We start from the raw sequence: 120,452 nt of genomic DNA on the forward strand, positions 1-120,452 counted from the left end.
TGTATCTATTTTTTTTTTTAAATTATAGGATACTGTTTGATTGAAGACAGTACAAAAAAAGCTATTTTTCACTCATTCCTGTAAATGGCTGGCTAAGGTAATGTAGGTGACGTAATGTAGTATAACTGTTTATATTTAATGGCCTCAATCTTTGTAAAAAAGTTGGAACAGCTAGAAAAAAATTCTTAAGAAGTTGTGCAAGACTCAAAAATACGAGGAGACAGAATTGATAAGATGACCATGTGCGAAAGAGTGTTTCAGGCCAATTTTTCGTAACAATTATATTTTACATTATTATAATACTACTGAAGGTCAAGATCTTCAGGCCTTAAGACAAAAGTGTGCCCAAAAAGAGATTGGGTTGATAAAACTGTTTTTTTTTAGGACTAAGAAGAATTATGAAAAAATAAGAAAAAATGGCAAAATAATACAAAAATGGATTACTCAGTAGCATCCAATAGGGGACAAAAACAAGACTTGGTCTTACTTTCTAAAATGCAAAGGAAAGAAACTTTAGGACAACTAAGATTGTAGCACTTGTTAACTCTTAATGATGGTCAGAATTATGACTGCACACCACAGTGTATTCTCACAAATTTCAAACAACGTTTTAAACAAATTCTGGAAAAAGCTAGAAAAAAAACAACTAAACAGCTCTGAAAATTGACTTACTCATGCCACTTCAGGAGGTATTTAAATAGATAGCACTACTAACAAGGGATACAGATGCTGTTTTTGGCAGGATTTAGTAACTGTGCTGCCAACAGGAGCTACATGCGCTGTTTAAACATTCCTGCACACAGGATTGACAGACAGCCATTCAAACAGGTTTTATAAGAAGCACTGGAAACAAGACTAACACATGACATTCCAAGCGGGATTTATTAACAATGCTTCAAACACGAGTGTTTCACTGTTTAAGCAAAAGAGTTGAAATATGTGCTGCAACAGGAAGCGTGATACAAATACAAGTTACATGTATAAACACTGCTACAAACAGAAGTTACATACGCTTAAAAGCATAATTTAATAACTGTTGAAAAGGGAAGCTGCGTTGTTTCATGCAAGATTTATTGACAGTGCTCCACGCAGCTTTGATACATGTCATTTTAAGCAGGATTTATAAACATCAGCTGGTGACATTGAAGGACAGGGCAGTGTTTTAAAGGGAGCAGCAAGTTTCACTTTCAAAAGAAACTGTGCAATGTATTGACCAAAATAAACCACCTGATGGTTGGAATAATAATAAAAAAAACAATAAAGCTTTATTATAGTTCTATTCAACTTATTATTAGGACCATCTTTGAGCCCATATGAAAGCAATTCGTTCCTCCAGCTTGACAAAGAGGCAGATGAAAACACTTTTATTTGGACTTAATGATTTCTTTTCAAAGTCAAAAAGCAGTGAAGCACACTTCTGCCAGACGTTACATGTCTTGTTAATTTTTCTCTTTAAATTTTGTTTTTCATTTTTGAGTGGTGACCTTTTGGTTTTCACAGTGGCAGCTTCATTTCTTTTCTATACCCGTTCATGGGTTGCAACTATTAACAGCGACCACGTGCCAGTAGAGGGCGCTAGAGCGCTGCCTCCATCAAAATTTCAGGAAAAAAGTGTAGACATAGTAAACAGAAATTATGAAATAAAAAGTTATTAGCACATCTTTTCTCTCGTGTGTCTGAGCATTTCAGTTGTATTTTGGTTTATTTGAGGTTATTATTTTGTAAAAGTCGTGTTTTTTAATGGCCTGGGATGACAAAACAAATGAGGTTGTATGTACGTTTTGAAACTTGTGGCTTGCATGGGGCATCTTGCTGGTCTCTAATTGGTAATTTAAACAAGCCAAACATTTTGTTGCACAAAAGCTACTTAAAGATTATTTTCAGGCACAGCCAATAAGGGATTTTTGTGTCATTCTTCATCCAATCCGATTAATTCACGACACGTTTCAGCAGCTAGCTGCTCGGAAGCAAATATCACCCAAACATACGGATTGAACTGGAAGAGTCAGGCATCAATGACACGACAGAACAGGAGAGAATGACTGAAAGAACATTCACTCAATTATTTACAAAATAATAATATCACAAGGCTTTCGCTGGAGGAAAACATTTTTTAACTAGATTAATCAGAATAACAAAATCCTGCAGGTGGCAAGTGACTCTGGATGGATTTATTTTGAACTAGAGTTTATTGTTGTGTTGCAATCCCTGACCTCCATTCCCCACTGTTCCACAACATGGTATATTGTCCCAATTTGATGTCTGAGAGGTGAAGACTGTTCACTTTACATCTAGGTCTAAAGGAGGTGGCAATGTGCTGAGTAAAGGCCTTTTAGAAAACAAAGGACAACGTGTCATTGGGCCTCTGCATGAATATGAAACAGTAGCAGGCCAGCATGTTGATTCACTCACCTGAAAACTTCTACCAAAGCAAAAGCTCCACATGCTTAGCTTCTCGAGATTACCACTCCACGTGAGTCAGTTGCTGTGCTCCGTGCTGTTTGTTGTGATAACTAATTGCAGGCCTTGTGTGAATGACTGATGACACAGGCTGTCAGTTTTCCAGGAATGATTCAGCTCATTATGAACTCATCTTTGCTGATGTAACTTCGGTGTAGACAATACTTTTGTGGCTTCTGGACAAAGATCTGCGGCTTTTTATGAGCAGATTTATCCACAAGCCCATTTAGATATATTCAAAACGCCAAAGGATAAGGAGGAAAGCAAATGTCAGAGGTTGGCTCATAAGAGATGGAAAAAGTGCTTTTGAGGAAAGAAAAATTGATCAGGCCTCTTTCCATTTTCCCTAATACATTCACATTTAGCATTTCGAGTGCTGACAAATATTTTTTTGGGATTTGGACAAACCATCAACGTATCAGAAAAAAAGATGATCAACCCAAAGAAAGGATCATCACTGGAAATGCAGAATGAAAGCAAAGTAGATCTACACGTTTACACGTTAGAAATAAACTGTCTGTCCTTTGGTTTAGATTAGCACAGCACAAACACATATATAGGGTTGGTTTGTGTGTGTATGTATTATGAACAAGAAACCGGTGGTGTGGTATTGGGACTGTATGCATTCACAGGCACACACATATACAGTCTTTCCCAGCACGTTCCAGGTTTGCGCTGGCCTCCTCATGCCGAGTCTAGACAGGAAGCAGGACCATGCCAGATTAGGGATTTTCTCCCTCACACCAGAACACACCCAGATCAAATCCACACATGGGTTACACTACTGACAGCCATCGTCTCTCAGTATGTCTGCCACCACTGTGTCCTTGGTAGTGTGTCAGGAAGCTAAAATTACAGCTATCTCCGAATACATTAAGAGTCCTGCTTTCGTATGGGTCTGCTTTTGTTTCTCTGCTACACAGAAATGTAGATTTAATGCTAGAAGCTTTTTTTTTTTTTTTGGTTTCCATTACTCACTTTATGTCTGATTTGAAGTGTTGAGTCTGAGGCACAGTGTGAAAAGTTCAACTCGTCCTTCCCAGGTACAGCGGCGCACTGCGTCCTGTAGTGCTTAGATAAATTAAACCGAGCCCCCACTGTTCTCATCTGCTCACCTGTAGCTCCTGCCAGGCCCGGCCATAACCTTTGACCCCACACAGATGGGTCTGCATAATAAGACACGGACACACACGGCTAGGTGCCACCTTGGACACACTTGACAGGGAGCTATAATGGACTTAAAAAGTTTAAATACTGTATGTTTAAATGCTAATTTCTTGACCTTTGTGACTGGGTGAAGGCTTGTGTGAATGTGTGTGTTTTTCTTTCATCATACTGTGAAATTAACTAAAGGTTTTAGGGCTAAACACACGTACAGGCAGAAGTGTGCTTACTGTACATAATCTGTGGCTCCCTGTGCATTGTTGGCCTGTGGCCAATGACCTCTGTGCTCTGTGTATGGCAGGATGGGCTGAGCTTTTTATTCTAACTGTATGAATATGCATGGCCTCCTGGCTCCTTAGACCCCGCAGTATTAATACGGTTTACAGAGAGCTTTAAAGAAAAAAATACCATTTAAATATTTAATCGAGACTAATTCAGTTTTAGGTAAGTTATGGAGTCGTCCCCTATTACACTTTCTGTGAAACTTGATAAAGTTCAGTATTTACAGATGGCAAGTTTGTCTGTTTTACATATAGCAAGATAATTTGTACCTTACAAAAGTTATTATTCCCTTTTAACTTTGCCTAACTTTGTTCTGCAAGAACAAAATTCTCTCAACACTCATGCAAGAACCACCAGATTTTATTTGATAGAGTAACACAAAATGGTGAAAATCCATCCATTTTCTGCCTATCTCCAGCGTTCACTGGGCGAGAGGTAGGGTAATAGTGAATATGTTAAGTTAAAATTAAAAGTTTTTAAAATCTGGTTCAGCAGCATCTGACCGCACTATAAGAACAGCATACGGACAGCAGGAGGATGCCAGAGTGTTAACCATCGTGGTACACCTAAAGGCCACTATCTTCAGATATAGAAAGATTCTTAAACTAACCCTTTACCCCCGTGTCTCCCAGGCTCGTAAATCCTGACCGCCCCCTGGGTGGATCGCCCCTGTGCCTTGCACTTGCTCTGTGGCCTCTCCGTTGTCGCAACTCCAAGCTGTGGATCTCTGAGCCCACCTGGTTCCTCCTGATGCCCGGGTTCGTTGGTGCTGCTCGGACCGCCCTCTAGCCCACGTCCCGCCGGTCATTTAGGCACCTGTTGCCAGCGCAGACGAGCTCGCTGAGTCCGCTCCGTCCCTCCTCCAATCTGGCACCACGTCCGGTGGTAAGCTTACCTTTCTCAGTTAGATTTCCGCTTGTTAATCACCACCATCTAACCGATCTCCCTTCCCTTTCAGTGACCGCACGGGTCCCGCCCCTGTCGCTCCCTCGTCGCTCACGTTTATAAAAGGTACATTTAACTTTTTTGAAGTGTTCAAATGTAGCCCTGTGACTGGCGACAGGATGTACCCCGTGTCCCCGCCTCTCGCCCATTACCTGGTGGAGATAGTCACCAGGCTCCCCACGACCCTGTGCTACGTGAAGCCGCGTTTCCCCATCAGATAGTAACACCTGCACGGAAAAGTGGGTATAGAAAATCAATGGATGGATGGGATATTAAACTTTAAAAAAGTTTGATAAAATTGTTCTATGTTTATCAGAAAAAACTAGCTTAACTAGCTTTTAAAGATTAACACTTTTTAAAGCTTATTAGAAAAACTTTAAACTTTTGAATATAGTTAAATATTGTTTAAGTCAGTCTTGGCTGCTGTGCCTTATCTCTCTGGCAGGTGTTTTTGGGTTGGAGTAAAATGAGTCCATAAATCAACAGGAGAGATTTTCAGCTTTTTTTCTTGTGTGACTCGCTTCTTACAGTGTTGCTTCACATCAAGCTCCCCTCCATATAAAATTTAAAAAATACTTTGACAAACGTCATAAAAAGCTCTATGAGAATCGCCTTTCTCTGGCCTCACCCATTTAGAACCCGTGATAATCTGTATGCATCAAAATACTTGTCATTTTATTATACGAGTTTCCTGGTGCAGCTGCTCATGAGGTGGGACGCTGCTGCATATAGATTGACAGCCCGACGCAGTTCTCATTATCGATGACTACAGCTCTGCGTTCTTTGTTTCAGAAAAGTACATGTGGAATATTCTTTTGACTTTTCCGAATCTAATCCATGCGGGACATTATTCCAGTTTGTAGAACAGCGGGACAAGAGTGAAAAATAAGGGACAGTCCCCTACAAGTTGGGACATCTGGTCACCCTAAGCGCAATGAACAGAAACTGAAGGGAAACAAATGGAGGAATAACAAGGAATGTAACAAAATATACGTAGAATGAACTAAAAGCAAAATACACTAACTAATCCACAAAACTATGAACTAAAATAACAGCAACTAGAGAAATGAAAGATGATAAGCATCGGGGAATAACTCAAGAAGACATGATCTAGGAAATAGCAAAATTTCCTAGGAAAGAAATAGCCCAAACTACATACACAAAAGAAAATCAAAACACAAAACAACTGGAGATTGTGACAGGCTTATACAAAGCCAAAACTCTCCATATACTTTTCAGATGTAGGGTTCGAGTGCATTGCTCTTCTAGTCTGTGTTCTCCAGGGAATATATGAGCATATTTACACCACGTCTTTGAGGATCTATGACATACTGGCCATTGCTGCATTAAAAGTATAATTCATCCTGTTCTTGGTTCTGTCTGTAAAACGATCCTCTTCATTTCCCACATGAGCAGTTTTCTTATCATCCAGGGCTCCTCTCGCCTGCCCCGGGGGCTGAGTTAAAGCCGATAAAACACCCAAATATTCTGTTAAACATGGGCGGCCTCTGCCGTGTGGCTGATCCCTGCAATGCCTCCTGGGTAATTATGATAATAACTCAGCCGTCAGAGGCGAGGTCAGATGGACCCAGAATGACGAGGTCAGATTGGAGAGCTCCAAACGAGGAAGAGCCCTGCCGCTGGAGACGAGTCTGCGGGGGTCAAGGTGAAGCCTGCTGCGCTGCATGTCCCATAAACACTCGCTGACACATCAGAGACCACTGGATGTATGTCGGCGCTGCCTCTGATCTGTCGTCTTCAGCTACCAAGACGCTGATGAGGGATGATGACAAGCGTTTGAGTTGTTTGAGTATTTGCACGGCCTCTACTGGCAGAGTGGGACGATGGGTGGGAAGGTCAAAATACCCCAAAGTTGAAGCAAGTAGGACTGCAAATTGCCTCTTAGCCAGTTTACAGGGACAGCAGATTTGTATATGGCTTTGAAGAGCTGACTGGATCATCTCCCAGGTTGTTGTTTTTTTCTTTGCTGAGATGCTCTGAATAACAGAGAAAGGCAAAGGACAAAATGTTCTTGTGCACCTTGATCCATTATGGGTCCATGGTGTCCTCGACACAGAGGTGTACGCCATTACTTTCAGAAATTAAAATCCAAGCCTTTGTATTCTCCGTATTGTCCGTCTGCTTGGAGACTCTGACGGGCGCCTCTTGTATGATGAATAACTGAGACACAAACAGGGCAGCTGCAGCAGGCTTGGCCATTTTACTGTTGTGCTGTAATACGTGTGTGTGTGTGTACAAAACACTAAATGGAGCACACGACACAGCCCTCCCCCACTTGTTGCTGAAAAGGTTACAGTAATACATTTCATCCTGGCTTGCAAAGGAGACAATTGCAGCTTTTTAGACAAAGTTCAATGCCATGGTTGCGGTCATTATGTGTTCTGCAAGATAGTTGTACGGCATACTGGGTATCCTGGTGTGTATACTGGTTGGTGTGTATACTGATGGGTACACTGGTTGGCATACTGGTGGGTATAATGGCAAACCCGCGTTAGTCATACCATGAACACTCATCCTAGCTGAGATAAGTGGGATCTGCAGGGCTTTAGATCTTGCTCTGGGTTCTTTTGTAAGCTCCTAGGTGAGTTTTTGATGCACTCTTTGGGAAATCTTGTTTGGCTGGTCAGCTAGGAAGGGCAGCTGTTCCACGTTATCTCCATTTGTGGATGACGGTTCTCACTGTGGTTTTGTGCCCAACCTTTCAAGACTGACAAATGAGACTAATTATGTTGCTCATCTGTTCTTGTCTTTTGATTGGGGCGTTTCACGTTGCTTTTTCAGCTCTTATATTATAAGGTCATGTTGTCAGGTTCCAATCACATGATTTCTTGATTTTACCGGTCTGTTGGTCATAAGGTCAGGTCTTGGATTGTAAAGTTAAAATAAAATCCCATTATTTTTAAAGAATTGGCAAGAGGGTGTCATTTTATTTTTACTTTGGACCAGGTTGAATTGGAGCTTATCTAATATCATAACTTGAAAACAGCATTTTGTATTCAATCAGCTTGTCTACGTCTGGTATTAAAATCTGTTTGCTCTGTGGTTTTCAAGTGTGACAAAAAAGATAAAACCAAGGAAATCTGTAAGAGGGAAAATAATTTTTCACAGCATTGTTGCCTAAGCATAGATTTGACCACAAAATTATAATTGTGTTCATTTTTGTCTGCTTTTTTGACAATGTGCCAAGCCTGAAATACCTCAGGTCAGAGCAGTTTATTCCTGCAGCGCTTTATCGACCCCATATTTATGCTTACATAGTTAAATACTGCAGTTTATTCACTGCCGGCCAGTAAGCGGTACATTGAGACCTCTGACCTGCAAACAACTATAAATATTTATTTGTGTCGGCTTGTCTAAAAATAACTGTATTACAATAGAGTGTCCTGGAGGAGGTCCAGGAAAGTTGTGCAGTGAACAGCAGTCAGCATTCAGCCTCCGTGTCCGGAGAGAGATGGGGCGGTGTCGTGAGGCAGACATATCAATAGCTGTTTGGACCAGAGGAGGGGAAAAAAGTCACATTGCAAGGGATCTTTTTGGTCCGAGGAGGTATTTTTGGAACATGCAGACTAAACCTTGGCGTAGTTTAGCGCTGTGCAAGCATTTCTTTCAAAACACCGTTTTTATCATTCATCATAGAATTCAGCTTTCTTACAAGACAAATATTCTGACAGAAAAAGAAATGTGTGTAAATAAAACAGGCAGAAATGCAGAATTCCCGTGAAAACTAAGATAGATACTTAAATGTGAAGATAAGATGGAAATTGGACAGGTTTAATCTACAATTTTAGTAATTCTTCTTTACTTCATGACTGAAAAACATATTGGTCTTTTTGTCTCGGAGAAGAAAAACACTCGTCTAAAATTCACAGCATACATCTCTTTCATTCAGGATTGGACCCTGGAAACGTAACAGTCTTTGGGTCCCAAACACTTAGTAGGGAATTTGAGCGAACTAATAATGATAATCTAAACAACCCGACACATTTCATATGACCCCACTAAGAGCTAAAAGCCAAGTCAATGAATAAATAGTACCACTATACGAAATTGTAAGGCCAAATGTATAAAATGTTTTAAAATAAATAAAAAAACTCATGTTTTTTTAATGTTTGTTGTGTTTATCATGACTTATTGTAACCCTGTTGGGTCTGTACAGTATCCTTGAGTGCTCTTTCCCAACTGCTTTTTCCTACTTGCTTTTTTTCTGCTTTATTTCCTGTATTTTAATCATGTAAAGCATTTTGCATTGTCTGTGTACTGAATTGTGCTATATAAATAAATTTGTATTGCCTTGCCTTGCCTCTGAAAAGCACTTTTAAATAAAATGTATTATTATTATTATTATTATTATTACAGAAGAATTGCATGAATATGGATATTTTTCCACACTTTCCTAAGATCTAACATTCTTCAGGAAGCTGTCCAGCTGTACATGCATATCTTCTCTTCTTCCTCCCTTGTGTGCTTGTATCAAAACATTACCTACTATAACTAACACATGTCTACAAACCAGCAGCTAATTTTCCAAAGGATGTCTTTGTGCATTTCTAGTAAAAAACAAAAATAACAAAACAAGAACACACTGAACATTTATAAGCAAAGTTTATATAAAAATATCTTTGTGTTCCTTTTTTATTATTATCATTATTATTATTTCTATAACCAATAAAGAACCTCCAAAGTCTTCCTGTTGATCTCGGGTTTTTGCTCAAAGAGACTTGCCAAGAGAATTAAAAAAAAGGGCTGCAAAGTATTTTAATACTGCAACCTTTCATATCCGTGCACTTTTCCTTAGTACGTTTGATGACATATGGTTAAAAATCTAGTATCAAGTATCAATGGGATAACTTCATTGCATTTTGTTTCTGAAGACTTCATGTTAAAACCTATTACTTTGTTAAGTGACTTGTTTTCTTTGTGGGTCATAAATATTATGAATCCTGATAAAAGCAACATATCTATCGTTAAGTCCAATTTTGTTGATAATACTGTCAAATTTGGAATTAAATTATCTTTTGATTTTGATCTTTTGGCTGGAAGCAAAATTCTTGTTTTGGCTCGGTCCAGCCGAAGTCCCAACTTGCATCTGTGAAAGCATCTGTGGAGGGAGCTGAAGATTAGAATAATGGTTAGGAGGCCTTCCCAGCTTAAAGACTTGGAGCTCATTGCAGGAAACCAATAAGCAAAAATATCAGTAAAGACATGTCAAAAGCTTTTCAGCAGGTATAAAATGGCTGTAATGCAAAATTTGATACTCCTTTCACATTGTTTTGTTATCTTTTGAAAGATGCCTGTTATATTTCCTGTCCGAAACAAACTTCTTGGTTGAATCAAAATAATTTTAAATCAAAATCTGCCAGGGATTAGATAATTTTGGTTTTAACTGTATGTCCAACCCCAGATGGTAAAGATTTCTTATCAAAGTTGAATGAACAAGTGTTCTACTGACAGAGAACTATGATGAATGTTCAGACCAAGCGTACCAAACATTCCCAAGTTGGCTAAAAAACAGGCTCATGTTGGTCGGAAACATCCTATGGCTGTTGTTACCTAAAAAAAAAAAGTAGGAAAAAAAGTTTGAAATGTCTACAAAAGAAGCTTGTGTCCCAGCGTTACATATTTACAGATCCGATCAGATTTCTGAATGGATTTGCAATTTTCCATGTAGGCTAACTAAGACGTGATGCCCCAAAACACCTATTTTGATGTATTTTGACACGTGTTTATGTTAAGATCGGGTCTGAACAGGGTCATTGACTGTTTGAACAGCAAATTATCTTAGAGGTGATTAATTCTACTGTCCTCATTTTGTCTTATTCTCCGCTCCTGCGCTGTGTCCCACTTGAATATCAAACTTTCAGCCAGCCTGGCTCAGTATGAGGCACAAGTATTCTCCACAACTTGCGCCTCTCTCCTCCACAATCCCTCCTTCACCCCCAGAATGCAATAAATGTCCGGCCATCATTTATTTTAATTCACTCCCCTCTTGCACAGATGAAATGGATTCGTAACCTTGTAGGACAAGGACGTGCATGCTGTCTGCCGTCAGTTGCTGAGTTATTCTCTATTCTTCCAGCATAAGGAAGGAGAGAGAGCAAGGCACGCTGAAAGAGAGCGCGAGAAAGAGGCCCAATGATGAAGAGAAATAGTCTGGCATGCAAATTGCCGCCTGCCACGTCCAATGAGGAGCCCTGGTGGAGACTGTCACCGTAGAAACTCTGGACAGAGTTAAAGCGACGGAGGGAGAGCCGACTGGAGGACAGGAAGAGTCTGGGAAAAAAAAGAAAAATACGCTGAGAGTGATTTATTCACTAAATCAAGATGCGATGGGTAGATTATGGGTAGTCTGATGAGAAAAAGTGTTTAGGGGATGTCTAATTGAACGTGACCAAGGCGGGGAATGCTGAGAGCACGCAGCAATAGTTACTGGATGGTGTAAATCATTTGATAGTTGAGCTGGCATTGAAGAATACCACAAGATTGTGGAAAAGAAGAGAAATACAAATGTAACTTAATTATCTACTTATTCAATTTATACTACACAGTAGAGTGAGCCCAATGCAATTTTTAACAGTATAAAATTGAAACATTTCTATTTAAGGAAGGTTTAATAAACAGAATGTGTATGCTGCATGTTGAAACCCTTGAATATGGAAACAGGTTCAGCCTGGCTTCACTTTTTATCTGCAGTGATGTTGTTTTACACACCGAGTCTCTTTCTGATTTTTAACAAATGAGTAAAAGATTTAATTTTTCTTACTAGTCAAATGTTTCTGATTGGCTGATCAGGCACAAAGCTTGGTTTGAAAGTCCCACTCAGACACAGAAGTTTTCTTTCATGTTATGGTTCCACAATCAAAATTAAACCACAATGCCCAACATTAATCAATTTGTCCGTTCAAAGCATACAAGGCAATCTGTGAAGATCACTGGGTGTCTGAGATTTCAGCTCATGTAGCTGGGATTGCAGAATCAATGGGGCATGGCTTAAGGTTGCTTTATGCTTGACGCACAAACGTTCTGCGCGGAAATGAGACGTGCGGTCACGTCTTCAGCATTTACGCTCAGTGCGGTCTTTTCTCCGAATTAGCACTATTCCCCTAGACTCTAGAGGGCAGCGTGGCGCTCCTATGCCAGGTGTACTACACCCAAAGTTATACAAGCAAAGCAGTTGCACCATCCTCTGCATGTTATTATATTTTTCACATTCTGCTGTTACAGCATATTTATCTGATCAGATGGACACCGAAGGATCATATGTCGGTGCTGTATGTGAACCCACCGACTGTGTGGCCATGTTCTTTGCTTTTTACACTCTTCTTCTGCAATCCCACTTTACACTTTACTTCTGATTTTGGTTACAGATCCCCTGAGTTGGGATCTGCTGCAGAATATTGTTGGATCAACTTCAACCTCCAATTCGATTGTTGGTGAGTCATAATAAACATGTTTATCATGAAATCCAAGGATTATCTGAAAGAGAAACAGAACCAAGCCCAGCCAACGAAGAACCAGCTAAGAATCAGGCTTGCCAGATTTGTTTGTGATAACAGATTTGCTTGGATTGAACTCTTTGCTGTTTGTCTCTTATTGTTTCTCCTCCAGTGTGCGCAGTCTCACGCAGTAGCTTTCTTAAAGAGAGTTTTCCTTAGGATCAATCAGGATTTTAAAAACAACTTTCCAAAGTGCAATTTAAACATTATGGTGTACTTTAAACATAAACACTTGGACATTTTGTGTTAGAAATCTTAGCAGCAGAAGGTATTTTATTGTCTTTTCCCACATCTGTCTCAGTTGGTTTTGACTCTGCTTACTGGTCAGAAAGGAACTGGCAAAGGGTGTCAAAAAAAAAAAAAACACAAATCACAGTTTTATTGGAACCATGGGCCCTGTACTACTGCGATCTTCCTAGAGATGTTTATCCTTTGAATTTTTACGATTAATGTCAATGTTAGGGCCACCTTCTAATGTGGCAATGCTCTTACTGGAATGACACACTGCAAGTACAAACTAGAGGAGAGTTACAGCAAAAATAGCAAGGGAAAAGACTAACAAGGCATGCAACCTTTTTAAAAACACAACTTTTTTTTTCATATCCCCTGCTGGAGACAGGAAATCGGAGATTCAACAGACTAACTTAATATCCTTATCAAAGATGATGTTACTTATTACTTTAAAAATATCCTTAGATATTTCAAGGCAATGTAATCTCCTTTTGTCAGTTTGGAATAAACTTCTGACAGTGCTGTCAAGCCCACTAGAGGGTAGTATTTAACTACCTGCAAATATTAAATAAATAAGATTTTTTTCTGGAACATATATAGTGTTGCCTGTATGTCTGTTCCTGTTTTAACTTAATCCCTTGGGAGTATTAGTCATTAATGTGAAAGGGTTTTATAGTTTTATACCAAAGTGTTCATAAAACAAACCCCACTCTGATGAAGTATGTGTTTATTTCCATGGATTACTTTTTTTTAAAAAGTGCTGTTTTTGTAAAACACTCCATTGGGACTATTATGATTCATAAACTCTCTGATATGAGCATTATATGGCAAGAATGTGGTGATGCTGAGTTGCTTGAGATTATTACCTTTCCATGTTACTGGCACAGATTTCAAACCCTCATTTAAAGGTATAATTGGCCCAGTAAAGATGTAGCAATTAAAAAATAGAATTGGAAATAATATAATTTATTGTTATTGTCAAGTACAATAACAAGGAAATGGTTTGAGGAAATGGAATAACAGAATGCATCACAGACTGTCTCAGTTTCTTTGTGGACTCTACTGTGCCCAACGTAAAAAGTTGTGTGCTTCTCCAACAACATGCCCCGGATAAAACCTGAGATAAAACCTTCGCTAAATGAGAAGATAAGGGCTTTCAGGTCAGGAAAGAAAGAAGAACTGAGAGCTGTACAGAAAGAATTGAGGAGGACGATTAGAGAAGGGGAAATACAACTACAGGAAGAAATTAGTGGCAAAGCTGCAAGACAACAACATCAATGATGTTCGGAAAGCCTGAAAACAATTTCAGATAAGAAATTCAACCCTGAGATTGTGGGCGACTTGGGCTGAATCAGCAATTTCTGAAGTTTGACCAGCCTGCATTTCTGATAAGTTCATTATCTTTTCCTTTTAGAACTTAACCTTGAATTAGCTTTTTATTCATTACTAATCTAGCATATAATTATGTGTATGTGTTTTTACCACAGCCACGCCTAAATTTCCCCATTACAGGACAATAAAGGTTTTTCTTATTGTAAAACTGTGAAGACGACTGATTGATCAGAGACATTTTGTTTTGTCTATGCATGTGAATATCCTTTCCATATTAAATGGTGAAATTAGCCACAAAAGTAGGTAATGGTGGTATTGGAATAACAACTATTCTTTGGTATCAAATGATTTTTAAGCCTTTACAAACGTGGTTCAATCACTGTTGTTTAATGCCTAAAAGTTTTTGTTGTTTTCCTTTGTTTTTTTTTTTGTTTAGTTTTTTCTAAATCTGGTTAGTGATGACATATTCGTAGCATGTCCGCTGAAGTCCTTGGAAATGTTTGTGTTGCATCTCATTTCATGAATGCTGTGGAAAACACACTGGGATTGGACTTTAACCGAAATTGGATTAATATTTGCGAGAGATCTAAAGCTTCTCCACCTGTAATGTTGTTTGCAGATGCACTAAATGAGATGTATCAGCAAGAGCAAACGTCTCTGTATGCAGAGCTAACGGTGCGGAGGCCTGCATCCGGCAGCGCTGTGACCCGATGGTTCCTCTCCGGCTCCAGTTTCAACAGGACGCAACACATAGGGCAGCAGCATGGGGAAATGTGATTACAGGTTTTCCTAATGTAGGGAAATCTCATTTGTTTTGTTGGCCATTTGACTGCGTCTTTCTACGCCGGAGAGTTAGAAAAGTCCCAATGTTGATGTGGACGAGGGGGAGCAGTCACTGTTACCACCCAGTCTGAGGATGTGTGCTTTGACTTTGACTTCTACCTTAAGGTAATTTATTCTCAAAGTGGGGAAGACAAATACATCCACTAAATCTAATAGCTGACATTTTTTACCATACAGCAAAATACCATCATTCTCCAAACTAAACTGAGGTTAAAAAACAAAAACATTTCCAACTAGTTTCAGAGAATTTGGGCTCAAGGAAGCATTACAGTGTAAGATGTCCATTGACGGAAAATAACCCGCTAACTAAGACAAATGTGTGGTATCGAGCTCTGGCATGAAAAATGAGGACAAAGTGTGCCGCATGTTTTGTGACGGTCCCCAGTGTCCTTATCTCCCGTGACCTCTGACCTCTGAGCCCTTTAAACCACAAGAGTGATTGCAAGTGGCTGGTCAATACAACAACCATTACCACCAGACGATAGATTCACAAAAGTGCTGTTTCTGAGATGTCAGGATGCACACACCATGTTACTCACGTTGCTTTCTCATGTCTTTAACAGTCAGCAGGGTGTAGAATGAGAGAGGATGCGATTTATGCTAAGAAAAGATTGGTACAGAATGTAGAGGTATTAATAAAACATAGCTATATTATTTATGAACAAACGTTAAAGTGCTGAACTAAGTTTGTTACCAAACTTGGTGCTGGAAATTATAGCATAAATTGAAACGATCAGATGAAACAAACAGAAATATGAGGCTTTGATCATTTTTGACAACTGTTTTTCTAAGATATGCACTGTTCCTGGACATTGTTTTCTTGATACAAATGGCCTGAAATTTGGCCTGCTTGTGAAATGGGGTGAAAATAATTTTTAATCTTTTCTTTTTCAATTCTTCATTATGTCTTTCATTTGTGTAAGTATTGAAACTCGTCTCCCTTTGCTATTTTGTGGTGCCTTTGACTTCCATTCAAGGACACAACCAATAAAATTGCATTGATTTCCAGTTTTAATTCATTCTTTTCTTTTGTGTTTTCCTCTGTATCTTTTTTTCCAGGGGAGGCATGTGTGTGTGTGTGTGTGTGTGTGTGTGTGTGTGTGTGTGTGTGTGTGTGTGTGTGTGTTTTGCACAGTAAATCTACCAATTTCCATATAGGATTGTGAAAAAAAAAAAACATTTTAAAAACCTTGGGCAAAAAATAACAATCGATCAGAATCACTGGTGATGCCAATTTTTGACACTCCATGACTTTGATAATAGGCAAGGCAAATTTATTTGCATATCACATTTCAGTACAAAGACAACGCAAAGTGCTTTACATGATTAAAATATAGGCAAATAAAAACAGAATAAAAGCATAGTAATAGCTTCCCAAAAATTCCAATTTGCATATGTGGAAGCAGGGCATAAAATAACATTGGCCTCCCCCCCACCACCCAAAATAAATAATAAAAAGACAGCATCAGATGCTATAGCTGGCATTCAGAGGGTTACATTTTCAGAAAACACATGAATATTTTTTGTAATTTGTCATTTTTATTAAGGATCCCCATTAGCTGCTGCCATGGCAAACAGCTAGTCTTCCTGGGGTCCACATTAAAAACATACAATAAAAATTTAAAATTTCCAAAAATGTCATTTCTCAACACACCGTAGTTTAGAAATGATCAAAAAATGCACAAAAGAACAAGTAAAATAAAAACAGCCAAAAAAACAAGAACAATTATAATAAAACAGCCAATAAAACAAAAACACTTCAGGGAATCAAATGGAGTATCAGATTCTCTTTAAAAGATAATTTACTATGAGTGCAGCAGATGTATTGATGTATATTATTCCAAAGACGCAATGATCTATATATAAAAGATCTTTAGAGCATTGGTTTTTGGACCTGGTAAAACAAGCTGCCCATTACTGGAACCTCTAGTGTTGTAATCATGAACAGAATTACTAAAAACAATTTGTGAATGTATTGTGCTGTATGATGGGAAGGGATGTAGATTATGGAATTCATTAAAAAACATAAATATGTAGATGCATATTTTGTTTTTGCCAGTTTTTCTCAACTGGTTGGTCCCGATCCAAAAGTGGATCATTGATCCATTTCACTGGGTTGCAGGCCTTGTCTGGGCAAAAAACAAACAAACACACAAACAAAGCCAAGAAAAACATAAATGGCTCTCGTCTCTTCCTAATTACAATGGGTGACAGTAATTTCCTGTAATGTGAGTTGAAACCTATTGTTTCACATAATAGAAGAAAATGAACAGAGTTTTTTCACATGCTAATTGAGCACAGCAATATGAAGGTACAACTACATGACATATAAGTTTCCTGTGAAACAAAGGGATGAAGATTGGATGCACAACCCCTTTGCAATGAATACTGGATTCATGAAGTTGCCAAGAAACAAAGAGAGTCAGCTGGTGGCACTATCATGTGGCCACATGGTGAAAATCGTAGAGGTGAGCCTCATATCTGGTACTCCATTACTTCTCTGTTAGTGTGACTTCTCAGCACTGGGTCAGCTAAAGACAAAACACAGAAACAGACTAGACACTAAGCCTTACTCAGTTTGTTTCTCCACTATAAATCCAGAGCAAAAAATATGCTGAGTCCTCCCTTTAATTCATTCTAATTTAGTTTTATGATCTTAGGGTTACACCAAAGGTTGAACTTAGTACACTTAATACGGCTTAAGTTTTTTTAAAGCAAAAATATGTTTAAGTATTTAGTTCCTGACAGGTTACCAGAAAAGGAAAAAAAAAACAATAGCTTGATTTTGAAAACTGGTGTGTTTTGAAATTGGACTTCATTATTTTATTTGACACAACATTTTGGGATCTGTGAACACAAAAGGACAGCAAAGAATTCTTCATCTAATACATGTTTTCAGTTTTTAAATAAAAACTACTGAAAAAATAGATTTTTTTTTTCTTTTGGTTTGGTTACAGTTTTAAGGACAATATTTTGCAGCTAAAGATAAATAATTTGAGTAACAAATTAACCTTCTTAGTAGTTGTATTTTTTATGTGTATTTTTAAGATAAATGGTTGTTTGTTCTGATTCATAATTAATGCTTGAATAAATGAAAGAATAGGTGACTGAATTAAAAAAAGGATTGGAAAATGTCCCTGACTTGGTTCTGATTTGGGTCCTGACCAGGGAAGATCCACGGCCCATGAAAAAGCATTTTATTTTTATTTTTTTAGAGGAGCTTGATTATGCTATAAATTAGGGCTGTCAAAATAACACATTAATTTTGATTAATTAATTTAAAAAAAAATAACGGATTAAAAAAAATAACGCAAATTAATTGAAATTAATTAATTAGTTCACTTCTATTGTTTTCATCCGGGTTTTTCATGGCCTGCGCGCCGGACTGGAAGGCAGAAGGCAAGCACAGCGGCAGATGCAAACAGAGCAAATGACGAGTTCTCGACGTATTTTTCTTCTTTAGATAACGTATCACAAGATCGTTTTAAAAGTAAGTTGATGGTTGATGGTATCAGATTGCCAGATACCGTCCAGATAGCGAGTCTGTGAATGCTGGCCAAACGATTTAGTCCGGCCTGGTGGCCAAATGCATTCTCATTATTCAACGGCTGTATCTCCTCGCTGCATCGACCGATCTGCACTAGATTTTTTGTGAGTCGTGGGCGAGCGCTGCCCAATGTGTTCGTGTGTATCGCCCGGTGGACGGGCGGAGAAAATGCGTGACAGCTTCTGCGGTGGCTGGCGGCCGGCGGTGCGCGAAGGCGCTTGGCTGCAAGGCCGATCGACGCCGCTTGCGGCTTTAATTATTTAAGCAGAACAATGACTAGTGCAAAATTATGTTGTATTTACCGGAGATGAAGTGTAGACTGCAAATTCTGTCGGGGTATGATGGCTTGATTGGGATCTGCCTGGGTCCTTTTTCAGTGAAAATATCCATTTCTTTTTTCGTCCTTCGGAAAACGAAAGAAACGTACATCCAACGACTTGGAATGCCTCTGTGTGCAACAGGGAGCACAACTAGTCGTAGGCATTGTTTACATTTCTAAAATAAACTAAAAGCACGCTCTAATTCACCCATTTTGTTACGGTGTTTGCCGAGAACAGTCCTGCCTTTGCCTACCGGCGTAACCCGGAAGTAGCGCGAACGTCACTTTACTCTTGTAAAGTGTTGATATTGAGGGGAGTGTTCATTTATTTTCATTGTGTCCCCTACGTTACTGTGTGCCACATATGCCACAACGACACATGTTAAAACTCTGAAGGCATGAAATGTGAATACGAGTTTTTGAACTTTAATGTATCTAATGCTGATTATTCATTGAATCATTTAAAATACTTTCACAGCAAAAATTATATGCGATTAATTTAGATTAATTAATTACAGAGTATGTAATTAATTAGATTAATTTTTTTAATCGATTGACAGCCCTACTATAAATATAAAGTTTCTGTATGGTGGGTCAAATTTGTTCTGTTGCAAAGTCTACAAAAAATGTGATAAAACCTCTGTTTAGAATATAATATAAAATAAATACTTGGAAGATTTTTTTTAAGACAAGGTCCGACCCTCAACAGTCACAGTTGCTTATGTGGCTCTTTTGGAAAAACAAACATGTTAAGGCCCCCACATGCTTGCACTGACATGAGTCCGCGGAGGTCCGCAGGGAGTCTGCGCATACTCAAGGCAGACTCTGCACAGACTCAGCGCTGACAGGTACACGCATAGCTCAGTTTTTACGAATACGTATGCGTTTACGAATACGCCCGCTCCTCTGAATGTGAGAGTAACCACCTACCAAAGATATACATGATATTTTGTAACACAGCAGTTTGAGATTAGTGAGGGGTCCCCGGGGCCCCACTCGTCACTGCATTTCCTAAATTGACAGCTGGAGAAACTCTATTCCACCTGACGTGACAAACGACATGGGGCGTCAGAGGAGTGCGTCACAGCAGAGAGAAAGGAGTGATAAATGGGGGAGGTTGGGAGGAATCAGGGCAGATAAAAGTTGTTGGGCAGTGGAAAATGACTGACAGCTCATTATGGAAATCCAAAAGAAAGTCAGACGTGTTCAGGCAGGCAGTTCTATGTATATCTCAATTCTGGACACTTTTTAATTCAGTTGATGCTACAAGCTGTTTAGAGGCTTATTCGTTGATGGTAGCATCTGATTTTCTATATTAGGCTCTTCAACATCTGATATATCCTTGGATTTTCTTTTTTTTATTATGGAAAGAGTTCAATATTATCAAGTCATTCCTCTTCTCACTAAGGTAAATAATCTCAGGCTGCAGCAAACTCCTCTATTATCTTAGTTTTGGAAAATTATACTTGCCAGATATATCAAGAAAGTATCAAAGAAGCCAGTCAGCAGCGACCAATGGGTTTTCCTCTTTCAGCTTGTTCTTAGGACCTGCCTTGCTCTTGCTCTCCGGACCATCTGTAATGTTTCTTTCTGGTAGATTAATCCATTAATCAACTGGTGTCTATCAGATAGTTTAAATACCACTTATCCAGTTGGAATGATAATCCAAAGTCTCATCAGTTGTCATGTTCACATTCACGTTCATGTTTTTTGCATTTTCTTTTTCTCTGGGGTCTTGATGTATATAGTGCATTTCTATGTTAATTTATGCCCTTTAAAGTCTTGCCATATTGGCTCCTGCTTTTGTGTTTAGTTTGTTTTAGTTTATGTTCCTTTGTGTTATTGGATTTATTTCTCTCAGTTTAGTAAACATATTCATTTCCTTTGGTGAGAAGTTTCCTTCCATCTTTTTTACAGCTCCTTCATGTTAATTAGTCTCCTTCCATCAGCCTCCCTGGTTACCTTCTGCCTCAGCCGCTCCTCGTCATCCTCTGATTATCACACTGGCTTTCAATGTCATTCTCCTCACTTCCCTCAGTATTAAGTTCACTGTTGGCCATGGGTCCCTGCTGGATCCCCCTTTTAGACTGCTCATTATGTTCTGTCATGATGTGTTTCTTTGTCGATGATCTGCCAGTACTCATAGTCCTGTTCTCCTTGTGCTCCCCTTTAAAAGCTGTAGTTGGTAATCCTGTTCAGAAACACCTTTTGTTAAACTGGGTAAAATTGTCCTTCCATCCTGAAAGTAGTCAATTATGTGTTCAGAAAAAGGAGGTTAAAAAAATTATTCTTTGTGGGAACTACAGGCCTGAAAAAACTATAACCAATAACTGCCGTTCGGTCCGAAGGGCATGGATTTGTCAAAGTTTTATTCCTGCTCTCACCCATTACATACTCACCCCTTCTGTCCCTCAACTTTACCACCTTACATATTGGTTGTGCCACATGTCAATCGTTCTGACGCGCTCACGTAACGCCAGTGTCTGTGCTCTTTCCTTCCGAGTGTTCGCTTGCTGGCTGCACACGCGCACTTCTTGTGTGTGTTTCTGGTTAGGTTAGCGGCTAGGTTAGCTGTTCGCCGTTCATTGTAGCTCCGCTGCTCTCACTGTATACTTTGAACATGGCTGAGAGTTTGTTACATCCACCAGGCTCATTTGATGGGGTAACATTAGAGGAGACCACACAAGGACTTTCTGGTTAAATTAAAATTGAATTTATTAAATTATACTAAAGAAATAAAACCCGAAGAGGGAATACCTGAAATAAGAAACCAAAATGGATTAATGCAAAACCCATAACTTACCAGAAATAAGCAAATGCAAAACAAACCTAACAAAACCCAACCATAAAATAAGCTACAAATCAAATCAAATCAAATCAAGTCAAATCAAGTCAAATCAAGTCAAATCAAATGGGGGTTCTGGGGAGAGAGAGCAGGAAGAGAGCCTCCCCTCTGCTGCATGCATAGCAGCTTTAAAGCAGCAGAGCACCAATCAGGGAAATGCATACCACCTGCAGAAGGCCCGTCTCTCGAACCCTACAAGGAAAATAAGGCCAGGACTGACTGCAGCCGTAACAGAGTTGCAAGAAGTGAACTATGTTCATGTTTATAAGAAGAAGAGGAATACCTCAGAAGAAAGAAATAAGACCCAAGTGGATTTGGGAGAATGTTTTTCACGCAAACCCCATGAAGAGCAGAAGAGCAAGGTAAGACGTTTTTGCTCATGCACAGTTATTTAATAAGGGACTTGGGGAAACTTCCGGGAAAAATTGCGGACTCTACCTTTTAAGATGGAACTTTTTTTATTTATTCATCACCATGTTCATCCAACATTTATGTATGCATTTGGGTCCAAAACCAGAATTGGTGGCATCCATGTTGGTTTCCATGTTTTGATAATCGGGTTAAAGTGCTTCAGACCTAGCAGAATAACACTGGTGCATCACTGTTGTGATCCTCTTCATGTCAGCGATAGGTTAACTTTAATTAGTAGTGTCGTTTCAGTTTACCAATTCCCTCCTTCCTACCACCTCTTTTCCCTGAGGGGAGAGGGCAGTTCTGTATGGTGAAGAAAATCTTTAGCACCCTCAAAGCAAAGTGGTATGAGCATCATTGTTTGTCTTAATACCTTTTTCACACATTATTGTTTATAGCTTATATGTTGTCCCAGTGCACAAAAAAGTATTCATAATGTGGCTTCTTCATTTGGAGTTATGCTACTTTTTGGCATCAATTCAACCAAGGTTCCTTGCAAGGAAATGGTTTGAGGAAATGGAATAACAGAATGCATCACAGACTGTCTCAGTTTCTTTGTGGACTCTACTGTGCCCAACGTAAAAAGTTGTGTGCTTCTCCAACAACATGCCCCGGATAAAACCTGAGATAAAACCTTCGCTAAATGAGAAGATAAGGGCTTTCAGGTCAGGAAAGAAAGAAGAACTGAGAGCTGCACAGAAAGAACTGAGGAGGACTATTAGAGAAGGGGAAATACAACTACAGGAAGAAATTAGTGGCAAAGCTGCAAGACAACAACATCAATGATGTTTGGAAAGCCTGAAAACAATTTCATGTCAGAAATTCAACACCGAGATTGTGTGCGACTTGGGCTGGGTGAATAAGCTGAATCAGCAATTTCTGAAGTTTGACCAGCCTGCATTTCTGATAAGTTTATTATCTTTTCCTTTAGAAGTTAACCTTGAATTATCTTTTTATTCATTACTAATCTAGCATATAATTATGTGTATGTGTTTTTACCACTGCCACGCCTAAATTTCCCCATTACAGGACAATAAAGGTTTTTCTTATTGTAAAACTGTGAAGACGACTGATTGATCAGAGACATTTTGTTTTGTCTATGCATGTGAATATCCTTTCCATATTAAATGGTGAAATTAGCCACAAAAGTAGGTAATGTGGTATTGGAATAACAACTATTCTTTGGTATCAAATGATTTTTAAACCTTTACAAATGTGGTTCAATCACTGTTTAATGCTAAAAGTTTTTCTTGTGTGTGTGTGTGTGTTTTTTTTTTTTTTTTTGCAGATTACTTTCAGGTAAGTTGATCAAACACGAGAAACAGATTAACTTTTCAGACATTCAAACCTCATGAATTTCTCTTTTGATGCGCTTTGACTGGACAGAAGTTAATGCAGTGGCATGGACACTACAACTTTTGTTAACGTTTTTCTTTATTATTAGCAATATAACCCCGTTGTCATTTATATTTATAGCCCATGCAAAGCTAGAAGTCACCCAGTATAATGTTAGAAAGCTCAAATAAACCCTTGAGATTTCCACTTGGCAGCACTTTATTTGGCATTTTCCCCCAGTATTCCTACTTGCTTCTTGCAACCTCACTCATTTTAGTTGTTTTAGCCCCCTATGGCTGTGTTGCTGATTTTGAATAAGTGCTCAGGGCGAGAGGGTCAGCTGCAATTTCAGCTGTAGCTAAACTGGTCTTTTCTAATGTGAGATCTGAGGTGACTTTGACTTTTGATTAATGACAGTTCTCCAAAGGACATATCGCCAGGAAAACTTTCCACAGCATGAAATTTACTTCCAGTAAAATAAGAAAACGTCTCTATCTTTATGCATACAAAATCTGCCGCCGACTGACTGCACTCAGTACGAAATAATACCCAGGTGCCGTCAGAGGAGGCAAACACTGAGCGTGTTTGTTATTAAAATATTTGTACTTTTTGGGTCCCAAAGGCCCACTATGCCTTTTCTCACTTATGCATATTTCCATTATAGTGACATCAAGCAAACAGAGAAACACTGCTGCTGCTTTTCCACTGTTCTCTCTCGAGTGCTTCTCTCACAGGCTGTGAAACCACCAGCCCCAGGGAGTATTTGTATCCCATGAGCCCTAGGGCAGAAGGCCCGAGGACACGCTAGGGGGATGTACTGAGTGGTATTTTACAGAAAAAAGGGAGTGACACGTCTCAAAATAATAAACCATAGATAACTGCAAAGTGATTGAATAGAATTGGCCCATTTGGGGTTTTAGCAGAGATTCAGAGATGATGTAAAAACACAGAAGTGGTTACTGCCGAGTAAATCCTAAGACCATAAACAAATGCAAAGTTCGACTGCAATAACTGAACATGGCATGTTTTATATATACAACACACAAGTAAGGGTAAATGGTAAATATTTAAATAATAATGCAGCTGTGAACAACTCGGGTACATAAAGGTATTAAATAGTTTATGCAATAATGCTTAAATGTTTCCATCTGTGTTTCACTTGAAATATTGCAGACAGGAAACACTTCTCTTCAATGACTTCAAGTCATTTTCCTCATGCCCTGAAAACTGCTGTGATCAAAGCGCTTGTAAAGAAGCCTAAACTGGATGCCTCATTAACGAGTAACTAAAGGTGCAAATAAAACCTAAAAAGAATGGGAAATATAAATAAAAAGACAGTTTCTGTTGTCCAGTACTGTGCTTGACTACAGATGACCCAGGGAAAGTGTGTCATTTGGGAATTATAAATAAAAAGCAAACAAAGATCATATGTGGGCTTCCTCAAGGCTCCATACTCGAGCCAGTGTTAATTTTTCTCCCTCCAGGTAAAATATTTAGTGTAAGGTAGTTTTACTCATTGCATTCAGGGCTAATGTTCTGAAGGTAAAAGAAAATCTAAATAAATAGGACCAGCTGTGCTGAGATGGTGATATATCTCATTCATTAAGTTACTTGCTTATGCCCCGGTGTTCTAGGGGCAAACATCCTTCCTTGGTCTGGTCTGTACAAGGAATATTGCTCTAGAAGTCTCTGGGATTATTTTATATTTGAGTGAAGCTGCAGTATCTGACTTGTGAATATTCTTCTTCATTGTAGAATGATGGATTTCAAATTGTTTGGAAAAGGCTGTATAACCCTCCCTAGGTTGCTTTTTTTAAGTTCACTGATAATTTGTGCCCTCTTAGGACTGTTAAAATACACATGCATGTAAAGTACCAACACTTGTGATTTTATGGAGCTCTTCATCCCCTAAAACAACTTCATCAGCTATATAAGAATTTCATTAGGAGCACCTAGCTGCCACTATCCCTCTTATGTCCTATGGAGAAAACAAAGTGTGGACATCAAAGCTTTATCTTTGTGTAATAAATTATGACAGTGTGTTATTGGTTCTGTCTTTTTTTTATATACTTTGAATTTTATATTTTGGTTAGGCTTTTGCACTGTTATGTTGTTTCTGATGGAGACCAGGATCTTTTACCAGAACCACCATTTCTGAATCTTTGGACAAGTCGTTGTGTCTGTACTCCACTGTATGATCTTATTATGTGTCAGCCAATTTAACAGAGAGGCCTTTGGGGAGTGACGGTGAGGATGCTGGGGAACAGGAGGGGACGCCCTTTAATACACACACATGCACAGAGCTCTGCTGTTATTCACAGTGACCTCTGTGGCCCCTCCACAAAGCCTGTTTTAGTATTTGATAGAAAAATCGATAAGTTTACTGGCAGAGAACAACCTCTGTGAAGAGTTAAAACAAGAAAAGCTTTAAAAAGTAGCCAATCGTTTTCCTGTCCACAACAAAACATTTCGTTTAGCCGTGTAAAAAAGGTGATGCAGCTTACTGATGTTACAAATCTGATGAAATGCAGCAAACATCTGGTTTACTTTAAGAATTTATGGCAGGGCTTGACTTGACAGCAGGACCAAAACATTTTAATGGGTTTAGGATGGTTTTCCCCAATGGCCCAAAGTATTATACTGTATGAACAATTTATGCAGCTTTAAATTTAGGAAACAGCATAATGGAAATCCATTTTCTGTTACGTCAAAGCGTTTTTCCTTCGGGGTAAACAGATGAGTTAAACTCTCCTTAAAGTTCTGCAACATTTTTTTCCCCCCCCTTTTTTTCTCATCTCTCTCTTGTTTTTGTCCCGTTTACCATCAGCTGGTTCAGGACGATGGCTGCTCACTCTGATTCTGGTTCTGAGGCAGATTTCTTGCTGTTAAAAGGTAGCTGCTCCTCTCCACTGTCGCCTCATGCTTTCTCAGGATGGAATCTCTTAATTTGCCTGAAACTAAGTGGCCAGAAATTGGCCATTAAGCAGATCAATACTTTATTAATGGCCCGAATATGAACAGTAATGAAATAAATGGACTGAATGTGATTGGACTTCAATTTCAGCTGTATTTGTTTATAGATGGTGCCCTGTGATGACTGTTTGCCATCCGGTGGTATGTAAAAAAAAAAAAAAAAAAAAAACAACAACCAAAAAACAAGATTAAAACCGAATTGAGATAAATTCAGATACAGTAAAATAATTGCCGTGAATCGCATGAAATCTGACTTATCTGTTGTCTGTATGCTATCAGACATTATATGACTACAGCTGTAATTTCTCCAAATGTAGCCTTGGAACCAAGGTCAAGCTTTTTAGTCGGGGCTCTCTCATGCCAGTCTTGAGGCGATTCTGAACAGATGTTGGCACAGCCAGCTGGACATGGCGACCTTGAGTAAGTCTCAAAGGGGTCCTCTTTGGCAACGTGGGCACCTACTCTCCCCCTGGCAAAGGAGGCCCAGTGCATCCTCGCATAAGCAAGCGATATGCTAGGGTGTGTGTGTGTGTTGTGTGTGTGTGTGTGTGTCCACAAACCAGCATTGTGTGTCATTCAAGCTTCAGTGAAAAGGTACCAGTGAATCAATCACATGCCCCGTGTAACACAGCGCTAAATGAAATTCAATGGACTGATTGAGTGAGTGATAGATGATTCATGTACAAAGAGCCAGAATTAAGTGATGGAGAAACACTCGGAAAGGAAAGTCGAGGAGGTGAGGGTCCACGGACCTCTTAGGACTTCAGGAAGTGTGCGTTTTGCTTTCGGAGCGAAAATGTGGAGGGGGAGAAAAATATAGACGTGGAGGATGTCGAGGCGCCTGGGAGCGCCGAGGAGCAGCCGTGTTCCTTCCATACATCTGCCTCCCCTGGATGCAGCAGAACATGTGTGTTCACGAGTGTGTGGGGTTACCATCTGGGCAGAACATCAGGGGTACGCCTGGACCGCACGGTGAGCCAGTCCACTTTTAATCTGCCCAGCGCCCTCTCCCCGCCAAGGAAGGTCAGTGCCTCGGCAAGGACAGCACTGTCACCCTGCAACGCGAACGGCGGGGGATCGGCGCTGGCTATCCATAATAGATGGCAGCTGGCTTTAGTGTACGTCTTCACTTTGCCTGGGGCCCCGGTCTCTGCCCATCTTTCATTCCCACAACTCTGCTAAGCTAATGTGCTGTGTTAATGCCTGTGTGGATCAGGAGGAGTGCTCAGCCGTGTGTCTCCCCTGTAGCTACCGAATGCTCATGTCATTGCCAAAATGGGGCAGACAGTGTTTCAACAAAGGAAACATTTATCTGGAGGTATTGCAACAGAGCAATTAGCCTCACGAGTTCCCAATTGCAGCTAGTGGGGAAAAACATATAGTTAAGTGTGTCTTTGGAAAACAGCTATTTATTTGGATGCTAAAGTATTCCCACCCCCTGAACAACCACCAGATTCAGTGTTATTTCTTGGGGTTTCATTTGACAGACCAACACAAATCAGCAAATTCTTATGGAGTCAAAAGCCAAACATTTTAAATAAAAATGTTAAAATGTGGTGTTTATTCAGCCCCATTTACCGTGTTAGCCCTAAAGAAGAGTTTGATTTAATCTCAGTATAAATCCAGCTGCTCTGTGAGGGCCCAAGTGGTTTGTTCAAGAATAATATTGACTAAAAAGTCTCATGAAGACCGAGGAACAAAGGAGACAGGTCAGGGATTGAGCTGTAGAATTGTCTAAAGCAGGTTTGGATTATAAAACAATATTTTAAACATTGACGTCTCACAGTTAGAATCATTAAAGGCCCCAACCCTGGTCCTCAAGGCCCGTATCCTGCATGTTTTTGGACTATAATTGTGTTTCCTTCTCAGCATGCCATCAGTGCGCTACAGAGGCCTGTAAATCCCATTCATTTAAGTCAGGTGTGTGGCAGCAGGGGTATACCTTAAACATGCAGGGCAAGAGGTCCTGAGGATCAAGGTTGGAGAGAACTGGATCAGACAACTATTAGTTGTACTCTTCACAAATATGGTCTATACATGCTCTATGCATATCGACCCCATTAAAACATGGTGGTGGTAGCATCATGTTGAGGAAATCCTTTTCTTAGCAGGGAGAGGGAAGCTGGTCAAGATGGAGGCTGCTAAATATGAGGAAGATTATATGTTAGAGACCAGTGTTGTATAAAGTACTGAAATCTCAGAGTCAAGTAAAAGTATAGGTACCTCTCTAAAATATGACTTTGGTAAAAGTCCAAGTCACTGACTGAAATGTTACTTGAGTAAAAGTCTTAAAGTATCTGAAATGTCTTGTACTTAAGTATGACAATTACTGTAAAAATAGATGTACTCAAGTAATGTAATAAAAAGTATAAGTAAAAAGTAAAACAAAGCAAATGCAGTTTGAATGTCATTTTTTAGATTTTGGTAAACTTAGAAAGACAAATTTACTAAAAATAACAAACAACCAAGTGCAGGAGAAATTTAGATCAAGTTTAAATAGAAAATACAACCTTTTTGTAAGCTTTCAGTTTTCCTTCTTCAAGTAAGTGCTATGCACTTTAAAATTGTACACAACCAAGTGCAGGCAAAATTTAGACCAGGGGGTGTATACTAAGAACATGGTTTAGTTACTCTTTTTGTAACGAGTAACTAAAGCAAACATTGAAAATGTATTGAAGTAAAAGTATGAAATTAAGTTCTGAAATATAGTGAAGTAAAAGTAAAAGTTATCAAAAAATGTTATACTCGAGAAAAGTATAAAGTACTCCAAAATATACTTAAGTACAGTAGTGAAGTATTTTTACTTCGTTACTATACAACACTGTTAGAGACTGCAAAATACTTACAACTTGGTTAGAGGTTCACCCTATAAATTAATACAATGGCCCAGAATATGCAGCCAGAGCCACAATGCTTTAAATCAAAGCATATCCATGTATTAGAATGTCTCAGTCAATGTCTAGACCCAAATCTAATTGAGAATATGTTTCAAAAGTTGGAATTTGTGTTTTCATATGCTCTCCACCCAATCTGGCAGGGTTTGAGGTATTGCAAAGGAGAATGGGCACATGTGTATATCTCTTGATGTACAAAAATGACAGCGATGTCTCCCAAAAGACCTGGAGCTGTGACTGAACTGATAGATGGTTAGAAAAGTTGGTAATCCATGGAGCTGGAAAAAAATACATGTCACACTTTTTGGAATTATGTTTGTAAAAATCTTTCAAAACCATTATTTATTTTCTTCTGATTTAACAGGTAGAAGCTACTTTGTGTGGCCTTGTGTGAAATCCTAATAAGGTACATTGTAGTTTAACCCTTTAATGTGACAAAATGTGAAAAGGTTTTTTGGGAACATTTTCAGACACTGTATTATAGAGATAAAAAAATGTTTGAGGTTCACTAACAGCAAAATGGAGTTAAAGTTTTGTGTATTTTTTTCCATATGAAAACAGTGTGAAAAAATATTAAAGAAAAATTCCCTGTGTTGTAATTAGTCATTTGATTTCACAGGACTTTATGCAAACTGTTCTTCTGTGTTTTTTTCCAAGTTGTCACAGAGACCAAAACCATTTTAAATGCAAATGACCTAAATAAGATTAGCAAGGTGGGCAGGCCGCTCCCTGTTAATTATCAGACGCAGTAGTCAATTAACAGACCTAACGAAGGGACACTTAGAGAGCGTTAACCCAACTTACCACGGCTGACAGATGGGTGAACGCAGCTGCAAGATGGCAACTTAAGGTTGGACGTGAAGGAGGGGGGGACTCACGTCTTTATTAATGAAACTATTTGACTTTAACTAGAAACTAAGAGAGTTCAGCATGATAAACAAGAAAATATTTAGTCAAGATGCTTGGTCTTTTCACCCTGATGTGATTTCCTGTTACCGTGTGGGAGGAAGGTAGATGTGGGCTCATCTGGGGGGTAATTACAGCTGCCTGGGGGGTGCCGGCCAAGGTACTGCTCTACAGTTAACAGCATCAGTCACAGCAGCCATTAAAGCATGCCCCGATTTAACAGTTGTCACTAGACCTTGGCTGTGAGTGGCATGGGTGACTGACAGGTCGAAACAGGGGTTTCATTTGAATATCTGGGTGTGTGGGCATGTGCGATGGACTCACCTGTAGGTTGGGATGGCATGCTCTGGATAATTGTGTTGGAAACCTTGTTAACAGGTACATATATATATATATATATATTTGCACATAAGAACATCACCCATATTGCTCTAGTTTTTACACTTCACCATCAATTATTGGCTGGAGGTAAGTTCTTCTTTTTAACAAGTCTTGTTAATGCACAAATTGTGTGTTTAGTTGCAAATTTCCGCCTCCAGATCAGAAAGAAAATGATGACAGTGTTACTGCAGATTTTCTAATGCTAATTTCAATGACAAGACAGGCCTGGGATTTTCCTAGTTTTAGGTATTTTGTAGTTTTTGTATTATTCTTTTCCTTCCCAATTTTCATATTATTGTTAAATTATTTTGCTTCTTTATTTTATTTCAGTGAGGATTTTTGCTTGGTTGATAAGCACAAAGGGATTGATTTACTATGATTTACTATGAAATGGGAGCAAAATATATATTTAGTTGTTTTTTTTTAAATCCTTGAATTCTTATTTTTTACTACTACTACTACTACTACTACTAATAATAATAATAATAATAATAATAATAATAATAATAATAATAATAATAATAATAATAATAGTAATTAATATTAAGAGTTTCTTGTCAATCCAAAAAATACTAAATGACTTCATTTTAATATTAAAAGTGTTTTCTGGGTTAAAGGAAATTATGAAGAAGTTATGTTGCAGTTTGTTGGTAACAGATATGCTGTCATTAACAACCATTATTGCCGTTATTTAGATTTTATTTTCTATAAAAATGCTCGAGAACCAGTTTTGTAATTTTCTGTTTGCTTTTCGTCTTCTGAAACCAAAAGCTGGTCGTGGCAGATGAACAATCATGCTTACTTTGGTTCTGGTGGAGGTTTTCTTTTTGCTGGGAACTGCTGATGCAAACAATAATAAGCAAACAACTTGAAGCAAATGTTGCCACAAACTGGCTCAGTGTGAGGGCTTGGTTTAAAGCTCATGTCGTTATAGAATTTTCAGCCCACTTTCCCCACATACCTGACCAGGAAGAGGAGTTGCTGTAAAAGTTGTCTGAGCTTCCTGAGATAGAAAATATCTGATCAATCGGCATTATAAAATTATTAGACTAATTTTGATAGCATTTAGGATTGGTCTGTGGACATACGTCTGACAGTCAAAACCCAGACCAATGGCTCCTCACTGTGTGTCATTCTGTATAGATGGAAATAATCGGATCACAAAAAAGACTAACTTTTTTGTGATTTGGTGCCACACAAAGAGGATGGTATTAGGAAAGAGTGATTTTTTTTTTTTTAAGGAGTAGCTCTGTCATATGATTCAAGAGTCAATATAACAGACCAAATATGCTTCCATGCAATGAATTTTTTCATCACTTGTGTTTTTTTTAACTTGTTTTTTTGGTTTTGTTATATCTGCATGTGCTTTCTTTGGATGCTTTGCATTGGGCTCCATTCTCCATCAAATCAGAAAAAAAGAACACTGAATGCTGAAAACAAATGCTCATTCCCTGCAGATGATGCTCATTGCTAAACAAACCCCCCCCCCCCCAAAAAAAACAGCTTTGTCATGTATTATTACTATGAAAAACCTACGATTCTCTGACATAACTCCCCCTGCCTGAGGTGAGTGTTTTCTTCAACAAATGCTGCTGCTAGCCTCAACTGTTGCTCTTAAGAAAAAAGAAAAAAAAAAGCACACAATTTGAGCGCCATTTAAACAATTTAGAAATGCTCTGAAATGCTCCAAACTGCTTTCACTGATCCCAGTGGATGGATGACATTGACGTAACTCTATTAGACACATCTGCCTGGCTAACATAAATCATCATCACACTGTGGAGCTGCCCTACCATTTTCATCTGTGGGACTCGAGGCCTCAGCAGGAAGTGTGCGCTGGTGTGAGTGGCCTATTGATCATTAATCTGGCGCCATTGATCCAAACATATTTCCCTCCCACCCTGCTGCTATCTGTTTGTGTAATCTGTCAACATCTACAGGGACGTCTTTTCACCAACGTCTTCCTGTGGAATCTACACACAAGACAGGCCAGACAATAAATGAACTGCAGCTTTGAATTGGTAATTCGTCATTTAATATCCTAATTAAGGCTTTGTCACCATGTAATGCTGCAGAATGATACTTAACCAAGATTTGTTCAATCTTTTTTTTTTTTTTACTTTAACTGTATGTTTTGTTATTACCAATATTGAGCAACAGTTCAGTGTTAATTTATTTACCTGAGCTCAAAAGGAGCAAATATAATTGTGTAAAGTCCAGATCAATATTTCAGTGATTTACAAACTACAAAGCAGGAAATATCTGAATCTTCAAGTGCAGGAAAAAAAAAAACTCTGAGGAATAATGTTATGTGGATCACAGACTTTCATAAATAGGGAAGTCATTAATTTATGTCATTATTGATTATTCAGTTAAAAGCGTTCAGCAGAATCATCAGTCCTACCTTTCCCTTTTCTTTTGATCTCTTCCTGAGAGTGGATTAATGAGCTTTTCTTCTCGTGTCGTGTAAAACAAAATGGACATAAATTAAAGGTAACTGACGTAAAGTGTATTAACGTGATGTTAAATCTGAAATTGGCATTTAATCCCAGGAAATCTGAGTTTTATGCAAAAGAGGCCAGAAGAAAGCTATTTTTTTTTCTTACAGAAAGCCCTGTTTATAGTTTCCCACAACACGTAGAAAACGTGTGGTCTGGTCAGATTAGACCAAAATCAAGATTTCTGGCAAACTAGCACACTGCTTCCAAGTAAAGTTTGGCAGTGACAGCATCATGATGAGGGCATGCGTTTTTCAATGATTAAAGGCAAACTGGTCAGAGTTGATAGAGAGAGATGGATGGAGCTCAATTCAGGGCAAAAATGGAAGAAAACCTTTTAAAATCTGCAAAAGACATGAGACTGAAAAGACTGACAGTACAACAAAAGAGGGGCTTAGACAAAAGAATATGTATGTGTTAGAATGGCCCACCCAAAGTCCAGACCCAAATCCAACTGAGAGTCTATGGAAAGACTTTATAAGTTCTGTTCAGAAGCTCTGCATCCAATATGGTTTCAAGAAACACGCAATAACAAAAAAAAAAAAACTAGGTAGATCTACAAAGGATTGCCTCAGACATGCTGAACACAGTAAGCATGACAAAAAGCACTGCGAACATTTTTGCAGAGACCTGTACCTTCTTGTAGTCATTGTTCAGCTCAGTTTTCTAACTCTTGCCTGGCTGTTTGATTGCCATTAAACTAACAAATGCCCCGGGTTCTCCTGATTTAGCGAGGGCGCTCCGGCCCCTGATGTATATTAATGCCACAACACTAAACCTCTTACCCAGGGTTCATCATTCATCCGGCTAAAAGAGGAGGAATTGGAAAGCAGTCCTTGCTTTTGCTGTAACTGGGATCACAGTCATTTATTTATAGACAGAGCAGCCCTCTCCGCATGTCCTTCACCTCCAGCGCGCAATGTCAGCTCTTATTAGGCGCTAAATTGTGTTTAGGCGGATTTTTTGAGAAAACATACAGGTGTCAACAAATGCGCATGAAACTTGAGTGCTTCTGAGTGAAATGTGCTGTGTTGAATTAGATGTTGCACACTTGCTTTCATTCCGCTCTTTATCTAAATGAATCTGCATGTGTGTGTGTCTGTGTGTGTGTATCTGTGTGTAAAAGGCCAGCGTTAAAGTGAAAAATTTGCATTTCATTTCATGCATATTTTTAATCATGTCCCTTTCTGGCGATGCCCATCATTCCCATCTAAAACTGGTGAGGTTTCATTTGGTGAGTGGCGCAGCTCTGGGCTTGGTTAAATGATGACTGCTGATGACAGACTGTCCTCGACCACATCGCCAGCCCTGCTCCCCAACACACCACCAGTCCCTCGTTCATATATTCCTGAGTGGACTTGAAGACCCAGTCAGCGATATAAGATAAATAACACTTCTGCCGTGCCATCACTCTTTCCAGCAACACAGCAGCTCACCTTTCACTTAACAAAGCCAAGTGTGGTATCGAACTTACACTCTTTTCTTCACTGTTTCTCAAATGTCGTCCTGGACACAGGGGGTAAGCTCTCTGAAGAGTACGAAAATATAATCACACGGCAATTTTAAAACATGCATGGGGCAGGTTTTTGTTTGTAATACGTATCAAGGAGCTAATTTTGATGTTGTTGCAGAGATTTGTATGATTTGATTCATTATGAAAAGAAGTGTTATGATACAACAACGAGTGCCATCCGTTGCCCTGACATTAATCTAATTTTTGGATCAGTCTTTTTTTATTTTATCTAACCTTTATTTAACCATATAATATGATCACAGACGAATAAAGACGGTAACCCTTTTTTTCTAGTTAGAACGGTATATTCTTATGGTAAATACGCAAGTTAGCTTTGCTAACTATATAACAGATTTATCTGACATAAGTTCAGGCAGGTTGTGGTGTTGTCATAGTGTAGGGCAGGGGTCATCAACATGGTGCCTGCAGGCCCCATGTAGCCCCCAAGGGCCACATGTGGCACTCATGAGCTTGTTCTAAAAAAAATAAAATAAAAAAAAAGCACAATCCACCAGTGAGCTGCATCTAAAACTTTATTTTATTCTGTCACTCTTCTTGTTTAATCACATTTGCATTTATATAGATTTAAAAATGACAATATGTATAATAAAGCATGAAAAATTTATCTATTTTACATGAGGCAAGCTTTCGTATGACCCAACACCAAAAAAAGTAGCTCTCAGTTTTAAAAAGGTTGGAGACCCCTGGTAAAGGGGGTGTTTTATTGGCTTACTTTCAACACTTTAGTACCAACTAAGAATATTTTAAACACCACAGCCTACCTGAAAATTGGTGTTGACCATAGTGTAGCAACTTCTGGACAATGCAACACATCTCAAAGCTCACATCACCTCAAACTAGTTACTTGAAGATGAGCGTGAGTTCATAGTACCTTAAATGGCCATCTATCCATCCATCCATCCATCCATCCATCCATCCATCCATCCATCATCTACACTCGCTTATGGATGCATTCTTGTAGAGGGCTGATGCCTATCTCTGGTAAATGGCCGAGAGCCGGGGTAAACCCTGGAGACAGTGGAGTCAGTCCATCACAGGGCAACACAGAGACAAACAACAAAGCAGGTAGAGACTCATACTTAAGGGCAATTTAGAGAGACAGATTAACCCAAAAGTCACCAATTTCAGATTAGGCCAGCGTAAAAACATTCAAATCAATGCAGCATTATATAGAAGTTGTCAAAAGTGGGTTTAAGATGTTGGGCCTCCTTAGTGCTGTTATCGTAGTATATGTAGACCTGTTAAACTTTAGCAAGTAAAGACCTTAAATATCAACGAATACGTTAGATCAACATTTCAGATAAAATTCTTTCTTTTCTTTTTTTTTCTTTGCAAAATGCAGCAAATTAGTTGTCTGTGTAGAAGTCTCTGGCTGCTCTACCTGCCTCATACTCAGAAGGATGCTGTTGTGAATGAGCTTGTATGAAGAGAGGAGCTTCGGTTGAGTCTCCACTCATGATTCGTTAACTTCACAGACACTCTCGGGGAATCCTGAGGCCACACTCCCCCTGCCACCGCCCTGGGCAATTATGCCCCTTTGAAATGCAAATGACGGCATGTACATGCTCGAGCGTGTGTGTGTGTGTGTGTGTGTGTGAGTGTGGGTGAATAGATGGTTTTACAGGTTAGTGTATTATTTTATGCACACCTGTGGGTACGAGTGTGTTTTCTGCGTAACTTATCTTGAAAGAGCCTAAATCCTCCGGCACTGCTGTGCAGAAGCAGTCAAATCCAATAACATCTGAAAGCCCTGTTACCTTGTGCTCGCCTGGTCCATTGAAGGGACCCTCCAAAACGCGGAGCCAACAAAGAACATACCTTCAATTAGCCAAACGATTAACATTTTAGAGGAAGTCTGTGTTTGACTCCCATGGGCTGCCCAAGCTCCCCGCCGCTGTTCTTTTCATATTCAAATCCACAACATAAAAGTTAGCCATATCTAATCCCGAAAATTGGTCTTTTACTGTTTTTATAAAGAGATAATGTATAAAGTTTTTTGCAGGCGGAATAATTGCCAGGTTCTGGGAAAAAAAGTGTATGGTTCTGTTTAACAATAACTGCAGATCATAACTGCTCCTATGATAAGGCCCTCATCCGCGGCAGAGAGCTGTATGATATTGTCTTTTCTAATTTAGTGAGCGATTAGTCAATCATATTCAACTACATTCATTTAAACGATTGCCTCTGTGGGGGTTGCCTCCATGCTTGAGTGGGTTTGTGGTCATTATCATGTTGTGCCGTGGTTTAGTCCTCCAGATAAGAGACGACAGTATTGATTCGCTCCATTTTTTTTTGTGTCTGGCGCCTGTCACTCAGCCATGGTATCTTGGTACGGGGTATGTTGGGATTGCCCATCTGAACTCCTCCATAACCGTGTGTTACAGGGTGCGACACGGTAGAAGCTGTAAACTTTACGTGAACTTACACCTCACTCCTATGCCGACAGCAGTTGATGAAATTCCTCAGTCACTCACCCCAGGGTCAGGTAAAGTGGATTTACCCAAAATGTGTTATGCAAAGGACTCACAGAGGTGTCTGTATAACCTTTTGTGTATGTGTCTGTGTGTGTGTGTGTTTGTGTGAATTTAAAATGAGCTTTTTCTGAGTCAAAATTCATGGCAACTGTGTTCTTATTAACAGTAGACCTCACGTGTTGAAGATTCAGTTTCAAAACTGCATTTGCATTCATCCTCCAACACTCTGTTATATAACCCCTCAGTTGGAGTTACAGGTAAATCATTATTTATTTGCATTTTAGTTGCTCAATGTGAAAGACAAAGACAGATTAGGTTAAAAAAATAAAGCTAACCCACAGTTGAATTGAGACATTGATTCAGTTGAAGGAAACACCCTCTGAAATGCTGAAATTATGTATTGATTTTCCTCCTGTCTTTCGCCCCGATGCCTCCGGGTAATTGCCTCTTTGCTGCTGCGTCGTCGCAACTGAACCATCAGGGTATCTCGGTGACTCTGGCCTGTTACGCACATTCCCAGAAGACGTCCTCGCTGACTTCCCGTTTCATTTATGAGTCTCCACAAAAATTACCTTGTGCGCCGGCGATATGAATAGTATATCAACTGGTTTTGGAGCAGAAGAGATTACAAACTGACTTTTCAGTCCTGCATACCTGGTGCAAAATGTTATATATTACGTAACAATCAACACAACCTTTAGCTGACCTCATTGACTCAGTTTGTCGTGGTTTAAGACAGACATGGGGGAAAGATTGTCGTTATCAGATCCTGGTTCTAGGACTAAGCAAAAAGTTTGTTAACTTGTTCTTTTTTTTATTAATCGACAGGGTTGACGCAAACAAACATAGTGACAAATCTAAGCATGTCACTGAAGTGCTGCGTTTAAAGTTTATAGCTAATGCTAATTTTCAACTCCTGTCCCTGGTTGGGCTTTTGTATAAAAACATAATTTACATACAACACCACTTCAATTAAAAAAATAAAAACATGATCAAACTGTAAAAAATGCATATCATACACAACTCTTACCTACTTACAATAATTAAAAATGAGTACAGTTTTGGTTTGTCTTTAACCAGTTTTTAAGCCTGGTAGTGGACATTTTAAAATCAGGTACAGTCTTGATGTCACATGGTGATGAGTTCCAGAGCTTAGAGGTTTTAACAGAGAAGGCCGTCTGTCCAAAGCTGGTCCTGCAGTATCGTATTTTACAGCTTCTCGTGACTCGGATGCTGCTTTGTCTCTCAACAAATGTACTTATTGGCTCAGGTGGTAAAGGATTAATGCCTGCTCAACTAAGAAAAAAATGAAAATTTTCTTCACATCCTCTAAACTCAATTTGGTCAGGCATTCACTGATCAAACGTTGGCTACAGCGGTCATGCCGGAAAGGATCTGAGATTTTGGGAGATGATAAAAATTGTAGCGTAGTCCTTCAAAAAGCAATCAGCCAAGTCTACCTATTTTCAGTAGCAAGCAAGGTGTAACTCAACACACTCAGGTGCCAACTCCCTATTTATACAGATGCATAAAAGCAATGGTAAATGTGTATAGGGAAGAAGAGGCAGATAAGTTAGATTCTCTTATTTGTTGTTTGCACAACTGACTTTATAATGCCATCCTGGGACACTGCCCAAGTGACCACATCAAAAACACTTTTTTCTTAAGCATATCTCACATTGGGGTATTTGTTCTTCCCTAAATTGTGTGATCCAGAGATTCCCACCTGATTCCAAATTGCCTGCTTTCTGACTCGTAAACAGGAGCACCATAGCAGACTTGTGGCTGGCCTGAACAGGTGAGGGAGGGACATGCACAGAATAACCTCTCCATACAGCCGGAGAGAGCTCTGCAACTTTATTAAAGTCTCTTATTAAGGAGACTTTAAGTTCTTAAAGTGATATGAAAATGGATCATTTTAATGCTTTTGAAGCATAAGTTTTTTATTGTAGTATACGTTAAGGCCAGTAATCAAACCATGTGTGCTGTATGCATGTGTTTTTTTTGTGTGTGCATTAGTGCAATGCAGATGTACAAAACAGAGCTGAGAATGCCATACAACAGAAATTAGATCTCATCATTGAAATAAAATATATCACTTAAGGCTATTAAATTTGTTTAACAAAATCCCAAGGCGTAGACCTGTTCTACAAGAAAGGTAACCCGATATTATTTCTGTCATAATCTGCCAATAAAAAGAGGCTGGGGGAGGTTGAGGAGGTACCAGAGATGTATTGCGCCCTGGCATGAAATCCAAGGTATCGGTCCTCTACATACTATACACGCTATAAACCAATAAAACATTTATAATAATGTAATAATGTGGCTTACACTTCTAGGTTCTCAGGTGGCAGAAAAGCAAACTGATTCTTTTACAGAACCAGTTAAGACCTGGTTCTAGCTCTGGTTAAGAGCCAGAAGCTCGTTGATGAAGCCCTATCCGATTGTCTGTTGGAAAGCATAATGAGAAGTTTGGAGGTGAAACCTGTTACAGTCATGTGTCAAAAGGCCTCTCTACTTGTGTTTGACAGGTGTCAACGTTAAAGCTCCTGAAGCGTAACGTAAGACGGACCTTTCTCTCAAAGTTAACAAGTTCGGGTCAAAGATATTTCTATGCTTGTGTCACAGATAATGCTAAAAAAACTTTTAATGTTTTACTCTCATGCTGAAGGTGTCGTTGCAGCTCAATCCTTCAGGATTGTTAAAGGAAAAAAAATGGAAGGAAAAAAAAACTGTATAAAATTTTGTTTTTAGGACAATGAGCCTTGTGGGCTTTAGAGAGATACGAAGACAAAGTGTTGATGACAGTTTCTAATTCCCTAGACCCAGAATAAATGCTTTCCTTGATGCTGGTCGAGGGGAGAACTTTGTTCATTAATAGGAGCATGTCTATAAAAAGAACGCCATTTATAAAAGGAGTAAATGCCATTTACTCATATGAAATCTGCACGCCGCTGTGGTTTTGGCAGAACCACAAATGTGTCTCCTTCTCCAGCGCTTCTACATTACACCAAAAAAAAACAATAAAAAACATATTTGTTTATACACTTAAAAGGTGTCAAGGCAATGCCAACAATTAGACAGTGTTGGTCGTCCTTCTGGGCTAAAGCCTGACTGGTGGTGATGCATTTTACCTTTATTAGTGCTTGGGGCTGATTGTGATTTGTTTGATTCTTGTTATCCACCGATGAGAACACCGACAGAGGTCCTCAAAGGAGTGAAGATCTGCGGACTTGATCATGGGACCAAGACTTTTATATGACCTTTCTACCTTTCTTATCGCTTTTGTCTTGTGACACTGCGCTCCCTCATGCTGGAAAATACAGAGATGATCACAGAATAGGGCCCAGATTGTTGGATGGAGCTGCTCCATCAGGACATTTCACTGCCACTTTATTCATGCTGATGTTACTGAGCATAATTTAAAGCAATCTCGCTCCCGCAAAGGAGAAGGTACCCCACACATGGACTTTATCAGGATGTTTTGCTGTGCTAATGCATTAGTTGGAGTATTTCCATTCACTTCAGTGCAAATCACACACAACCGAAAGGAGAACTCATCACAAAACAGAAATTTGTACCAGTCCAGTTATGAGTAATATCTATTTGTGTGCTTTCTTTCATGTGTATTTGATGCTTTTTTTATGGACCACAGTAACTTCTTTGCTTACTTTCTTCAAGGCTCACAAGGATTTAATCCAAAGACATGCAATTCTGAGCAAGCTCTCCCTGCATACAGTGGCAGCACAACTGTTAGGTTCACTCCGGCCATCCTGAGGTGTTGTTCACTGCAGATGCTCTTTCATGTAATTATTAGTAGCAATTCTGTTACATGTCAGAACATTTTGATACAAAACAGCGATTGAGCCATGATTTCTTGAAAGGTGACAATAGGTAACACACACAAAAAAATGATTTCAAGCGCTGTTTTACTTTTACAAACCAGTCTAATTCCCAAATATTAAAACCAAGTTGTATTAATTTCCAACCTCCCTCAACTCAAATTACATTGGACAAGGAACTGAATCTCAAGTTGCCTATATATCTGCATATCAGTGAAAGTGTAAAAGGGCTTTGAGTGTTAAGTATAAATGGAAATGTTCTGTATGAGAGCAGATGATTTACCACACGTTTTCCATCCAAGTGTTTCACAAGAGCTTCATCTGTAATTTGATGTTTTTTTCAAATAAGCATGCCATATTAACATATTATATAACTATAACATCATGTAAGCATTTCCATGTGATCAAAAACTTCCCATGTGATCAATTGTTCTCACATGTAAACGTCACGTAGTTTTATGTATGAAAATGTTTTTTTTTTTTTTTTACATCCTATAAATTTGATAAGAAAAGATAAGAAATACCTTATTGTCCCACAATGAGGAATTTCAGGCGACAGTGACAAAAACACATGGCCTGAGTTAAAGACTAAATTATTAATATGAATAAACAAGTTAATTTAAAGTTCTGAAGTAACTGTGTGTGAACTTTCAGAAAGGCAAAAAAGAAAATTTTGCACAAAAAATAATAATATGGCCAATTCAGATAAATATGCAAAATATTGTTCATGTTTATCCTCTTGATCTTGTATGTTGTTCATGTCAATTCGGTTTTATTTTCTGGTCATTTTAATATTTCAATAATTCTGTATTTGCATGTGAAGCATCTTTGAGTATCATGCAAAGCACTCTACAGATAAATAATAATAATAAATAATAATAATAATAATTATTATTATTATTATTATTATTATTATTATTATTATTATTATTATTATTATTTGATGTTGCCTTGGACCTTCCTATTAAAAGTTTGTAACCGTTTTCTAATATACATCTCATTAAATAGACACAGGGCACAGAACAATAAGAGGCACAGCGTAATAAAAACCTGATTCAAATTCCTTTGATGTGGCACTTTCTCATTCAGATGAAGAAAGAGTTGTGGTAATTTGCTCTGTGGATGTGGCTGCTGAAACCAATACTGATTTCTTTGCTTTGCTAATTATTAATTACCCATCTCCATGCATATGTGTTTATTCCTAATTGTATTTGATGGATGAGTGGCAGCTTTGACACCTCATTAGACCAGATTAATTGAACGACACAATATTTATGTCTCGCCAATGACCAGTTATCCTACCATCTATCATTGCGATGATCTCGCTGATTGAAAACCACTGATCCATGTAATCCTAATTATTTTGAATTAGAAAAGAATTTATAGCTTCTTGTGGCGTTTTTCTGTGATGATGGCAAATTGGAAACATTAAATGCATAACGAGGGGGAAAATGAGAGGAAGGCACAATTATAGAATTAATGTGGGTGAATGTCGGAGAAGGGGGAAGGGTGCAGGAAACAAATCTGAGGTGGAGGCCTTCCAGACCAGAGTGTTAACCGCACAGCCTTACACGCAGACACATTTTCTTCTGCTTCTGGCATAACATTTACCTCTTTCTCTTAATTCTGTAAGGCAAAGCCCACAGGATGCAATTTTACTTTTGACAAAACCTCTGTATTCTTCAACAACTCCCCATACTCTCTCTTTCGAACATGCTTCCGTGGAATATCTCGATCCATATTCTTTTATTAAAAAGTTGGCTGAGTGAAAGCACTTCTACTGAACTTCACATAACCCTCCTCTAACTTTTGCAAAGCTCAGGCCCTCCTGGGAGGAGCACAAACTAAAATCCAGCATTTGAGCTCACAAAGGCGCAACAAGGCCCAGAAGAGTGGAGCTTTTACTATCATACGGCATAAGAAAGCCTCAAGGAGCAGACTTCTTTCCCAGGTAGTGAGAACTTCCTCAAGCTTGTTTTTCTAACTTTTCAAGTTTCAAACACCATTAGTCGGCTCCCTGGTGGCTTTTGAAAGCGTTGGTGCTAATTGAATTAAGCGGTTTGGTTTGGTTTCAAGCTTTTATGAGAGTATAAATCAGTAGAGGCAATGAAATGAACACTGTTTTTAAAATACCAAAAAATCTTCAACATGTATGTGCAGATTGCTCCAATTAGGGGTCAAAAGGGAAGCCTCCTAATTGAGGCTTGAAACTGTCTAAAGAAAGGTCAAAATAAATGGCTGAAGAATAAAAGGCATTTATTTTTTCTTTCTTACCTGCTATCTTCATGCATTTACTAAAAGTCTATCAAAAACAAGTGTGAAAAAATATGACACAAGGCATTTCAGATGCCAGTAGAGTGAACTGTACCAACTCTGAACCTTTAACTGCAGTCTCTCAAATTAGTCAAATATTGGCTGATCTAAGTAGATAAATAACATTTAACTTATTCCTCTTCCAGTTTTTTTTCTTCAGAACTTCTTATTTACATCATGTTTTATGTTTGAGGGCAGGCCAGGTGACAGCTCTGTCTGGGACAACATTGTCTCTCCCTCGCTTTGGTCACCTACTTTCTGTTCTCTCGTTCTCTCTCTCTCTCTCTCACCACCCTGATCATCCTTTCTGCTATCGTTCTTCAATCAGATATGAAAACAGCTCAGTTCATCTTCAAAGGTCTCACAAAAATGTGTAAAAGCATTGTTTAAAAAAAAAGGGCTACACCACAAGTAGCAGAGCTCCAAGATAATGTACCAATTAGTATCTCTAGTTCTTATCATATCATCTTGTTCAATTTCCATTTCGTATTTCTCAAACTGTGGGTTTGGTGGACCAGAGGTTAGAGCAGAGCGCGTAAATCCTGGCAATCCTGCAAGTTCCCAGGTTTGAAACCCACAGACTGAAAGGTTGCAACGACAAAAATGATTAATATTATAAGCCACCTGTTTCATACCCATGTAAATAAATAAATATTGCCCTTTCTGGTTCTACAGAGAGGACATGTGTCTCTGCGTTTAACTCATCCCTCAGGGAGCAGCGTGCTGCCGACACTGAGTGGTCGTGCATGATCTATCTGCTTAGGGCCCCAACTGACATGCTGAGTTTTGAACCGCTGACCTTTGGGGCTTCCACAGGACACAAATCCCCAGCTCTCCAACAACTAGGACACCACTCCCACGCACATAGACATTGTGCCCCTGTTTATTTTTCTGGTTGTCTTTTTAGGAATTATGGAGATCATACATGTTCTTACCTTGTGTGTATTCGGATTTAATTGCAATTAGGGATAGATTTGTTTTCTGCAAACGTTTTATAATACCACTTTTTTGTTTGAGTCCTAAAACAAACCATTCGCTACAGTATAATATTGGTGAATGGTAGAAAATTACTTCTTAAGCCTGTTGGGCCCAATCTTGGTACCAGCAGAGCCACACCTATTTTATCAAGCTTTAAAATTAGGTCAGACACGTCACGTTTTTTTTTCTTTCCTAAATAACTCTTAAAGTGTGTTCACACCGAATGTGAACAGGACCTCCCGGGCGACAGATTTACATGATATACCTATTTACAGGTGCAACACAGGAGCAATGCGACGCAAAGCGATGTAACAGATGCGTTTCTAGTGGCGCAAAAGGCGCAATTTTGGTGATTAAAGCAAAGCTCGAGTAACATGAAACCTGTGATGGATGCAAAGCATCTTGACAACCAATCAGCAGCTGGATATGGCTTCAACGCAGGGTGAAGGCCTACAGCGGAGACTAAGCTGTTTTTATTCCTTACAGACCACAAGCTGATAGTGGCAGTCTGTAGTCGGCCTGAGTTGTATGACCCAAACAACTATTACTAAAGAGACAAGTCCAAAAAGGTCCAAGCCTGGAGAAGAGAGAGTGAGGAGGCTGGAGTGGCAGTTAAGTGGAAGCGTTACTAGTTATCACCATTGTACTATTGTATTTCTGGCTTTTCGCCCACTGTGCAATTGCTGATGCCCGCAATACGAACTGCCGGTAATATGTCAGCTGAGCAACAGGTGCGACATTATCGCCAACTCCACGTTCAATGTAAACGCACCCAAGAGAGTAGGCTTTAATGTTTCTAAAACAAGTCCCTAAGTTCTTTCCCAGATACTTTTGGTTTTACAGCATTTCAAACACACAAAATGCCATTTAACTGTCTATCAAACATTGCTGACTCATTGCTTAGAAAAATACTTCGAACTGCAGACTCCCCCAGGTAGTAAATAAACAAATTTACAAAAAATATGCCATGGCAAAAAGAGGAGATGTTTCACTTATACTCAACTGCAGAATTGGAAACTTTAAATCACCTAACTTCAGTGCAATGTTTTACATCTAAAATAGTTATGCAATCAATTTAGTATAGATTTCTGGAGTATATATATAGTATAGATCTATAGATATAGAATGGTTTCTGCACCACATTTCCATTGTCCTAAGGTTAAGGAAAACTGCCCAAAACTAAGTATCTTTCCTAATAGCCCAGATAGCAAGAAATATCTGTTCACTGAAGATGAGCTCAATTAATATTTGCAAGAAAGGGAACCCAGCTGATTGGATCAAGTCAAATAACTTCTTGACCAAGGATTCCACAACAGTAGACCACTTATTTCTTTGTGTCATTATCTGTGCAGCAATCCCTCATACTGAGCTTGCAATGGAAAGGGGAAGCCCCCATTAACAGAAACAAACCTCCAGTAGAACGTGGCTCTGTGTGAGAGGACATCTGCCACTACCAATTAGGGGCTCTGAGCCAGTACTAAACTGCTTACCATAGAAAACTGGCTAACGGGGAAGCTGGTCACTACATCTTCTTTAGTTACTTTCTCTAGGACAGACACAGAAAAGAAGACCCAAAGATATTATCTATGGAAAGAGAACTTGAAGGCATATTAGCTGAAAAAGCTTAGCCAATGGCCCTCTTCAAGAAGGTATTAGGTAAACAGAAACATCGGGCCATATCTAACATCAATCAAGAGAGAAAACAAGAGGTAATGCAAGGTTGCTGTCAGCACGTGTTCTTGACAACTGAGTTTCTGCCTCACAAACAAAAACCGGAAGCTCATTTCAGTCAGTGATTCCAACTATAAGTGGTTGTGGATATGTTGGTGTCAACAGATTATGAGTCTCTGTTTTGCTGTCAGATAGTGTTCATTTTTCTGACCTGCGCGTTTTACATTAAAAATAAGTCAGCAAATAAAACCTAATACCTCACAACTGTGAAAATAAAAGGAGACACTAAAAATGTATCCCTGTTTTAAAGGGCATAGTTATTCCAAAAAAAGGTAAAAAACAAAACAACTGGAAACGTCTTCAACTACGGAAAACAAGTCCAGTTGCTTTGTTTTTTACCTTTTTTTGGAATGACCATGACCTGGATGACTGAGAATCTTCACCAGCAAAGGGCATAGTTCTCCATTTTATTCAACTTTTCATTTGCAGTTGTGTGCAGCTCACAATAAAATGGATATATCTCTCCACCAGAGACAAAGGTAGTGATAGCAAAGTCTCCAAATAAAATTTTAGTTCATGTGGAGATTTATTGGGTGAATAATCAAGTGAGTAGGAGTAAGTCAAGAATTTTTTTTTGAGGTGAGTAGTTAGGAGACCAAACAAATTGGCACCCTATGGCGAAATGTAAAAGTGCTCCTTCAAAAAGCCAATAATCTTCCTTTAATTAACCACAGTGAAAAATTACCAACTGTGGCAAAAACGGTAATTTAAAACACTCAAATGCCTGTAAACATTGTTACCCAGATGTGTACAGGCATGCATCATCATGTCCCATCAGAACAGCCTAATCTTTAATAATGAGCGATGCTGTGATTGTAGTAAAGTCACTTTTCTCCACATAACTAGTATGTATTTTGCTTGTGTGGGTTCAGCAACACAACAGTAATTCATAAAATTGTATTTTTTATATCATTTGGCCAAAAGAAAGGAACATATTTAGCTAATGCTAAATATGATATACATACATATTTAGCTAATGCTAAATATAATGGATCAAACGGAAAGTAGTTAAAAAACCAGACCCTCTCCTTCGTTCAGCTCAGACAAAAGAAAAAAAAAATTATCAGATTTTCTTGGTTAAACATATTAGTGGAACATACACATACCTTTTCAGTACATATAAAATATTTCTTTTATTTTTTGGTTTGCCAATACATTTCCGACAAATGTCAAATAATATTTACAATGGTTCTCTTACCTTCCGTTATTACTCGAAGCATTGCAATGAAATTTTGCTTAAATCTACTCTGTGAATGTGCAGTTGAATGACAATAAAATCTGTCTAAGATAAAAGTTATTGGATCTAAAAATTGTCTGTGTACATAAGGAGATGTTTTTTTAATAACTGTGGACACATAAAGTAAAACAACTTTAAAAGAAAACATTCTGTTTCTTACTAAATTTTATGCTCACGGTAACAACGAGCCAACGTTTCATGTCAAATTGCATTTTATTATTCTAAAAAAGCATTAATAGAAAACAGTTAAACACATCAACTGGCTTTTCTTTTTTATTTATTTTGTTTGCTTGGAATTTGTGTTTGTTTTCTGGGCGTGTCTTTACTTGCAGTGGAGAGACCTAATCCTGGCACGTCACTCTCAGGTGAACAGAGAAAACAGTCCTTAGGGATTTGTACATAATTTATTGGTTCCCGGTATGGCTCAAACAAATAGGCAGATTAAAAAGGGGTGATACTGGCCAGAGCTGATTTTTCTGTTGATACGGGTTATCAGGTAATTATTGCAATGTGTTTAAGATATTTTTAGTTTGTATAAGTTTGTAAATGTATTAATTTGTTTGCTCTTTGTCTAGTGTAAACAGTGTTGTATGTTCCATTTTCCTTTGAAGCAACCCTAATAATAGTTTTTTTCCCCAATATAGGTTCATTTGTATTTAAGCTGTTGTTCATTGTTGGGTGTTGGTGGTTCTGTTTTTGTTACACTGCTGGCTACAAAATAAAAAGAACAAGAAGCTTCCAAAGATGTCACATTGCTTTGTTTTTCTTTGGGTTTTTTTGGCTGCCGTTTGGGTCTCACTTCCATGGCTGCGCGACCAGTTTGACAAGCATGTGACGCTCACAAACAACAGCTGCAAAGGCCCAGTTATCTGGTAGTCTAGCTCCTGCTCGAGCTATCTTGCCATAGCATGAACTGTCTTATGTTAGCTTTGCAAATTGTAATCTGTGCATCTATTTATGCCTAAAGAAACAGTGGCATTTTTATTTTACTTCTATTTAAATATTCTTATTAGTTAGTTATAAGTCTTAGCCCAATAATAGTTATTGGGCTAAGGCTTGTCTGCATAAACATTCAGATGAAGCAAATATAAAGGTGAATATTGGATTTTGCTCTTTCTCTAAATCAGGAACATTATATCAAGATGTTTGCATAAATATAAACGGAATCTAACAAACATCTGAGACCCAAATCTGCTGACATCTCAGTGGATACAAGCTATGATCCTCCTTGTCAATTCTTATCATCTTATTTCTGATCAATACCACTTTTTAAATATTCTACGCTCAGAACACTCTTGTTTTAAAAATAGGACAAATGGTCCTCTTCTGGCATCGGCTGGCGAAAAAGTTTAATCCCATTGAACGGAGCCAAAGCCAGACGTTTAGCTCCTCACAGTGTAGAATACAAGATTATAAAGCCTGATATAGTCCTTCCACCACCCGTTTATTTTTATCCTCTATTAAGGCAGCGATATCCTTAAAGGCTGCCAAAATTATCCTGCAAAAAATGCTGACAGGGAAATATGAAAGGTTCCAGGCGGCTCTAGTAAGCAATCTGTGCGCATGGTGGAGCAATGTGAGTGCTGTGCTTGCTATACCAACAGGGGTGACCCCGGCTGGATGGAGAGGTGAGGCAAAATGAAAGTCATCCCCGGATCTTGTGGGAGCCAAGTCTGGAATAAAATGGCTCTCTCCGGAAGATGAGGTTTAAGTGATGCTTTGCATCTCTGTATGTTTAGGAATTTTCTGTTTTTTTTTTTTTTTTTTTTTTTTTTTTTTAGAGCAGCCTAATTAAAATTCAACTGAATGTTTTATGGAATGAACCATAAAAAACACACAAAAAAAAACAGACAGGGAGTTTCAACCTTAACATTTTCTTAAACTGATGGTTTGAATTTGGTTCATCGTAATGTAATGTCAAATCTCTGAGGAATTGCTGGAATTATTAATAGATAAACATCCATCCACTCATTTTCTTTTAGCACATATTCATTTTCCAACAGTTGGTGGGCAAGAAGGGAGACGAACCAGGCCACCGGTTGGATGACATTTTAGGAATAACGACTGTAAGGGGGGTGGGGGTAACCAGAAGAATATCATGCAGACTCTGCACATAATTAAAAAAAATGTTGTCTTGTGTTTCTTATTTAACCTTTATTTATTCATGTGAGCCTACTGAGAACCAAATGAGAATTAAGATTTGATCCTGGGAGCTGTGAAACAATGGTAGTAAATAACTACCACTATGGAAAGAAATCTTCTAGAAAACAATGCACACTTTTTTTAAGTAGGTGATTTTTTTAAAAATATAAGCTACATGTTGTTGCTACATTTTAGATTAAAAAAATATTAATATCTTTTTGGAACATTCATCAATTGGTTATACCTGTTTATCCTTGCAGTCATTGGGCGAGTGGCAGTGTACACCCCTGGATGAGTTGCTTGTCCAATACAGGACCTTTATTTTTATTGTGTTTTGCTTTTAGCTTCAATTAGCAGCTCAGCTGAATAAACATAACCCTGGTTTGAATGGAAATAGTTCTCATCTTGGTAAACACATACTTCATTTAACAGTGCCTGCGCAGCATGGAGCAGTGTGTGGTGAAATATTTCTGCTAACCTAATTTACAGATTATATGTCAAGTAGAGATGTACTGTGGAGTTGTATTGTCCTGGACTACAAGATCCACCGTGCAGTTTTCAATGCAGTGATTACTTAGGTTAGTTTTGTGCTTTTCAATCCAAGTTCCACCTCGCTTTCTAAGTTTCTTTGTTTTTTTGGGGGGATTTTTGGTTAAAATCTGGCATTTTAATGACTGATCTATATTGGAATATTGGTCTTAAAAATTCGGGTCACCATTTCTTTAAAGGAAAAAAGAAAAAAAGAGTGTTTTTTATCTAATTTTCACATACAAGGTACACAGTTCTTAGAAACTATCCACAATAAAACTAATGCACTTTTAAGCAATTTTAAGCTGAACGTTTATTCCCTTCTTTCTTATATATATTTTTTTAGTTAATTAAACATGGTAAGAAGGGAAAAGGCAAACAGTATAATGGTATAATATATGTTGTTAGAACCTTGCTTATTTTACATCCTAAATAAATTGTGCCAACATGATAGCCCTTTGACAATTTCTATTTATTTTCTAAGAAAAGGAAAGAAATGTATGCAAGTTATTCTTTTGAAAAAACTGTAAATCATTTTGGCTTCTTGAAGCTGTCAAATAAAAAAATTTAAATTGAAAACAAACTTTATAATGCCTATATATTCAAGTCATGTTAAATGAAAACAAAGTCCATTGTAATTCTAAAATCTAGTTACAACAGCTGACCCCAAGGTTGTAGCAACTTTAAACAGTTCTGAACACTTTTAAGCAAAATGTAAATCTTTATAAACCCTAAAAAAGGTCCCATTACCATTATTTTTTTTGTTGCCAACAGCCCTGAAAGCATTGTATATGTTTTTTAGCAACTTTTTATGAAAAATCTCCTACCTCCTATAATCGGGGGGCTATTTTTTATTCTTTTTTTTTTTTTTTTGCTCAAGTGTTCTTGATGCTAAAAACATCCGGATAAAGTCACACATTCCTCTGTGGGCTGCCTGTTTTCTCTGCAGCGCCTGAAGCAGCATCAACAGTGCTACATATGCAGCAGCATCATAAAGCTGTGAAAAGCTGATGCCACGGCGGACATTATTAATTTATTTTTACCAGCTGCCATATTAGAATGAACTTGAGATGAATGCATTGATCATCTTCCTGGATGGCAATGACACACCCTGGCTTTCGCTTTAAAGGTGACTCCGTCCAGACCCTCCACGTCAAAGAGCAGGGAGAAGATTCAACTGGTATCAGTGGGGCGTTTAAAGTTTTGGCTGGGAGGTGCAATTCATCCTCTTAATTTCTGATGTGATTAAGCACATTGGAGAGGGCTTCCCATCGGATTTTGACTTTCAGGGGAAGGGGCCTGCAACAAAAAGGTTAGTTAGACGAATGCGTTCAAGATAATAGTCCGTGCATTCGTCCTTTGCCGTTCACATTGAATCAAACGGGGGGAGAGAGCGTCTGCAATTGTGGAGTATAATATGTCAGGAACCGCAGTATCAAAGGTCTTTCAAATCCTGTTGCGTCGCCGTTGTTGTGTGGGTAGAACGTGCGACACAGATACGGAGGCCTCCGTCCTCGACTTGACCGTCCCAGAGTCCCGGCTCGTGGACATTTGCTGCATGTCTACCATCCTCTCTCTCAACCCCATTTCATGTCAGTTAGCTGTCAAATTAAGGCCACTAGTGGCAAAAAAAATATTTCTAGACATTATAAAAAATGTGAAAAAAATCAGAATGCCATTTAAGTGTTTTTTGATTCCTCATATATATGAAACCAAAAGGTATGGCATTTCATTTTTATTCACAGGTTTATTCCCTGTCCCATTGTTTGTCCAGCCATCCATTCACCTTCTATTAATCATCTTTTTGTCCCTCTGTCCATCCATACATCCTACAGGGTCTGCATTTGAAATAACTTACTTAATACTTCATAGAAAAGTAGAAGAAAATGAAAAAAATGTGTAAAAGATGCAAAAAAAAAACATATTTGGCCATAGTTATTGAAGGATGAAGTGAAATCTGACCCCAGTGCTGCAGTGTTACACAAGAACACATGGCCACAAATATCACCACAGGTCCGAGCACCAATTCCTCTCCCTCTTTGTGTGAGACCAGCTCTCCCAATCAAGACATCGCAGCCCTGCCAGCGTCCTCTGATTAACTCTGCTGCTCTTGTAGTTTTGTTTTAATGCTCCTTGGTGAAATGAGAAATTAAGAGGGAAGAGATAGAGGCTAATAGCATTTATTAACCCAGCGTGAGCTTGCAGCGGTCCTCCACACAGCCTGCTCCAGTTTCTGGTGGTTTCGCTGTACGGTAAAGCCCGGCAGAAAGAGAGAGACAGAGAGGGGGTGGAACGTAACAAAACCCCAACAAATGCATCCAGCTGATTAATGGAGCCCTGTGGCTATAGCAATTATCCCTCTCCACACTCCTCCGGCAGACGAGCCAAACAAGTGTGTGGCAGAGAGAGGAAAGTGTGTAAATCATGTTTTTGTGCCACTCGTGTTAGCTTGATAAAAGCTTGACAAGAGTTTGTTGATTTAAGGGGTTTCAAAGGTGGAGCTCGACTTTTAAAATCTCTTTTTACAGCTTTTTCTCCATAATGCATTACTCTGTTTTGTGCTTCAAATTGTGTATATATATATATATATATATATATATATATATATATATATATATATATATATATATATATATATATATATATATATATTAATTTGTTTGATTTTTATTACGTTATTTTAGTTGGTTTATGCAATGTTTCAAAGAATAAAAAAGTAGTTTACACATAAAAAAAATATTTCTGTATAAAGTAAACTATATATACCGGTAATACAACAATAAATCTGTTTCTTCCTTTAAGATGCAGATGGCAAACCAATCTAGAACGACTAACTGCAGGAAAACAAACTGACCAAACACAAATGTGTGTTTATTTTTTATTTATTTGAATTTCTTCCCCTTACACTGCTTGATTGTTTTGTTTTTAAACAAAGTCAGAAAAAAAACAAAAATAAATTTCATTACTATCAAAACTTATGTATGAAACCTATGATGAGCTCATTAACACCACTGCAACAGCTGTTAGAACAGCGTTATTAGCAAATGTGATACCAGGGCCAACACCAAGGGCGTGGGGGTCCGAAGGGGAAATGAGTCCCGCCTATTTGCTAGCAACCTTACAATTAATAATAAGCATTGGGTAATTTTTTTAAAGTATGATAATATGAATAACGATCTTACATTTTCACTTAAAAAAGGCTTTTGTAGACACGATCAAAACATCTGTTTATTTTAGTGGTGGGCTGTGAAAAAAAATCACATTAATTAGAGACTTTGTAATCAACAAAACACATTTTTTATCAATTTATGATATTTTCTATTTTTCTATTTGGCGCAGGTTAGCACTCTTGTCTCACAGCATTAAGGTTCGTTCGAATCCCGGGGTTGGCAGGGGGCCTTTCTGTGTGGAGTTTGTATGGTCTCCCTTTGTTTCATCTGGTTTTCCCTACAACAAAAGACTAACCCTCCATCTGATCTATGTAATTTTTTTGTATGTACAAAAGAATATATATGTCAGTTGAGCTGGAAGGATGTCCTGCCCCAAGTAGAGGAGTTTAAGTGTCTTTGGGTCTTTTTCACAAATGAGGGAAAGATGAAACAGGAGATTGATAAGTGGATTGGTGCTCCGGCTGCAGTGAAGCAGGCGCTGTACTGGTCTGTTATGGTGAAGAGAGAGCTCAGTCAAAAGGCAAAGCTCTCGATTTACCGGTCGATCTACGTCCCCACCCTCATCTATGTTCATGAGCTTTGGGTCATGACCGAAGGATCGCGAACGAGTTTTCTCCATGGGGTGTCTGGACTTAGCCTCGTGAGACCATCCTGATCTCGCGAGCTTTCAAGGTTTCACTCGCAGATCAGTCTGGATACTCTCCGTTAAAGAAAATTTGGAGCCGTTCACCAAACGAACGTCCAATCAGCGTTGGCTTTGAGGCGGGTTGAGGTGTGACGCAACGGGAAGCGCGACAGTTCAGTCTAAAGAACATGGCGGCTTCAGCCGATGAAACTAGCGTTAGCGTGGCTATCGAGCAAGTTTTATCGGAATTACAGAGTATTTCTCTGCTGAGCTAACAAGCCTTTACCTGCAGCAGCAAGAGTAGCTTGGCTTGTGGTTGTGTTTTCGTCGCCGCTCCTAACAGAGCGACGACGAATCTGATTGGTTCATTTGGCCCGTCTATCACCAACATAGGCCAATCAGCTAACCAGAATTTTCGCCCCTTCCCAAAATTACTTCAACGGAAGGTTTCCAGATGGATATGCGGAGCAAATCTATCTGGCGGAGTCAGGTAAGTCTGGACTCTCCCTTAGAGGTTTGGGAGGGAAGCTCAGTCATCGAGAGGGTACCCAGAGTAGAGCCGCTGCTCCTCCACGTTGAGAGGAGCAAGTTGAGGTGGCTTGGGCATCTGGTTAGGATGCCTCCTGGACACCTCCCTGGTGAGGTGTCCCAGGCACGTCCCACCGGGAGGAGACCCAGAGGGAGAACCAGTACACCCATTGTCTTTTTTTAAAGCTGGCCCAAGGGGGAGGAGCTGGCCAAAGTGTGAGGGGAGAGGGAAGTTTGGGCCCCCCTACTAAGGCTGCTACCCCTGCGACCCGACCCTGGATAAGCGGTAGAAGATGGATGGATGGATATTTCAGTTGATGACTGAATCACTGAATAGATGGTAGGTGTGATGAGGTGAGTCATTCAGATTTGAATGACTGAATGCAGATGTGGGGATTTCAGCTATTTGATTCAGGTATGTTGGAGTAGGGATGCATCGACAAATTGCAAGATAGCAGCTTTTAATGACTGGACTGTGCACCCCTGGTTTATTGTTTAAAGCAACTTTCACTATGTTTTATAAGTGCAAAGCCTTGCTGAATACTAAACCCATGGGTAGATGGGCAAGCTGTGACTTCCCCAGTTGTTATTCTGACTTCAGGGGACATTTCTAGGGGTTCTTTTATGTGGAATGCATGTGTATTTTGGCTTTAAACCCTTGTATATTGTGGGTTAGCTGCAATATTTGCCAGAACTAGGACTTTCATAGCTAACATTAGCTCCGGTTTCTGTAGTCGCAGCTAAATATTTTTGCATTGAGGTAAAGCTGTAGGCTGGATGCATCCTGTGAACTTTTGAAGCATTGCTGCCACATGTATGCATCAGAGTTGCCAGTGCACAAGACATGCATGAAGTGATAAATGTGTGATTTAATGTGTTTTCTTTTTTTGTGCATTATTTTTGTAAATAATTATTCTGATTACCCCGTATGTTCCTAACAGAGCACTTCGCTCTCAGACTGCAGGTCTGCTGGTGGTTCCTAGAGTCTCTAAAAGTAGAATTGGAGGCAGATCTCCATTGGCTACTGTTGCCAATAACTTCATGTTCTCCTTCTACCTTCAACCCTCCAGACCACTAAGGTCTTCTGGCTACAGCCTGCTCTGCATACCCAGAACCAGAACCAAACACGGAGAAGCAGCATTTAGTTCCTATGCTCCACTTTTCTGGAACAAACTTCCAGAAACTGTAAAAGTGCAGAAAGCCTGAGTTCCTTTAAATCAAGATTAAAAATGTGTTGAGGATTGCCTTCGACTGTTGAACTGTTTACTTCACTGAAATATCATTAGTTCAACTTTGTAGTCCAACTGTTTTTAATATTTGCTTTTAATTTCTATTTTCCCATGTTTTATTTAGTTTCTACATTTTATTCCTACTTGCTTTTATTCTGTTTAATTTTCCTATGTTTTAACCATGTAAGGCACTTTGCATTGTCTTTGTACGCTGAAATTTGCTATACAAATAAATTTGCCTTGCCTTGCCTTCGATAGATATCAGCTAAGGGGGAGTAGTGGCCTTGTGGCTAGAGTGGTGTACTTGCACAATGAGAAGGTTGCAAGTACCCGGCTCGCTCCCTGCAGACTGCCACTGTGGGTCCCCGAGTAAGACCCTTAGCCCTAGATAGCTCCCCGGGCGCTGTGATAGCTGCCCATTGCTCCCTACGGGATGGGTTAAATGCAGAAGACGAATTTCATTGGAATTTATAATTGCAATGACAAATAAAGACTTCTTCTTTCTTCTTCTGAAAAGCTCTGTCTTTCAGTGTCTTACTCTGTCTCTCTCCTGGACATAGCTATTGGCTGAGTTTTTACTGTGACTAACTTTATGTGCTCGCTTTCATGCTCAAAACTGGAAAACTGGCTCAGAAACTTGAAAATTGGCAGTAATAACTCGTTTAGTGGCTGGATGAAGCCACTAAAAGAGTTATCATTATTTTTACCTTTTTACTTTTCTCTCGCTTAGAAAGAACTCCTGGATCAGTGCTTTTCTGTTAGTTTTGTGTCTCTGCTCTGTCTTCTCTAACCCTCAGTCGGTCGAGGCAGATGACCGTTCACACTGGTTCTGCTGAAGGTTTCTTCCTGTTAAAAGGCAGTTTTCCTCTCCACTGTCGCTGCAAGCATGCTGGGTATGAGGGATTGCTGCAAAGCCATCAACAATGCATCACTGCTGCTCTACACTCTTTCAGGAGTGAATGCTACAAGTAAATAACTTGATACAATCCTCTGGTTTCCTTAATTAGGAAACTTTTTAAACAAACTGACTGCATGATTTGATAGAATTGACTTTTTAAAGTGTCGTGAGCTGACATGTTTTGATTTGTTCTTATATTGATAAATTGAATGGAAACTAAGAAAATAAATTACCAGCCTTAATCTATCTAGTATTCTTATACACAATTTACAAAGAAAGTATTTCAGCCATCCTTAAAGTAGCAATGCTGTTGGGGATTTATTTATGATCAGGTAATTTGCCTTAATTTTCTGTTAAACTGTAAAATCTTTTTATTTCAAATTAACCTGCTAAATGATACTTAAGAAAATAAAGAAAGTACATCTTCTTAAGTTGTGCTATCAATCAGGGAGAAGGACAAAGTGTACATCTGGATCAGTGTGGATCACAAACAATCAGGAAGAGTTTGCTGTTTTGTGAGAAATCCAATTACATTACAGCAGGAGATCATGTTCCTCATTCCAACATATTCTGTATTTACTATCTATTGATTTATGACAGCTGGCTGTTGAATTTTACACTTTATAAACCAAGCTGTTGGTTCCACAGGCTGTTGAATCTCATTGTTTTCTGACCTAGTTTGTATTTTCCAAGGTTTCCATTGTACCTTACTCTCATTAAATTCCTTTGTTCAGCTGTTTTCTGCTAAATTAAGGCCATGTTGCATGCGTTCGGAGACAGCGCAGATCGAGGGAATACTTATCTGGCAATAAAAAAAAAAAAAACGGGGAAATAGGAGCTTACTTCAACCTCCACATGCGCACACTGGTTACTGCCCAACCTCTAAAAAAATATGCCTAAGCTCCATTTTGTTTATTGTGCAACGCTTTGTTCAAATGATGGGTGCATGTTAAGCTCAATAAATCTACTGTCAAATGCAACGAAGCATCATGTCCCCAACTTCTGGAATATAATGTGCTAAGAGGGGGTGAAGAATATAAAAATCTGAAAAACAGAAACACAGTGTGCAGAAAAAAACAACAACATGCCAGTGAATGTATTATTACTATTATGATTTTCATTTATTTATTTTCGTTTGCTTTTATTTATATATTTTTGATTTTTAATTTGCTCAGGCCAGTACATTTCTATCATTCTTTGTTAACATTTATGTCTGTAACTTCTCTTTGTGATTTTTGATTTATTTCCTTTAAGCACAGCAAATTTTAAACAAATTTCCATCAACCAAATTATGATCCCGTTTAAAAAGAACCAGTTTGGCTTTTCAGGCTGCGGATATGTGTGCACATCATTTAATCAGGGAAACAGCGTACATATTTATTTAAACTAGATCCACTCCCTGCTCCAGCCCTGATCTGAACCCAAACATGTCCACCGAACATTAGTTATTTTCCCCGCTGCCTCATTAAAAACATAAACACACTCCTGTATTGATTACGTCTGGATGTCTTAATCAGATCAGCAGGAATATTCTGCGTTTTCCACTGCAGGAAAGTAGACTGAATGCCAAAATATTGATCACGGTTTAATTCAGACTGGGCAGCTCTGTCGTTAAAGCAATCGCCCTTTGGTCTTGTGACTCTGATATGGAGTGACATGAAAAGAAAACGTTCAAATTCATAATTCCCCCCTTTTTTTTATTTAAAAGACTGAAGGGAAACAGAGTCTGTCCTCGGGCTTCTGGTGACACGGGCATGCTGTAATCAATAAGAGCGTGTGATGGGTTTTGCATCGATCAGGAAAATGTGGGTTGATGAAGTGGGTTGGGAGGATTGGGCCGTGGAGCTTTGGTTTCCCTCTGATGCCTGCATCATCCACTCAGACATCCACTCAAACTTCTCTGCTGTCATCTTCAGAGGTGGTTCTCGCTATTTATTCGGGAACCCTGCCTCTTGCAGGATTGAGGGATCTTTCCCCTCTGCACGGATCGGAAAAGTGCCGTGGGAAGCAGCTGTTGCTGCTTCAAACGAGGGCAGCCGGTGAAAAAGCCAGACCTCTGGTGGAGAGGATAAAAGACTAAAGAGAACAGTTTAACTCCGTAAGCTTGCTCTGAGCCCTCGAAAGCCAAGTAAACAGACCCGTAAACCAGCCTCAGTGAGCATGCTTATCAGTGCAATGTGTAAACACAGAATATCTATCTATCTAATCTATCCATCCGTCCATCTATCTATGCATCTATCCATCCCTCCATGTGTTTACTATCCATCTGTCTGTCTTAAGGGGGGGGGGGGGGGGTCTGCCTGTGTCTGTTTTGCTCCCTTGTGAATGGACACAGACTGGTAGCCCATTAGCCCATCACAGCCATGAAATCCTTCACTGCCATTGGCCGCCTCTAGGACAGCCTTCCCCAAAAGCAACCAATGATCCTCAGCTCCATGAAACCCGGCCACTCCCTCCTCGTCTTAAAGAGCCCCATCGTCTTCAATGGAGACGCAATCTCCTCACTCACTTTACTCAGCCAGAGAACACGCTTTCTTCCTCTCTCTGCTGCTGCTCTCCATCCATCGGCCTCTTTATCTTTTTTATTCTCTCTGTCTCTCCATCCATCTCGTCACCTTTATTCCTTGTTTCCCCCTCCTTTCTTTGAACTTGCTTTTTCCCTCTTTTTCTGCTCTTGTTTTCCCTCATCTTCAGCAATCTTGAGCGTTCACTTTGGCAGACTGGAGTTTTTTTCACCCAAGGAAGGAAGGTTTATATATATATAATTTTTTATATATATATATTATTTTGAAAGTGTTGAAGAAAGGAGGAAGGGAAGACGTCACAAAGGAACAGTTGAGAATTAATTTATGAAGATATGAGGAGCTGATCTCCACTTCCAGCCTTTCTCCAGCTGTTCATCTCGTTGTTCTTTTTTTTTTTTTTACTGCAACACCTGGAATGCTTAATGTGGACTGATGGATGTTTCTGAACTGTGCATCCCAGACCCCCTCTGCTACCACAACCAGTGAGTGTTCCTCTTTACTGATCTTCCTGTCCTTCGTTGATTGTGTCAGCACTTTTCAACAATTTAAATGTCAAAACCTTGTTTTGTACGAGAGAGAAAATAAACCTAACGCCTAAAGTAAGCATTCAGACAGATGAGAAAGTCTCTGAATGGAACAACTGATGTCAGAAACGCCGCTGCTGCTGCTGCAGCTGCAGCAGCGAAGCCCGCAGGAAGTCCAGGATGCACGCCTGCACCAGAGCTGTGCTGCTCAGCTTCTGGATCCAACATTTCATATCATTTCTAAAATATTGTTTTATGGCAGCACTTTGCATACACTAACTCTGTCTTAACACGTTGCAGTTGCACACAAGCTCTGAGGGCAGACAGCTGTAACCCTGAGTTTTGGAAAAAGTAAAAAAAAGTTTCCCCCTCTGCAGGACTCTTTTTGCTGCACTAATAAAGAAGCCCTGGTGGAAGATTCCTGTGTCAAATTAAATCGTAAGAAATAAAAGCAAAAGTTTGCGAGACATGGGGGATTTTTTTTTTTTCAAATACAGAAAATATTGTGAGGTTAAACTACTGCTCATTAATCCAAACTTCAATGTCTAACCTGAAACTGACCAGATCAGGCACCTTGCTTTATGTTTGAAACTCTCTGATCTGACACGCTATCCAAGTCATTATTGCTGCCCCCCCCCCCCCAAATACACCTGTGCTCCATCTTTTACTTCAACAAAGAATAATGTATATTTTTGACCCAATATAAGACAGCACTGATATGGCTTTAGTCTTACCAGCTGGGAAGGTTACACAGAAAAAAATTCTTGAATGACTGATTGTTTCGAAACGATTTATTTAGATGCAGTTTAAAATACTGTAATATTTTATGTTTTTTTTCACTTATTTATTCTTCGTTAAAGCATACTCGATGTATATTTACACGTTCACTGTAATTTTTCTGCTGGGATTGAAAACTGCCCTAAAGTAGTAAAAAGCAATAAATAATACTGTTAGATTTGAATCAATCAGCAAAGTCAAATAAGGTGTAAATTACCCAAAAAGATGCTTTCATTCATGCAATATTAACTATCAGAGAATGTGCCACTTATTCTTAATATCACATTTGACTTTATACGTTTTGTGTATTTGTTTTATTTTAATAATTTGACAAAGTTAAAGTACTTGTGGGTGGCTGAGCATGTCTTTCAATTAATGATTCTGCCAGTGAGAAAAAGCTACATATACACCTGATCACCACGTTAACCTGCCGTGACCTTGTCCTAGTGTTTAGTCTGCGTGTGTGGTCTTATCCTACAAACTCCCACCTCCTCACCAAGCGTTCCTCTTCGTGCTTCACTTTCTCTGAGGCAGAAAGTTAAACCTGCTCTCTTGGCGTGACATTTACGCCGTCTCACATTTTTCACCAGCTGGACGTGAATGTGCTGTAGCTGCTTGTGTTTGCCAACAGAAAGCCTGCACGAGTGGCAACACACGGGGCTGTGCTCGGATCGGCTCGGCTCTGGAGAGCCCAGAACTTTTGGTAAGACGACCCGCCTTTTAGCCGGAGGTGAGAGGTCTGGCTGTCTGGCTGTAATATACTGTAGGCTCCACTAAATAGACAAGCAAGTTCTTCCACAGAAACGAACTAAAAGAAGCTTCCTTTTCTAGTTATTTGTCTGAACTTATTTTATTAAAAAAATATATATTCTCTTTGTTAGTAAAAGTTAAACATTTTGCAGAACCACTGAAGGAAAGAAAAATAAATTACACCAGAGCTTGCTTGAAATAATTAAAGAAACTCCTTCCCAGTTTTTGCTCAATTTAAATTAGTCTAAAACCAGTAAGTAGTTGCAGTACCAAGGGATTGCTCACTTATTTTTAATGTCAACCCCTTAAGTCTCAATTGTTTAAAACTGGCAAATATATTTGAATTAAATTTTAGCTGAAGGGCAGTCCTGACAGCTTTGATTTCTCTTTGCGCCCTCAAATTTCCTTTGATCCCCCTGTGTCTCCTTAGTTTCTCTTCTCAAACTGTAAAGTGTAGCATTTAAATGTATTCACACAGTCTCAATCGTACACATGCGTTTATGCATGTAAATACATAATAGACCAAAGCATCGCGCACTGACCTGGGATCTAAATTTGGCTCTGGAGACACCTGACAGCGTCTGTTACAAAATGACACTTATAATGTCATTCTTTGCTCTTCTTTAAAGCAAACCAAACTCGAACCGTTTCCATTTATACAAAGCTTTAATACAAAAATTTCAAAGTTAAGAAAGTGTAGTTCGGTCATTGTCATTACCTGCTTTCTGCCCAATTAGCGGGGCATGTGAGTTATCGCTTTACTGACGTGTTTAAGGGATGATGCATGAGACAAACTGCAGGTGAATATGCCCTGTAGTGGCATATCGCTGTAAAGCACAGCGGCAAATTAACTGGGTGGCAAATATAAAAGAGAAAATTAGTTTTACTGGTACAACTTATAGAAAAGAATTACAGTAAAAATAATAAAGAATCTATTGTCATTTCATAATGAAGTAAAAAGTTATGTATTTTGTTTTCCTCTGGAATCAATGGAAAGCTAATAATCTTAAACTGATACTTTCTCTGTGTTTAACGCGAGAATAATCTAAACAACCAGTCAGCGTTTCAACATCTTGAGGTAGGAAGCTGTGTAACAGTTTAGTGGCTTTGCTTTACTGACGGTTGACAATATAAGCTTAGAAATATGCATAGAGTGGTCAAATATACTTTTAAAGTATTTTTAATTCAACCAAGAAGTTTCTGAAGTGTCTGATAGAAAAATTATACTGGCATTTCTCAAAAGAGAATAAAACGAAGGAAAAATAAAAAAACAATATTTTGTTTTTATTTTCATTTTATTTTAAAAAGGTATGATGAAATATATCCTTCTCAATAATCAATGGAAAAAAGTATTAGCATTGCAGCAATTAAACCATTCTAATAATTGCTGTACAGCTTTGTGTATGTCTGCACTGGGATTTTGGTGATTTATCTTTGGTGATGAGCTTCAAGTTGTTGAGGTTGAAAGGTCTCCTTGCCATCACCCTAATCTTTAGCTCCCTCCACAGATTATTTGAGTCAAGTTGGGACTCTGGCTGAGCCACTCAACACAATTATTACTTCCAGTCAGAAGAAACATGTCAGTAAAACAATAATTTAAATGCCTGTATAAACACTTTTGGGCTTGACAATGAGTAACAATGATAGCAAGTACACAAGTAGTGTGTGATTTTGTTGTTGTTGTTGTGTTTGTGTTCTTAGAACACATTTTTATTCATGAGGGAAAGATAAAGGGGGGGAAATCCATTTAGCTGCAAAGAGGAAAGAATGAGAGGCAGTGTTTTGGAATGTAATTAATCGCTTAAGAGAATGGTTAATGTTTCCAGTCAATTCTTTAAAACAGAATCCACGACTAAAACAGTGCAGTTTAGAGGAAAAATGTAGCAACAAAAGGATGCATCCCCCTTTTCACGTAAAGATTTTCTATTTTATTTTTATTTGTAGTCCTGAAGGCAGATCCTGTCCTTGTGCAAGACATGCAAGAAATAACCAAAGCCAAACTGAATCACTATGCATATATATATATATATATATATATATATATATACAGAAAATGTATAATGTGATAAAAAAGAAGAAAAAAGCAAATCACAGTAGATCTTAAAGTAACGTTAATTAGGTGGATGCAGGACCCACTGATTCAAAACGGTCACACTGCGGTTACTATGTGGGGACAAAAACTGGTCAAAACGGCCCTTATTGCTTTCAATCAGCTGTTAATTTTCATGAAGTTAAAGAAGATGGTTTAAAAAAAAAGTTTAATCTTGCTGCTGTATTTTCTTCATGGCCATCCTGTTTATTAATGGCTCAACATGCTGCTACAGCCAAGCTCTATTGGTTCACTCTGACGGTATGAGAGGCGAAATAACTTCATTACATGTCATGACCCCCTCTTGATATAGATATATCCTTTAGGCAGCTTGTCAAGGACTCTGAATTCATAAGGATGTAGATAGAAGCCCCTCCTTTTTTCTTTTTTTCTTTCTTTTTGCAGCGACTCAGTCGTAACTGCAATGATATGCAGCAAAGAGGACTTCTTAGAAGGAGTTTGTTTTATTGATCAAATGAAATTAGCACACAAACACAGTGGAGAGATGAAGCGGCTCGTCTAATCATGAAGCGTAACTCGGGCGGGATGTTTAATTTAATGGGCCCCATCGTAGCTTCGCGAGGTCTCACGTTGTGAACTTAATTCCTCTTCACCACCTTCATTTGCATTGTGTCAATTGACCGGAGCGCTTACTGTATCAGCTAGAGGCTCGCTTGAAATTCAGCCCATGCCCTAATACCATTAGGCAAATGCAAAGTTGTGTCATTTACACATTTGAGGAGAAGAATAAGAAGACGAAGAAGAAGGAAGGAAAAAAAAAAAAAGAAAGCTGGAGAGGAAGGCGGGGTGAGAGAAAAGCCAATTTGTGCCGAACAAGACTTGGCTGTGATTATCAGTGGATGTTATTACTGTGGAGAAGCAGACGTTTGAAGGTTATGTTTCTGGGCAGTAATTGAAATGCAAAATAACATTAGGATCGATGGTCATCTCTGTTTATTTATGAAATCAATATCGTAACTGTCCCACATGAGTCCTCCTCTGATTCCCAATGACGGCTTAAGTCTCTGCTCGTTTATCCCCCCCACCCCACCCCCACCCACCAACACCACCAACACCAACAGCCCTGCAACCTCCGTCTTCTGTCTCTTTTTAAAAGGCAGTTAGGGGTGTGTTTGACTTTGCAGAGAGAGCAATTTCCTCGAGGTGGCTTGGATGTGTATGTAGATGGAGGGGGGGGGGGGGGGTTGATACTCCAGGTAAGGAGACATCATCCATGTGGGAAATCTATGCCGTCTCTCCTCGTGGCTGTGACATTGAGGAGGCCATATGCTGGAAGTTCTGTGTACTACGTGTTCGTGCGCGCCGGTGTTTGCGTTGGGGAGGCGGAAAATTAAACAAAGTACACTAATGCGGTATAAGCCTACCGCTGGGACTTGGGAACTTAGAAAAGAAACGCTAGGTAGGGAAATGGAAATTACAGCAGATCAAAACTTAAAGATCCATTTCTTATCCTAGCAAATCAGTCTGTGTAGTTACATATAGCGGCAGATTGTGACACGTGTGATGTGGCATCTACCCAGGGCAGCAAAGGCTGTGGGGAGGGGGATTAATGGCAAAACACGAAAAAAAAACAGTAATACGTGCCTCAAACAAATATTATACATGTCTTTAGAATGCCCAAACAATAGGGAGCGCCCGTCCCTGGGTTGTGTACAGTATAGGATATGTAGGGAAATACACACAGCAGGTGGCTGACACTGTAGTTGCTGATTGATGTCACTGAATTTTGAGGTAAATTAAAGGACTATGCTGCTAGTTTTTAAGTATCGTTCTATCCCGATCAAATTAACACAATCAAATTTATATTATAACAGAATTTATTCAGTAATAAATAAGCCAGAGAGTTTTCAGAGTTTTCACTCAATCTACTCATCAAATAAATGTAATGAAAAGTAAGAACTTCCACTGTTTCTATTCCGTAAATGCATCAAGCATGGTCTTTATTGCTCTTTTTTGGAGTTTAAGAAAACTAAGATGAAGATTAGGGAAAAGATCTGTGCAGCTCTGTGTTCTCAGTTCCCACTGTTAATGTAATAAAATACTTAGCGAAAAGAAAAGTTTGCTGTGTTTTGCGTCTCTCTGTCAGGGTGTGGGCTGTGTTTGATTGAGTGTAGGGCAACAGCAGGAGGGGTTAGCCCACGGGGGCTATGCAAGAACCGCAACAAGTTACATATGTACAAAAGAATGGCAAACAGGCTTAAATTGGAGGCAACTGGACGTTTCAACACCTATTCGTGAGTCAATTCTGGTGGCTCGCACTTGAGCTACAAAAAAAAGTTAAACTTATTCCTCACCGTTGTGGATCGTTCACACAGCTATTTAACTTTATTAAAACTCAGACATAGATCAAAGTGTTTTGATAGCACGCTTTAAGGTGGTGCAAATATATGTATCACAAATAAATTTTCCTTATAGCATATGAAGACTTGATTAATTGCTTTCTGACAATGAGGAGATGAAAAATATTTCCTTATGTAGTAAAGTAAGAAAAAGTTATGAATGAAAATTAAAGGAAAGTACTTCTTGATGCAAGGTGATGCAAGAATAACAAATGCAAAAATGGAAAAAAAAAAAAAAGTTAAAATGAATCACAGAATCACAAAATGTGAAAATCAAAAGAGTTTGGAATGAAAAGCAATGTGCTGATCAAGATGTTGAGATAGCACGCTTTCTTCTAAATTTAGGTTAAATGAATGATGGACATATTTAGCAGTTTTCCATCAAACATGAGTGAAAACACTTAACTGGTTAATTGCAAAAAATAAAAAAATAAAAATGGATAGCATCTAGAAACTTGTCAAATGACAAAGCACTTCCAAGTGCACCCCTCATGCTGCATCTTATATACTGTACACAATAGGAGGATCAAGGGATGTTTTTCCTTTGTCGTGGGTCCCAAATTGCATTTTGCTTCGTAAAATTTTTTTACAACCTGTTGACTTTTATTTCTTTACTTTTATGTCTTATTTTCAAGTTTTAATTAAATAAAGTTTTGTTTAAAATGAAATCCCTTTGTCAAAAAAGACTTCCACCAACTTTAAACATAGAGAATAATTTCTGTCTGATAGCATCAAGTTGAAGCTGAGCAGATGAAAAAAAAACTGAATATGCTCAATCAACACAGGTTTTAACCACAATGCACAAAGTCTTACAAAAGTGCAATTGTTGCTTAAAATTTTCCCCAGCTTTTAAGATGAATTAAATTCACCTTTAAGTGTGAAAAACACACACTACAGATTCTACAATGTCCTTGTGGAATGCGCAAAATTTAAAAACAGTTCAAAAGTAGTTTTTTTAAAAAGATTTTAAATTAAAATGTATCACCCAAATTGGAGAGAACCAGAACCTACCAGAAAACAAAGATTATACATTTTAATTCTATGCATTCAAGTCTTTTCCACACCTTAATCTCCTCCAGACCGGACTACTTTGGCACAGCTGTTATTGGGATTTTTACCAAGAGCATGAAGAATCTCCAACGCATCCACAACTCCGTGGCTAGAATCCCAATGAAAGAGTGAAAACTTCTCAAAAGGACTTAAAACATTTCTTTTTGGCATAAAGCAAGCTTTCAAATTATTTTTTTAATAAAGGTGTTCAGTAAAACCAAAACTTATTCATACAAGTGGCAAACTTAGGTTGAAAGAAATCTTTTAGTTTTACCAACATGTTTCTTCTGACTGGAAGTAATCTTAGCATTTTGGAGAGGCCCGGTCTGCTAACAGACCTAAAAGATCAGGAACTGAAAATACCTGAAACTGAAAATACCACAGAAAACATGCAATAAACAGGCAGCCAATGAAGAGTGTTTGATTGCTGTAGATCTCTCCATTGTTTATTAAGTGTTTATTACATTCCACTAAAATAGAAAAAAATGGAAATAAAATCAAAATATAAAACACTTTTAGAGTGTTTTAGACTTTTATTATAAGGGATGTCTGTTTTATTTTCTATCACAAACAAACTTCTTGACTGGATGAAAAGAAATTCAAGGGTGTGAATACTTTTGTGCCAAACTGTAGAGCTGGTTCCCTTTTCTCGCTGATTTTTGCTTCTCATGCATATGATTCTGTGCTTTCTGTCTTAACGTGATTTTAATACTTTTACTTCCACCTAAAGCTTTTTTCTGAAGCCGGGTTTTTTTTGCACAGCATAAATTACATTTTAAATAAAAGGGTTTATTATATTATTCTAATAATGCATTTCCCCCTCTGTCCGGTGAACAATTCTAATAAAGGAGATTTAGACTGTTTTGTAAAGAGAGAAAAAAAATTCTCTCACTCGTGACCTTTTTTTTTTTTTTTTGCTTTTGTATTTGTGCACACGTACATTTTTTGACGACCTTGATTCATGATGCGAACACCCCGCGTCCCCCCAGTGTGTTGTTGTTCCTGCCCAACTCCCCAGACAACACGCGCCACATCAACTCCCGTTTTTTTTTTTTTTTTTTTTCTTTCCCCCCCACGCGTGACCATTCATTTCCCGGACATACCGTGGACTAATGGCGTAATCTATGCGTTTGGTGGTACGGGGCACTCGGTTTAAAGCTGATAGAGTTTGCCCCAAACAAGGACGGCCTATCATAGAAAGATTAATGAACTAATTTCATGCATGGCTCCTTGCCTCTGTCCTTCTGTGGGCTTCCATGTTTGGCTGCATGTTGGCTGCACAGTGATTTACGCTGCGTTGCTCGCAACAAGCTTACCCCAAGGTTTAACACTTAAATGCCTCCTTAGTGGGAAGATTTAAGATGGGAATCCTTGAACAAGCGCATGCTGGGGGATTCTTATAAACATATATGATTTGGTTCTGCAGGCAAATTTATAAGCTGGAGGATGAAGAAGTGGATTGAGTCGTAATTGACATAATATTCAAACATTAGATTTTCTTTTTTTTTCTTCTAAACTGCTCTGCTGAGACGTTTTCAGCCTAAAAAAAAAAAAAAAAGAAGTCGCAGCTGATTCCCGGTGTTAACTTCAAGCTTTCTCGACGGCTCGGTGGTTTTCCCCTCATTCTTGGTCTCATTGTTGCCGCGTGATGGACAGACGGAAACCCGTGTCTGCTGCGTCCACAGTGGGACCGTCTCACAGCAGCAGAACAGAGAAGGCAGGTGACCTTCACGTCTGTCTGATGAGTCCTGCTTGTCTGCTCTGTTTGTACCATTTTTCTGCACAGCGGAGCAAACACTAACCCATTAGATATTAGGCGCAATGTGTTCGAGATAGTGTGTGTGTGTGTGTGTGTGTTTTGCCAGGGGACACACTGAGTAGGGTCAGGCTACACTTTGAGAACTCAATGTCTCTTTATAATAAGAGGAAGAAAACCAAATTATGAAACTGCATACCTATTTCTGTCTGTGCGAATCGGCGGCGGTTCGTGCCATTATTTTATTTGGACAGATCTGAAAGGACCCATTAGAAATTTCCATTAAACGTAACAAAAAAACATCTCCCCAGCGTTGCTGTGTGCTAAGTGTGGAATGAACTACTTTTTTTACCAACGCCACAATGTACTAGTCCGTAGGGATTCCCCTCCATATCTGGCTGTGATGATGTATTAACTGTTACCACGCCGCTTTCTGCGCCTCCCTCTGACGGGAAAAAAAAAAATCTGCCCTCCAAACTGACTGTAAACTCATGCTGATTTTCAACAAGATTTAATACGGGGGGGCTGTGAATCTTTTATAAACCGCACTGGCCTCGCGACGAAGACGTAATGTTGTATCGCTCCATCTCGCACTATGTTAACAGTCCTGGCTGATTAAAAATGCATAAGGAATGTCTGGGATCTGTAAGGGGGGGGGGGGTTATTTTTTCATGCCTCATCTTAAACAGGAAGGAAGCGAAGGGGATCGATAGATCCGATCCGGGCTTCAGGGTGGAGGCTATCTCCATCCCTCTTTCCATCCTCTCTCCGTTAGCACTTAAAAGATGTTTCATGCTGTCAGAGCCTGAAGACTTACTGACTTAATGCAAAGAGGAAAAGCACATCCCCTAACCCATCAGCACCAGATCTAAAACAGGAGGCAATCCTTTGGAGCACCGAGGTAAAATAAAAAAATGGAGCAGAAGAAAATACCCTGCCTTAGTGAAATCCGAGTTTTCTTAATGTATGATATTAGGAAAATGTGTAACTGCTGAATATTGCAGTGATGATATTAGTGGCAGTCAGTCCTTCATTTAGCAGGATTTGGACCCATGGGCCAGAGGAGTGGTTTTAAACTCTGGTCCCTGAAGGCTAATATTTAGATGTATCTCTGATTTAACACACCTGACTCCAATATGACCTCATTAGCAGACCTTTGCAGAGTTGGATTGCATTATAGTGAAGCAGCTCAGTTATTTGGTTCAGGTGTGTAGGGCAAGGGACACATCTAAAAGTTGCAGGACACCGAGGCCCTTGAGGATTTGAGTTTGAGATAACTGGGCTAGCAGCAATTTTGGCCCTTTCCCCAAGTTTCTTTTTTTGTCTGCAATTTACAGTAGATTGACAGATTCATATTGGCGTCAAAGTTTTTAGGCCTTCTCCAAATAGAAATCACCAAAATGATTAAGCAGGCCTTTTTGAACAGTTCCGTGCAAAGAGCAACATTTCTGGAGGTGTATTCGCCCGTATAAAAAAAAAAAAGGACCCAAAATGTTAGGCTAACTTTGCCAGCACTGAATAATATGGTTATGTCTGACAAGCTGGGGGTAAAAAGTTAGGTTGCTAGATGAGGGGCAGTGCCTGCCAATAGTGACCAAATAATCGGCAGGGTTTTGGAACGGTCCGTTTTGCCAGAAAACAACAAAAACATTTACTTATTGCCTAAAAATGTCTGGATGTTTGTTTGTTTTTAGTGCTTGGACTGTTTCTAGAAGCAGAAGCGACCCGAATGGGAGTACAAAAACATGCAAAAATAGAATTTTGCATAATAGATCCCCTTTAAATAAAATGTTAGGGTGCCCCAAAACCCCTGTGCACCACGCCCCAGTCTGGCTCAGGTTTCCATCAGGATATTGTCTCCATCACTGTGAAGTTTTAGCACCTCGTCACTAAAATCTATGTCGGATGTGAGCATCAAAGACAGGGACAGTCCACCCATTTGACCAAATATATTATTGACATGCAAACCATGAATGCATGACACTAAATAAATATAATAGTCTGCCAAGTCTTGCATTCAAGGTGCCCCTTTACAATTCCAGCCTTAGCTATGTTGCAGTGGCCACTGTCTTTTGGTATATGGTGCAGCTGACATTTCTAATGTGGTAATAAAAACTTGGAGAGAGTCAGGTTCCAGGTCAGGCCTTATTTTATTACTGAATGTTCTGTACACTTCCACTGGCAAACTGACCTTTCAAGGCAAAATTTCTGTCTGCTCCTATGTTGTTGGTTACTACAGAGCTAATAATTTCTAAAGTCTTTTGTCCTGTAAACTTTATTATTTATAGTTAACGGAAAACATAAAAAAAATGTATTTGCTATTGTTATATTTAGGCCTGAGCAGCAAAATCATTTAATGTTTCCCATTCTCCACCAAAATGAAGCGTCTTTTTGTAGACCTTAACACATAATAAAACCTCACCAAATTGTACATCACCTGAAATGTAGGGGTTTCAAGGGTTTTGCAAAAGTTGAGGATAGAAATAGAAGGAAGTAGCTCCACAGCACTCCTCCTTACATATTCAGAACACCTCATTTACTTTACTGTAGAGGTGTAAAAATCGGTACTCTTGTAGATCTATATAAAACTCTGTTGTATCTATGCTCTACAACAAAGAGGAAGTCGGCCATCTTGGATTAAATTTGCAACCTTGACCCCATTTTTGCCCCTCTGCATTTGATCAAACTCCTCCAAGAGGATTGGGCCAATTGGCTTGACATTTGGTAAGTTTGCTCATAAGGAATTGTGGATCTAAAGTTATCAAAACCCTGACTTTTTGGGCAGGTCTAAGATGTGGGACCTCAAAGTTTGACTTCTTGCCATGAAAATGGAAATTCTTATAGCTTTTACAAAGAAAGTCACAAAGAAATGTTTTTTTTTTCTCAGCCTGAAAACTGGGTAATGGGATTTCATTGAAATTTGAAACAATTGTAACCCCTAGAATATTTCAAACAGCTATATCTCCCTAATACTACACCAGATCTGCACCAAATTGTATGTGTTTCCTCGTGGATGACTGTCCAGCCATTTGGTCTGGTAAATTAAGCAGATCCCTGTATGACAACCTCTAGAAGTTTTAAACTATGTCTGCTAACCATTAATCATTTCAAATGACATATTCAAAATACTAAAGGAAGTCATTATTTATTCAGATTTTGGCCATATTTTGAAGATTTCTCACCGGAGCTGAACTGAGCCTGACTCAACGTAATATCAAGGCTTATTGCCGATGTTCCTTGAAATAACTGGTGTTGTTCTGTAAATAAACCTAACTGTATAAATAAAAAAGAATCCACAATCTCTCCATGGAAAACACTACAGTTTTCTATAACACCAGCAGTGGGATTTATGCAAGTTCAGCAACTTAAAATACAGTATTTTAGATTTGATTTAAGACTATAATACCTAAGTTCAAGATGTTTTTCAGCTACCCAATCTGGACATTTCCTGGAGCCTAATTTATTTTTACCTTCTGTTCTTATGTCTGCTGATTTTAAGAGGATCTTCCTCCGTGTTGCTGCTTTAGCATCAGTGATCTGGGGACACGCCGAGGTAGTTTATAGTAATCCAAAGATCTTTTTTTTAAATCCAAACCTATTTGAGGTGTCCCAATGCAGCATTAACCATAATATGCAGAACTGCAGAAACTGCAGCAGGTCTGCTTTTTCTGAACGGTGTAACTGTTACTGTTTTATTCTTGTAACATGAATGCTATAAATGTTCTAACATCACCAGCTGGATACTTTGACCAGAGTGTCTAACCTCTCTGAGGAAGACAGTGAAATCGGCACTTCATTTAAATCTAATTCCACTATGTTGAGTTTATTTTATATTTAGGATTTTTTTGGGGATACATATCAACCCAGGTACTCTGATTTGGCTGTTGTCCGTGCATAAGAAATGACTGGGCTAAAATAGTTCTTTGCAAAGGTTCCTGCACTGATGTTTGCCTTACTTATACACAAGTAAGTTGCATTTTGCATCTTACGCTGGTGTTTTTTGGCTCTGGCCTTGTGAACTTTAAGAGTTTCTCATTGCAAGCTTTATGGATGCTGTTGACAACACTTTTTAGCCCACTATTGAAATCCCTGTTTTCAAGCCAAACCTCATTAAATTAAAAATTTTCAATAGTGAATGGGCTTGTAGTGGATTTAGGGTTCTAAATCCCTAACTAAACTAAAAAATAATCAGATTTTTTGTCTTTCACTTGTTTTACTGGGAAACAGGGGTTATCAGGCAATATAGCCCTTCCCAAGAAGCTGTTTTATATCCTGCATCTTGTTTTGTCAAAAAAATAAAATACTAATTCCTCATGCAGAATTACAACACATTGTTTGCATTAATGCTGCTCATAAAATAAGAGATGAAGAAAAAATTAAGATGTAACAATGTAATTGGGGCCCAAGTTGGAAACATCTTGACATATTTAAGAGTTTTTAAGGTTTAAATGTTACATTGATAAATGGATGATTTTTCAGGGCTATGCAGAACCCTTAAATCAGATGAAAGAAAAAATGCTTTTTTCCCAGGTCAGTGCTTTCAACCAAGGCAGCAGTAATCTGCCACTGTCCGCAGGCAAAATAACCAGGACTATTGATTTGGTCATCTATTACCCACAATCCCCCAAATGCTGAGCGTAACACCTCACTCTGTCCATTAACAGGGTTCTAAGGTTTCATTCATTCGTTCATTCATTAATTCGCTCCTGGCAGGCGACCAGTTGTGGGCATTGTTTTCAAGATGTATGGAGCATCTGTTGACATGGTCGTTAGTTGCCATTTTGCCTGAGAGGAATGGGCTCCGTCAGTGTGCTGCTTGGCATTCCAGCACGTTAATGGTTGTGTAACGTCATCTATCAAGCTCAGATGAACCAGCTGATGAATTTCTCACAGGATGATGGAGCGATGATGGTTCAGTGGATGCATTTTTTTTTTCAACTTTATTTTTGTGATGCACATTGTAGGGCTTGGAAAAGACCTTAATCTATTTATTGAATTAGCTTTTTTAGCTGTTTTTTTTTTGTAATAATCATTTCTTATTTTTGTTGTGATTCAGAGAATTACACAATAAATCCAACTACAAGTGAGTTATTTCTGTACTTGAAAATAAATGAAATTCCCTGTCTCTGTTTGTTTCTCCAGGTTGCTGACCAGAATGCCCACTGACGACCGACACCTACCCTCTAGTTGTGGTTCTTACGTCAAAACCGAGCCCTCCAGTCCATCCTCCTCGCTCGTAGACACCGGCAGTCATCACAGCCCCAGCGGCAACTCAGACGCCAGCGGCGGTTACGTTAACGGCACCGGCGGGCGCTCCCACGCCCTGGACTCACCTCCGATGTTCAACCCGGGCATGCTCGGTGGCGGCAGCGCGTGCTTACGGCGTTACGAGGAGTGCTCCGGCAGCATGACAGACGACTCGCCAATTAAGTGCGAGTACATGCTCAATGCCATTCCCAAGAGGCTGTGCCTGGTGTGTGGCGACATTGCCTCAGGGTACCACTACGGGGTCGCCTCTTGTGAGGCCTGCAAAGCCTTTTTTAAAAGAACAATACAAGGTATTTTTTTTAAAGTCTCTTTGTGATTTTAAAGAGTCCTCTGAGTTGACCTGTAGACTAAAAGTTGCTTTTTACAGTTTTTTGTTTGTTTTTTGACCGGCCCACCACACAGTAGATACCCACTGACATTTCTGTGCTGACAGCTTACAAGATGGTCACACTCAGGCACACCAAACAAAGCATAAGTAGCAAAACCTGCAAATTGCAAAATCAACACAGAAAACAACTGAAGACTAAAATGGGAACAACTTGATTCAGTGGGACAAACTACACCTCCGTAGTAATTAATTTAAATTCAATTTAATTATATGGACAGCATACACAGCAATTGTTGTCTCAGGGCACTTTTGAAACGGTAATAAAGTATACAGTTAATTTAATTCAGCAGTGCAGTTAGATTCAAACCACTATGCCAATCAGTAAAAAAATATATCTAAGGAAACCCGGCTGATGTATCAAGTTCCTGACTTTTTTTTCTAGCAATCCCAGTGGGGATGTAACAACAGTGCACAGTCCATTAGAATGTGTTGGCTACTACACAGCAACACTTCTTCCTTAAGATGCATGAGGCGGAAGTAGAAAGAAAAAGTCTCCTTTAACAGGAAGGAACCAACAATAAAGAAATTCTGCAGTAAAGCTAAGCACAAAAACGCAGTTTTTCTCATCTCAGATGCTGAGCTCGGCCAATAATCCCATAGTTTAAGAGGCCCGAAGGTGTTTTGTTTTTAAATGCTCTTTTTCAGAGTCAAGGTGTCATGAATATTAAGTTGTGATTTGAAGACTCTCTGTTCAGTGTGGAGCAATCCAGTGGAAGTCTAACCTAAGAGCCAAATATATTGAAGGTAGAGAGATTTATTGCTAAATGAAATCCGGACTCATAAAGAACACAAAATATTCCTTTAATTTAGTGCCAATTTGAAAGCTGTGACTCAGTTTCCAGTCTTCTGTGTCATCAGTTGCCGTAGGTGGAGATGCATTTTGTTACACAGGGGGTTTGCCTACTCCACTGGACACTGGGCATGAAAGAAAGCAGCAAAAAGGTTGCTGACAAATAACTTTTGTTGTGCTCATGGCCTCCCCAAGGCCATGGCGCCCTAGGTGGTGAGCCAAATAAAAAAACACCACTCATCCTAAATGTTGTGCTTCAAAGAAGCAAAGGTGCTGTTTCACCCCCATCAGCTGTAAATGTTTTCTTAACTTTACCATAGCCACTGTGACTATAAGGAAAATATACTGATCAGACGAAGAGGACACTGTGACACACCTTCATCAGGCAAACCATCCAACCGTGTGCTGTTCTTAAGGGACCAATGCAGTGACTGGCATGTCTACAGCAGGCAGCAGGCCCAGACTGCAAATCTGCTCTGGATTGTGTCTTTTTTATAAGTTTCTGCACGTGAATTGTGAAATAACATGCAAAGACTCTGTTTCAGTATAATCACAGCGGCGGCAGGGCTGTACCACAACACCAAGTCCAAATCTTTGATTTTTATTTGTAAAATTTGGAATTGTATCTTTCAGATATTGAGGTGTTTTATATAATGCATCAACAAAAAAAGAATAGTGGCATTTAAATGGTAAAAGAATAGGAGCGACTGGAGTGTCTTTGTTAGCAAAGTATCATTTTGTAGGCCTCCTGCATGGTTAACACTTACTGTGGAATGAAAACAGGCTGTGAGCCAATGAAATTATTTTAAAACTTAACAATGTTTCCTGGGCATTCTTGTAAAGATAAAAGCTTTTTTAAAAGAGTGATATTCTGGTACAAAGAGGTGCATTTTCAACTGTATATATGTTTCCCCAGCCAGCTGCTGAAATCTTACTTAGGTTATCCGACTTGTTTAATTTGTGGATGTAGTTTGAGCTTGAGAGGTAGTTTCAGGAAGCTCTCGTCTTTTTATAGTTTAGTTCATCGCTCGGTTTCAACCGTTTTAAGTCTAAAAACAATCATGCACATGACTTACAAGTAAAATGTGGACCAAGTCTCACTCTTTTGCATTCTTTCTCATAGTTTCTCTTTATTTTTTTTTTCCTTCCTCTTGCTCTCCTCAGTAGAGGACAGGCTTGTATGCAGCTTAGTGTGTCCGTCATTTGTCCTGAGCCACGGGAGTTTCAGTCAATAACAATCAGTGTTGGGTGACTGTAATTAAGAGCCAGGAATTTCATTGGAAGGAAAGTCAAGAAAGGAGAACAGAGGTGCTGTCTCTTCTTTGTCCTCAGACCTCCCTCCTGTAGCCCCTAAGCAAGGGGAAAAGGAGACGGGGGTCAATTAGAAGCTCAAGCACGTGTTGCAGTGGCAATAACAGAGATGGGAGACAGTGGGAAAAAAAAGAGGGTCCGTTTAGAGGAGTCCTCTAAATAAACGCAGGGGGACAAGGGACGGTGGGGACGTGGTTATTCACAGAAAGGGGAAGCCACTTTAATGGAATGGTAATCAGAGAGGAGGGGGGTCCGGACCCGGGTAAAGGAGGAGAACAAGGAGAGGTCCAGCTTGAGCGGAGATGGGCGCGTGGATAATAGCATGGCATAATAATATATCAACATTTAGGGGGAAAATAAGAGAGGTTAAGGAAGGATATTAGAGTGGTTGAAATGTCCTTTGAGAAATAAAGGTGGACGCAAGACCTGATTAACTAAGAGGGTACGCTGACAGTGAGCTTTTAGACGTAGGTCATTTGGGTCTATACAGGACCCACAGCGCAACAAGCCACCTTCTCCGTACACAGACAATTTAATCCAAGTACAGAAAATGATGTAGAGAATTGTATTCTATGTAATCTTTATTTATAAAAGAAAATCTCACAGGGAAGATGGGTTCAGTTTCAAGAGTAACTTGTTTAGAACAAACATCCAAGCCGACAGTATCAATTAATATACACTAAGTATGTGCGAAAATGCACTTGTTATAAAAAAACAAAAATTATAATTATCTTTAATTTTCTTCTGATTCTGTAGTGGAATTAGTGATAGATGTGAAAAGTAGATTTATAATACACATCTATTATTACACGTCTCTTATCATTATTAATCGGACGGCTCAGATTATGGTCAAGTGCGGCGCGGCGCGGCCATCGCCAGAATCTTACCTGCAGCAAAGAGCAGTCAGTGATCTTTGTTTGGAGAAACATAAATCATTTCCAAAGTGGATTTCTTCAAATATCTTAATAAAATGTCAGTAGTTTTGCTTTTAAAACGGTCACCGTCGGGTTTTTTTTGCATTTAATGTTTATTCACACAGAAGTCTGTGATTGTTATTAACGCAGATGACCCTTTTGTTCTCAGGTGTGTTAAGATAATTTTCCATGTAAAACACATATTGGATAATGGACGGTGCTGAGTGTACTCGGACAGTCATGTCTATGGGTTTAGTGACGAATGTTGGGGATACTTTTGCATAAATCGTTGATTTAATGAATGCTACGTGTCTTTTGCTGATAGCCTGATATGCACAAGCACACGTATATAACCATCTAATCTGGGTGCAAAGTGTCATGTTTAAGTTGCTTTGATAACGTCACACTAGCACAGCAAATAAGCAAGCACAGACTGTTTACAGTGCTGGTTGACGGATGTGAAACCTTCCTACATGAAGTATGAAAGGTGCCTCATGCCTATTATATGGTGTTGAAATCCACTTTTAACTTTTACATCTCATAAAAATAAATATGTTGTCTGAATATGTCGTCTATGTTTTAACACTTCTATTCCCCGGACATCTTTTAATCAAAAAAAAAAAAAATAATGTTTCAACTCAGGTTTCGAAAAGGTTTCCTGAATAAATGCCGGTATGGAGATGCTACCCAGCATGAGCTTGTGCACGCGTGTGTTTGAGTGGACAGGATTTTCCCCACTTGCTAAAGCCTCTCGGTTTAAGAGACTTTACCTAGCCTAAATCCAGCAGCAGTCCCTGCCAACATCTTGGCATGGTTCCCCAGACCCCTAACTGTGCCTGTGACCCCGCCGGCAGCATCCATGCCAAGGATCCTGACAAATGTTGGCACCTTCTCCTTGACCGACGGGGGGTTGCGTTTGTATTTTAGAGCAGGGGGAGGGGTCGCATGCGGCTCTGGCAGATCTGCAATGGACAACACCTGGTTTGCTGTTTTTTAAGGGAGTATTGATACATCTCTGGGCTTATGGGGCCTTGCTTAAACGTCTAATCGTGGGATCTGGAGGCTTTGAAGAGAGAATCTGAAATAGGAGTGTAGCACATGTCAGCTTTTAGGTGCAATAATGATTCAGGAAAGAAAAGTTGACTGTTACAGATTCTGCATTTGTAGCTATTTTTCTAATAGCTAGAAATGTCCGATTACATTGGACAGGAAATATAATCATAGCAAGAAGAGACCTTTCAAGATAGACTTGAATATTAGATTTAGTCTTGCTAGAGGATATGGGAGCTTAGACTGTCCGGTCTAACAGCGGTTTAGTCCATTCCTTGTTTTGTTATTGGGGGGGAAAAAATTATTTTAGGTTTGCAGAAAGGACCTCCTGAGTTATAGAATCTAATTGCGTCTATGAATCATAATGAAGCTGCTGGTTTGTAAGCATCCCATCAAGATGCCCCTAAAACCGTCTTCCCCTTCAAAGCTGTCACATGGGGTCAGATTGGGTTGAGAGATTGTTTTTTGTTTTTTTTACATGGCATTTGATGTATATACCATACATTGTTTCAAAGAAAATGATCTTTAAAGTCTGAGAAACACATGAACTGACTTTCTCCATCTCCAACAGGAAACATAGAGTACAGCTGTCCAGCCACCAACGAGTGCGAGATCACCAAGAGGAGACGGAAGTCCTGCCAGGCCTGCCGTTTCATGAAATGTCTTAAAGTTGGCATGTTGAAGGAAGGTGAGTGTGATTATTCACTTTTAAGTCTTGTTTGTTTCTTTGGTATGATTTTTATTTACCTGACGTGTTCCTTGTTCCGCCAAACACCGAAAGACATCAATTATCAGCATGCTTTTTGCCAGCGCAAGCATTCCTTTCAGCAACGCAATCCTTTTGTTTAAATGTTGTTGTTGCAAAATACGCTCTCCAAAAATCATTACCTGTGACGAGATCATGTCAGATATAGCAAATAGATAAAATGGGTTGATGTTTATCATTAAATAACAGTGGTTCTGGTTGCAGTAGGAATTTTCTTGTGATGGTTTTCAGATAAAGTGCCTTACAAAAGCGGTTTATCCCCTTAAAATTGTTCACAATTTTTCCCACGACCAACACAAACTCTTGCATGATTGTGACATGGAAGGAAAATGATACCTGGTTCTCTTCTTTTTTTTTTCACTAATTAAAAATATTTTTCAAAAGTATGGTGTTTACAGGTCCTTACAAAAAAAGTAAAAAACAAAGCAACTGGACTTGTTTTCCGTAGTTGAAGACGTTTCGCTTCCTCTCCAGGAAGCTTTCTCAATTCAAAAGGTGTAGAGTAATGATGAGTACCAAGCTTTATACTACTGCCCAAACAAAGGCCTTGTAATGGCTTAGATAACATGCAAATTCATACCTGTTTCAGCTTCTTTTACTCATATGGCGATAAATACATTTTAGTGCTAAACATTTCCTTCAAAAGTAACCTGATTTTTAAGCCCACCTGCAAGCATTTAATCCAAGTATAAATCAAGCTGTTCTGTTTGAGAACGTCTGTGAACGTCTGTGAACAACCAGCACCATGAAGACCAGGGAACACGGCGGACAGGCCGGTGGTGAGGCTGCTGAGAAGTTTTAAACTAGAGTCATGGTATGAAACATCTCAATATCTAACACAGCACTTTTTCATCCTTCATAAATAAATAAGCGCGAGCAATAATCACAGAAGCAGCGAAGAGCCCCCTGGGAAGTGGAGGAGCAGCAGAGATCCACAGCTCAGGTATCTGTCAGCAGAATAGCTATTAGTTGTTACGCCACTAGTCTTGCCTTTATTGATTAGTGTCTGAAAGAAGCCTAATTTTGTAAGAACCCCATTATTACCAGATAAAGATTTCCACAACCTCTATAGAGGCAACACTGCACATCACCCCGAACCCTCCACCCCCATTGGGGTGTTGGTACCATGTTTTGGAGATGCATTAGGGAAGGTGGTCAGAGTTGATGGGAAGATGAATGGAGGTACAGAGATATCCTGGAATTAAGACTTCCTGCAGGAAAACAACCATAAATATAGAGAATCAGAGCTACAATGGGACACCTTGGATCAAAGCATCATCATGAGTAAGAGTGGCCCAGTCAAAGCCCGCACATAAACTGGATTAAGAAAATCTGACTTGTTCACAGACACGCTCCATCCAGTCTGGATGGTGTGAGCTATTTTAGAGAGAGGAATTGACAAAAAATGTCCGTCTCCACAGCTGCAAAGCTGATAGACAAAATACTTGCAGCTGCAGCAAATTACGTTTCTATGTGCTTGTCTAACTCTAAGTGTTGCCTCAGGATGGCATGTTTCTTTTGTTTGAAAACCATGCAACCCTTTCTTTCCTCTGCACAATCTTTGATAAATAATATAAGATAAATAATACCCTGAAGTATTTGGGTTTTAAGTGACAAATTGTGAAACGGTTCAGAATACGTTTGCAGTGCACCGCGGTCATAAAGCTAAAACTGAAACCGTTTTGTGTGCCCCTTATTAAGAGTTTTGTCAGAGGAGGAATTATTTTCTTCTTCCTAAAATCACACACCAGTCGAGTTTGGGCGTGACTTTCGGACCATACAGAGCTGATAAAAGAGCCCTCTTTTATGATCAGGTTTTAAAGCGAGCCTCTGCCTTTCAAAGACGGTGTCGAGATCCCCCACACTTGCTTACTTGCTTACCTCTCCCCACACCGATGAGCCTCTGTGTGCTTAACTCAGACAGTTAGGAAAAGCTGCTGAGTTGGATGTTCTTACGGAGGCTGAGTGAAATGTGTAACAGTACTCTTGAAAAGCGCACAGAGCGTTCCCCCCGGGAGTTCTCCTCTCCCCTGGGCTCTGGGTGTCTCTCCCTCTCTCGCTCCGTCTGAGTCTGCCTTGCTTCCCCTCTCCTGCTTCTGTCGTATTGATCCGCTAAATGCTTTCCGAACATGCCGCCTCACTTCCTGCATGTGTTGTTTTTCCTCCGGTGAGAGACCTCTGGGAGTACTGGAGGAAAATCTAGCCGATAGATTTGGTTCTTTTATTTTTTTTTTTTTTTTTCAAGATTCTTTCTGTTTCGCTGCAAGAACTAAGCTACACAAGGATTTATGCATTAACTCTGAAAAATGTACGTTGTTTTTATATGGCAGGTTTTAAATATAAAAGGCTGAGTGTTGGCCTCCTTTTACATATCCGGATAGACTTTCATATTTAATAATTCCTGCATAAAAAATATGCAGGAATATTTTATGTTATATATTTTATCTAAGCAAGAATGCAAAATATTGTTTGTGCTATTTTTTTTGCAGAATAGCAAACATTCTTATATATGCTTTTAAATATAACATAAATAAACAGGCTTACACAACAATGTCAAATAAAAATGCATGTTAAATTAAATAACAGATACTTTTCAGTGCAGCTTATTTATTATGAAAATTGGATGAATGATGGACCATATTCATGAAAATTCAAAACGTGTCATGTTGAGAATGAAATTGAAAGCTTCGTGTACAATTACACATTTCCTCAAATTAAACCAACACCCGGTGCATGCTCTGATGGTGCAGTGTTAGTGAGCACGACCCATGTACAGAGGTCTTAGGCCTTGACGCGGCTGACCCGGGTTTGATTCAGGCCCTCTCTGTTAACCCCTTTTTCATCAGCCTACTTTTATTTTATTTTTTTATTTTTGCCAAATTCTCAATGGGTTTTAGCTCTGGACTTTGACTGGGACATTCTTGCTTGTGAATATCCTTCAGTCTTAACAAACTCATTGCAGCTTTGGCTGAATGTTTAGGATCACTGTCCCGCTGGACGGTGAACATCCGCCCCTGCCTCGATAATTTTCCAGTCTCAAATGCTAGCAGATTTGTAAGGTGCACGACTAATAGGTCTCCTGTCAACAAATTCACCCACCTGGGCTGCTGAACTTTGCATTTCTTCCCGAGTTAGCACGGTCTTCTTGGCGGCTGCTTCTCAGATGAACGCTGGTCTTCTTGATGTCTTCAGAACAGCTGCTTTTATTCTGAGATTTATACACAGACAGACTCTGTTCACTGGGTGACTTCTGAAGGATGTGATGGTGCTAGATTTATATAATGGGTGTTCTGGGAAATATATAGACATGCATGTCATTCTGTCCAGATTTTTTTTTTTTATACATTTTGAAAAAGGTTTGTTTCTTCCATCTTCACAATTTTTGGGCACTTTTTCTTGGCTTGTCGCATAAAATTCTTTGTAACATTTATGGCACGTGGCATTTAATTAGAAGAAAATGGGGAGTTAAATTCTGCTGTGGTTTTGGCCTCTTGCCGTCTTGACGTTCTGATCTTGGATTAAAAAGGGGCTGAGATTGTGGATGGCTCTGCTTATAAAGGAAATCCCGTTAAAACAAGTTGCCATAGGTGGCTTTAGTTGCAGTGTACAGCAGCAGCAAATAGTGTTCAAAGTTTAGCTTGCATAATATAATATGTAAGCAGTTATAAGAACGCATTAAAGGTGTCACTTCCTTTGTAATTTTGGTGTTGCTAACGTGTAAAAATATGGTTAAATGTAATCATGTGGGCAATAGTCTGAAACAACTATATGCACGGTCCAGTGAAATTAAGACAACATGCTTATTCTACATAAGAGTGAGATTAGGAGTTTTGATAGATGGTTTGTTCGACATTTTTCTGCAATATAGAAGACTGACGAGACTTTTCCTACAGCCTGTCATGTCCAAAAATACGAAGATGGCAACAATCGAAATTCTAAACAGTATTTGAGCATTAAGGATTTAAAAGTAAAAGGCCTCAAGTAAAAAAAAAAATCAAAACTTAAAAGAGCCAATAAAACAACATGCTTATGTTCTAGTTCTCTAAATCAATTTTAGTCTGGAAGAGCTGTTATGAAGAAATGGGGATTTCCTGCTAATATCACCTGAATTCAACATCTGAAATCCTGGTGGTCTCTCACAGGGCACTAGCGTCCAACCTAAAGGTCCCTTCGGGGCGTGACGTTGTCAGTTGTTCTAAAAGAGTCCAATATTTCTTCACAATGTGCCAGGCCTGCCAGCCCAGATCATAAAAGCACCAGCTGCCGGGGCTCTTCAGCACGAGTAGCAGGTTGGGGGGGAAATCATCCCTCTTTAGTGCGACACCTGCCCCAAACCAGCTGGCTGAGTCTCTGGTGCTGTTTGCTGGTTTCAGGTGTGTTTAGCGTCCCGTGTCTGCCCAACCCTAGGACTACTGTGTGTAAAATGTATTAATAAGAAGAAAAGCTTAAGTGAGTTACTAGATTCATTTAGTTCATTGTATTTAGCATGTAGTGGGGGGGGGGGGGGGGGGTGTTCAATGCAAAAAAGTATTTTTAATCATCTCTAATCATCTTTTAATTATTATTTTCGTTCTTTTATGTGATAAGGAATTTTCCAGTATGGAAATTAAAGATTTTACAATGTCTTAAAAAAAAAGTACCTAAACTCATTTTGATTTCCATGTGGAAGTGGCATGACATTTTTTTTTTCAGATATTTCTAAATCTGAAAAGTGTGATGTGCATTTGTATTCTACCCACTAAGTTTGTCGCACAAAACCACGTTTTGCGGCAGCTGCAGCTAAAGGTCTGTATGTCTCTATCAACTTTGCACATCTAAAGACATTCTTCTTTGCTCAAGTTCAAGCTCAGTCAGGTGTGACGGGGAGTATCTGTGAACAGCAATTTTGGAATCTTGTCATATATTTCTCTCTGGATTTAGGACAGGATTTTGTCTTTAGGACAGGATTTTGAACTGGGCCACTCTAATACATGGATTTGTGTTAAAAACGACCATCCGTTTGAAACTGGCTCCCTGTTTAGGGTCACGGTTCTGCTCTAATGTAACCCTGTGCCCTAGTCCCAAGATATCTTCAGCCTCTAACAGGATAATGCCTGTATTTAGCTCCATCCATCATCATGCTAACTTTGACCAGCTTCCCCTTTCCCTGCTAAAGAAAGCCTCCCCACAACATGATACTGCCACCACCATGTGTGTGTATTTTGTGATCAGAGGGATGTAAAAGGTTGGTGTTTCTAAACAAAATATTTGAAACGTAGACCAAAAGTTCAAGTTTGGCCTCAGAGCATCTTCTGCCGAGCTTTACATCCACATTATTGGTTCGGGCAAACTTCAAGCAGATCTTTTTGTTTGTTTCAATCAATGTCTACCATAACGGAGGATTTCTAGAGTTTCCCTGTGAACATATTGTCCCACCTGAGCTGTGAATGTTCGGAGAACCTCCAGAGTTGCCATGGGCTCCTTGATTGTTGAATGCTCTAATTTGTTTGACTTCCCTGATTAGTTGAAGTGACATAAAGAAGGCTGAATGTGTATGCACACAACATTTTACACCTTGTTATTTGCACAAACATTTGAAGACCCAGTATTTCCCTTCAACTTCACAGTTATACGCTACTTGTGTTGCTCTATGATATAAAATCCCTGCTGGCTGAGTGGTAGCTGTAGGCAGCTTTTCAGGAAAACTGACCCCTGCGCCACCATAATGTCCTGCTAAGGTGAAAGAAAAGGTCCCAAGTTCAGTGGAAAAAATCCTAACGTAATTACAGCTCGCCGAAGGCATGGTGTCAGTACCCTGTACCAGGAGCCGCTGCACGCCGCTAATGACAGCGCTAATGCTCCCCAGTGTTACTGTGTAGTGTTGCAATAACTTACTCAAAATAAATTTCTGTTTTCAATTTGAACGATCTCAGATTTCAACCCTATTTCTGCTAATAATAGAAATAGCTTATTGGAGTGTCTAGCTGTGTCTTAAATCAAGCATCGCATGGTAATGTTGACACATTAACATGTGGAAACAGAAGAAAAAAAAGCCATGCTGAATTTCTGGTGTGAATGAAAATCTTTAACAGTGTGAATAAAGGACACTTAAGCCGCTGCTCTTTTGAAATTAGAGCCGGATGTTTTAGTCATAGTTGGGTGTTTTTCTAGAGATTTTCTGACACTGCTGTAATGCGGTGGATGAACACAAGCTGCCAGACTATTTTGGCAACCCACACCGCTGTCTCACTCTCGCTCCGACCACAGATAGGGATCGGCCGTCTTTTCCTGACCGAACGTGGCTACCGGGGTAACGTTACAGCCTTATTTTCCTCCAGCCACATACACAAAAGATTAGTGAAGCCATATCCAATATCACAGACTGTCAGGTCCCTTCCCAATCAATGCGCTTAGATCGGAAACCGATCTATATGCTAAGATTACATCATCAAAATAAAGATATACCCAAAGTCTGTCTTGCTTAGTATTTCCTTTCATTATTCAAAGTTTAAGGACTGAATAACCTTTCGACCGTTTCCTAGTCAGATTTTTACTCATATTGGGGCTTTTTTTTTTTTTTTGCTGTTTAAGGCGGCAGAGTCTGTGCAATGACCCAGCTGAGAGTCAGCGGCCACCCAGAGTCTCTCCGCTGGCCTGTCCTCACTGTCTGGCAGGTGATAGATCAGACACGGATGCTAACACGTGTTCCTCTGAAGCGCGGGACGGGGGGGGGGGGTGGATTTAGTGAAGCGCTGACCTCTTTACCACCCCTTCGCACTCCAAACATGCATTCATTTACACACATGTCAAATGTATTTCACCTCTGACAGGCGACACGGAACTGGACCATGAGTTACACGCCTCCCGCTGGCACTTTGTTTTTTTTTTCCTTCTTTTCCCCTGTTGCCCACACAGCAATCTGCGCCGTCGCCCCAAACGGAGAAGACAGGGACCCTGGAACCGAGCGGGCCTCGCACATGTTGTTAATTACAGGCGGATTTGTGGCCAGGGTGGCTCCGGTGGAAGTGTTAAACATGATAAAGGGAACCATGCCAATGTTCACAGTTGTGGGAGAACAGCTCTTGCCCTGTAAGGGACTGGAACAGGTGGGGGCGCCAGCCGGCCCCCTTAAATTCCCCCGCATTTCTTCAGCCCACCCAGCAATCAAACAAGATCCATCCAATGCCCATACTGTAACTCTTCCCAGGCTAACATATTCACCCTTCAGCAGTTGTGCTGAAAGGGCAAGGCCTGTGTGCTTAGCTGAGGGCGAGTGTGTGTTCAGGAGGAGGAGAGGGCGGGGGTGTTGCGGCGCATCCCTCTGATTTTTTCCCAGCTAAAATAGGGAGCTCCTAATCTCCCTTTGGCAGTGCTGGCCAGTCAGCCAGTTCTGACACATTCTTCAGAAAGAAGCGCTCCTGACAGGTGAGGAGCTGAAAATAGTGGCGTGACACCCGCACACTCATTCGCCCACGTGCACGAATATTCGCTCGGCGTCGCGGACTCGCACAAAGATCGGTAAATGGGCCACATGCGCATTTGTGCGATGGGATCGGCTCCCGGCAGGGTTCTGTCTGCGTTAAAACGAAATTATTGTTGGCACTGGCTTAAATATCTCGGTACTTCAACAAGCATGTCAGTAAGGCCGAAAAATTATTTTAATGAACCCCAGAAGTACATGCCTGGTGTAGGATTCAGGTTTTCACGGTTTAATAACCTTGAGCAAAAATATCAGTTTTTAAAAAGGAGTATATTATGATATAATATTTAAAACAGAAAAGAAACAACTGTTGGCACTGCTACAAATAATATAACATGGATTATTGCATTTTTGATAATTTTATGTATAAGTCTCATTTCGTATTATTTTTATTTTGAATCAGAGTTAAGCAAAAATAAGAATACAAATCTCTTTACTTTTGTAGTAATTTTAAGTGCTTACTGCAAGTAAGTCTTTTCAGATGCTCCCTTATTCTGGGGTCACCAAAGCAAATCATCACAACTTGGACGCAGCCTTGGCTGTTTTTAGACCAGATGCCCTTCCTGATACCAATGGGATTTGAACCTGAGTCCCTTGTAGCAAAGAAGTGGACTTAGCCCTCTACCCCTCAGAGGGACTATTATCTGGTTTTGTTTAAAATGTGGCTGAATTTACCCTCAGTAATTTTAAAACTTTTTCTAAACTACCTCGTAATAAACACAATAATCACTGTTAAGATTTTGGGTGCTTATATTGTGCTCAACAAAGCACAATATAATGTTTGTTCTTCCTCCTTTAGAGTACCGAAAGTATAACAGGCTGATATCTGGTTAATCATTTGCCGTTTGCTGTTATTTTAAATCGGCACACAAATTGAAGAGATGTCAGGTTTTGTGCTTCGCAACTAAAAATTGTTACTAACAGCTGAATTTGACTTTTTCTGAGCAATTGAGAAGTGAAGTAGCACTTCTTTCAGCCAGCTGACCAGCAGTGTGCATAAATAGGTGGAGGAGAAAAAGAGTAAAACAGCCTGAAAAATACCCAGCGACATTCTGTGGCATGACGTGAAAAGGACTGGATTAAAATGGCCATAAATGCATGTGGTTTGGAAACTGTATGGTTTTGAAACCTTGTATGAATGTCGGTCCTGGACGAGCGCCTCTCTGTACCAACTTCTCTTTTCCCCAAAGATACCTCAACAAAAAAGGAAACCTGACAGGTTAATTGGACTGTTAATTTTCTGACAATTACAGTATTCTGGAAACTAAAATAAAAAAAACGTTTAAATATATCAAACCTTTGTTTGTAGACGTGGAAAAACACGGCACGTACAGACCAATGATGATGAAATAAATCCAGTCATCACAGCAATTTAATATAGTAATTTTTTGACTTTGTATGACCTAAAAAATATATTTCACAGACTAAAGTAAAGAACAGAATAAAGAATCAAGTGTTGCCAGAAAAGCTGTAGAGTGCATCCAAAACTTCATCAATGTTTAAATCTAGCCCGGCCAGCCAGAATGCACAGTTTGTCAGTCTGGGCAGGCCTGGACTCTTCAGCCTAAACTTACCAGACCAGACGAGTTTACGATGCGTCTCACTTAGCGGCAGAATTACCCATAATGCAGAAGCATCTTTCATACGGAGATTTTTGTTACCAGGTGCTTTGGAAAATGAGGATAGTATTCGTGAGAACACCATGTATCCCCAGATTTCTTAGATAAAAGCGGATTTCAGAATAACTAAAACAGAGCGTGTCGCTTGGTGTTTGCATCACATCCGTAAATCTCTGATTGGTTCTAACCTGTTTCTGCAGACCCACCTTTGAAATCCGGCTCTTCTGGCAGCTTTCCAGACCGATAAGTCGTGTTTACGGCGTAAGTCAGTCTAGCTGGCCAGGCTAGCTTAAATCAGGACCTTCCTGGGAGCTTCTGGGAGTCAGTAAAGCTTGTGAATGTGAAAGGGAAGCCGTAAAGATTGCCTGAATGTAGACTCACCCCATCATCTTACTGCCTCACACATAACAGCAATTATAATCAGGAGAGACAGTCAGCTGGTTTTGCTGTGTCTCCGTCTAATCCTTCACAGGCTCCACATTTATTTAGCTTTATTTTTAAAATCTGGACCCTTATTGCCCTGCAGCATGAAGTCTGATATTATAGTGGGTTGTAAAGTGAGGAATGTGGTGCTGACGATAATCCCCCTCAAACATTCTACAAGGGGCCTCTTCCAGCTGTGTTGTTATAGTTAAATTCCTAGTTCTGCTCCTTATCACATTGTTGGAGGGGATAACCCAATCCTAGGTAGATCAGACACAGGCAGCCTTATCAGGGAGGAGATGTACACCTGATGCTGAGAGGTACACTAGAGTCTGACGTGGGGGGGGGGGGGGGGGGGGGGGTGAGAGAAGGAAAAAAATAAAGATCTTGCAGAAAGTTGATACATTCAGCCTGATCTGCATTATTCTCCAACTCTTCAGCATTCTCCAAACCTTCCTTAGTTTTCACCCCTTTCTCTCTGCCCCGCAGCCTCACGTCTCTGCAGTTTTCAGCAGAGCTGTGAACTGGAACCGGATGGCACTAAGCCTTTAATTCTTGTCAGCGTCTATTAATTATGGGCCAGTTGGATGCTCCAGTTCAAACAGACCCTGCGGATCCTGGAATTCAAACTCTGGCTGTTTGGTCACTTGTCGTTTGCCGCAGCCATATGATCCAGCAGTGTGTGTGTGTGTGTGTGTGTGTGTGTGTGTGTGTGTGTGTGTGTGTGTGTGTGCGTGCTTGCACGTGTATGTTTTTAAAATGTTTAATACCTTTATCATTTAGACCTGCTAAATACACATTACATCACACTGGATTTATTTCTGACTTTATTACTCGATGCTACACAGTTTAAAAAAGTCTAAGTAAATTTTTTTTTAGAAGGGACGTGCATTTACTCTGCCCAATAGAAGTAGGAACCAGTCTATTAAAAGGGACATACACATAATAAACATCAGCAACAGGCACAAATGGAAATATGTCAGAGTTGGGAAAGAATTTGATCAAAATACGTTCCTGGTCCAGATAACCACAGAAAAATGTGTGCATTTCCCATCCATTCATGAAAAGGGACTGAGAACTGTAGCAATAAAGAAAAGTGTTAAACGTTGAGTGTCGGTGTTCATCCTTAACTCAACCTAAACAAGAGAAATGTTCAAAAACAGCAGCTAAAGCTCAATCTACTGCAAACCCTGCTCCTGGCTGTCTAACTGACTAATTAAAATCACATCCACATGTGTTCAAAGAACAAGAAGTCTATTTGCAAGCCTTATTGATTACTTTAAGGCGTCCAAATGGAAAGCTGTGTTAGGAGAGGGGCTCTCGATTTAGCTTCAATCTGCCAGGCATAAAATGATCTCACTGTGTTTGCTGGGAAGAATGAGCTCCCTTCGGGCACGCCGGGTAATTAGGTTAGTGGATAGTCGGTGTCAGGAAATTGAAAGACCATCCTAATCGGATTCTTTTGTTTCCAGGGGAATCAAAGGAATTTATGTGCGTCGCTGGGAAATCTCACACGACTCTTTTTCTGCTTGACCATGTAAAATCTGTTTGCTCTCCCTCAGTGCTCAAACACGTTTTAATGCGAGCTTGTAAATTCAGGACGTAAGGTGCATCGAGCCTTTTGTCCTTTGTGACGGCTTTGGAGATAATCCTTGACGTGTCACGAGTGTATGCTTAAACCTCCAAAGGACAAGTCTTCTGTAGACCTCAACAGCACCGGCTTTTCAAAGCATTAGGTGTTTTGTATATTAGATATTGTATAGTAATATGAGAAATTTCATACAAGAGTTTGTGCACCAGTAAATCAGCCAGTGGTCAGGATTAAACTTTTCCTTGATCAACTCAACTGGTGATTTGCAAGTGAAATGCTGAAAAATCTGAAAAATGTTGTTGTTGTTTTCATTAAATGAATAAAGTTTAGTTCAATCAGAAACACAACAGTTGTCCTTCCGCTAAAAAAATAATATAACATTTTAATTATTAGTCATGATAATTTTATTAACATTATGTATTTCTTATTTTGATTTTGATACATTGATTTTGACAATCAATTAATCTGATTATTCAGAATAGAACCACTCTGACATGCGCAGTTATCAAATTCCCCTTAATAAACAATAAAAAACATAGAAGAAGTACTTGCGTCTTAAACAACAAAAACTAGTAAATAATGGAGTATTATACAAGTTTGTTTGCCTTCTGTGTGCCCAGGCTGGACTTGCACGAAGCAACAATTTTAAGCTGTTTTATTTTTTCGAACAGAGCCCTGACAATTTTGCTTCCCGCCGCATTTCTGCCACTCAACAACGCGGAAATACGTCACGTTTACGGTGGCCGTACATGCATATTCGGGTCAGTTTGCCACATTTGGAATAACTTGAACCTGACAAGCGTTTATACGCACATTGATCAATCGACATAAACCACCCCTCTCATTCGAATTACAATTTCATAATGATTGAGCTAATCTGATCATCATATTTCAATTGGCTTGTTTACATGATGCATTTTTATTCTGATCGGCCATTTATTCCTATTACTCTTGTCCATGTAAACGTAGCTATAGACTAAAGCAGAAAAGATATGCAAAACTTTTTAGGCACGGCTAAACAAATGTATTTGTATAGCACTTTTCAGCACAAGCACAACGCAAAGTGCTTTACATGATTAAAACACAGGAAAATAAAAACTGAATAAAAGCAACTTGGAATAAAATGTAGAAAATCTTAAACGAAATAAAACTTGGGAAAATGGAGACAAAAAGCAAATATTATAAACAGTTGGACCACAAACCAAAACTAATGATGTTTCAGTAAACTAGAACAATCAAAGGCAATCCTAAACAAATGTGTTTTTAATCTTGATTTAAAGGGACTCAGGCTTTCAGCACTTTTACAGTTTTCTGGAAGTTTGTTCCAGATAAGTGGAGCATAGGAACTAAATCCTGCTTCTCCTTGTTTAGTTCTGGTTCTGGTTCTGCAGAGTAGGCTGGAGCCAGAAGACCTGAGTGGTCTGGATGGTTGATACACTGATAACAAGTCTGTGATGTGTTTAGGTGCTAAGCCATTTAGGGATTTATAGACTAACAGAAGTATTTTAAAGTCTATTCTCTGAGATACAGGGAGCCAGTGGAAGGACTTTAGAACTGGGGTTATGTGCTCTACTTTCTTAGTCTTGTTGAGGATGCGGGCAGCAGCGTTCTGGATCAGCTGCAGCTGTCTGATCCACTTTTTAGGCAGGCCTGTGAAAACACCGTTGCAGTAATCTATTCGACTAAATATAAACACATGAATTAGTTTTTCCAGATCCTTCTGAGACATTAGTCCTTTAATCCTGGAAATGTTCTTCAGGTGATAGAAAGCCGACCTTGTAATTGTCTTTAGATGCTTATGGAGGTTCAGGTCTGAGTCCATCACTACACCCAAATTATGGGCCTGATCAGTGGTTATTAGATGAAGCAACTGAAGTTGTGCAACAACTCTTGATCGCTCCTCTATTGGTCCAAAAATTATTACTTAATTTTGTTATTATTCAACTGAGAATTTTGCCACATTCGTGCATTGATTTCTTCTAAGCATTTACTCAGTGCTTGAAAGGGTTCATAGTCACTTAGTGACATAGTGATGTAGAGCTGTGTGTCGTCTGCATAGTAATGGTAACTGATTTTTTATGATCTGAGCTACAGGGAGCGTGTAGATATTGAATAGGAGGGACACAGGATAGACCCCCAAGGAACACTACGCATGATTTTTGTCGTCTCTGATCATCTTTAGTAGTTCTTAGTCACTTTTATGCAGAATAATGTTTAAGTACTCTGTTCTATGGTGTAATGAACGGGCAATTATAGTTCCAACAATGCTGATGTTACAACAACATTTAATGGCTTCCTGTGTTTTTTACAGCTCCAATTAGAAAGAGCTGAATATGTCCGGTTTGTAAACTAGGGAAATGTGTAGTTGCCTTTTTTCAACCAGCTGAGCGGCAGTGTGCAGCAACATGTGGGGGAGGGGCGATGCTGAGTAATTTTATGTCCTATACAACTCGGGAAAACTCACACTTTCTCTGTCATCCCATTATAACTTTAAACCAAAGGAGATGTAGGACAGAAGTTTTTGCGGTTTCACCGTAACTCATAAACTTTGGTTAAAATTTCTTACCGGTTTGAGGCTCCTGCTCATTACAGAAATTTTGTTTTAAATTTATAAATGTGTATAATGATCCCTAAATTTTCTTTTGGACTTTACAAAACCTGTGCAGTCTTTCTTGTACATAATTGCTGGGGTTGTGTCAAAATCTTATCCTTTAACTATATTTGTTATAGTTCTTAGTTTGAAGTTCAATTTCTATCCAAATATATATATTTTTCTGTTTTGCAGGCGTGCGTCTGGACCGGGTGAGAGGCGGAAGACAGAAGTATAAACGGAGGTTGGATGCTGAGAATGGGTCTTACCTGGGCCTCACTCTCCCTCCACCAGCAAAAAAGCCCTGTAAGCATAATTTTATCTATTAATTTTTCTTAATTTGCATGTTTTGATAATTTTCCAAAAGTAGGATGTAGTAACTCCTCAAGCACAAATAGCTATCACATTGACACCCACCCAATTCATGTTTCGATTTATAGTTCAGCTTGAAATGACTCAGTGTAAAGGAACATGGCGCTGTTTGTCCCTCGCAGTGACGAAGATTGTTTCGCATCTGCTGGTGGTGGAGCCGGAGAAGATCTACGCCATGCCGGATCCGACCATGCCTGACGGCGACATCAAGGCCTTGACCACCCTGTGCGACCTGGCTGACCGCGAGCTGGTGGTCATCATCGGCTGGGCCAAGCATATCCCAGGTGAGGAGCAGCGTTGTTGTGTGGATTGTGTTCTCTAAAGGCTTCCGGATTTAAACTGGAATCTACTGCAAGCTTTAACTGTATAGATTTGCTGCAAACCCAATGAAAAAAACTATTTGAATTTAAAGCACGAAAGAGGTAATGTAGGTTTCTGTTACAACCTTTAGGCGTGAGATCACTAAGGTAGTTCACCGACTGTGGTACACAACCCCCCACCACCACCACCACCACCACCACCACCATCACCACCTTCCCACTCACAGAAACGCGCACACAGGATAATTAACATCTGCTGCTCATCTGCACCTCGGGGAGAAGCCAGTCCCATATTCTAAAATCTAATCAATAAAGAGCAGCTGAAACCTTTGATTTGACTGGGTGGGGTGGGGGAGTCTGGGGGCCGGGATCCGCCCCATGTCAATGTATTCCATTTCAATCCCACACTTAAAGAAAGCAATCCTCTTACTTACTTAAGGAGACCACACAGAGCCTGTGGAGGAATTGATTTATTTGGAGAGAAACTGATGGAGCCCCCTTTCTGCTTGCTGATTAATTCTTAAATAAGACGTGGTATGCAAATGTTGACTTTTGCTGCTTTTCTTCCCTCTGTTTCACTCAAAACAGACCCTTTGAACAAGAGGTTTTTTTTTTAAAGGCAAGGCATATTTATTTGTATAGCACATGTTAGTACAAAGACAATGCAAAATGCTTTTTAAAAGGAAGTTTAATCATCATTTTATGAAATAAAGGCACACTTTTCATATTTTTGGGTCAAATTAAAAATATTTCTATCGGTTTATTATACCAAACAATTGTAATTATAATACAGACATGGTAAATCCATGTGGGTTTTATTAAAATCCCAAGCAAATGACTTATAATAAAGAACACAATCGAAACTGATCAAAGAAACTGAAATTGAAAAAGAATGACAACAAAAATGTGTTTGTTGTCATCTAAACTGATTTTGGTGACGAGATGCCAAGATATAGCCCCCATTTTGTTTTTTCTGTCTGAATGTCACAGTGCTTTGCAAAAGTGTTGAAACCCCCTTTAAGTATTTCACATGTAAAATGAACGCATTTCTTTTACGTTTTATGTGTAATAAATCAACACAAAGTAGTGCAAAATAGTGGGGGAAATTATCTACAGTTTTCCAACTTTTTTTCAAAATCAAGATTTGAAAAGATTATCCTGGATTTTTATTCATTTACTCTGCCACCCCTAAATGAAATCCTGTGCAACCTACTTAGACATGGCCGTCCATCTAAACTGGAGAGCATTAATCAAAGAAGGGACATCAGGTCACTCTGAATGATCTACAGAGGTCCACAGCTCAGGTGGGAAAATCTATTGACCTTACATGTACTAGCTGTGCACTTCACAAATCTGAAGGAGATGCAAGAGGAAAGCCATAAGAAGTCTCATTTAAAGTTTGCCACATAATATATAGGGGACACAGCAGACATGCAGCACAAGCTGGTATTTTTACATGGGATCAAAATTAGTTCTGCTCAACTGAACACCCAATCCCAACAAAGATGGTAGTGGCACAGTCATGCGGTGGGGATGTTGTTTTGGAGCGGGGACAGGGCAGCCGGTCATTAATACAATCAAAAGCTACAATGGGATAGTTTAAATAAATAAAAAATCAGCATCGGTTTACCAAGTTGCTTCACTACAACAAGAAATTTGACTTTATTTCCACTTTGCTCTCAATGCAGAATATTCACGTCTTAGAAAGAAATATGTGGAAAATCTGTTAACATAAAAAAAACGGGCAAAAAGCTGTAAAGCTGGTAGAGACAAACCTATAAACACAACTGCAGCAAATGGGATGTCTTTACCGTCTTCACTCAGAGAGGCTGAAGACAAATGCATGCCACACTGTTCAGATAAAATTGTGGTTGTTGATATAAATAAAACGATAACCAGCTACTCTTAAACCTTGGTAGAGTGGTGACATAAGCCTTCACTGTTTTCACCAGTGGTTGTGCGATGCCAGTGCCTGGATGTGAGTTCCTCGCCCCATTTAAAACAACAAATTACCTTTATGGATCATGCTCACCTGACAGAACGTACCTGGAATAAAATGATTGTAAACCTCTGGTGGTTCTCAAACATGTGCATGATTTAATTTGGGGCCTTGTTCTTTTCTTTTTTTAAGCCAAAGTAATAAATAAATAAATTTGTGCCCTTTGGACTGGATTTTGAAAATAAGGAAAAATGTAAGTAAGAAATAAATTCTGTTAAAAGAATAAACATTAAATCAGCTGCCCCATCAGCCTTTACTTGTTTGAAAAAGACATCGAATGCAATGTGCTTTAATGAAATCTAAAGATAATTTCTGCAAAGAAACAAAATACATTTATAAACGCACAACCACCATCGCGGCCACTCATTATCAGACCTACACTTTGACACATTTGCTCGTCCTCTTGCTGTCTTCTCAAACCCACTGATGGAAGCAGGCGAGCACTTTAGGTATTGAAATAACAATCACTCACACTCTCCGCACATTAATACCACAAACATTATTACACTTATTCACTGATTATTACTTGGCCCAATAACAATAGACTGAAGGCCCGGTATCGATCCATAACCCAGTGGTTGTGGAACCCTGTGCTGTATGTCTCAAAACAAACAGCAAATATATTTTGTTAAATAAAACAAAACTACATATAATTTTCCTTCCACTGCACAACGACAACAAAATACATTAAAAGTTGTACTTGTAACACTAATTAGTTGAGGTCTGAAGGCAAATGGCTGCACTGGATTTTATTTGCAGAGTAAAATCTAATGCATGCAGCGCTTTTCAGATGTTTATTTTTGCATTTGAAAACCAAATGTGCTTCTCCTTCCAGTGAGTGACAGAGGAGTGTTTTATTATTCTTCCATGTAAAATCCTACTAAAATATGTTGTTTGCTTTTTTTGAAAAAAAAAACTATTCAATTGCTGAGAATAATTCTGCAGTTCAGTCTATGTTTTGCTGGGAACGTTGAGCAGGACCCAGTCCTAACTCGCGGTGGTGCTGGCATAGACTGTTTTTTGTGCAGCTTTGGCACAACTAGGCTCTGAAAAGTATTAAAAGAGTAGAAAAAGTGGGGGAAAATGGCAACCCTGAACAAAAGTTGGTTTTGGTTACAATGCCTTTTACATAAAACGTGCCAAATTTAACAATAACCCTGCTGGCAATGATATAAATTGAGGTGGTTAGGTTAGGGGGTGGAACGTGACAAAGCGGTAGGTAGAGCATGCGACCACATGTACAGAGGCCACTAGATCTCCACACCATACGGAGTTAGATTATCGACCTTGGGACATTTGGTGCGTTTCCTCCCACCTTCTCTTTCTGACCATTTCCTGTTTTAATCACTGTGAATAAAGACCACTAGTGCCACAAAATCTTGAAGAAACATTCTCGGGTTTAATCATGAGCACGGTAAAAAGCCTTTGAGCATCATTCTGAGTTACATTACCTGTGTAGAACTATTGATCTTTTATGCCGCGACCATCTAAATCCAGGACCGACGGAGATACTAAAGGGGCACGTGGCCCTCTGGGGACACTTTACCCAGGACCGCCGGGTCAGAGTGTCACCAAGTAATAATTAAGACAAAAAGGGGTCCCTACAGTTTAACAGTCCACGCCTACCATTACACTCATAGCCCACTGAGCAAATGGCCCTAACGATGAGGTAATAAGAGTCATTAGTGCAGATTGCTCCATTAATGTGGAAGTCCTTCAACATCCAGATACAAAGAACTGGTGAAAAAAAAAAAACATGCAGCTCTGAAATGTCGTTTTTCTGTTGCATGTTGTTTTATTTTGGAAGGGTATAGCTTATTTTAATGATTATCATAAACTGATTTTATGGGCCTAATGTTTGTTTATTTGAGCTTCTTAGTAGCCTCGTGCTCACAGGTTCATGATAATAAGGATGTTCCTGTCTGGAATCTGGAGGTGACTGCTAATTTGTCAAACATCATTGTGTACATGTATAAAATAATTATGTTAAAGTCTGCTGCTCTCACTCAATACAAAGCATCACTTTCCTCCTCCTCTTAATTTTTTTTCTCTGCTTCGTCTTCCTCCGAACGCTTCCCCCCATTCTCAGCCTTCACACACACACACTCAGCCAGACTTCCTTGTTCTCCAGTTCCCCTGACTCTCCCCCCCGCCTCTCGCTCTTCTTCGCTCATATAGAGCCCTCTAGTCTCATTATTACCTCTGTCTTTTTATTAGGCCCATTAGGGCTCTTAGGAGGCCTGTAATGATTCTAAATGAATAGAGAGTGAACTGCTGTCTGTTTTAGACCCAGCTCTCAATGACAGCTTCAAGCTTCACTGCCAGCCACTCACTCTCTTCACTGTGCTGAATAGGGATTCAATTTCTTATCTGATCTGTACTTGGACCGTGCTGCCGCCTCGTCGGAGCGCTTTTCTTTTTTACAAACACTTGCTTCTGGAGCGTTGAGGATTCATGTTGTACTTTAGAAAATAGTACATTGTTTATAGCACTTTGCAGCGGGTCGATACACGATGAGGTGTTTTTTAAATGAAGATTTGGCTGGATGTGAATGTGTTGAAGTTGATGTGCTGTGGCGAAACTTTAAAGGGTGCATATTATGCTTTTTAATGCTTTCGTTCACACATCAAACTCATTCAGTTGCTGTCCTTATAAAGTGGAACTGCAATGCTTTGGACTGAATTCCTCGTTAATTTACTTCCACGTGCATCTGAGAGCGACTAATTTCGGTGCTGTCTCTTTAAGTCTAACGGAGGCACTGCCCCCCTTCAGGTCGCAGAGCATTCTTCTTCACACCATTTCACCAGTTTTGAAGTATGCTGTGGGACGTTGTAATGAATAGTGTGGGTAGATACACCCAACAACACCCAAAACTAAGACGCAATTGTTCAAAAAAACGTAATAGAAAACATAGAAAACTGAAGGTTTTAAAAAATATGCCCAAAACAGAATATAAATATATCTACGCAGCACCTGGAAAGGCTAAAGTGAAATTTCTGCATGGCTAGTACACAACAAAGTGTATTTAAGGGCTAAAAAAATGGATTTTGTATAAAATAGCACCTTTAAATTTAGGGCCTAATCATTGTTGTCACAATTTGGTAAATATCGTATATTAATTCTTAATCATAAGTGTGCATTTTCAATACTTAGTCAAGATATAAAAATTTTGCATTAAAACTTTCTTAGTAGATTATTCATAATATTAGATCAGTGGGTTTAAAAGTAAATAATCTCTCAAAGTGATGATGACTATCTCAGTTTTTACTTATTGCCACTTATGTTGAGGTGAATTCAAGTTAGATTTTTATTGATCAATGAGGTATTAATGATAGACACATAATTAGGTGAAAAATAAAATGTTTTTGAAGAAAAAATTACAGGGATCCTTTACAGTTGGGGAAAGTATGGATAAAGAAAATAGCATTGAAATACAAAAAATATTTTTATTTCTAGACTTTATTCTCTATCACTTTGTCAAAAAATTCCGTCCATCCAGTTTCAGATTTTCCCAGGTTAAATAATTAAAGTTGACCACTTTAAGTCCTGAAACCCTGAAACAATTTTTCAGTACTGAGACGTTCACCACAAAGAGAGGAACAAGAGCTGAGTCAGCCCTGCTCTGATTACTCACGGAGATATCTGTGGGCTTTTTGAAGCTTCCTTTTTGTTTTGAACTGTAAATCTGCTGCTCGGCTTTGATGTCCAGAAGTTTTTTGTTTTTCTGCAGGCTGAATTCTTTTTTTCTTTTTTTTTCACAAAGAAAACATACATTTCACGATGTGTGAGTTCCTTTGGATAAAGTGTATTTCATAGAAACATAATGTTCACTGATCATTGGGTCTGTATTGCAGTTTTGTTCCCCAAAGCTTAAAGAGCAAAAGCGACAGCCTCTTCAGAGGGAATCAAATCCATTTCAATGACAACCTAGCAAAACATTTTTGGTTGACATGAAAAAGTGGTTTGGACTATATCAAAACAAAAGGTTAAATAAGTACACAGCTCATTTGTACCAAGAGTTGTTGGAGCCGTTTTTTTTTTATGCACATTAAATGCAGAAGGATTTGTGGAGCCTGTGAAAAGCTGGCTGACATAACAAGGATTCATCTGTAATTGTTCCTGGAGCATGGCACAGCAGAACGTGTCTGCAGCACAGCCTGTCTCAGTCCCCTAAGGCCAGCCTGAAGCAGACCAAAACATCGATCCCTGTGGTTCACTGTCATTTGAGAAAGATTTCATTTTGAGGTCCATTTATAGCCTTGGATATCATACATTTTAGGAAGTATCTGGTAACTTCACAGTGAGCACGCCCTTTCTGTTTTCTTTTCCCTATTCGATTTACTGTCTAAAATAAAAGATATGTTTCTTTTACAAAAGGGTGCACTCATTTATATTTTTGCAGAGGGTTTCTTTAAATTAAAAAAAAAGTAATCACAGTACTTGCCCCAAATATTTTTTAAAACCAAGCCTTTCCCTTCCCTCTGCTGCGTTGGTAGACATTAAATAAACCCTACTTTCCTGCCTATGCTGTCACACAGAGTGCAGAGACATGCAGCCACATTGACATTTCCCTGTTTGCTCAATATTGTGTCATGTTTAGTCAAACGGCAGTAAATCAGTAGGTCGGAATATTGATATTTCATCCGGGGATTCACCCTCCACAGCAACACTTAACTCAGCCCGCACACCTGAAGATCCAGGGTGACCCCAAGAGAGAGTCGGGAAGTCTCTCCATCGCTTTGGTTAATTGACTGGAAAAAAAAAGAGCGGGGAAGAATGATGGAGAAAATGAAAAGATGGTTGAAGAGAGGGTCAGCTCTCTCAAGAAAGACGGCACGGATTGTTGATAAGTTAACAATTTTTAAGTCGTTACTCTTTTAAAATAATTTTTTTTTTACATTTCTGTTGTGTTTAATTCAGTAAACTAGATATAAATGGCATTCATTTTCGAATCAAACTATCTACCAAAGTGTCTAAACTCATACGCTACAGCTTGACGATCTGCAGCGCCTTGCAAAAGTATTCACACCCCTTGACCATTCACAATCACATATTTCAGTGTAATTTATCTGGATTTTAGGTGAAAGTCCAACATTGAGTGGTTCAGGCTTTTAAAATGGAAGACAAAGATTTTTTTTTTAACAAATTAATGTTTTGACATACTTTTTTTTATTCAGCACCCTTCTCTGCGATGACCCTAAATAAAATCTACTGCAACCAGTTGCCCTCCTGTCATCGGGTCAGTAAATCCAGTCAAGCTGCTCATGACTTGATCTCAGTGTGAATCCAAACCAAGGAACACAGCTGACAGATCGAGGGTAAAGTTGCGGAGACATTTATGGCATTGTCAGGTTATTAAAAAAAATCTTCCTGCATGCTTTGAATATATCTAAGAAAATGTCTTACTCCATCTGAGAATGGTTAAATTTATGGCACAATCACAAACCCACCAAGACATGGCTGTGCGCCTAAACTAGCAGAATGAGGAAGGAGAGAATAAATCACAGCAGTATGGGCGGTTGGCCACGAGCCATCTAGGAGACACAGAAAATGCATAGAAGAAAATGCTCTGGTCAAATGAGAGCAAAACTAAAGTTTTTGGTCTACATACGAAGCCCTGTACCTAACCCTGAAGACACTATGAGCTCTATGAAGCACGGTGGTGGCAGCATGGGTTACTTTTCCTCAGCAGGGACAGAGAAGTTGCTCAGATTAAATGGGAAGAGAGATGGAGCTAAAGACAGGGCAGTCCTGCAAGGAATCCTGTTTAGAGCTACATAATGCTGGAGACTGAGGTAAAGGTTCACCTTCCAGCAGGACAACAACCAGAGACATTCATGCACAGCTGCAATGCAACGGTTTAGACAACAACATATCGATGGGTTTGAATGGCCTAGTCAAAGTGTAGATATCAAACAGGAGATGATCACCATCACCTCCCCTTAGATGAGTTCCACCTGTGATTGCTCCAAAATTTAGTTCTAAACTTTTTTAGTAAGACAAAATGGGAAAACAATATATAATAGCTTTCTTGCTATGGTTACGCATTACTATGTATAAAAAAAATTCCAATAAAACACAGTGAATTGTGTAGGGGTACCGTGACCAAATGTAAAATAGCTAAGCAGTCTAAATGCTTCTGCAAGGCACTGTAGTTCTCCCTCCCCCCCACCGCCAAACATGGACCGGATGTCCTCCATCAGCTGTCTGTTTGTCAGATCTCAGGCTTGGATCGATGGCCCTTTCGCATTTGGTGGACTGATTACAATCTACTAATCAATGGCACCCCCAGCACTCTTTTCTCCCCACCTCATTCTCCCTCTTTCCACCGTCCCTCTATTTGCTTGATAAGAGCCGTTGGGAGGGCCTCTTTTTTTTTAGTCAACCTGACGGACTCTGATCCATACCAGCGCAGATCTAGGTAAGCAGCGCCGTTGCTTCAGTGCGCCGCAATCACCTCCCTGTTTGCCATCAGGCATGGTGAATGGTATTGTGGCTCCTGGAGCCTTTTCAGCTGTCTGTCCTTGTGACGAGGTCAGCATGAAAGCTGGAGGAGAGTTGACGGGTCGACCTCGGCATCAGGCTGAATTGCCTCTTTGCGTTCAGTAGGTCGAACACTTTTTATTATGAATTGTGTTGAAATTGAAGCTGCCTCAATAATATTTTGATTCTAATAAACCCTGTATGCGTTATGGAGTTAATTACTACATTTATTCCTATGGCTTCAAGTTGAACTACTTTACTTGAATGCATTTTGTGTTTTAGCAGTTTCATCTCTGTCACCTCTTGTATCGTTATCTGGGCTCACCCCACCAGCTGCAGTAGAATAATTTTACTTTTGCACATTAGTATATTTACACTTACTCTATATCTAAATAAATATTACATTTCCTGATTAATTTCACTGATTAACTCATCATTTCTATTTCGAATTTCCCAAATCTGGGACAATAAACCGTTATTATATTTTAATCTATCCCAACAACTTTCCAGATGTTATGTTTACATTTGCTGGATAATGAATTATTGCGTACATACAGGAATACGTTGTTGTTTTTTCTCATCACAATTGCATTGCAATATGTCTGTTTAATGGATGTTTGTGAAAAGACTCTAATTTAAATTTTAAATCAGCATACTGGGTTGCATTTGTTTGTTGGTATTGCATTGCACAAAAATATTTTATGTCTATCAACATAGAAATGGTCATAATGCAACAAAAGTCAGACACTACCATAAAGTTTCTCCGCCAGATCTGGCTTCATGTTCACACCATTGCACATTAACTACAGAGTATTCCTGATTTTACGGATCTTCGTAGTGTAAAGTTTTGAAACTGAAGTGTGATGATATCTGTCTCTGACTCTGTGTGGCTTCCATGAGAAGAAAAAAGAGACTCATTACAAATCTAGAGCTTCTTTATTTTCCCTCATGATATTTTTAAACTAGCTAAATCTAAATAAAAACTAAATAAATACAGGTACATCTCAATAAATTAGAATAGTATTGAAAAGTTACACTATCCCAAAAAATAATAGGTTATGTATAGATTTTAAGCTTCTATTTGGGTTAATCGTTTTTATTTTGGCTTACAGAAAGTGGAAATATTGTATAGCTCAAAGGAAAAAAATAATTTAAAACAGAAATTTTATGCAATGGCTTACAAAAATACGAGAGTCAACGACACCTTCCGCAAGAAACGTAGCTAAGCCACAAAAGGTGCTACCAAAGAAGTTGGCTGGTAACAGAGTGCTGAATCTGAGCATATTAAGGAGAAGTTAGGTGGAAGGAAAACATTTCTGAAGCACCCTAGAGATGCACCGGTGCTCGCCACTTCTCTAAAATACCTGGCTGTTCTGTTAGTGCCGCTCGCCGCGTCGACTCCACGACAGTCTGGAGCAGAGCGGATCGTTCAGACAGGAAATCAGCTGATGAAAAGCTAAGTGGATCCGGTGGAGTTTACCAGTAAAAGACTTGATGCATGTGTGGACTTTGGATTACATTTTACTCTAAAACATCAGTACGTCATTACCTGCGGCTCCAGAACAAGCCACCGGAGGATCTCACTTGATACTTGACACCATGGATGAGAAGACGCTTATCTTGGAGGTGGAAAATCACACTATTTTATATTAGATATAAAATTAGATATAAGTGATTAGATAAAGAGCGGGCACGTGGGACGCAGGTAATACTAGCCAAATAACCACATTCCTGGTTTATTGTTCTATTTAAAGCACACAAATATACTACTATGACGCAATGACGCGATCCTCGTGTGATCCGTGTCCAGCCATCCAGAGGCGCTCCGCTCTGAAACACTCAAGGCAGAACAGGGTGACCAGCAGAAAGCAGGGAGCAGCAGCACCACTTCGGGTTAGGAGTGATGTGGAGAGGACGGACACATACACTCAAAGCAGCTTGGGCTCCTTTAACAGCTCTATAGCAGAACGTTTCTCTATTAAAAATCCTTTTTTTTTTTTTACTGGCCTTATATATTATCCACATTTTCTGAGAAACCGAATTTGAGATTTTCAATAGGTGACAACCGTCGTCATAACATTTAAGGTATAAAATGAATCGAAATAAGTTTCCCTTTTGGAATTGAAATACTGTAACAAATGAACTTTTCAGCGATATTCTGATTTACTGAGATCCACCTGTTTGTAACAGCGGTTACACAAACCATCAAAACCCCTTTTAATGTGGACCAATTTGGTCATAAATCGTAGTTTCTTCACTGCTTTCCTGTTCTCTGCAGGCAAAGTTTGCCCTGACTGATCGGCTCTCCCCTCCTCATACACCAGTGGTTTGACTGTCGACGGCTGAAGTAGCCCTGGCTCATGTTTCAAAGGCCTTTACATTTGACAGATTTATACTCCACTCTTAAGCCAGCGCATTCAGCAGCCAGTTGTGTTTCAAGTCGTACTCCTCCGGGGATTGTACGGTGATTGTACATAGTCCATAAAACATACAATGGACTCAAGCAAGGCTGCTACTGAGACCTGAGGTTAACAAGCTGACCATGGCTGCATTGTGCGGGCAACACTAGAAAAAAGCAGTGTAACAAATTTATTTTTATTTTTTTTTCGAACAGGTTTTTCCACACTGTCCTTGGCAGACCAAATGAGTCTGCTGCAGAGCGCCTGGATGGAGATCCTGGTGCTGAGCATTGTGTTTCGCTCGCTGCCCTGCGAGGACGAGATCGTGTACGCAGAGGACTACGTGGTGGACGAGGAGCAGGCGAGGATCTCGGGCCTGCTGGATCTTCACGTCGCCATCCTGCCGCTGGTTCGACGCTACAAGAAGCTGCGCATGGAGAAGGAGGAGTTTGTCACGCTCAAAGCCATCGCGCTCGCCAACTCTGGTAAAATTCACACCTAGAAGTCCCATTTTGGTAAAATTACTGTTTTGGTTTTTTTTGGGGGGGGGGGGGGTTGCTTTATTTTTAAACCTTTAGACACAACACACGTTTGGTTTAATGCCACAGAATTATCCAACACTGCAATACAATTAAAATGGCCTTTTAAAGAAGATTTCAACAAACAACCAAAAGCCAAAATAAAATGAACAAAAAGAAAGAAAGTCGTAACATATGACCTAAAGTGAACTAATTAATTATTCAAGGTCATTAGCATATTAAAACACCTTTAATTTTGGCCACATTTATTCAATGTGGGAAAAATACAATAATTTAAAATAAATGTTTTTATATACATATAATTGGGCCTGGGTCATTGGTGCCCTTCATATTTCCTATATGATAAATGTAAATTAAGCATATTTTATTATTCATACTTCACTTTTTAGGCTTATCGTTAAGCTTTAAGGAATTTCAAATTAGAAATTAAGAATTTTTTTCTCTCTATGAATACAAACAAAGGAGGTGATTTCCCTTAGGCACTCTTCAAGATGGCAAAGACAGGAGAACATGTCATTTAGATCAATAAATGCCTACAAGAAAGTAGCTGCTGGCTTAGACCTGGCCATATTGTCAGTTAGAGCAATAATTTAGAAGCTCACACTAAATAAGAAATAAAGAAGAAACCAAGTTCATGTTAACATTGAAGAGAATCGTAATCAAAATTTAGACTTGCTGCTAGAGAAGTGTACTGACTACAGTGAAAGTTTTAAAAGTAATGTAACAAAATAAATCCATCTTTCCTTTTGATATTTTTTAAATAATATCTTAATTTCTTTACACTGCTTGTTTTTCATCAAAATGTTTTGTTAAATCTTTTGTTTTTGCTGCAGTTTCACAGAAACATCTTGTTAGTCAGGGGCCACCAAACGTTGCGTTAGACTGCACACGAAATGCCTTCCAACAAAATTTGTGTCATTTTTCAATGGCATTCACTTCATTGCTACTTTTTTTTATTAATGTTTAGTTCTTTAGGTTTTTGATTTTTTTTACAATGGATATTGTCTTACAAAAACTTTCCTTCAACCTCAATGACCTCAAACTTCTATGTTTTTTACAACGTTATATGTTGTGCACATCTTAATTCAGCCCTTTTTTACTCTAATATGGCAAAATAGAATCCAGTACAACCATCCTACAGACGTTTTCTAATTAAAACACAGGGTTTACCGTTGTTTAACTTATTCTCAGCACAAATACTGCCTGTGAAGGCCTGAGTGGCTGGTTTAAAATCTCTGTGCTTTGGGTAAAACGGACACTGGACATCACTGTGAATAAACCATCCCAATAAAACATAGTGGATTCAGCATTATGCTGTGGGGATGCTTTTATTTGACTGGGACAGGGAAGTTGTTCAGAGTTGATAAGAAAAAGCAAAATACATGGAAATACTGGAAGAAAACATTTAAGAGGTTTGAGAGACATTTAATTTATTAATTTCCTTTGCACTTCACAACTATTTACTCATGTGTGATGCTGTATCACTTAAAACACCATCAAGCTAGTTAATGTAAAGTGAGAAAATGTTGACAAGTTCAGAAAATCCTGAAAATCTGAATATGGATCAGCAAGAAATTGTAGTAATTCTGATTCTAACTTAAATTAAATTGATTTCATAAAATGCTTTGTTAATCTTTACATTACTGGTCCCAAAAGGTACCTCTGCACGTCAAATCTAAATTAAATCAAGATAGTTGGCATTCAATTAAACAAACAAAGAAATTCAACAAAAAAAATGTCAAGAGCTTATCTACAGTACATCTCGTGGAACCATCACTTTCACGATAACGGCTCCCCGATAAGAGTAATGGTCAGAGTTTTTTCGTTTAGCACAAGTGTGCATCCGCAGCTTCATTTTAATATGTGCACAGAAACGTGTGTGTGTGTGTGTGTGTGTGTGTGTGTGTGTGTGTGTGTGACTGTCACACTGCGCTCTACATTCCCTCCATCTCCATAACAGTGGCTGCCAGCGCGGCTCAGCCGAGGGAGATATATTTAGCATTTCATTAGAAAAACAGGGGCTGTCAATAAAATGTGTTAAGTGGAGTGGAATGAGCATCGGGGAGCGACGGGCCTCGTTTGTTCCAGTGTGAAGATGCTGCGCCCGTATCGACAGTTTGCTTTTCATGAGGCTGGGCCTGTCCCCCACTAATCAATGGCTGTTAGGAGTCTTTTCTCCTGCCTGACTGAAAAATGAAAAAAGATGCTGAGCCCAGAGCTTTGGCCATCTGATTACAAACACTCCACGGGAGTGAAGGGGAAGGGGGCGGGGTGGAAAGGAAGGGATTGGGAAACGTAAGGGAGAAGTGTGGGAGAGGAAAGGCCCGGGGTTGAGCAGGAGGCTCAGCGAGGGCGAGAGGGCAACTTCGGCCCGTTTGAACAAAGTCTCGCAGAGCCTCGGCTCCACCGGTCCGGTGGGTGCGACAGCTGTGGAAATTCATGGCCATTGATTTTGTAATTAGCAGAGTATCGACGGAATCGACGCCAGGCTGCTGACGGATTACACGGAAATTGTTTCCTCAAAGTTAGTTTTGCACGCCGCCCCCCGTGCCACCTTAAATACCCGCACCTTTGAACATATTTCCAGGGGTTTCACAGGTGCACTCATGTGCCAAAGCAGGAATCCGATCAGTGTTAACATGAAGCTTTCAAACTGAGAGCGCTGGAACACATGTGCGGTCCGCATAGCCTAGTTAATTTCCCAAGATAGAAATGCAATTTACACAGTAGGCGACTGGTAAAAGAGACTTAATCAGTCAGTTAGGAACATAATTAGCCTTGTACTGTCCCTTTTTTTCCCCCCCTCATTTACATGTTCATACATGGTCTTAACTTCGCTCCCTGAATTCACGGCACATATCTGATTTGATTCCCTCATGCATCAGACATGTTTGGGTTCACTTTTAGGGATAACACAACTCTGAGAAAAACTGTACTTTTTTTTTGTCCCTGGGTTGACAAACAGGCAAAACCCCACGTACTACATTTGGCAATTAAAACCCTGCGTCAGCTTGTCCTTTTTAAGGACGACCATTTTTTTTTTAATTATTATTATTCCAGCGTCTACAGTTTTACATGGAGCAGTTTTAAATAAAGCTCAACTGGTTCTATTTTAGAGCCTATACATAAGGGGGCCAACTGCTCTTTCTTATGGAAATGAAGGCCATCTGCCACCATCATTCAGATGAACGATATCCTTGTAATGCAGCCATCTGAATTCATTAGCAAAATGGGGGGATGTACGCCGTACTTGGTGCTACCAAAAAGAAATGAATCTTTCTCCTTTACCACTGTATATTTATTCCGACCTGCAGTGCCCGTCTCTCTCCCCTGAGCCTCGGCCACGCACAGGCATTTATTTAAGGAGCATCATTAACTACTAACAAGAGAAAAGCTCTCTCCAAAATTGCATGTTTGCATTTACAAGCTGTGGAATGTAAAACCAGCTGCAAAACAGGTAGCCGCAGCTGTACGTTTGTGTTGTGCTGCACATAATGGATGCTTTGTTGTTACTGAATGCATTTTTAAATAGCTCGGTAGCAATGAGGGGGCGACGTTGGTCTGTATCAAAATCTGATCAGTCTCAGTCGATCAAAGCTGAACCTCAATGAGGATTCTTTTTTTTTTCCTAATTAGGGAGCAGGCTTGTCGCATATTTCGAAGAATAATGAGGTTTTGTATGATTATTAAAATTGAGATTTATCGCCGGTGAAATTAACTTTGTTAAATCTAGGAATACATTTATTAGTATTCCCAACAAGGTCTGTTTGCTAATGATTTAAAGTAAAACACAAAACCAAACACTAAGAGTATCCAAAAATAGAAATATGCCATTCAATTAATATCTAAGCTAATTACTCTCTCTCTCTCTCTCTCTCTCTCTCTCTCTCTCTCTCTCTCTCTCTCTCTCTCTCTCTCTCTCTCTCTCTCTCTCTCTCTCTCTCTCTCTCTCTCTCTCGGCTGGATGTAAGTCAGACTCTCTGCTTCCACAGAGGTCACTTGGAAAAATGTTGGTTGTATTGGCTCTTTGCCCAGGTCTGTTGGATGACTTGTTGGTTCCTCACATTGGGTTAGGAACCAAATTATTCACAGGCTCAAAAGAAAACCTAACGATGAAAGTGAAGCTCGTCTCTCCAGTTAAATGGGAAGAAAACAGTAATTTAGGAATTTAAACAGACTTAGTAGAACGTAGGTTCAGGTTCTGACTGGTTGGGTGAGGATTTTGTTTATTCATTTTATATGTAACCTTTATTTATACAGCTTGTCTTATTGATATTGAAGATCTATTTACCATACAAAAATAAATAAAGAGTAATGATAAAATCATTTAAACATTCACAAATATTTAAAATATTAGTTCTGAACCTTTTCCTTCTTGAGAATGGTTTTCAAAACTCATCTGCTCTCGGCAGCTGGAGTCTCTGGGAAAGGAGACATCGCCAGAACTGATCAGCCAATCAGAAATGGATGTTGGAAAATACATGGCCAAGTCACACTAAAACAATCCACTATTTTTCAACCCAATCATAGAGAGAGAACAAACCAAACCTAAACAAGACATCCTTGTAAATTAAAATCATCTCTCTGCCTGAAGCAGCCCCCTACATTCAAAATGTCTTACAAGTAAACACAAGTGTGTGCATGTCAGAGTTATACACATCAGTCACTGTTTGTAGTTAGAACTTATTCTGAATTAAATGTGGTTCATTTTAAAAGCTCAATAAACCTCAAAATTGTAAAATAAATAAATAAAATATATATATATACAGGCATCCAAACAGGCCTTTTGATTAAAACATTATAGCAATGTCCTTAACTGATTCTTGAGGATTCCTTGGGGGTCTGTGTAGAAGAGGCCACTTTGACCAGATCTGAAATCATTGCAAAATCTAAGAATCCAACAAGGGCATTTTTTTTTTCATTTCATTTTTTTTTTCATTTATTTTGCACACAAGGCTGTGTGCAAAATAAGGAATTTAAAACGTTACTTTTAAGATATTTTTATTGAACATTTTCAGACTTCGAAGTTGCAGATTTCAACACATTAAACCGAACAATATTCTGCTGTCCTAAACGGCATCTTGTAGTTGACAAATTTAGCCTCCTCACCAGATGTCCTGTCTCTTTCTTTCTCTTTCCTTCTACACATCTCCTCCTGCTCCAGACTCCATGCACATAGAGAGCATCGAAGCCGTCCAAAGGCTCCAAGACTCTCTGCATGAGGCTCTGCAGGATTACGAGGGATCGCAGCACCCAGAGGACCCCAGACGGGCAGGGAAGCTGCTGATGACCCTGCCTCTGCTCCGTCAGACCGCCACAAAGGCTGTTCAGCACTTCTACAGCATTAAAATGCAGGGCAAAGTTCCCATGCACAAACTATTCCTCGAGATGCTGGAGGCCAAGGCTTGACACCTGGAACAGCTGCATCATTCAGTCAGAGACGAGCAACAACCCTTGAGAAAAAAGGGGGGAGTGCCAATTAACAGCCAAAGGATGACGCTTGGACTCTGAAGTCATTTTACCTATTTGAATAATAGCAAAAAAACAACAAAAAAAATGAAGAAAAAGACGACTTGGATTAATTTTAAAAAGGATGAATGACAACTTGACTAATGCTAAATGGTTATGTATATAGAGATGTACAGAAATCAGGCAACTGAGGTCTTGTTATAACCAGAGACCCATTGCTCTATATCACCTGAATCTTCTGTGAATTTGTTTCTTATTTTGTTTTGATCTCAAAATGAAGAAAAAAAAATTATAATATAAAGAACTGTACAGCGGCGTAGCCACATTTTGTGTTCCAGGTTCTCCTCTTTTCTTATCTCAGTTGTTCCAGCAATAGACTGTAAGTGGTCTTCATAAAACGTGTACTGTAAATTTTGTGAATCTTCACCGGGTGAAAGGGAGAATTGTTTAAAATACTTCCTAAACTTATCATCAAAGATGGTCATTTCCATGTAATTACCTCATAGTTGCTTCATTGACTTTGTATTTTAATCAGCTTGATACTTGGTCAAAGGACAAAGGTTGTTGGTCAGCTGTCCTTTCACACTAAAGCTGTGTTTGAATTGTTCACTCGTTCAAAAAACAATCCGAGATAGTCTAACATTTCGTAAAATTATCAACAGTAATTTATTCCACTTTTTAGTTCAGTGGAAAATTGTCTCATGAAACAGCAACAATAGGCTAAAGTGCAGCTGCACGCTGGATTGTTAAAAAACGATCCTGAACATGCTTATGTTGCCAGGTAAAATATCAACATTAGCACTCCAGTGCTAACATTCACAGCTAATTATTTTAAACTGTATTGAAATTCTGAGTTGTTTAACACTTGCAAGCTCAGTTATTCTAAATTCTCACCAACTTGTGGATTTAAGAGATAATAAATGGCCATAAACCTGAATCAAAGATAAGTCTTTTTTAAATTTCTAGTGCAGGAGCTGAGAGCGGCGCCACATGGAACGAACTATTGTGTGATTGGTCAGAAATTTGATTTGGACCTGGTTACTGTTTTTAAAGTTTACTGCAACGGGAAGGTCCTATGAGGACTTCCAAGTGCTCGACTATTTTGCGAAGTGGTAAATGTCCTGCTCAGAGAGAACTTTGATTCTGTTTTTGTCACCTAGAGCTATACATTTATCGGTTCCTTCGGAGCACGTACAGGTCTTGAGCCGACTATTGTTATGAGACCAACACTAGCATCCATAGGTCGATGCTGGAAATTGCATTGATCTCCAGAGTTTGTGAAAACTTCAAAGCTCATAAATTTGGATTCCTGATCCTTTTATATGAAGGAAGAGAACATCAACCTTTGCCAAAAAAAATGCAGCTTTCTTAATTTCAGGTTGCCGTATCCCAGCAATAAATCTCTGTGCCACTTGATTTTACAACATTTCAACTTCCAGAAGGAAAAAAAAAAATATCCATGCCTAAGGTCCAGTGATCTGTGTTGCCTTTTAATCCACTGAAGTTCAGTTTAAAGTCATCATTTGGCACAATAAATGTAAATTGTTCACTAGATTGTTCAAGAAAGACCAGTATGAACAGATCAAGCTAATTATACCAAAAAAAAAGAATGAAAACCTTTACATCTAAATATTGTACATTAAATTGAGTTTATCAGTTTTTAAAAAATATCCATGCATAGCATTTATAAATCTACACTGGCCTGTGAATTTTATATATTATAAAGGGAAAAAAGACATCAGTACGTGCTAACAATTAGCTTTTTTAATGATAGCCATTTTTTTTTTTTTTTATTTTTTTTTTTACATGACCAACAGCTCCTATTTACTAAAAACAACTCAAGTATTTTTTTTTCTTTTCATTTATACTTTACTTTTTGTAGGTTAATCAGGGGAACTTTAAACAAATATCCCTTGACCTCCTTTGTCCCTCAGGTATATTCTTTATCTTAGCTACTCTTCAAAATAGGAAAAACAAGAGAACATGCCATTCAAGTAAGGCAGTTGTTCGTTGATCTTCATTAATAATGAAAAAGTTACAACAATATAGCCTCTTGCCAGTTGGGGAACATGAGACAGGAAACCAGGACTGAATGATTTAGAGCAATTGTGCAAAGATGTCCATTTTCTTTAACAGTGTCAAATGTTATAGGAGAACTTCAGTCCTATTGGCAACACAGAGTTGTACTGCATGTAAACTTGTATTGTCAATTATTTTGTTTTCCTACTACAGATGATTTTACACACCAAATAAAGAACGAGTGAACATTTCATACACGCATAAATGTTTGCACTTATGATTAGCATGACAAAAATGGGTACTACACAAGCTAGCTCTATCTGAGTCTCAGTGTTTTTTAGGTATTTTTAGGAAACTGCACCTCTTCCCAAATCTTTTTGTGCTGACACTGGGAACTAAACATGCTGTGAAACCAACTCAATATTGATAAGCTATGTCTTGTTTTGATGAAAGTTTTTTTTCTTTTTTGTATTTAAAGGTCGTATTACTATCAACAATATGTTACATTGATACAACCAGATTCATGCAATAGATACCAACTTTGTGATGATTGTAGGGGCTCATCCAATGCTATGCTAGTTTTGAAGGCTTTTGATTTTAGACAGCAATGTAATAGATTTAATTTTAATATAGAAGGGTTGCTTTTTCTTATTTCCACCTGTATTTGTTTAAGTCAAAAACATGGTGTCACTAGTATTGACAGCCGGAGAAGCAGCCGACACATCTTTGTGTCGGCAAAGTTTGTACTTCTCTGCCCGTAATTGTTTTACTTTAATATTTTAGATCCCTTGTGGTCAAAAAGATTTCTCACCCCAACTCCTGCTAATCTTTATAGTTTGTTAAAACTATTATTTAAACACAACCAGTGATTTTAATGTATCTTATAATGTTGTCCTTGAATCCCAAAAGAAACCAGACTGCCTGTCCGATGGCTGTGGACTCTACAGATTCATAGGTAAACGTGATTATTTGATACATCACTTAGTGTTCTGCTTAAAGTCATAATTTGTAAAACCAAAGTCAACTTGTTAACAACTTTTGTGACATAAGATTTTTCTCTGTCTCCAAGTAGGGAATACAGGGTAAAATGCTGACGCTCAGATGGAAGTTACTTACATGTTCTTATTTTCTGTCTAATCACATTTAATTAAGAATATTTTTTCCCTATTTTGGAATAACTCCAGTTATGCTCTGAACTGAAGCAGTTTTAACATTATATTTCATTACAGCTCCCTGATACTTATTAGTTTTGTTTTTAAATGGTGGTGCTAAACATTGAGAACAAACACTTAAACTTATACATGAGTATGATCCACAGTTAACAATAGGCCTTTAGAGCATAAAATCTACTGGCAGCAAACTAGTTGTAAGTGGGGCTGGTCATTTTGCTTCTTTGCCTGTTCATAAATTTGTAGCTTTGATATGTTCGTACCTTACTTTTTTTTGTGGACATGAAAAGGAGACGTTTCGCACCCAAGGCGAGGTTATTCACTCCTGACTAGGGAATGTTTTCTATAAACTTTGAACACAAAAGATTTAGGGTAGTTTTACATAAACTATTCACAGCCTACTTTAAACAATTATGGTTGTGACTCCAAACCATTGGAAGTCATTCATAGTTAGTTAGGTTTCATTCGAGGCTCATTGTCGTTAATATTTCAAATGCGAACTGGCTCGAAGAGGGATCCGAATCACAATAATACTACTCCAATCAATTAAAAAAGAAAAATTGGATTAGATTAAAAAAAGAGTATACTTTAAATTTAATTTATCAAAGTATTAAATTAAATCATTACTCTGTGATGTAAGAGTTTTGTTTAGGTTTATCTCCCACGTTCATCTCCCTAACATTCCTTAACCCAACAATCAGCTACTTATTACTATGAAGAGAAATAAACTGACCTGCAGTCGTCACATACATGGGATGAAGTGGTTTGATTATAGGTAGAAACATTTAGGTAAGGTGCAATGAAATTTTAATGGCTTGGTACAAAATGGGGATAGGAACTAGTGAAGGGGCGAACTGACACGAAGCTGACACTAAATTATTTAAAGAAATCACCTAGCATATCATAATATTGCAACACTTAATAACGTGTATTATTTCTTACAGGTTCGGTAATCTAAGCCGGCAAGATGGAACATGTAACCAATAGTATGACAGGTTAATCAGCAGTTTTACTGGGAAATGTGTACATCCACACGAAAGCTGTTGTGTTTTTCAAAAAGTCAAGTGCCATTAGCTTTTGGCCAAACACGATAGAAGCATAAGCAACCAGAAACTCCGAGGATCTCCCGGAGAATAATTTTAACCTAACGCCGTAGAGAACAGCATTTCCATAGTGCAGCTCCCCAATTGTTAACCAGCTAATCCATCACCAAATGAAATTACAGATATATTACCTCCATTTAGTATCAAACCAAAGCAGAAAAGCTGACACCTTTGTGTTTTTGAACTGAGGGGCTGTTTCCATATAATTAGTTTATTTGCAATATAATAATCATTGGTACAGTTTAATTCTGATGTGTCTATTCACGCTACGTTTGTAATGGTGATTATGAAAAACATCTTTGTTGATATAAGGGAAAGACTGAAGTGTAATCAAGACATGAAACTACAAATTATTTTTCTTTTAATGCCAGAGGGGATAAGTGGACCCCCAACTCCTGTTGTACTTGTTGTAATGGGAGCCTTTAAAATTGTTGTGACTTAACCAATACTGGAAAAGGGTCCTTTCAACTTTTTTCCCCACTCACGAATTAATGTGATTAAATTAAAAAAAATAAAAAATGCCTAATTTATGTTCAGACTTCTAAAACGGTTCGACAATATCCAATTAATTCTAATTGTGTCCTAAGCTGAAATTCTCAATAGAAATGGAGCAATTAAATTTCTGCTTTAGCTCTACCTTGGGGACGGGAGACGTTTTATTTCAGCTGAGGGGAGCTTTTCCTTTTTTTTTTTTTTTTTTTTTGTTTAAATCTCTACAAAGGCGATTTCATGGGTGTCTGTAATAGTTTCCCGACAGAGCAGCGATCACTGGGCTATGCAAGGCAAATATGGCCACCTGTGTTCCTTTTGTTTGGAGCATCAGACTGACTTGTAGTTGTGCTTTGTTTACAACTTGAACATACTGTATAAATGCATTGTGCAATTCACTGTATTATACTGTATCTGCTGTGCATTGATGTGACTATCATCACGTGTTCAGTTTGCCACTTTAATGTATTCTCTTGCGAGATTAGGAACACATATTTACAGCCCGGTGTATTATACCAGTCTCTGTTTCAAGTGAAAACCGAACGAGTTCATTGTGTTTGTTTTAAGATGAGATTGTTTTCCCCTAGTTTTGTGTCTCTCGATTTCTCTGTGCTTCCGTTTCTGGTTATCAGCAAAGCAGGACGTACAGCGACTAAAGTCGTCTAGACCCTATACCTCAATTCATATTTTGAAAATTACACTGGGCTTGGAAGCGGGCCATGGGATTCTCCTGGGACTCAGTGGCACAGAAATAAAGTGACATCACCGGCTGGGTATTAAAAAAAATGAAGATGAAGTTACCGCAATTGCTGGTGGGGGAGGAGGCGCACATTCCTCGGAGGAAAGCTACTTATTCGCTGCTCCATTTGCGGACTTACCTCATCTCCATGCACTCTGAGATGACGAGATTTACATAAAACATGGAGGAACCTCCCCGGCCGACCTGCTCCACAGTGTAAAGAGGAACTCGCTAGGTGTGCACACCACAGACTAGTGATTACCCAAGAGGTTTCTCTCCCTCTTCAAAAGCAATATGTTTGCATTTGTGATATATGAATCAAGTTAAAAGAGAGCTTTGGTTCATTGTAATTACAAAACTTTCTTCATGCTTGAAGGGGTGGGGGGGGGGGGGCTAACTATGTGCACTGTTCTGTGAAGAGAAAAGTATTTAAAAAAATAATGGAAATAAGTCAAACACAGCTGGGATTCACTGGACATGTAGCATCTCCATGCGTTTTGTTCATTGTATTTATGCCTACTGTATCCATGTGTAAATGAATGCTTTTGTGGGGGAGAAGGGCAGTCTGATCTAACAATGCACTGAATGTACAGTGACAATAAAAAAAACAATTTATGGAAAACTGGCAAACTATCTTTTTATTTAAAGGAGTGAAGAAAAACAGTATTTTCCGTGCAACACAGATTTTATAAATGAGGATCTATAGCAAATATACGCTTTTCTCTGTTAGAGAAAAACATATTTTTATCAAGCTGTTGAACAGCTTATATATTGTATGAGTAACAAAACCACGGAAAATGACACTATTCCGCTATCAGTACAAAGGAGGAAATAAATATCACCAACAAAATCTAACCTTCTATTGATCTTATTGATATGAAATTGCCACCAGATGCCTGTAACAATAAAGTAATCCACAAACAAAGAAATCTACACAAATTACTCCATAAATCAAGTTATGTGTAATCAAATGGAATTGCACAGGAATAAATATTAATCACATGAATAAGACATTCATTAGGGCTTAGAAAGGCATAACGCCAAGTGAAATAGGATAGTTTTAAAAATGCAATACTCTCCCCTATTAGTGCAAGTTAATATCTGCTGCTTTAGTTTTAATTAAAAACTTTAAAAAATATGTATTATTCTTGATGTGTCACACAAAAAAACATCTCATAATAGAAAAAAAACCAAGAGCTCCTAAAAGCCCTGTGCAACTCTGTGGTTACAAAAATAAAAATGCAGATGCCATCGGTTACAAGGGTACAGATGTGAAAGAACATCCTATTAAATATCAAACAGAAAGGTACTGATTTCTGTGTCTCATTTCTATTATTCCTTTCTGCAAAAGAGAGGGACATAATTACAGGTAAAAACTAAAAGGTCTCTTTTTAATCTTTCAACAAAAATTATCAAGAAAAATGAATTATAACTACGTAAAAAAATAGATTAAAGGTTAATGTGTCTTATAAAGAGCAGGTGAATGGACTTTTTTTTTTTTTTTTTTACACACATCCTCATATTTTCCACAAACACCCACTGATTAACCAAAGAATACATGGTGGAAATATGATGGCGAACGGGTCAGGTCCTGTTGCGGGAAAACCTCCTCAAATGCTGACATGTCCAGCTCTGTGTTCAACAGCTGGCATGAGGTTCTCATCCTGGAATGCTGCACAACACTTGGTTTATGCCAAAAATGTCCTCTGTTCTGGTGTTTAAATAATGAGATTTTAGGCTCATCTGTTCAAAGTCATTGTGTTTGTCTCTTTTCTCTCTGGTAATCTCCAGTCTGGCCTCAAGGTTTCCTCTTTTGGGAAATTTTACATGCATGGACAAATTTAGATAAATTACCAAACTCATAACCTGCTACAGTTTTTGTTTTTAAGGTTTCAGACAGCTCTTACCATGGCCTTCACTCTTACTTCAACTGTAAACACACCAACTACATGTCAACTCAATGTGTTTGATAAGCCTCCAAGGAAAAGCTGGGTAAAATCACTGTTAACATTACTGAATTTCTAAACTTCTGAAATTCAAGTTTAGCAATTTTGGGACCATAATCTGGAAGTGGAACAAATTCAATTTCACCATAAACCACCCACACACAAGTCCATTTTATAAGATTTCAAATACAAGAATCAAACGATTAATCAGGGTCATCCAAGAGCCAATGATAAAATGCAGGGATCTTCAGAAAGATCTGGATTCAGCTGGTGCAGTTTTATCAAGAAAACACAGAGTTGAAGCTATAGTTGGTAATCCTGTTCAGAAACACTTTTTGTTATACTGGCTGAAATGGTCCTGCCATCCTGATAGTTGTCAATACATTATGTTTTCAGAAAAAGGAGGTTGAAAAATTAGATCTCTGTAAAAGCTGCAGGCCTGTAAAAACTCTAACAAATCACTGCCGTTTGGTCCAAAGGGCAGGGATTGGTTTGAGTTTTGGTCCTGCCCTCACCCCCCTCTGTCCCTCAAATTCCACGGTATTGCCTTATCTATTGGTTGTCCCATATTCCAATCATTCTGACGCGCTCATGTAACGCCAGTGTGCGTGCACGTTCCTTATTAGTTTCCGCTTGCTGGCTGGGGATGCGAAATAAGACCAGACTGGATGTGGGAGATTTTTTTCACATGAACCCGGTGAGAAGTGGAAGAGCAAGGTGAGACGGTCTTGCGCATACGCAGTTATTCAAAAAGGGACTTGGGGAAACTTCCGGAAAAATCGCCGACCCTGGCTTTAAAGCGCTCACACACTGCGGAAGACTCCACTGTTGAAGGAATGTTGCAGCTTGTTTAAAGTTTTCTGCTGGACATTTTTTTGTCCAGCGAATGAATTTTGAGAATATAGTCTGTTCAGATGAGATTAAAATGTTATATATTTTGAAAAAACAATGGCCCTGTAGGCACATAATGGTATGCAGCTGTTTTGTAGCATATAGTGTCGGCACACTTCAGGCAATTGTAGGAAGAATTGGGAAAGATATATAAAAGGTAAATTTTTCATCAATTCAGTTACCACAAATTCACAGCCTTGAAAACTCAATTGTTTTGAGAGAAGGAAAACAAAGCTGGAGAATCGCCCAGTCGGTTGTCAAATTCTGAAGATCAGTGTGCAAAGAACAGGGCCCGAGAACCTTTTGCATTTAATCACATCTAAGCAATGCATACACCTAGTTTCTTGAAACAGGGGATGGCTTGAATATGTCAGTGGCAGTTCCATACATGTCCAATGCATCATTCCCCTTGATCACACATTATTTATGGACTTGTTTGTGTTGATTTTGATGAATATGTTGATTTCTTGCATTTTCTCTGACAACTGGTACGAAATTCATTTCAACATGCGCTTTTAACAATCAATGTACTGAGACAATGTTGCTGAAATGTTTAAGACTTACTTTCCCCACTTTACCCTGATCACCGTGACCGGCTCATGCCTACTTGATGCTAACCTTGTCTTCATCTTTTGTCCGAGCCATAACTCAAATCAGACTTTAAAGCACAACGCTTGCAGGAAAAACATGAAATGCAACACCTTTCCTGTGTTTCATTTGCATGTTGTTGTGATTTATTGAAAATATAACATTAAAAATGAATCCATAGCAGATACAACATTACAGTAAGGCACGCGTCATTAAAAAAATCATCTTTCAAATTAAATACATAGGTGTTCATAATATAAAATATACACTCAGTGGATTTTAAAGAAAGGATCCACCAGTGCAAATAAATTTGTTGATTTCACAGCCTTGTCCTCTCACACAATCTGAAAGGTGGCCAATTATGATCGCATATATGAGCATACTTCTGCGTTTGCTTGCACGGTTGGCAAGATGGTGCCTCAGGGTGTAACGGCATCCTCCTGCCCCAGACCGACGGCTGGGTGGCTGTCTACTCTGTGTCCCGGTTGACCTTCCGTTGGTTATGACGATGGCTGAATGCACATCTGACACACTCCCTTCCTTTGTGGTGCAATCCTGTGGAAGTCATTTCACTTACTGGCCTTTCAACTCCAGCCAATATAAGGGGTGAAGGGGGGGTTGGGTGAGTAAGTCTGTGTTTAATCAGCCTGCCACAAAGCATTCCCCTAAACAAAATCAGTCACGATGACCAGATTGGGGGGGGAAAAAAACCTCAAGAATAGATTGAATCAAACAAATAAATGAGCTTGTCAATTTATCATCTTTTGGAAATAAATGTGGCAGAACGGGACGCCATGTTGATAACGGCAATTATTGTACAGTTTCCACTGAGGACGCTGTTTGAACTCGTTATAAAAAAATAAAATAAAAAGTACTCCAAGTATATTGCTGATCTGTAGATTAATGTGCATTGCCTTAATGAAATAAATATAACATTCTTTAGAAATATGACACAGTTGGACCCGTTTTCAAACCTCATCAACTACCTCTGATCGATCTCCTGTACATAGATTTTATTCTCTGGAGTCATTTAAAACCACCTTCACACACAGCAGAACCTTGAAATTTAGTTAAAACCATCAGTTGTCAAAGTGGGTGCTGCAGTAAAAACTGTCCAGAAAAATCAGGTATGAGACAACCAAAACCAAGGTACAAAATGGTAAAGGAGCAAAATCCTCAGCCCCTGACAAAAAGTTTTGTGAACTTGTGTGACTTTCCGATTTGACGAGATCATCGGTTTCATTCCTCCTTTCTTCAATCCCGTAGAAGAGAATTAGGGCATGGCCCACTGTCCTCCTGGTGACTTTCCATCTTATAAACCCAGTTTCATTCTCTTAAAATTGCAACTTACTGTCAGGCCCGTTGGCGAGCTCTGGTCTGTTAATCATCCATTCCTGATGCGACACACAGTAAATCTATTATCACACTCCTAAATGCAACCTTGTGGCGGCCAGCCCTACCGGCCTTAGCCACTCTTTCTTTGTACTCTCATTTCATCCTTTCCTCATATGAGGATTATTCATCGGCCGAGGTGCGAGTCCCTTGGGAATAGGCTTTAAAGTGTCAGTCATGGTTATTCGGAGTGCTGTTGTCTTAGACGATGTAACTAGGTGAAAGTGACGGAAGGAGATAGGAAACCATCAATATGCTCACTGTGTAAATTGAAGAAGGTCATGATTTATGGCTGCCGGCAGGGTGCATACATGCTGAATCTACTCTTATTCTTCCTGCTGTAGTCTGGCTCAAGGACAGGTAAGTGCTCTTTTTTTTCCACAGCTCATCCCCGACGCAACCGCTGTTTAGCCTGTGGCACTTGCT

General features: G+C 39.1%; 1 protein-coding gene across 1 annotated transcript; it reads left to right on the forward strand.

Annotated features, from left to right (window-relative positions):
- Positions 1 to 60,467: 60,467 nt before the first annotated feature.
- On the forward strand, positions 60,468 to 109,766 carry esrrgb (steroid hormone receptor ERR2-like; the record flags this gene model as incomplete). Its single annotated transcript, NM_001310002.1, is given in 7 exon segments — positions 60,468 to 60,638; positions 73,083 to 73,498; positions 78,233 to 78,349; positions 92,305 to 92,415; positions 92,604 to 92,765; positions 103,898 to 104,167; positions 109,386 to 109,766. Coding segments are annotated over 6 exon segments (1,308 nt in total). The 5' UTR covers positions 60,468 to 60,638; positions 73,083 to 73,095.
- Between the last annotated feature and the right edge of the window lie 10,686 nt (positions 109,767 to 120,452).

This window comes from Fundulus heteroclitus, chromosome 15 (assembly GCF_011125445.2).
Source record: "Fundulus heteroclitus isolate FHET01 chromosome 15, MU-UCD_Fhet_4.1, whole genome shotgun sequence".
Classification (NCBI taxonomy): domain Eukaryota; kingdom Metazoa; phylum Chordata; class Actinopteri; order Cyprinodontiformes; family Fundulidae; genus Fundulus; species Fundulus heteroclitus.